The sequence below is a fragment of the Artibeus jamaicensis genome, unplaced genomic scaffold, assembly GCF_021234435.1.
Source record: "Artibeus jamaicensis isolate MK-2021 breed Jamaican fruit bat unplaced genomic scaffold, CSHL_Jam_final scaffold_804, whole genome shotgun sequence".
In the NCBI taxonomy this organism is placed as follows: Eukaryota; Metazoa; Chordata; class Mammalia; order Chiroptera; family Phyllostomidae; genus Artibeus; species Artibeus jamaicensis.
In genome coordinates this window covers 3,141,782-3,265,145 of record NW_026522055.1, presented here as the reverse complement: position 1 = coordinate 3,265,145, position 123,364 = coordinate 3,141,782, and the positions used below count along the sequence as shown (strand labels likewise).

At 41.9% G+C, this 123,364-nt stretch overlaps 3 protein-coding genes, 1 non-coding gene and 1 pseudogene across 5 annotated transcripts; all 5 read right to left on the bottom strand.

Moving 5' to 3' along the window:
* Nucleotides 1-40,914: 40,914 nt before the first annotated feature.
* On the bottom strand, nt 40,915-65,364 carry LOC119038449 (zinc finger protein 93-like). Its single transcript, XM_053659694.1, has 7 exons — nt 65,119-65,364; nt 64,603-64,742; nt 62,718-63,605; nt 54,518-54,644; nt 53,987-54,079; nt 45,431-45,504; nt 40,915-44,867 (listed from the first exon to the last, which is right to left on the bottom strand). Exons 3-7 carry the CDS (start codon nt 62,781-62,783, stop codon nt 43,227-43,229), a joined length of 2,001 nt encoding a protein of 666 aa, XP_053515669.1. The 5' UTR covers nt 62,784-63,605; nt 64,603-64,742; nt 65,119-65,364; the 3' UTR covers nt 40,915-43,226.
* Nucleotides 47,786-47,892, bottom strand: LOC128626610 (U6 spliceosomal RNA). The gene has a single exon (XR_008390581.1). It is a non-coding gene; the product is annotated as a U6 spliceosomal RNA (small nuclear RNA).
* A 4,062-nt stretch (nt 65,365-69,426) lies between the features above and the next one.
* On the bottom strand, nt 69,427-97,795 carry PPP2R1A (protein phosphatase 2 scaffold subunit Aalpha). 2 transcript variants are annotated; one of them, XM_037130939.2, is made up of 15 exons: nt 97,615-97,795; nt 91,535-91,625; nt 87,847-87,947; nt 83,385-83,617; nt 82,256-82,403; nt 81,981-82,136; nt 79,697-79,811; nt 79,511-79,581; nt 78,928-79,062; nt 76,745-76,918; nt 76,380-76,440; nt 75,483-75,637; nt 73,709-73,851; nt 71,375-71,466; nt 69,427-70,038 (listed from the first exon to the last, which is right to left on the bottom strand). In XM_037130939.2, the coding sequence occupies exons 1-15, from the start codon at nt 97,690-97,692 to the stop codon at nt 70,019-70,021; spliced, it is 1,773 nt and encodes a 590-aa protein (XP_036986834.1). In that variant the 5' UTR covers nt 97,693-97,795; the 3' UTR covers nt 69,427-70,018. The 2 variants fall into 2 exon arrangements, with proteins under 2 accessions (XP_036986834.1, XP_036986835.1); XM_037130940.2 differs by lacking the exon at nt 69,427-70,038 and adding an exon at nt 70,760-71,222 and having other exon boundaries at nt 97,615-97,794.
* A 7,057-nt stretch (nt 97,796-104,852) lies between these two features.
* On the bottom strand, nt 104,853-104,935 carry LOC119038468 (uncharacterized; annotated as a pseudogene).
* Nucleotides 104,936-112,150: 7,215 nt separating this feature from the next.
* LOC119038442 (vomeronasal type-1 receptor 4-like) lies at nt 112,151-113,171 on the bottom strand. Its single transcript, XM_037130937.2, has one exon. It carries the CDS (start codon nt 113,090-113,092, stop codon nt 112,151-112,153), a length of 942 nt encoding a protein of 313 aa, XP_036986832.2. The 5' UTR covers nt 113,093-113,171.
* Between the last annotated feature and the right edge of the window lie 10,193 nt (nt 113,172-123,364).

Genomic DNA, 123,364 nt, shown 5'->3' with positions numbered 1-123,364 from the left:
AAAATTAGAAGAAAGAAAATTTAAAAATAAGCCAAACAGAGGATGGGAAGATGAAAAATAAAATACTCAAACTTAAAAATACGTTAAAATGAAGAAATATCAAGTGGTTGCCTGTTTATGTCCACATCCAGGTCTGAGGCCCACAATCCAGGCATGTTTCTTTTCTCAGAAGCACACTGGTGACCTTGGTTTTCAGGTATGATGTCCAACAAACTGAGCCACTCTAATAGCTCTTAATTCACTAAATGAACTTATTACATGATACTGTGGATTTTATATAAAAATATTAAAAAATAATATTTTATATGAAATGTGTCATTGGTACTTGAAGGTATTGCATTGAATCTGTAAATTTCAAATGCATTTTTGTATAGCAACAGTAAATCAGTAGAAGCAGAAATCAAGAAAAGAATCCCATTGTATATAGCCAAAAATAAAATAAAATAACTAGGGGTAAACCTAAGCAATGAGGTAAAAGAGCTGCATGCAGAAAACTTAAAAACATTGAACAAAGAAACTGAGGAAGAAACAAGCAAATGGTAACACAGACCGTGTTCATTGATTGGAGGAATTAACATAATCAAAATGTACAGATTACCAAAGCAATTTACAGATTCAATGCAATATCTATTAAAGTACCAATGATATATTTCACAGACATAAAACAAACACCTCAAACATTTATATGGTGCCATTAACAACCCCAAATAGCAACTGCAATTTTGAGAAAGAAGAGCAAAGGAGGAGGGATCACAATATCTGTTACCAAACTGTATTGCAAGGCCACTGTAAAGAAAACAGCCTGGTACTGGAATAAAAACAGGCATATAAACCAATGGAACAGAACAGAGAGCCCAGAAATAAACCCAAAGCTCTATGGGCAATTAATACTTGACAAACGGGCAGCAATATAAAATGGATTAAAAATGGCCTCCTCAACAAACGGTGTTGGGAGAATTGGAAAGCTACATCTAAAACAATGAAATTCAACCACCACTTACACCATACACCAAAATAAATTCAACGTGGATAAAAGTTTTAAATATAAGCCATTATACCATTAAAGTCCTAAAGGAGAACACAGGCAGGAAAATCTCAGATATTTCATGCAGCAACATTTTTATTGATATGTCTGTAGAGGAAGGGACATAAAGGAAATAATAAACAAATGGGATCTCATCAAAATAAAAAGCTTCTGAATGGCTAAAGAAGACAGTATTAAGATAAAAAGAGAAAGAACTGTATAGGAAAACATATTTGCCAATGATACTTCAGACAAGGGTTTAATCTCCAAAATATACAGAGAATTCACACAATTCCACTCTACGAAGACAAGCAACCCAATAAAAAACTGGGCAAGAAAGTTGAACAGACACTTTTCCAAGAGGGCATACATAGGATTCAGAGACAGATGAAAAGATGGTGGGTACTGCTAGCTATCAGCAAGATGCAAATTCAAACCACAATGAGATACCACTTAAACTGGTCAGAATGGCTATCATAAACAAAGCAACAAACAACAAATGTTGGAGAGGTTGTGGAGAAAAAAGCACCTTAGTTTACTGTTGGTGGAATTGCAGACTGGGACAACCACTATAGAAAACAGTATGACATTTTCTAAGAAAAGTAGAAATGGATCTGCCTTTTGACCCAGAAATTCCACTGCTAGGATTTTATTCTAAGAACTCAGAAACACCAATCCAAAAGAACCAATGCACCCCAATGTTCATAGCAGGACAATTTACAATGTCCAAGTGCTGGAAGTAACAGAGATGCCCATCAACAAATGAATATATCCAAAACTATGGTACATGTACACAATAAAATTCTATGCAGCAGAAAAAAAGGAGCTCCTACCCCTTGCAATAGCATGGATGGAACCAGAAAGCATTATGCTAAATTAAATAAGCCAGGCAGTGAAAGACAAATACCATATGATCTCACCTTTAACAAGAACCTAGAGGGCAAAACAAACAAGCAGGCAAAATATAATCAAGCCACTGAAATAGAGAGCAGGCTGAAAGGAACCAGAGGAGACAGGGGAGTGAATTTCAGGGGAAAAGGGAAATGATTTACAAAAACAAGTATAAAAGACCCATGGACATTATCTAAGGGGGGTGGAATGGGGGTGAAAGGTGGAGAGCACTGGGGGGGGGGGGCTGGGATGGGAGTAAAAGATAAAAAACTGTACTTGTACACAATTAAAATAAATTAAAATTTAAAAAGTTTGTGTCTAAAATAGCTCTATATCTTATGTCTTTACAAAATAGACATTAAAGAAATAATAAAGAATATACATATTCAAGCCACATGAAACCTCTATTGGAAAGGTCAGAATCCAAACACTTCTCTTTGAGAAGAGCCAATGCTGCTGCTGTTTTGAAGCAAATGGAACTCCCTTTCCTTGTTGATGAAAATGCAAACTGCTAGTCACTTGGGAAGAGTGTGGACATTCTCACACTCCTAACATACACTTATTATATAAGCCACAAAGTGTGCTATAGTATCCAACCAAAGAGCTAAAAATTTTATCTGCACAAAAGCCTACAAGAAACCATTTTGAGAAGCTTCATTCATAAATCTCAAAAATTTACGATGAAGACATCAGTTAAGAGCTGAAAAGATAAGTCAACTGAAATATATACAATAAAATGTTATTTCCCACTAAAATAATGATATGTCAAGGCATAAAAGAAAGAAATGTAGATTCATAGAATTAAGAGAATTTAATCTGTCTGAGCAAGTGCTCAGTTGGTTACAGTGGCACCTAGAAAACAATGTTCATGGGTTATATGCTCCCAAAATATTCAACTGAACATTTACAAGAGACATTTGCATATCTGTGTCAATTGTAGCATTATTCACAAAAGCCTGGCGTATGGAAAAAACCCCAGGTCTATAAATAAATACATTAAAAAATTAAGTATATGTAGCACTGGTAGCTGTGCCTCTGTGGATGAAGTGCCAGCCTGTGAACAAAAGAGTTGCTAGTTTAATACCAAGTCAGGGCTCATACCTGAATAGCTGGCCAGGTCCCCAGTTGGGGGCAAGTGAGAGGCAAATACACATTGGAATTCCCCTCTCTTTCTTCTACACTACTGCTCTCTCTGCAAGGAAATGAATAAAACCTTTCAAAATATTATGAAAGTGTGGTATACATGTCCAAGGAATTACTGCTTTGCTGGGCAATGGAAAGTATGTTCTCACCTGATAACACAAAGTCAAACTAGAACATGTTCTAAGTGAAACAAATGAGTGACTAAGACACATGCTACAAGCTTCCACTTAAGCGAGTTCTATTGAAGTCCAACTCAGAAAAGAAAAGGTAGTTACCTGGTCCTTTGTTTTAGAGAAAATGAGGAAGTGGTTGTTCAATAAATAGTACCACATTTCTGTGAGATGGAAGTAAAATGGAGTAAAAATGGCCTCCTCAAAAAATGCTGTTGGGAGAATTAGACAGCTACATGCAAAAAAAAAGAAAGAAATTCAAGCACCACTTACACCATACACCAAAATAAATTCAAGGTCAATAAAAAACTTAAATATAAGCCATGACACCGTTAAAGTCCTAGAGGAGAACATTGGCAGGAAAATCTCAGATATTTCATGCAGCAACATTTTTACTGATATTTCCTCTAGACCAAGGAGTATAAAGAAAAAAATAACCAAATGGCATCTCATCAACATAAAAAGTTTCTGTATGGTTAAAGAAAACAGTATTAAATTAAAAAGACTATCAACTGTATGGGAAAACATATTTGCCAATGATACCTCAGACAAAGGTTTAATCTCCAAAACATACAAAGAACTTACAAGACTCCACTCTAAGAAGACACCCAACCCAATTAAAAAATGGGAAAAGGACTTGAACAGACACTTCTCTAAAGAGGACATACAGAACATCCAGAGACAAATGAAGAGATGCTCAATATCATTAGCTATCAGAGAGATGCAAATTAAAACCACAATGAGATACCACTTTACACCAGTCAGAATGGCTATCATAAATAAAGCAAGCAACCAACAACAAATGTTGGAGAGGTTGTGGGGAAAAGGGGTCCTTAGTTCATTGTTGGTGGGATTGCAGACTGGTACAACCATTATGGAAAACAGTAATGGGAAGCTATTTCAGTGTCTTTTTTTTTCTGCTTGCTTGTTTGTTTTGTTGTTTAGCTTCCTGTTACAGGTGAGATCATATGGTATTTGTCCTTCAATGCCTGGCCTATTTCACTGAGCATAATGCTTTCCAGTTCCATTCATGTGGATGCAAAGGGTAGTAACTCCTTCTTTCTCTCTGCTGCATAGAATTCCATTGTGTATACGTACCACAATTTTTTGATCCATTCATTTACTGATGGGCACCTAGGTTGCTTCCAACTCTTGTCTATTGTAAATTGTGCTGCTATGAACATTGGGGTGCATAGGTTCTTTGAAACTGAAAAATAAGCTGTTCAAGAACGAGCATTTAGTAATCAAATAATAATCTTCTGGGATGAAATGGTAAGTGATATACATTTGACTGAAAAAATAATCTGTGTTAGTTTACCTTGCAAATTAATACAACAATCAAATGAGTAAAACCACAAAAATGTACCTCTTCTTTGGTCAAAAGAGAACTAAGTATTTTTGGAGGCTAAAGCTAGATCAAGCACCAAATCACACAACAAAAGCTTCTTATTTTTAAGACAAAAGTATGTTTTCTCATTTTCTGCTCTCAGCATACATTTTTATTTTTGTGTCAGTGGATCCAAACCCTCCAGAACTCCATTCCGTGTCTTCCAAACCTTCCACTTCTTCTACTTCTGAATAATAAATCCATTCACAAATAAAGCGTGCAATGCAGTCAAGATTTTACCTTCAAACTTTTGTTTGCCAAAATTGAACAGTACAACACCAAGATTTCCTCCATTATCTTCATCTATGAAACCAGCTGCTACATCTCTGAGGTCTTTTGCAGACAAGCCAGAACATCAAGCTACTCTTCCATAGCACCCAGCAGGCAGATTGATCTCAATGTTAGTTTTCACAAGGGCTTTCCACATAGGTGGCAGTGTGTAATCATGGGTACTATACAGGTCAGGCACAGCCAGGAGGTGGACCTTTGGATGTGGTGGTGAGGTACTCCCTGAGAATGAGTGAAAAATGCTATGCAACAGCCTCGTCTGCAGATGGGGACCATTTGCTAGGGGAGATAATGCACATCTCTCTAGAGCACAGCATGGAAGAGGAGAACACAGGCACAACTTGCCACAAAGAAACAGGAAGTCATGAATCAGATCTTTTCAAAATTTGCATTCAATTCAGAAAAGCTGCTTTTTAAGATTTTATTTATTTTTAGACAGAAGAGAGAAGAGGGTGAGAAATATCAATGTGCGGGTGTATCTCATGTGCTCCCTGGTGGGAACATGGCTCACATCCTAGGCATGTGCCTCAACTGGGAATGAAACCTGGAACCTTTAGTTCACAAGCTGGGACTCAAGCCAGTGACCCACAACACGAGGGGCCAGTATAGAAAAATTTATATCCGACATACAATGAATATAAATTCAGCCATAAATAGATATAAAATGAACACTATTTCTGTAACTCAAAGGACCAAAACATCATTTACATTAAGAAAGCACAGGAAGAAACAATGAAAAGAGTAAAGAAAAACATAAAGAAATGTGCACTTAAATTTAATGGCAATTGATGTATGGCTGACTCATCTTTGAATCCAGTCTCACAATGATTAAGTACTGATCTTAAAACTATCATTTCTTTTCTTAATATGTAAATAAATACTCAAATGTCAATCAACAATGCTTGGAGAATTTATCATATAAAAGCCATCACCCTGGAAAACCAGCAGTGATAATGACTGACTGAGACTGAAAGATGCTGGAGTCCAAGTCTTTCTCTTAAAGGGCCTGAGAGACTTACGCAAGCTCACAAGCTCTAACCTTCAGCCTTGAGACAGCAGATTGAAAGGTGCTAGCAAATTCAGGGAGAAACTCATCTGTCTAGCTTCAGGGCTAAGACTGGAGGGGCACCCTTCTCCCACATAGAAGTCATCTGATGCCCACCTTCCCTTGCAGAGCCCTTTTCATAATAGAGCTAGAAGGCACTATGTCTCAGTCCCCACCTACCTGGCTAATGCTATAGCCCTGTCCTAGTGATTCCAAGACCTTGCCCCACTCCACTTGAGAATTCACCCAAGCCATATCCAGTGGCTTTTCCATACAAATGGCCCCTCTTGCCTCATGGTACAGACTCTCCTAAATCTCTCAAATAAGCTGTATCTGCCCTCTGCATGCTCTATAATTCTCATTTGGTGGCCTAGGCCAAGCAAAAGAATATTTTCTCTGTACATTTTTTTTATTGCTGTTCAAATGCAGTTGTCTTCTTTTTCCCCAATCCTCCCCCTAAACACAACCATCTCCACTTCCCTCCATTGATCCTACCACCTTCAGTTTTTCCCATGTGTCCTTTTTAAAATTTAATTTTAAAATACAGGTTTTTTTTTATTTTCCTCACAGCCCACCCCCACCCTTTTCCCATTTCTCCCATTTCCACACCCCCATAGTTTTTGGCCACGTGTCCTTCATAAATGTTCCTGAAAACGCTTCCCCACTTTCTCCTCATTATTTCCTCCCAACTCATTTCTGGTTCTGTAAGTTTGTTCTTCATTTTGATGTTTCTGTTTATATTTTCCTTGCTTGTTTTTTTGATGACTTGTTTCCTCTTATAGGTGAGATCATATGGTATTTGTCTTTCACAACTGAGCTAATTTCACTACCATAATGCTCTCCAGATCCTTCCTTGCTGTTCCAAAATTTAGGAGCTTTTTCTACACTTAGAATACTAAAACACCAGTTGAAAAGAACATGTGAACCCAAATGTTAATAACATTACAATTTACAATTGCTAAATGCTGGAAGCAACCTAAATGCCCATCAGCAAATGAATGGATAAGAAATTATGGTACATTTGCACCAGCACTAGGACACCGAAGTGAAACAGAAAAGTAGATTGTCTCATGTTGGGGAATGTGAATTGCACTACAAGAAAATTACTGAGTCTAAACTTTGTAGGGATTTGTTTGCAATCACAGAGGGCTAAAAATTGTAAGTCAGAACACATGACATCTGGCCCCAGAGTTCCTGAGATTTTTGCATCAAATTCCAGGATCTCAACTACTTCTTTCATGAACTCCATTCTTGCTCCAAAAACAAAACAAAACAAAAAAAGAAAGAAAGAAAAGAAAATAGGCTTAATGTACAATTTCCCAGCAACATGCACACATTTTCTGAGTCCCCAAAGCAATGCAAGAGGACCAAGACCATGGTGGCCCCAACAGTCCCAAAATACCTTAACTGTATACACTGCACACTTTTTTTTAAATGATTGTATGTATATATTTTTAGAGAGTGAGGGCTTTAGGCAAAACTGTTAGTAGGATAACAGAGGTCAGTGGAGTCAAAACAGAATTCTGAAAGTGTGTAGGAGCATAGTATACTGTTGGAGATGACCTGGCCCTCTGTGACAGCAAGAGAAATAAGCCTGAGCTTTTCAAAATTTTTTCTACTGAAGCACATCTTCCAAAGCCACACTTGAAGGCCTGGCTTCCTCTAAGACCTTTGTGTTGCTCACTTGTGACATCTGCATGTGCATTCTCACCTACCTGGGGGGGCGGATGTTGATGATTTTCTGGAAACATCCCAGCCCTCCTTCATTTGCTCCAAAAATGTCACCAGAACTGGCTTAGAATCAACAAGGCCTGTGTACAAGAGAAATATTATTACTTGTTGAAGATTCCCCTTTTCCAAAAAACATTGTGCTCTCGTTATAACACTGCATAAAAATAAAATATTCTAGAAGATCATCCTGTTTTCTGATAGCACCTTAATTGTTCTAACAATATGTACATTTTTCAGTGAGTTCCTAAAGACCATAGTTATTGAAGCCTTCATTTTCTACAAGAGAAAATCTCCAAGCTCTCCCTTTCAATCATGAATCTGAAAGTCTACCATACAGAGTCAAGTCTGCAAATGATGCTATATACATAAAATGCTGTGGGTGGAGCAGGAAATATGAAGGAAGTCAGGCTCACCCAAGGAGACCAGGTTGCTGTAGTTCTCCAACATCACATCTGAGTATAATTTCCGCTGAGCTGGGTCCAGGCATTCCCATTCCTCCCAAGAGAAATCTACTGACACGTCCTTGAAGGTCAAAGATTGCTGGGAAAAAGGGGCAACTTTATCAAGGAGACAACACCACAGTTCCCAGTATCATCTAACATGAAATGTATTAGAAGTGGTTTTGACCTAGGAGATAACCTGAATCATTCAGTAAGGCCACTTTGATTCTCTAATGCTCTGTAATGAATTGTGTAACACTGACGAGTGAGGATAATACATGTCTACCAATCCACTGCAAAGACATTACTTTTCAGGAAAATAAACTTTAAAATGAAGGAAGAGACACAGGCATGTGGATTGTTGAGTGTTGTATTTGTATCATTCACAATCAGCTATGTATACTTCTCAGCTACAAAAGGCATGGTGAGTTGAATGTGTAAGTAAGTTGTGTAGATTTCATTGAGGCAACAAAATATGCAGTTTTGTTAATATGCAGATTTGTTTGAAGAGTTGTGGGTGGGGCCTGTGTTTCCACATTTTTCAGAAGCTTATTTCTGTAAGTATGTTTTATTGATTACGATATTAAAACTGTCCCATTTTTCCCTGTTCCCCTTCCACCCTGCAACCTCTGCTCTGTAATTGCCTGATTATGTTCATGTTCATGAGTTGTACAAATAGGTTTCATGAGTTCTCCACTTCTTGTACTATTTTAAATTTCTCCTATTTTGAACCTACCAGTTACACTTCTTCTTCCATTTTTCTTCTTCCCTATCTTCCCCTCACCCCAACCCCACTCTGAACCCTCTATATGATCTCCAGTTCAGTCAATTTGTTCCTCTTCTACTACTTTGCTTATTTGGTGTTTCTTTTGGTTTTGCTTCATAGGTTCAGTTTTTAATACAGTGAGTTTCTTGTCATTTCACTATTTGTATTTTTTTATCATCTTCTTCTTCTTAGATTAAATCCCTTGAATATTTCATATAAGAGCTTGGTGATGATGTACTACTTTAATTTGACCTTATCTAGGAAGCACTTGATTTGTTCTTCTGTTCTGAAAGATAGCTTTGCTGGTTAGATTGCTGTTGGATATAGGTCTCTACCTTACATGACTTTGAATACTTATTTTCAGCCCTTTCTTGCCTACAAGGTTTCTTTTGACAAATCAGGTGCTTGTCTTGTGGGAACCACTTTGTTGGTCACTCTCATTCTGTGTTGTGGGGTTTAAGAGTCTCTCCCTATCTTTTTTCTTGGGTAATAGAATTGGAATGTGGCTTTGTGTGTTTCTCCTTGTAAGCAACTTCTTTGCAACTCTGAGAACTTCCTTTACTTGCATGACTATTTCCTTCACCAGACCGAATAAGTTTTCCTTTGTTGTTTTTCAAATCAGTTTTCCATGTCTTCCTTTTCTCCTTCTGGCACCCCTATGATTACAATGTTGGAAGTTTTAAAGTTTTCCCAGAGGTTACTCAGCATCTCCTTCTTTTAAAAAAAATTCTTGTCTTTATTCTATTCTCGTTTAATATTTATTTCTTTATTCTGGTCCAAATTATTGATTTGAGTCCAGGTTTTCTTCCTTTTGCCTGGTGATCCCCTGTATATGTTTCTGTATTTTATTTTGCAGAGACTGCACTTCTTACTTTATTTTTTAGCTCTACTCAAACGTTTCTATGAGCACCCTGATTACCAGTGTTTTGAACTGTGCATGGAGTGTTTGGCTACCTCTTTGGTGCTTAGTTCATTGTTTAAAAAATGTCTATATAATTTTAGAGTGTGGAGAGGGAGGGAGGAAGAGAGTAAGAGAAACATCAATGTGTGATTCCTTCTGACATGCCCCATATTGGGGAACTGGCCAGCAATGGAGAAATGTGCCCTAACCTAGAATTTAACCAGAGCCTGTTTGGTTGGCATTCTGCCGGTTCATTTCATGAGCCATACCAGCTAGTCACATTTGCTGCACTGTTGATCAGTTCTTTTCTTTTGAGCCATATTTGTCTGTCTCTCTGACCTGGTACACTCCACCTAGGTACAGTCCACCTAGGGGTGGAGCCTTAGGTATTATCCAGGGTAGAGCAACACACTTTGCTGTGTGGTGGTGCTGTTTGTGAGCGAGAGGTCAGAGAGGAAATAATTCTGCTTGCTCATCTCTCACCCTGTTTTCAGTCAATTCTCACACTACCTCCAAGCAAATTGCCCTTTCTGGTGCTAATTTCATAGTGAGTGGTTTTGTGTAAATCCTAGGATCCCTGCAATAGAATTTTGTGTGAGACTGAGAGTTTCTCCTGCTGCTGCAACCTTCACAACTTTTTACAGGGCGAGGTACTGTGGCTTAAGTTTCTAACACTCAAACCCTGCATTGCACTGTCTCTGTCACTTTTCTGTAGTTCTTCTGGTTTATCTGCATGGAATATAGAACCAACAGGTCCAGCAACTGTCACCTCACTTCTCCAGTCCTCCAGCCACTGCCTCACACTCCTGGTATGCCAGCTGCCAACTTGCTGAGGGTCACCTCCACACTGACTGTCTTTATCTGTCCCTCCTATTAGTCTGGATGAATGTTTCTTCTTTAACTGCTTGGTTGTCACACCCCATAGAGTTCCATCTTTGGGCACTTCTGGTGCTTTGTTGTTTTTAATTGGTTGTTATCTTTCGTTTGTGCCAGGAAGCAAAATATGTCAACCTACTCCTCCACCTTGGCTGTTAGGACAATCTCACTTTTTACTAAAGAAGCCATGTTTTCTGGTACATGTGCCATACTTCTGCATGACACGAAAAGAAAGACACAGACTGATGGGCACTCCTTTGTAGGTGACTGTCACCTACAAAGGAGTGCCCATCAGACTGTCAGCAGATTTCTCAAAAGAGACCTTACAGGCAAGAAGGGGCTGGAAAGAGGTATTCCAAGTCATGAAATCCAAAGACCTACAACCAAGATTGCTCTATCCAGCAAAACTTTCATTTAGAATGGAAGGACAGATAAGGTGCTTCTCAGATAACATCAAATTCAAGGAGTTCATCATCACCAAGCCCTTATTATATGAAATGTTAAAGGGACTTATCTAAGAAAAAGAAGTTAAAGAAACATGAACAGTGAAAGGACAACAAACTCACAGTTATTAACAACCACACCTAAAACGAAAGCAAACTAAAAGGACAGCTAGATCAGGAGTGGAAACATAGAAATGAAGATCACGTGGAGGGTTAGCAAGAGGGGAGTGGGAGGAGGAGAAGGGGGGAGAAGGTACAGAAAATAAGTAGCATAGACAGTAGATAGAAAATAGATGGGGGGGCAAGAATAGCATGGGAAATATAGAATATAAAGGACTCAAGACACATGATCATAAACTAAAGGGGGGGTAATGATGGGGATGGGGGGTAGGGTGGAGGGGAATAAAGGGGGAATAGAACAACTGTAACAGCATAATCAATAAAAAAATTTTAAAAAAAAGAAAGACACAGAAAGTAAGTCACACATGGCGTTGGGTGGAAGTAATTTTATACAATTTAATTTTCCCTAGATGTAAGAAACATAGCAGCCACAATTTCACTTGAAAGTATAATTACTTTGAGAACAAGCTTATACTTTGTATGAGAATATTTTCTAAAACAGACATTAACAGGTAGACCTTGAATTTTGCCCATAACGACCTAAAAATTAAAAAAAAACACAGGCAACTGCAAATAGAGACCTCATGGAAGTTCACTGCTCTGCTTGAAACTGAGAAAAATGAAAACATCTTCAGAGAGTAAAAAGACAAAATAACTCAATTGTTAACATTTTATGCACTCAGTCAGATGTACTCGTATATACAGAAACAAGGTAGAAATGAAAAGTAATAGAATACAGAATTTTATATCAATGTAATCTAGATTATTTTGTGGTTCTGTACATCTGGTGAATTTTTGTGTGAAATGTAGCCTTTGTGTTTACTAAACATAATAAGAAATACAAACATAACCATAAAAGAGAAGTTAGAACTATTCTTCCTTAGTGTTTTATTTCTTTGAAAATGTCTCTGTTTCACTTGTGCAGAATTAGATCTTACCAATTGAACTGAATTAAACATATTTTTTAATAATTCTTGTAAAATTACCTAAAATATGAAAAGTGATAATATAGAGTATGTCTGTAATATGAGTGTGCAATATCACAAAAAGTGTACAGGAAGAAGGCCTCACTGAATACATCCTTTCTGTCAAAAGACAATGATCCCTATGAAATAAATGAAAAGCCTTCATTTTTTAAAGCAGATAGAAGTTAAAAAGACAATGAAAGTGTTCAGATGAAATATGATTGTTTTTTCATATCCCTCAATAATTCCCTTCCAGACTCTTTTACTGTTAAAGGGAAACTATTAACTCTACACTGAAGAGAGCACCTTAGCAAGTGACTATCAGGTGGATTGGAACAATAGATATTCAGCGACTGATACATGCAGAAGGACATGTCCTCATTGGTGAACACTACTGGCAAAATACATAAATAAGAAAGTCATTATATGAACATAATCATAAGTAAACCTTCAGCTTTTCATTGTCAATCCACAGGTACCTTCATATTCAGTACACTAATTATTGAAATAGCGAGACTTACTTACTAATTCAGTGACGATGTCTACTCAACTGACTAATCTTTTTCAGAACATTCAGTGTAATTCCCACTGGAAAATCTGCATTTTCTTACCTATGATGTACAGAGGTGGTGCTTCAGCTATATGAACTTAACCATATATATCCCTACCTCACCAATACCCGAGTTTCTGAGCCCATTCCAGCGAATATATTACAAAGGACCACCATCCAAACTTGAGCTGTGACAGAAGAGATGAGTTCAGTGTTTGAAGATTATTGATTAAAGGCAGAAAATCTTGACCTCAGGCAGCCTAGATAAACACAATGCACAGAAGGCCTTGGGATAAGGAGGAAACTACTCTACATAAACTATTGCCCTTGAAAATCATAAAAAGTAACAGACAGAAGCAGATTAAACCAACTTCACTATCCAGGAACATCAAACAAAAAATAATGGTTGCTGGTTCTCAATTTAATCCTATTAGGAGAAATAGCACAGCCTCTGATGCAGGACACATCTTTTACCTGAGATGCTGCCATGTCTTCCTGGTGCTGATGATCCTTGTACTCTGGGTTCTTTTCTCAGGAGACCATATGCTGAGGAGTCAAGTTTGCATTTTGTGAATGTGCTTTTCAAAGGCACAGCTCTTTTATTTATTCCCACCACAACTGCTGGCAGAAGAACCTGGAAATGCTGAGAGGCCCACCCTCTTCTCTCCTTTGTCACCTGGAGGCAGGACAATAAGCTGCTACAAGGAGACCACACTGAGTTTGTTTTTCTGTCTTCATGTGCTCTCTCCTTTCACAGAGGTCCACAAACTGCCACAGCAATAAGAAAGTGTGCTGCTCTTTTGAACCACACACCTAACAGAGTATTTCCTTATCTCCCCCGAACAAAGCCTGCTCCCCACTCTTGCAGATGCACTTCAGAATACTCCTGTAAATCAGTGTGTTCAACTGACCATCTCCTGAAGCACCTCATTTAACAATGATCCCTCTCAGAAGAAGTTCCTAACTCTGTGCGGGAGCACACAGGTGATGTAACTTCTTAGATCTCCTCAGGTGATATAATAACAACCTGAAGGGATACAGTTTAGCTGTAAAATGTGTGAAGAACTCTTTGGGATGAAGGTCCCACTTGGTATCCATAATCTGCTTTGCTGCCCTTGCTCTCACTTTCACAACTACTTTCCTCCAAATCACTCTCTCTGTCTGAAGTGCATCTTATTAAACATGGAGGTTATCAAAGGGGGTTTGGAACATCTCCACTCTCAGGAGCAATTTTGGCTCCATAGGTGATGAACAGTGAGGCACACAGATTGTTTACTGTAGCTGACTTGTGATTTTAAAAGGTGAGTGGTGGGCAGCTGCACAGGCAACATCTCTCAGCAGCAAACCCACAAAAGAAAGGTGGAGAAATGTCAACTGGGAGGGCCACGTTTTGGGAAAATGGCCCATCTACACGGCAGCTAACAAGTCAGGGTGTGGGGGCTTCTCACATGTATTCTGGACTCACCATTGTGGGAGGTGTGGAAGGGAGTATTTCATCCACAGGAGTGATCCCCGGGCTTCATGTCCACAGGAATGTGAGCTCATAGGATCAGTATGAAACTGGAAACTCCAAACCAATGGAGATTTCTATGACCTTCTGTGTTTTGTAACTACTTCCCAAAATCTCGTAAGGGCGCATGAGCACTCTATCAAAACACACAGGGGTGGGCATCTCAACAGAGCACTTCCTATGAGCGGTATCTGAATACAGGCCTGGTGATGGCAGAGACATTTTTGTCTGAGTCATGAAGAGGTTCCCGGGTTGAGACCCAGACCCCTGTCCACATATTTCTCCTTGCTTATATTACTTTTTTGGAGAAGCAACATACATATTTTATTGATTATGATATTACAATTGTCCCATTCCCCACCCCCTTTTTATTCCCTTCCACCTGCACATCCCTTCCCACCCACATTTTTCTGCTTTAGTTCAAGTGCATGGGCCATACATAATTCTTTGGCATCTACATTTCCCATACTATTCTTACCCTCCCCCTGTGTATTTTCACCTACCACTTATGCTACTTCTTCTCTGGACATTTTCTTTCTCTCTCGCCCTACAATCCTGTGTTGATAACCCTTCATGACATGTCCACTTCTGTGATTCTGTTCCTGTTCTAGTTGTTTGCTTAGTTTGTTTTTGTGTTGTTTTAGGTGTCTTTGTTAATACTTATGATTTTGTTTTCATTTTACTGTTTATATGTTTGATCTTCTTTTTGTTAGATCCCTTAAATTCCTTTAACGTTTCATATAATAAGGGCTTGGTGATGGTGAACTCCCTTAAATTGACCTTGTCTGGGAAGCAATTGATTTCCCCTTTCATTCTAAATGACAGCGTTGCTGCAGGGAGTCATCTTGGATATAGGTCCTTGCCTTTCATGACTTGGAATACTTGTTTTCAGCCCCTTCTTGCCTGCAAGGTCTCTTTTGAGAAATCACCTGACAGTCTTATAGGAACTCATTTTAGGTAACTGTCTCCTTTCCTCTTGCTGCTTTTAAGATTCTCTACTTATCTTCAATTTTGCCTAATGTAAGTATGGTGTGCCTTGGTGCGTTCCTCCTTGAGTCCAACTTCTTGGGACTCTGTGAGCTTCCTGGATTTCCTGGAAGTCTATTTCCTTGGCCACACTGGGGACTTTCCCCTTCATTGTTTTTTCAAATAAGGTTTCAGTTTCTTGCTCTTCCTTTTATCCTCCTGGTATCCATATGATTCTGATGTTGGAATGTTTCAAGATTTCCTGGAGATTCCTAAGCCTCTCCTCATTGTTTTCAATTCTTGTTCCTTCTTTCTTTTCAGGTTGAATGTTCTTTCCTTCTGCTCCACACTGTTGATTTGAATCCCTGTTTCCTCCCTTTCACTGTTGGTTCTCTGTACATTTTCCTTTATCTTACTTAGCATGGCCTTCACCGTTTCATCTAATTTGTGACCATGTTCAACCAATTCTGTGAGCATCCTGATAATCAGTGTTTTCAACTGTGCATCTGATAGGTTGGCTATCTATTCATTGCTTAGTTGTATTTTTTTCTGGAGCATTGGTCTTTCTTTCTTTTAGGTCTTTTTTGTTTTTTGGATTTTTTTTTACTCTTAGTGTGCTTGTTACATAGTAATGGGAAAAGACTTAAGTGCTCACCTGAGCAGGGAAAACCATGTTACTGTTTTGTGATGCTGTATGTGGGGGAGGGTTCTGAGAGAGAGGAATGGCAGTTGCTCCACCCTCTGCCTGTTTTCAGTAACTTCCCCTATTAGCCACAATCAAATTCCATCCTTCAGATTCTTATATCTGGGTGGGTGCCCTTGTGTATGTTCTAGGACCCTCTGGGTCTCTCTAATGAACTCTACTGTTAGCTTGGGCGTTTCTCCTGCTGCCTCCTCAACCCCCACCAGTGTTTTCAATCACAGGTGTGAGGCGTTATTTCCCTGCACTGGAACCCTGGGTTGCTCAGGCTGTCTCACTCCCCAGTTATTCTCCCAGTTTATCTGCACTTGAATGTGGATCTGCCTGCTCTACCAGCTGTCAGCTCCCTGGGTCCTCCAGCCATGGGCTTGCCTAGAGCCGTCTTCACCTGGCTGCCAAACTCCACCCCTCCTACCAGTCTGGATGAATGTTTCTTCTCTAACTTTTTGGATATCAGACTTGAAGAGAGTTTGATTTTCTGTCATTTATGGTGGTTTGTTGTTTTTCAATTTTTGTTGTCCTTCTTTTGGTTTTAAGAAGAGGCACAATGTTTCTACTTACACCTCCATCTTGGCTGAACTTCTCCTTGGCTATATCGTTTATCTGATCACCCCACTGGACTTAGGGACCATTTTGTGTGGCTTCAACACAATTAGAAAATTTGTGAGGTGTTCATCAAAGATTAAGATTATGATAGTGTTATAATGAAATTTTAGATGATTCTTTCACACTTTTTATTTGTAATTGTTCTCTTACATTTATAATTACTGTTGTTTAGTACTGTTTGACTCTCAATTCAGTAATACAGAATCCATTAGTACCCAGCTGGTGTCTGAGAGGATTGCTCAGTGTAGTGGAAAATCCCACAATTTGGTGACCAGGAGTGTTAGATTTTACTGTGATGGTGAGTGGGGTAATATTTGTGTGTCTAAATGGGTCATAGAGGACAGAAAACACACTAGAAATGCTTCTCTAATAAAGAGGAGGAGAGCTGGGTTTTTCTTCATAAGAACACTCTGCCCATCAAAAGAACAATACACATTCCTTAACTATTCATCCAGTACTATAGAAAGAGCAAACATTTTCTGGGTGCCCAAGCAATTCTTAATAAATTTTACATGAATTCCAGCGATATAAAAAGTTTTTTAAAGAAGTCCTTCCTGTGCATGATTATACTCACAAATGTATATCAAGCTCGAACGAGACTCCTCTGATTCAAAACCCTTTGTAGGGTCCTGCTCACATAACACATTCTGAGAAAAACAGAACAATAACACCTTAATACTTTTCCCACTCGGTAGAAAAAGTTAGTAGCCATAGGACTCTGGTCTACAACAAATGTGCAGTTTTGCTGGGTAGAATGTAGTTCAGGGACCTGTTTCTAGGCACCAGAGGGAGAAATGATCCTTTTCTTAACTCCAGTTGTCCTGAGAATAAATAAGTACCCCTTCTGTTTCCTTGTTCCTTATTGTACCTTCTCACCTCTCCTAAAACCTATGCCGTCCTGCTGAAAAAAGCATTTTTCTGGGGCTTCTTACTTCTCATGAATATAGTTTAAATGGTCATTGTAAGTTTATGCAGTTACAGTTACTTTTATAGTACAACTTTGTACAGCTGTAAACACACAGTAAATATGTTTCAAAATTGCACTTTCTCTGGAAAAAGAGGGCTCCCTTTTTTATTACCTACACCCTCCATTTTTAGCCATACCTCTCTGGCTTTTTAGGTTTATTCCAGGGTCCTTGAACTTCTCAGTCATCCCTGGAAGAAGTAGTTTCTGATCACTAATGCATTGCTTTAATATTCTTTTGTTTCTGATTAATAATACATTGTTTTGGTATTATTTAGTTTCTGATCACTAATACATTGTTTTGATTTCTAGTGATCAGAATTTCCCCAGAGCCATTTAAGTTAACTGGACTCGTATTTCATAGCCACTCAGGGCCATGTCCTCCACTTAGGGTGTGGCAGTGTTTTCAGTTTTAAGTAAAAACGGACCCTCAAATTAATTTCTACACTTGATCTTAGCCAAAAGGCCGAGAAACAATTCAAATTAATTCCTAATATTCAGTTTAGGACTCAGGAATGAGGCACAGTTACACTCTTCAAATCCTGCCTGCAAATCAGTTCTTTTGTTTTTGAAGCCAAGACAATTAAAATATATTTTTAATCAGTACAAATATTAAAATAACTATAAAATAACATTGTTTTTTGTGATGAGAACAAGTTATGGGTGTAGGACATTGGGTGTCAGTTGTCATGGTAACAGCATTGCAAACCTCACTTTCACTGTTAAATGAGATGGCTCTGAATATGAATACCAGTCAGGAAGAAATGGCTCAATAGCCTGCAGACATTTGGTGATGGAGATAGTCTCTGTGTTTAGAAACACACCTGTAATCTTGGGATCTGTTCTCTTTGTCCCTATATTTACTTTTAGCTTACTGTGTGCTGCTTAATCTCCACATATTTGATTCTCAAGTACCTGACTGCAGTCAACTCACACACCCACAGACAACTGATAGGGACCTGTGTCATTCTGGTTCATTCAATGAAGACCAAAAGCAACCCTTTTTCTTCACGCTTACAAAGCATTTACTTCGTCTCCTTCTTGAATGTACATTTTCATTTCAATAGACAAAATGCTATGAAAAATGAATTAAATTAAAAAATTTTAATAGAGTTCCACATGAAGCATGCCACATATTGCTTCCTCTCCCAATTTTTTTTAATATTAAATTTTATTTAGTTAATTTTCAAGTACTTTTTTTTTTATCTATTTCTCCCATCCCACCCCACCCCCTCGCCCGGTCTCCCCCCTCCCTCCCATTTCCCCCCCCCCCAGTCCTCATCTCTGTGTCTTTCATACTTGTTCCTCAAAATCCCTCCCCCTTTTTCCCTTTAAGTTCCCTTCCCTCTCCCCTCTGGTCGCTGCCCACTTGTTCTCTATTTCATTGTCTTTGTTTTTATTCTGTTTGCTTGTTTGTTTTATTCTTTAGTTTCCTGTCAAAGGTGAGATCATATGGTATTTGTCCTTCAATGCCTGGCCTATTTCACTCAGCATAATGCTTTCCAGTTCCATCCATGTTGTTGCAAAAGGTAGTAGCTCCTTCTTTCTCTCTGCTGCATAGAATTCCATTGTGTATATGTACCACAATTTTGTGATCCATTCGTTTACTGATGGGCACCTAGGTTGCTTCCAACTCTTGGCTATTGTAAATTGTGCTGCTTGAACATTGTGGTGCATAGGTTCTTTGAAATTGATGTTTTAGGATTCTTGGGGTATAATCCTAGCAGTGGAATTGCTGGGTCAAAATGCAGGTCAATTTTTATTTTTCTGAGAAAATTCCATACTGTTTTCCATAATGGTTGTACCAGTCTGCAATCCCACCAACAGTGAACTAAGGTCCTCTTTTCCCCACACCCTCTCCAACATTTGTTGTTTGTTGCTTTGTCTATTATAGCCATCCTGACTGGTGTAATGTGGTATCTCATTGTGGTTTTAATTTGCATCTCTCTGATAGCTAACAATATTGAGCATCTCTTCATGTGTCTCTGGATATTCTGTATGTCCTCTTTAGAGAAGTGTCTGTTCAAGTCCTTTTCCCATTTTTTAATTGGGTTCGATGTCTTCCTAGAGGGGAGTCGTGTAAGTTCTTTGTATATTTTGGAGATTAAACCTTTGTCTGAGGTATCATTGGAAAATATGTTTTCCCATACAGTTGGTTGTCTTTTTAATTTAATACTGTTTTCTTTAGCCATGCAGAAGCTTTTTATTTTGATGAGATCCCATTTGTTTATTCTTTCCTTTATATTCCTTGCTCTAGATGATTTTATTCATTAATTATTAGAGGGGAATTGGGAAAGAAAGGAGGGATAGAAACATCAATGTTTCCATCAATAGAATGCATACATGTGCCCTGACTCAGAATCAAACTGGAGAATCTTTGGTTCTCAGAACAGCACTGAATCTACTGCACTGCACAAGCCAGGGCCTACCTAAATTTGAAATTAGCATCTTTACCTTATACCGAAATTTTCTCATTCAGTAAAATTGTTCCTTAATGATTCTTATCTAATACACATGAAAAAGCATTAATTTTTAACATGTAAAATTATCTTATGCAATGGCTACAAAGAAAGTTTACGCGCATTTTCAACAATTATGGTCTACAATAGACCCTATATAGGCATCCCCCACAAAACAGATATTCTAATAAACTATCTGGAGGAGGAAAATCAGGGTCTTTCCCAACCAAGAAATCAGCAGTTTTAAGAGTAAACATTCAGAGTCTTATCAAAAAGTCTGAGTTCATTTGTAAATGCTTGACTGTTCATATCTTTAAAGTCTTGCTCCATCTTTTCTGTCTCCTCTAAACTGGAAAAACTGAAAACGCAGTTCAGTGGCTTCCCAGTTTGATACCAGCTGACAGTTCATACCTTCAGAAGGTCACTGCAGCCCAGGCCCACCCTAGACATACTCCAACACATCAAAACTCTCACCATTCCTTATTTTCTGAAGCCTTGTATATGACCATCTGTGAATGTCCATCCTTTTCTCCATAGAAAGCTTTCTTTTATGTTACAGAAAGTCTTTTAACACTTTCATGTATGGCTCATCAGTTTCCATATACAAACCAAATACTGCCTGACTTTCCACTTCTTCCACTATGGTGACTGAAAGTGCAAATTAATACTAAAATGTTTGGGGTGTGAATGTATGGAATTTCTAGTTTATCAAACAAAATATAGGTTCCCATTGTGTTTTGGTATCCAAAATAATTTTTTGAGTGTTCCAAGATCGAAACAAATATATTATTTCTATTTTGCTAAGTGAAAATAAGCCATACAGTGAGAAACAAATATCATATGATATCATCTATAATGGGAATATAATGAACAAAACATCAAACAAAATTGAACCCAAGGCATGGTAACAAGGAAAAGACTGAGAGCAAGCTGAGGAGATGGGGAGAGGGATAAAGGTGAAAAGAAGGGAAAAGCAGTTGCTTCACTAGGTAGTGAAGGAACAGGTATGAGGGATTCAAGGACATGGAAATAGGGTGGGGATTGTCTGTGGGAGTTGGTGAGATGGCCAGAGATACAGAACAATGATGGAAATACTGGACAAGTGCAATAAGAAAATAAAATATTTAGTAAAAAATAAAAATGAGTGGAACAACAAATAATGTTTTTCTGTTTATCTCTGTCCTTTTCTATATCTATAAAAATTACTCAATCAATAAAAGTTAATAAAAATGAAATAAGAACTGTCTGGGTAAAATAAACATTATGTATGCACGGTTAAAAGTCATAGTTAAATTCTATCATTAAAACAGAAAACTTATGGTATATTTCAAGTAAAAAGTGGAAAAATTAGGACAGAACTTCAGTGTGAATTATACACTTACAAATAGTATATCAGTTTTTTCTATCATTCTGGCTGGCAACTGCTATATTGAGAATTTCTAAGGACATAACACTTTATGATCAATCTTGAAACTACAAGCTATTTCCATTTACTTAAGAAAAGCACCATTTCTTTTCTGTTGTATCTACCATATAATCTCTCAACAGGAACTTATTACTCTCTTCCCACAAAAATATCACAGTGTTGCCTCTCAAGGTCTGTTAGTAGAGAATACTTTCTGGAAACCTGAACTGGTGTTTTTAGAGATGGGCATTCTGAATCTAATAAGTATGAACTTACAGTTTTGTATAATTTCCTGCCTTCTTTGATGCTCATGTACACATTTGGAAATTTTATATAGAGTTTCCACGTTTTCTAGTAGCAATGGATATGAATGAACCCTACCTAATAAAGTAAGAGCTTTACTCATACTGATTATTTCCCAGAGAGCACTAGATATTCATGTTTTGGTTAAAATTAAAAAATAGTAATGTAGTGTTTCTAAAATATCAGATTACTGGTATAAACACTGAAGAGAATGAATGATTAGAATACATTCCTGTTCCTGAGATATACAACATTAGCTGAGTTTTGACATAGTGTGACTTGTACTTTCTGTGTGTTTTTTCAGTTTCACAAAATTTCCACAGTTTGGTAGATTTCTCTTGTATTACTGGCTTTTATTGGTTTTCATGTATTGATAACATTTGGGAAACAAATTATTGACAAGATATAAAGATCCCTAGGTTTCCTATTAATTAACTTTCAAAACAAATAGTTTATGTTGAAATATAAAATTCTAACAAAAGCAAAGTTATGCTGAACACAGGTGAGAAATTTCCAAATGATGGACTTCCAATTTCCAGAAATACTAAAGAAATAGAATTGCTTAGTAATGAAATACTGGTCACATACAGTTCAATTTAATTTGAGAGTAGCTACTTACAAAAACCCTATACTAAATATACTCATGATTTTCAGTTACCTTAGTTTTCTAGAAATGGGTGTTTTTCTACCATAACCTCCAATTGCACACCAATTTACAGTAACCATACTGCTCATTTTAACATTGAGAAGAAAATGATACACATATTTTTGATATGTGAACATAAATATCTGAACATGAATTTTGAACCTCAACATGAATAAATGCTAAAGAACAGGCCATTGATTACTAAAACCAGAGCCCCTAAAAATAATCTGAAGAAAGGGGAGTTGAAAAATGTAAAACACAATATTGCATTGAGGACATGAAAAAGTTAAGAAAATATTTTCAAAGCAAAACACTATTCCTCACATGGTCCCAATTCCCAGGTTTTCTCTTGCAGAAAATTCAAATCTGAACCACATGAAGGTGCTATCTTACAATTCTTACAACAGTGTCCTCAAAAACAGCACAGACAAGTGTTGGTAGGATGATGGAAAGGGGAAGCCTAGCACACCATTGATGGGTATGTAAATGGGTGGATAAACTACAGAATCAGTGTAAAGATCCCGCATATTACTTTAGGAAAGAAATCCATTTCACCAAGACATCCGAGTCAGGAAATATATCAAAAAAATGGAATTGCTATTTAAAAGAGAAACCTGCATAACAAAGTTCATTGGGGCATTCTTTGCAAAAGCCAACACACACACACACACACACACACACACACACACACACACAAGTCTAACAACAGATGAATAGATAATAACATTTTATAGAAAAGAAATTAGAATGCAATGTTTATTACCCAGTGATTCCAGACTAAAAACTATTGCCTTTTGTACCAACATACAGGAAGTATGAGAACATTCTTGGAAGTGAAATGGAGGAGAGGTAGGAGAAAATTAATAATTGCTCTGAGATATCATATACATGTAATCTAAAATAACAAAGTCTAACCATTGTGATCAAGATTACAGAAAAGGTAAGCCCTGTAGTCAAATGCTCCATGAGCACATCAGAATTACAACTTAATTACAGAACCACAATCATTCAGAAACCACCTGGTCTCACTGAGCAGAAGTCCCACAAATAACCGTAGATAAATGCACATAGAAATGGGTAGAAGGAGCAAAGATATGAAAATTGTAGGTCCCACATCCCCTACTTGGTGTGGTGGTTAAAAACTGGGAGAAATAACTTGGCTGCAGAAGTTCCTGCTGAAGATGATGGTTCCAAGCGTGACACCTGAACCCCTGCCCAACATGCCACAGCTAAGAAGAAAAGTCCCCATAACCTCTGGCAGTATAAACAAGTGAGGGTTTGCTGGAGGGACATGGCAGGTACCAGGAGTCCCCTGGGTTCCCCTTAAAGGACATGAGAACAGAATTACTGAGAATGGAATTACAAGGACTCAGTCACTCTCAGTTTCAATATCATGGCAGCAGTCGGACATGCAGAGAGCAAATGAGTGGTCTGGCATCATGCTGAGAGCTGGGAGGGGCAACTTTCTCCCAGACAGATGTGCTGTCAGAGGTAATTGTTCCTTTTCCACAAGATAATGCAACACCACCGCAAGACTCAGTAGGGTGGACACTATATCTGAGTTTCCTACTACCTGGCTTCATCTCATAGATCTGCTGATTCCCTAATATCTTGCCCAACCAGAATGGCGGGCCCACCCAAGCTCTTTCCAGTAGCTTTTGCATATATCTGGCCTGTCCTGATCCTACTTCAGGCTTTTCTAATATCTATCAAACAGGCCACCTGACTTCTCCATAGTCTGTAACACCTGCAATGTGACCTTTGGCCTGATGCCAACAGCAGCAGGCCATTTTTCACAGGTTGGCTTCTCCTAGGCTCCTCTGAAACAATCTAAAGTAGCAGACACCTGAAGACCTTTTCTGTCTAATAGCGAAGTCACCTAGCAAGGCAGAAGTGGCAGCACAGGTGGATGTCCCAAAGCTAGCACATCTGGCAGATGGCTCATCTTCACATCATAGCACCAACCAATCACCTCCACAAGTAACAAGCTGAAGAAGCAGCCTCACTGGTAACCAGAGTCACACTGAAGTAAATCCAAGTTTGAGAGTTAAACTCCTGTACAGTTGGTGTGCCACAGTACTCAGGGTTGGAGGTCGGTTGTTGTGGCTACTCCTCATAGTAGACTGGCCCAGATGTAAATCCATCTCATTAAAGTACAAAGGAAATCAAGGCTAAATTACAATGGCAGTGTGTACACTGCTCACAATGGAAAGGAGGGCACAAGTGGAGCCCCCAGCTCAGGTGAACAGGAAGCCTGTGGATTCTATAGGACACTCACTACATGAGTCCACTCTACAAAGACCAAGCAACATAGCACCTCTACCCTATATTTAGAAATGAACACAGGGAGATCATCAAAATCAAGTTGAGAAACCTTGTCCTAATTGAAAGAAGAGAACTGAGTGACACTGAAATTAAGAACAATCTGACAGTAACCAGAGGGGACTTGGGGGGCAATAATGAGGAGGAAAGGTAGAAGGGTTTTCAGTAACAACCAGAAAGGACATATGGACAAAAGTGAAGGAGGGTGGAATCAATGGAGGGAGGTGGAGATAAGTGAATACAACTCTACTTAAACACAATAAAATCAAACACATAAAAAACAGAATAAAGAATTTTCACTTTCATTTTTCAGTAAAGAAAGGAGATCATGAATACTCGGTAAGCAAGTACATGTCATTACTACACACCTAGATTCTAAAATTAAATTCAGATCTAACACCTTTAATTCCTGTCACCTGTCAAATGATAACAGTATAGAATAGTAAAGATATATTGCTTGTTAATGTGAATCTATAAAAAATAAACTTTATTGAAGCAATTAAAAATATTAAGCATAATTCTGATATTACACTTGTTTGTACTTTAAAATAATTATGTTAATGTTGTTGAATAAGAGTTGTTTCCACTTTAAAAATTAGCATTTCCCTTGCTGATTTAGCTCTGTGAGTGTAGCTAGCATGGGCTATGAACCAAAGGGTTGCCAGTTCGACTCCTGGTCAGAGCACATTCCTGGATTGTGGGCCAGGTCCCAAGTGGCATCATGTGTAAGGCAACCACACACTGATGTATCTCTCCTTCTCTTACTCCCTCCGTTTCTTTCTCTCAATAAATGAAAAATAAATAAAAATTTAAAAAATATTAGCATTTGTCCTGGCTGGTGTAGCTCAGTGGATTGAGCGCAGGTCTGCCAACCAGAGGATCACGGTTCGATTTCCAGTCAGGGCACATGCCTGGGTTGCAAGCCAGTTCCCTGCAGGCCAATTCCCAGCAGGGAACGCACTAGAGGCAACCATACATTGATGTTTCTCTCCTTGTCTCCTTCCCCTCTAAATATAAATAAAATCTTTAAAAAATTAAAATAAAATAAAATTAAAATATTAGCATCTGTTAAGCAGTTCATCCTGGTTCTGCATAGTGAGCAGCACTTATATAAAAGACCACAGAACAAATGAAACAGACAATTTTATTCCACACAGACCTTGGGAGACGTACTCAGCAGGCTTGTAACAGCTACATTTGAGGATGAATCCAGGTGCTGGTTGACTGTAGGAGACCCCAGGACATGAGATTTCATTAGGGTTCATCTGGATAGGACTGTGGGGTTCTTGAGCTAAGTTTAGATTGTTCAAAATGAACCAAAAAACCAAGACCTTGATAAAGTATGTGGAGATCTTATCTAATGGATATGTCTGGTGAAAGGCCTGAGATGGAAGGAGAGTGTTGCTCAAAGCAGCTGCCAGTAACCAGATGAAGAAGGGACATTTAACTGTGACTCTGTGAGATGTTTTCTACTGTGTGAAATTTCAGAAAAAGCTAGTGCCATTTCAAGGCTCCTAGCTACAGAAAATAAATACCACCACAGCAATATTGAAAAGCAGCTTTGCCAAACTCAAAAAAACACATATCACCTATTGTAATTATTAGAATGGTCCATTAGGGATAATAGAATATGTCAACAATAGGAAATTTTTCACTTAATATAATGTCTAAGGACACCATGGAAAGAAACTGCTAATGCTGTATTTGCAATACACTACCAAATAACACGTTGTTATCTGTAAACCTCAGTAATGTTAAACACATAAGCATGTTCCAGTACATTCACCTTTATTAATAAAAAATATAAATAAACACATCTACAGAAAGAATCACAATACAATTGCATTACTATTTATCAACACAATCATTGCAAACATTTGGAAAGTGTTACTGTTCTTGTACATCATGATCCCATTTTCTTTGTTTTTCTCACTGGAGGTTAACTGGTGAGCAAATGTGGACATACAACAATGCTATGCACTGAGGGATAAACTGTCTATATTCCCTCATATATTGCAGATGGCTTTTTTATTCCAACCACATCAACTAATATTCAACTAGGACTACCATGAAGATACACCAGAATTTTAATAAATTGACATTTCTTTAAGGGGAGCTTTAGAAAAATACTTAAAATGAATGATATTTCTATGTCTTACTATAATGCAAAATAGCATAACTTTTATTGTAACATACAATAAAATTCTCAGTAACCTAAAATCAGCAAATTTATTTAGACTTTTCAATACACTGCATGATAGTGTCCTCATTCTTATATACAAATGTAATTATGACTGAAGCTCACCTAATATACAAGAGTTCACAGGTTGTTAAGGAACCAACAATCACCCCACTTATTTCACTCAAAACAGGTATAAAAACATAGTAGCATTAACTGATAAAAGACTGAAATCAGTTTCATATTTCCTTCTCAAAATGAAAACAATGAAAAAAGGTTAGGGGGTGTGTGAGAGGCAACCAAGTGATGTTTCTCTCCCTCTCTATCTCCCTCCCTTCCTCTTTATCTGAAAATAAATAAATAAAATCTCTAAAAACTACCCCTGATAATTACTTTTATTAGTAAACTACCTAACCATGATTAAAAGCCATATTCCTGTTTTGTTTTTTTTTGGCTAAGAACTTTAATCATTCTTAGAGATCATCAAAAGAAGGCTTTTGAGGAACAAGAATAATAATGTAAACCAAATTACTACAACTGGGGGGCTACATGCAAAGACTCACGATTGCAGGCACAGGCACCCTGTTCCAGTTGCAAAGGCCCTGATAACAACATGCTGTGTATAGGCAAAACGCTTCCCTTGTTCTCAGCACAGCTCTCTTCCCTCGTTTTCTTTTTTTATTTAATTATTTTTCAATTACAGTATTCTGTCTTTTACTCCCATCCCAGCCTACCCCCCATGCCCCCCACCTCCCTCCCATTTCAACCCCCCTTAGTTGTTGTCCATGTGTCCTTTATACCAGTTCCTGTAAATCCTTCCCCTTTTCCCCCTGAAATTCCCTCCCCTCTCCCCTCTGGTCACTGTCCCCTTGTTCTCTATTTCAGTGTCATTGTTTTTATTTTGCTTGCTTGTTTGTTTTGTTATTTAGCTTCATGTTAAAAGTGAGATCATATGGTATTTGTCTTTTACCGCCTGACTTATTTCATTCAGCATAATGCTTTCCAGTTCCATCCAAGCTGTTGAAAAGGGTAGGAGCTCCTTCTTTCTTTCTGCTGCATAAAATTCCATTGTGTATATGTACCACAATTTTTTGATCCATTCATTTACTGACAGACACCTAGGTTGCTTCCAGCTCTTGGCTATTGTAAATTGTGCTGCTATGAACATTGGGGTGCATAGGTTCTTTTGGATGGGTGTTTTAGGGTTCTTAGGATATAGTCCCAGCAATGGAATTGCTGGGTCAAAAGGCAGGTCCATTTTTAGTTTTCTTAGAAAATTCCATACTGTTTTCCATAATGGTTGTACCAGTCTGCATTCACACCAACAGTGAACTAGGGACCCCTTTTCTCCACAACCTCTCCAACATTTGTTGTTTGTTGCTTTGTTTATGATAGCCATTCTGACTGGTGTAATGTGGTATCTCATTGTGGTTTTAATTTGCACCTCTGTGATAGCTAGCGATATTGAGCATCTTTTCATGTGTCTCTGGGTCCTCTGTATGTCCTCCTTGGAGAAGTGTCTGTTCAAGTCCTTTTCCCATTTTTTTAATTGGGTTACTTGTCTTCTTAGAGTGGAGTCATGTAAATTCTTTGTATATTTTGGAGATTAAACCCTTGTCTGAGGTATCATTGGCAATTATGTTTTCCCATACAGTTGGTTGTCTTTTCATTTTAATATTATTTTCCTTAGCCGTGCAGAAGCTAAAAGCCATATTTCAAAAGCGACCATCATACTCAACAGTGACTTTCAGAAACCTTCAGCTTCTTGATAAGGAAAAAGGTGAGGATGAATACTTTGGCACAAGTATTCAACTATCTACTGGCAGTCCCAGCCAGTGCAAATTACACAAGAGAAAGAAAAGTCATCCAAATTGAAAAGAAGTAGTAAATTTCTTTCTTCACCAATTGAAAAACCTTACATGTAGAAAATCATAAAGATTTCACAAAGGAAAAAAATATTACAACTACAGAACCATTATAGAAAACTTGCCAAAAAGAGTCTAAAAAAAAGAAACCTTTATCAAAACAATCCTATTTACCAAGTTGAAAGAATTATACTGAAAAAAGATAAAACAATGTTAAAGAAAGGAGATTACAAAAAAAGAAAGAAATCTCCTAATATATCCAATCCATCCAAAGTGTTCTACAGATTAAATGGATTCCCTATCAAAATTCCAAAGGCAAATTGACAGAAAAAACCAAACAAACAAACAAACAAGAATTCATATGAAAATAAGCAAAAGGGATTCAGGAGAGCCAAAACACTCTTCAAATACAAAACAGTTGGAGGCTTAACTTTTTTAGACTGAAATCTTACTACAAAACAAGAGTAATCATGGCATTGTGATATTGGATTAACATAGATACTTAAACCAATTGAACAAGAGAGAATGACCTGAAATAAACTCTGGTGAAACCTTTCCTGCATTAAACATAAAGACTTCTCTATGTCAAAGGATGTAATCCACAGGGGGAAAATGCAACCTCCAAGAAATAGATATGATAAAAAATGACCTAAAGAATCTCCAATGTCAGACTTTGTGGTTGACTTCCTATTTTAAAATTGATGATGGAGTAAACACCCTCCCTCACTGCCTGCTGTCAACTTTCTTCACCATTTCCAATCATAGATTTTCAAGTCAGTGACCCACTCATTTAGCTTCAAATGTATTATAAAGACAGTCAGAAAGATTTCTGTATATTGGTTCCTTTTCCAGGACTTATCTGGAATGTATGCATGTTCTTTTATAGTGGTTGTAAAAATATTCATGTCCCTGGATCATGGTAAGATAGAATTTAAGCTGAGATGAGAAGCACTGAGAAAAGGCCCAGGCTAAGTGTGAACAAATGTCAGGCAGGACACTTCACAGTCAGAGATTATCAGCAAGCCAAAGGCCATTTCAGGCACCAACTACTGAGAATATAACTTTAGCTATGAAAGAGCCCTTGCTGAACCCTCTTTCTTTCCTTGTCCTCCTCTTCTGGGCTCCTTTCTCAGGTAATGAGAGGCTTCAGCAGTGAATCTGGGAAGTTGAAAATATGCTGTTTATCCACATGCCCCCTTCCTGTGCCACCACCATACACACAGTAATGACCCCACCACGTGGAAGAGATGGTATCCACTGCCCACCAAGAAAGGAGAAATTCAAAGGCTGTAAACTGCTTTCAGAGACAAACAAGTGAGTTTTCCCATACCTTTTTACAGATCAGACAGCTCTCCTAGTGACACCTTCACACACACATAGCAGCGGTGGGGACCTCCACTGAACTGACACTCCCTTTGGGGGGGTCACAGGTTAGCCCTGATCAAACCCCAAACAGAGCAGCAACTATGAAAGGCATGCCTGAGAAGCTGAGGAGCTGGGCTACAGAAGGGTTCAAGGATTGGGACAAGGAGTGAGTCTTTCAGGACATGGGTGGGGTCGCCAGAATCCCAGGATCAAAAAGAGCACCCCGCCTCACCCAGAACCAGGTGGGGATGTTAGTGAACTGCAAGTTGAGGTCCTGCTACCTGTCGATATCCTCTGAGCAAAATTCCAGAGACAAAGGTTTGGTGATAAACGAAAGGAGCCTTTATTCAAAACCTTCACAATTTTGGAATAACAGCTTTCCAAAAGAATCAGTAACCTAGGCCTATCTATTAAGACTAAACTCTTTCACTTTTTAGTTGCAATTTTAATCACTTAAGCCTATCAGTTAAGGCTAAGCCTAACACCTGAGTTCTCCTATCATTCCCCCTGTTAGTTTTCTTATTTCTACAGGATTAATTTGCAAACTAAAACAATATAAGATTAAAAAGCTCCACATTTTGGAAGAATAGCAGCCTGTACCCCCTGAGAACACCCCCCCCCCCAAAAAATAACCTGCCACTCTCTGCCATGCCAGCCAGATCCTAGGCTACGACCAGTTTCTTCCCATTTAAAATACCGGCAGCCGCGGAGAGCCAGTCTTTTTATTTCAGCGCACTCTGGGGCTTTAAGCTGCTCAGCCAATCGCATCCTAGACTGTTTATCATTGCTTGGGACCTGGAACTGGCCCCTCCTACCTCTCCCCAGTGATCTGATGACATCTTTGTATCAGGGACGCTGTCCCCAGAGACCTGGAGAGCAAGGATACGGGGCGCGAATCCACATCCCGGGGGACTTTAATGGCGCCTGAAGGCCAAAGACGTCAGTAAAGGGTAAGTAGGGAAATAACAAGAGGGCAGAGAAGTACAAAGCAGTGAGAAGCTTGGCAGCCATTTTAAACCTTAAGGCAAGCACCACGCCTCTCAGCACACCACCTGAGTTTACAAGGGCGGAAGGGCCGGCTACGGAGACTCTAGAGACCGTGAAAACCACCACACCCTGCATGAAAATGGGCTCGGGAAAGGCATGTATAAACTAGAAAGGCAGAAACGCTCCGCAGTGTGACTTCCCTGCCTCTCACCCTTCAGGTTCAGACAAAATGGCGACAAGAGGGAAAGGGGACCGTTCCACAGGCAGAGTCCGGGCTGAGCGCTAGAGCGAGCGTTGGGGCTCCCGGGAGGCTGGGCTCACGCCCCCTCCCCGCCGAAGTGAAACGGAAGTTGGTGAAGGACCGTGGCCTTTGAGGCAGTTACGGAGAGAGTCGGGCCTACATAGAAGCCAGGCATGCGCAGTAACTGGGGGAATACTGGAGTAAACCGGTGTAGACCAAGGACTTGGAGATAATAGCTAGGCTTGCGTTTGTTGTGCTGTAAGCAAAAGAAAAACCTCTAGGGAAAAAGGAGTGTGTGGTTTTTACTGGAGCTTGAGAGGCCAGGGATGCAGTGACCACAAGCAAGCTGAACTGAACCTGTGTGAGAACCAAGCTGGCGGGGGCGGGGCTGAGCTTCTCTGCACTTGGCTCCCAAAGTGCCTTTTTTGTTTTAAAGAATTAAAAGAAAAGTTTAGTCCCCATCCGAGGATATGTTTTTTAAAATTGATTTTTAAGAGGAGGCAGATACACTGAATTTTTTTATTTATTAATTTTACAGAGGGAGATCCAGTTACTTACACATCTATTGATTCTTGTATGTACCCTCACCAGGAATCAAACCCCAGGCCTTAGCATGGCAAGACAATGCTCTGTGAGCTACCTGGCCAGGGCTCAAATAGTGATGTGTTCCACTTGTTTATGCATTCAGTGCTTGATTCTTGTATGTGCCCTGACCAGGAACTGGTCCTACAAACCTTGGCTATCAGGAATTACCAAGGGGAACACTTCATAAAATGTATGATTGTGTAACCACTACTGACTACACATTAAACTAATGCAAAATAATTTTGAATGTAAATAATAATTAAAAATAAATTTAAAAATGCTGTCTTTTGTGTCTGCGCAGCAGTGTGGCTTTCTAATTACCGTATTTTGCCATGTATAATGTGCACTTTTTGCCCACATTTTTGAGGGGAAAATAAGGATGCATATCACACATGGGTAGTACTAATTCTGTATCTATATAAGTGCTTTTAATTCTTTTATTTATGCTTATGAGTTAAAAGTGTAACTCTAGAAAACAATAATATCTGTATGCAAAATAATATCCTGGAATATGATCATCAGTTTTGTTTATAAATATAAATAATTGAATTAAAAAGTTAAACTTTTTTCCTGAAAGTTTGGGCCAAAAATGTGGGTATGTGTTCTACACACTTACAGTATACATGGCGAAATACAGTATTTTAAGTTACACATTGTACATGGCAAATACAGTACTTTTATGTTACATCATCCATCAGTTTTAAGGTAAAAGCTTAGAATTATGTAAGCCACTTGTGTTGGAAACTAAGTTGTTTTCCTCTTTATAGCTAAAGAGGTTTAGATCCAGAGCTCATGAGGTGGAAGCAACTCTGGCAGAACTGGGATTTCTTTTTTTTTTTTAATTTATTTAGTTATTTTTCAAGTACAGTTTTTTTTTTGTCAATTTCTCCCATCCCAGCCCCCCCTCCTCCCCGTCTCCCCACCTCCCTCCCATTCCCCCCCCCCCACAGTCCTCATCCCTGTGTCTTTCATACTTGTTCTTCAAAATCCCTCCCCGTTTTTTCCCCTTAAATTCCCTTCCCTCTCCCCTCTGGTCGCTGCCCACTTGTTCTCTATTTTAGTGTCTTTGTTTTTATTCTATTTGCTTGTTTATTTTGTTATTTAGCTTCCTGTTAAAGGTGAGATCATATGGTATTTGTCCTTCAGTGCCTGGCCTATTTCACTCAGCATAATGCTTTCCAGTTCCGTCCATGTTGTTGCAAATGGTAGTAGCTCCTTCTTTCTCTCTGCTGCATAGAATTCCATTGTGTATTGTACCACAATTTTTTGATCCATTCATTTACTGACAGGCACCTAGGTTGCTTCCAGCTCTTGGCTATTGTAAATCATGCTGCTATGAACATTGTGGTGCATAGGTTCTTTGAAATTGATGTTTTAGGATTCTTGGGATATAATCCTAGCAGTGAAATTGCTGGGTCTAAAGGCAGGTCGATTTTTATTTTTCTGAGAAAATTCCATACTGTTTTCCATAATGGTTGTACCAGTCTGCAATCCCACCAACAGTGAACTAAGGACCCCTTTTCCCCACACCCTCTCCAAAATTTGTTGTTTGTTGCTTTGTTCATGATAGCCATTCTGACTGGTATAAAGTGGTATCTCATTGTGGTTTTAATTTGCATCTCTCTTATAGCTAATGATATTGAGCATCTCTTCATGTGTCTCTGGATATTCTGTATGTCCTCTTTGGAGAAGTGTCTGTTCAAGTCCTTTTCCCATTTTTTAATTGGGTTAGATGTCTTCCTAGAGTGGAGTCGTGCAAGTTCTTTGTATGTTTTGGAGATTAAACCTTTGTCTGAGGTATCATTGGCAAATATGTTTTCCCATACAGTTGGTTGTCTTGCTAATTTAATACTGTTTTCTTTGGCCATGCAGAAGCTTTTTATTTTGATGAGATCCCATTTGTTTATTCTTTCCTGTATATTCCTTGCTCTAGGGGACATATCAGTAAAAATGTTGCTGCATGGAATATCTGAGATTTTCTTGCCAATGTTCTCCTCTAGGACTTTAATGTTCTCACGGCTTATATTTAAGTCTTTTATCCACCTTGAATTTATTTTGGTGTATGGCGTAAGTTGGTGCTCAAGTTTCATTTTTTTGCACATAGCTGTCCAGTTCTCCCAACACCATTTGTTGAAGAGGCTATCTTTACTCCATTTTATGTTACTGCCCCCTTTGTCAAATATTAATTGACTGTAGAGTGTTGGGTTGATTTCTGGGCTCTCTGTTCTGTTCCATTGGTCTATGTGCCTGTTTTTATGCCAGTACCAGGCTGTTTTGATTACAGTGGCTTTGTAATACAGTTTGATATCAGGTATTGTGATCCCTCCTACTTTGTTCTTCTTTCTCAAAAGAGCAGTTGCTATTCGGGCTCGTTTATGGTTCCATATACATTTTTGAAGTGTTTGTTGTATGTCTGTGAAATATGCCATTGGTACTTTAATAGGTATTGCATTGAATTTGTAAATTGCTTTGGGTAGTATGGACATTTTGATGATGTTAATTCTTCCAATCCATGAACAAGGTATATGTTTCCATTTGTTTGTGTCTTCCTTGATTTCTTTCTTCAGTGCTGTGTAGTTTTCAGCATACAGGTCTTTTACCTCTTTGGTTAGGTTTATTCCCAGATATTTTATTTTTCTTTTTGCTATATCAAATGGAATTTTTTCCTTGATTTCTGCTTCTGCTGATTCATTGTTTGTATACAAAAATGCCTTTGATTTCTGGATATTGACTTTGTATCCTGCTGTTTTGCCAAATTCATTAATTAGTTTGAGCAGTTTTTGGGTAGAGTCTATAGGATTTTCCATGCACACTATCATGTCATCTGCAAACAGTGACAGTTTTGTTTCCTCCTTTCCTATTTGGATGCCTTTTATTTCCTTTTCCTGCCTGATCGCTGTGGCCAAAACTTCTAATACTATATTGAATAGAACTGGTGAAAGTGGACATCCTTGTCTTGTTCCTGATCTTAGTGGAAAAGCTTTTAGTTTTTGCCCATTGAGTATGATATTGGCTGTAGGTCTCTCATATATGGCCTTTATTATATTGAGGAATGCTCCCTCTATTCCCACTTTGCTGAGTGTTTTTATCATAAATGGGTGCTGGACCTTATCAAAAGCTTTTTCCGCGTCTATTGATATGATCATGTGGTTTTTGTCTTTGCTTTTGTTGATGTGATGAATTACATTTACTGATTTGCGAATGTTGTACCATCCTTGCATCCCTGGGATGAATCCCACTTGGTCATGGTGTATAATCTTTTGGATATATTGTTGGATGCGATTTGCCAATATTTTGTTGAGGATTTTAGCATCTATGTTCATCAGTGATATTGGCCTGAAGTTTTCTTTGTTGTATCTCTATCTGGTTTTGAAATTAGGATGATGCTGGCTTCATAAAAGGAGTTTGGGAGTTTTCCATCCTTTTGGATTTTTTGGAATAGTCTGTGAAGAATGGGGGTTAGCTCTTCTTTAAATGCTTTGTAGAATTCTCCTGTGAACCCATCTGGTCCGCTGCTTTTGTGTGATGGGAGTTTTTTGATTACTGCTTCAATTTCTTTTGCTGTTATTGGTCTATTCAGGTTTTCTACTTCTTTTTCATTGAGTTTTGGGAGATTATATTTTTCTAGAAATGTGTCCATTTCCCCTAGGTTCTCAAATTTCTTGGCATACAGTTCTTCATAGTAATTTCTTATAATCCTTTCTATTTCTGTGGTATCAGTTGTAATCTCTCCTCTTTCAATTTCTGATTGTGTTTATTTGTGTCTGTTCCCTTCTTTTCTTGATGAGCCTACTTAAAGGCTTGTCTATTTTGTTTATCTTTTCAAAGAACCAACTCCTGAATTCATTAATCCTTAGGATTGTGCTTTTAGTCTCTATGTCATTTAGTTCTGCTCTGATCTTGGTTATTTCTTTCCTTCTACTTGCTTTGGGCTGTTTTTGTTGTTGTTCCTTGAGTTCTTGCAGGCATAAAGTTGTTTGTTTGAAATGTTTCTGTCTTCTTTAGGTAGGCCTGTATTGCTATAAACTTCCCTCTCAGGACTGCCTTTGCTGTGTCCCATAAGTTTTGGGTTGTTGTGAGATCGTTTTCATTTGTTTCCAGAAACGTTTTGATTTCTTCCCTAATTTCATTCTTGACCCATTCATTGTTTAGTAGCATACCATTCAGTCTCCATGTTTTTGGGTGCTTTGGGTTTTTTCCTCTAGGGTTGGTTTCCAATTTCAGTCCCTTGTGGTCAGAGAAAATGCTTTGTATGATTTCAATTTTCTTGACTTTGTTGAGGCTTGTTTTGTGACCTATCATGTGGTCGATTTTTGAAAATGTTCCATGTGCATTTGAAAAGAATGTGTATTTAGCTTCTTTGGGATGAAGGGCTCTCTATATATCAGTTAAGTCCATTTCATCTAGGGTGTTGTTTAATGCCTCAATAGCTTTGTTGATAATTTGTTTGGAAGATCTGTCCATTTTTGATAGTGGGGTGTTCAAATCCCCTACTATAATTGTGTTGCTGTCAATATCATTCTTGAAGTCCTCTAAGATTTTCTTGATATATTTGGGTGCCTGTATGTTTGCTGCATATATATTTACGATATTAATATCTTCTTGGTGGATTCTTCCCTTGAGTATTATGAAGTGACCTTCTGGGTCTCTCTTTATGGTCCTCTTTTTGAAGTCTATTTTGTCTGATATGAGAATTGCTACCCCAGCTCTTTTTTCTTGTCCATTTGCTTGGTAAATTGGTTTCCAGCCTTTCACTTTTAGTCTGTGATGGTCCTTTGTCCTGAGGTGGGTCTCTTGTAGGCAACATATGTGAGGGTCATGCTTTCTTATCCATTCAGCTATTCTGTGTCTTTTGATTGGACCATTTAATCCATTTACGTTTAAGGTTATTATTGATAGGTACTTATTCATTGCCTTTTTGTTCCTGTGTTTTCTCTGTCTCTCACTTTTCCTTCCTTTCCTTAAAGTAGTCCTTTTACTATTTCTTGTAGGACTGGTTTGGTGGAGACATATTCTTTTAGACTTCTTTTGTCTTGGAAGCTCTTTATTTGGCCTTCTATCCTGATTGAGAGACTTGCTGGGTAAAGTAGCCTTGGTTGTAGGCCTCTGGTTCTCATTACTTGGAATATTTCTTGCCATTCTCTTCTTGCTTGGAGTGTTTCCATTGAGAAGTCAGTAGCTAGCCTTATTGGAGCTCCCTTGTATGTTACTTCTTTTTTCTCCCTTGCTGCCTTTAAGATTCTCTGTCTTGGAATTTTGCCATTTTAATGATGGTGTGTCTTGAAGTGGGCCTCCTTGGGTTCCTCTTGATTGGGACTCTCTGTGATTCCTGGATTTGTGTGACTTTTTCTGTCACCAAATTAGGAAAATTTTCTCTCATTACTCTTTCAAATATGTTTTCTATTCCTTGTTCTTCTTCTCCTTCTGGTATCCCTATTATTCGGATATTATTACGTTTCATATTGTCTTGTATTTCTCTTAATCCCTCTTCATTCATTCTAAGTTTCTTTTCATTTTCCTGCTCTTTCTGTGAGATGCTTTCTACTTTGTCCTCCAGCTCGCTAATCCTATCCTCCGCCTCTTCTATCCTACTTTTGAAACTATCTACTGTGTTCTTCAATTCAGAGATTGTATTCTTCATTTCCTCTTGTCCCTTGCTGATAGTTTCTATTTCCTTTTTCATGTTGATATAGTTTGTGGTGAGGTCATGATAGCTCCCCTGTAGTTTTTGGTAGGTCATCGTGAGCTCTTTGAACTTCGTGACTACCAGTGCTTTGAATTCAGTATCTGTTAGTTGATTAGCTTCTATTTCATCTATCATTCTTTCTGAAGCCTCTGCTTTTTCTTTTATTTGGGATTGTTTCTTTGTCTTCCCATTGTTTGTGCGACTCTTCTTGTTGGCCTCAGCTTCTAAAATTGATCTGTTCTGACTCCCTGGGTTTATGCTGTGAACTTTTGTGGTATACTGCCTGTGAATTTCAGTGGTGCAGGCTCCTTCAGGTATCTTGATGTTCTCCGTTTCCACCTACTCCTTTTATTGTGTATGTGTAATCAGTTGTAGGAGGAGGCAAAATGGTTTATGACAGCATAAGAGTTTTTTATGATATTTACAGTCACAGCTGGTAGAGAGGAGATAGGCGATCTTTAGACTGTATATTGTATTAACCGTATTCTTCAGCCCAACTTGACACTTTTATGAGAGGATGGACAAAAGATAATCCTCTTGTTGGGGAGGGAAGTCTTGTTAGTTGTAACTAGAAAGCAGTGAGGTTTTAGATGGTCAGATTTTGAGGTAAGGTGAGTATAAGGAACGGTAAATAGGTGTGGTGTGTGAGCAAATAGAGGTAACCACTACAGTGATAGAGTTCAGGGACCTGTACAATGGGTTAAGATCCGAGAGATGTGTTGTGAACTATTTACTGTTGCATAGATCAGTTATTATTTACACTAATATTAGAGCAGCACTCTATAACAATCTCTATGTGATCTGTCTGAGTAGGGGGTATAGTGCTTTAGGTAGTGTGCTAAAGGAAAACAAGTGGCGTGTAGTTTAGAAGGTTAGCAAAGCACTGTGGAGGAAAGGACGGGGGGGAGCCTGTCTAATAATACAATATACCTACTCGAGACTAAGAAGCCTCTACAGAGATATTATTAAAATATAAGAGGTGAAAATAATGAAAAAAAATATGCATCTCCTCGTGGCTTCTCTGCTATAGGAAGGTGAAGTTTGTTTCTCTGTCTCTACTGTTGAGATGCCCCCTCTTCGGGTCCCATTCTGGTCCTTTCACAGTTCCTAGTTGTTTGTGTCTCTTGCAGGTAAAAGGAAATGAAACAACATGCAATCAAATAAAAGGGCAGGAGAGGGGAGGCGAAAGCAATGAGTTTAAGAGGAAAGGGAGAAGGACTAAAACAGGGAAAAAGAAAGGAGAGGAACAAAGTATAGAAAGATAAAGCAGTGATAAAATTTAAAAAGTATATAAGGTTACTAAACTAATGCACAAAAAAGTTACTAAAAAAAGGAAAAAAAACATAAAAAATTTAAAAAAACCCAAAACAAACAAGTAAATAGCAAAAAAACCCAAATAAACAATAACAACAACAACAACAGACAAACCCTTCCCTTGTTGGTTTCAAACTGTCCAGACTGGTTTTTCTAGTTGTAGCAGGATCTGTCTGTGTGCTGGGATGCCGGCGCAAGTGTACGCACCAGCCAGGCTACCAGCCTGGGGTGTGTGCGCCTGCACACTTGCTGGGAGCACCAGCCAGGCTACCAGATTGGGGTGTGGGCGCCTGACAGTCCGGGACTGCGCAACTTGCGCTTCCTGGTCCGCGAAGGCCTCAATGCACTTCCTGATCCTAGTGGTGTCAGCCTAGAGTTCTCTGCGCCCCTGCTCGCGGGAGAAACCGTCTGGCGCTTTTAGGTCCAGTAGCCCCGGCTCAAAGATCTCTGCGCTAGTGCGCGCAAGAGTCCGACTATGCGTGCGAGCAAGAAACCGGCAGGGAGTGTCTTTGTCCTGCGGCGCCTCTCCGAACTCTCTGCGCCCGCGAGCTCGTCCTTCTGGGACTGGCGTAACCGGCAGCGGGCTTCCCAGTCCCCTGGTGGTGGCTCAGAGGCCTCCGCTTCCACCAGACCTTCTGGGACCCAGAGTAACCGGCAGGGCGCTTCCCATTGTGTGGCTAGTCCCCAAATACCTCTGCTTTCCCCCTGGCTCGCTGCAAGGCCGGATAGGAAGCAAGCCAAGCTGCCCTGGCAGGAGAACACCTCAGTCCACTTTCAATAAAAAAACAAAACAAAACTCTCCGGACAGCCTGTCTCTCATTCCCGCTTAGTCCCCAACCAGACCCGTGAGGCCAGTGCATCTCTGGATTCTCCCAAGCTTGCAATCACAGAGTCTGCAGTTGAACCGGGCCCTGTGTCTTTGTACCCCTCCCCAAAAATGCAAGCCGGCAAGCAGACAGGTCTCTGCCCGGTGTTGTCCAGTTTTGCTTATACGGGAAGCGGGGGAGCTGCTGGCCTGCGATGGTGGCCACTGGAGCCACTGGGTGCCCAAGCTCCTGTGGTAGACCTCTCTGGTGTTGGTCTCAGACCGATGGTTCTGGACCCCGGCCATAGATGCAGCACCGGGGCCACCTGGCCTGGGGCGCCAGCCCCCGCCGCTGCTTTGTCTTTACTCTGGTCCCCAAAACCCCACTGACCTGCCGCTTTCTGGTGTTTCAGCGTCCAACAGAGTCTCTGTTCTTTTAATTTCACAAATGCTGGATAACTGATGGATTAGTGCGCTGCTTCTCTATAGATCTGCCAGGATTTTCACTCACGAGTACGGGAGCTAGAATCCGCTCCCTCTTACTCCAAGGCCATCTTAAACCCAAAAACCAGAACTGGGATTTCTTTGAGGGAACTGGGATTGGGGAGGAGGTTGGATCCAGGAACATTTCTGCAATTAGAATTAATATAAGCAGTTTTATTAAACAAGAACTCCAGTAGTCTCTGAATGGATTAAGAATTAGAATGTGAAATTCCTAGCTCTCTCTGGATTCAGTTTCATCCTGACACCCAGCAGCATGTCCTTTCTATACCCCTTTTACCAGGGAGGCCAAGAATCAACAATACTCCAGAAACTTTCACAGGGACATGACCTGGGACATGAGATGTGGACAGCTAAGGCATGTGATCATTTAGGACAGTAAGCATTGTCTTAAAAAGAAAAGCATCTTTTAAAATGTTATAAATTGTTAAAATAAGTGTTTTTTGTAACACTTCAAAGAAATTATTTTGAATACCTTTGAGATACACTTTTCACATTTTAATATAGTTATGTCAATTACATCTGAATGAAATGTAAGTTCAAATTCATTATATGTTCCTTCAAAGAGTACCTACTTTTACAAAAATGTTTATTTGTTTTAGAGAGAGGAAGAGAAAATCAATGTGAGAGAGACACTTTGATCTGTTGTCTGCCATAGGCACCCTGATCAAGGATCAAACTTGCAATCCAGTCAAGTGCCTGGACCCAGAATCAAACCCGTAACCACTGAGTATAAGGAGCCATACCAGCCAAGGTTATAAAGCTTATTTTTATTTCATTTTATTTAAGATTATATTTTACTTATTTTCTGGGAAAGGGAAGGGAGGCCAAAAGAGAGGGAGAGAAACACCAGTGTGACAAAGAAACATCAATTGGTTGCTTCTTCCACGTACCCTGACAGACCAGAGACCGCCTGCAACTGAGACATGTTCCCTGACCAGGAATTGAACTGGTGACTGTTAGCTTTTCCAGACAATGACCAGTCAACAGAGCCACACTGGACAGGGCAGCACAGTTCTTTTTTTTTTAACACTGGATTTCCAAATTTTAAAAAGAAAGTAAAGCAGTCATCTATTGAGTGGTTCAGATAAAAGCAAAGCATCTTTACTTGAATTACCCATCAGGCCTGCTCTAACCTGCATGAGCACCTGCCAAAAGAAGTTTCTGGGTATCTAAATACTGTTTACATGTTGACTCCATTAAGTCACCTTTACCATGGCACAGCTAACTATGAGCATGATTATTCTTTATGTCTATTGTATGTTCACGGTTCATAATTTAGATGGCTCACTAGAGCAAAATATTCTACAGAGTAGGTTCTTCAGAGCCCAGGGGTAGAGATGAACTGTTTCCATGTCATTACTTTCACTCTGATCTGAGGTAGGTCTCTTGTGGACAGCATATCTATAGGTCTTGTTCTATCCCTTCAGCTACCCTCTGTCTTTTGATTGGATCTTACTATATAGTAATCTGACAGCTGTACTTTCATGGTTTTCAGAATGGAGGTTAGTTATTTAGCAAACATTGAAACAATAATTTTATGCTTTTAGAAGTCAATCGATATTCTCTCTCTCCCCTCTTTTCTTCTGTCTGTAAAATTAATAAACTTATCCTTGGGTGAATAGTTAAAAAAAGAAATGAGTTGTCTATACCTTTTCAGATATCCCTGATCACTTTTTTATCTCAACTACATCGTCACATCTGTCTATGGCTACTATGAAGATACATCAGGGTTTTAATAAACTGCCACCATATTTTCCTGAAAGAGTTACTGGAAAAAGAACTTAAAATTCATAATGCTCCACAGTCTCACACCGATGCAAAAAAGATGCTCTTCGTGGTGACATACAATGTTCTAAGTTCAACCACAAACAACATCTCCATTTAGATTTTTTCATACATTGTGCATTATGTCTTCAATCTTTCATAGAAAAGGAGATATGAGTGAAACTCACCTAATATACAAGAGTTCACAGATCTGTAAAACAACACTCAAACTCATCATACACACTAGGAATAAAAACATAGTAACATTATGAAAGTGGAATCACATAAATACTTCTTTTCAAAATATCTAATATACTGTCAATATAAAATAGAATATACTGTAAGTAATTATACATATAGAAACACCCATCCCCTTGATACTCTGAAGCAAATAAAAGTCCTTATCTGAGTCTTTAAAAATTGGATTATTCTGTATAAGTATTCTGATTTACAGTAATACCTAAAACCTATTGTTGACCTTCCTTCTGTGAATTCAGTGGGATTTTAAAAATTCCTATTCAATTACAAACTTCCACAAATTATTTACATCTTTCAAGTCACTTTAAGGCCTAAGTTGTTTGGGCTTTTGTGAAGTGTATAATGTGGACAAGTCTTTCATCTTTTATTATTAATATAGAATTCTTCCCCAATGTGCAATCCCTGATATTGAGCAAGGTTGTAAGTCCAGCCATAAGGTGTTCCACATTCTTTACTTTTAATGTTTCTCTCTAGTATGAATTTTCATGTGTTGAGTAAGTTACGAATGCTGAATAAAGTCTTTTCACCTTCACAATTGTATTATTTTTCTTTAGTGTGAATTCTGATGTTTAGTAAGGTCTGCATCCCGGGTAAAGCTTTGGCCACATCATTTTTATTTGTTAGTCTTTTATGCAGTATTAATGATCAAATATTGAGAAAACTATGAGGATAAAGACTTGGGAGCATGTGTTATATTTATAAGGCTTATTTTTCTGATGCTCAGTGAGGCTTGAACAAAGGTTAAATATTTTGCCAAATTATTTACATTATTATTATTATTACTCTCCAGTACAAATTCTGCAATGTTAAACAAGTTTTGAGCACAGGTTAAAGGCTTTGCCACATTCTCTATATTTGTAAGGTTTCTCTCCAGTATGAATTCACTCTTGCTAGGTAAGATTCCACTGCTGATTAAAGGCTCTGGCACATACAGTGTGTAAATTCTCTGGTGTTGTGTAAGAGGCCAGTGGTAATTAAAGGGTTTGCCGCATTCTTTATATTTGTAAGGCTTCTGTCAAGAATGAATTTCTAATTTTTAGTAAGATTCATTCTCAAGCAAAGGTTTTACCACACTCCTTACAACTGTAAGGTTTTTCTCCAGTATGAACTCTCTGATGTACAGTAAGTTTGGAACGCTGGGTAAAGGTTTTGTCGCATTCTCTACATTTATAAGGCTTCTCTCCAGTATGAATTCTGTGATGTTCTGTAAGGGTTGAGGAAGCTCTAAAGGCTTTGCCACATTCTGTACATTTGTAAGGTTTCTCTCCAGTATGAATTCTTTCATGTCGAGTAAGACACCACCGCTGATTAAAGGCTTTGGCACATTTTCTACACTTAAAAGGCTTCTCTCCAGTATGAATTCTCTGATGTTCAGAAAGGGTTGAGGATGCACTAAAGGCTTTGCCACATTCTATACATTTGTAAGGTTTCTCTCCAGTATGAATTTTCTCATGTCGAATAAGACACCACTGCTGATTAAAGGCTTTGGCACATACACTACATATATAAGGCTTCTCTCCAATATGAATTTTTTGATGGTGAGTAAGTTCTGAGTGATAGATAAAGGATCTACCACATTGTCTACATTTGTAACGTTTCTCCCCAGTATGAACTCTTCTCTCATGTTCAGTGAGATATGAATGCCACTTGAAGTCTTTCCCACATTCTCTACATTTGTAAGGCTTCTCTCGAGAATGCGATATTTGATGTTTAGTAAGGTATGAATACCACAAAAAGGATTTTCCACACTCCTTACATCTGTAAGGTTTCTCTCCACTATGAATAATCTGATGATGAGTAAGTTTTGAGGAGCATTTAAAGGCTTTGCCACATTGCCCACATTTGTAAGGCTTTTGTCCAGTATGGTTTCTCTGATGGTCAGTAAGGGTTGAGGACTGGCTGAAACCTTTGCCATGTTCTCTGCATTTATAAGGCTTCTTTCTAGTATGAAATTTTTTATGCTGAGTAAGTGCTGAACGCTGGCTAAAAGTTTTGCCACATTCTCCATATTTATAAAGCTTCTCTCCAGTATGAATTCTCTGATGTCCAGTAAAGTCTGGAGACTGGATAGAGGCTTTGCTACATTCTCTGCATTTGTATGGTTTCTTTCCTATGTGTATTCTCTGATGTTTAGTAAGCTCTGAGTAGCAGATAAAGGTTTTGCCACATTCTAAACATTTGTAAGACTTTGCTCTGGTTTGAATTCTCTGATATTTAGTAAGTTTGGAAGATGGGCAAAAGTCTTTGCCACATTCCCTGCATTTGTAAGGCTTCTCCCCAGTATGAATTATCTGATGTATTGTAAGACCCGAAGGCCAATTAAATGTTTTACCACATTCTTTACACTTGTAAAGTTTACCACTAGTATAGCTTTTCTTATGTCTATTTAGATTGAATATTTTACTGAAGATTCTCCCATACTGATTACATTTGTAAGCTTCATCCCCAGGATGAATATTGTCTTCAGTATGATTTGAAGATTGCTTCAAAGATTTGATGTATTTACTTTGTTTGCTTGTCTTTTCTACTACAATAGAAATAATCTGATGAGTATTGTGATTTGACTTTTGGTCAAAGACTTTACAATGGTTCTCTGGAAGCTGAATTTTCTGATGTTTATTAGGATTGGACTCTTGGTTAAAGTGTTTCCAATGTTCATTGAACTGATAACTTCTGGCTCCATTATACGTACTCTGGTAACATTGAAGATAGAAAGGGCTTTAGTGACAGCTATAATTTGATTAAACATGTACACTTATTTCCAAGTAACTATTCTTTGATACCTATTAAACCATGATGGTTGTATTAAAAAACACTCCATGTTTATAAAAATTATAGCTATTGGAATAAAAAAACATTTAATGATGGAAAACAGTGATTTCCTGATAAAGGGATTGCCAGTTTCATCACATTTTAATTTTAATCCTATCCTACATTTTAAACAATACAAATGGTTATTCACACCATAAATTATATATGAGTTCCAAGATTTCCCATATTTTCCTTTCCAAGATATACATCTTTAGAAACTTTTTTTTCAGTCTTCACACAGAAACTCACTGATCTGCAAAGGTAACTGACTTAATATGAGAGTTTTTCCAAATGTGTAATATCTTTGACTTCTTTAGATAACAATAATTTTATTATGAATAATTGTCCCAGTTTAGTTCTGCTCATGTTAACGTCCTTTCTTTTTGTCACACTATTCCTCAAATTCAAAGGCTTGCATTAGATGTACATTATCAAAGCCTCTTACCAGTATTATTTTAGAGAATAAATCTTCTATTCCTGGCTTTTGTAACAAGGCCTGGTTGTCTTCAGATGACATAGCTGAAAGATAGGAAATCAGTTTTCACAGGTAGGACATTCAAGTGATTGTACTTGGAACTTACCAGCAATTATACACAAAATTACATTTCTGCGTATTCCAAAAGCAAGTGAAGAGTTCAAAGCAAGGCCACAAAAAATACAATGAAAAAATCATACCAAAGTGAGACAAAAATTTGGTTATAATTGCCAACAATACTTCTCAACCCCCATGGCACACACTGGCAATATTGTAAAAAAACTCCCAATTCCCAGTTTCTTCTCTGAAGAGAGAAAGATAACAGTACAGTGTGTTCAGTGATCTCACTGTTTTGCAGCTTCTTGAAGAATGTGTTTCTGTTTTGCACCACACGGGAGTGCTAAAAAATGGAATGAATTACAGTAGCAACTAAAAAAACGAGTGTTCAAACACCACATCTCTGTAAGACTGAAGACAGATAACAAGAACAGAAAGACACCATGGGATCTGAATAAGAAACAAAAAGCATTTTAAACTTGGAACTTGCACAGAAGAACAAAGAACATGCATCCCCACCACAGTTTATTCCCATAGAACACAAGTTCATAAAGCGTGAATATTTACAAGCTGAATCTCAACAAAGATATGAAAATGAAAAACAGTTAGTTTCCAATCAGAAAAACAATATAAATGTACAGAAATTCATACCAAATTAATAAAAATATATTACCTAAAAAATATTGAAAATAACCATATAAAAATGGGAAGATAGATAAAACTGACAACTACATAATATTAAAAAACTATGCATGACAAAAATGAAAGTGCAAAGAGAGAAAAATGTAAAATTAAACCAAACAGAAATGGGAAGCTGAAAAAGAGTATCAAAAATTTAAAATACAGTACACTCAACACAAAAGATGTGACCAATTTGAAGAATCAAACAGCTTGTATATACTTCATTAAAAATTTCAATACAAGGAAGCCAACAAAAATATGGAACATTGAAAGCCTAAGGGACTCATGGGAAACCAACAAATTGACCTCTTTGCACATTAAGTGAACCCCATAAAGACAGAACAGTGAAATGGAGTACATAACTTGTATGCAAAATTAATAGTTTAAGATTCTGCAATCTGTAGAAAGAGAGAGACATACAAATTCAAACAGCTCACTGAATGCTAAATAAGATAAATGTAAAAATGTCAAGAGAAGACATTAGGAAAATATAAATCCCAGACAACTCCCCTCATGCATAAAAAATTTGACATGGGAAATACAGCTCCTCTAAGATTTTCAGTGGTTTTCTCAGCAGAAACCTTATGAAAAAGAAGACTATGAAATAAAATACTGAACCAATAAAAGAACAAAAACTATCAAGCAAGACACATCAACAATGGAGAAAGAAAAACTTTTCTACCTCAAAAACACTGAAAACTCTCTCACCACTGAATCTTTCCTATGAAAACTGAGTAATACTTCCAGATGTAATTAAAACTTTCCAAACAACACTAAAACATATGAACATACAAAGATTTGTTGTACATGTATATACACCAATACAAAAATGCACAGTATAATCATGAAACACAAATCACTTTGACTTCTCCTATAGAACTTTAAAAATAAAAGCAATAAAATCCTTAATCTGTGTTGCAAGTATACAGCATAAAAAATATGAGATATCAATAACATAAGTGACACAATGGGTGGAAATGGCAAGTAATAGAGCTTTTTTTAAAAAGATTTTTTAAAATTTTTTATTTAATTATTTTTCAAGTACAGTTTTCTGTCTTTTACTGCCATATCAGCCCACCCCCTGTGCTCCCCACCACCCCCTCCCAGTTCCACCCCCCTTAGTTGTTGTCCATGTGTCTTTTTATACTAGTTCCTGTAAATCCCTCCCCTTTTTCCCCTGAAATTCCCTCCCCCTCCTCTCTTGTCGCTGTCCCCCTGTTCTCTATTTCAGTGTCTTTGCTTTTTTTTTTTTTTTTTAAAGATTTTATTTATTTATCTTTAGAGGCGAAGGGAAGGAGACAGGGAGAGAATATCAATGTATGGTTGCCTCTCATGGGTCCCCTACTGGGAACTGGCCTGCAACCCAGGCATGTGCCCTGACTGGGAATCAAACCTCGATCCTGTGGTTCACAGGCCCGGGCTCAATCCATTGAGCTACATCAGCCAGGGCTCAGTGTCTTTGCTTTTATTTTGCTTGCTTGTTTATTTTGTTGTTTAGCTTCCTGTTAAAGGTGAGATCATATGGTATTTGTCTTTCACCACCTGGCCTATTTCACTCAACATAATGCTTTCCAGTTCCATCCATGCAAAAATATGGAACGCTTCATGAATTTGTGTGTCATCCTTGAGCAGGGGCCATGCTAATCTTCTCTGTATCATTCCAATTTTAGTATATGTGCTGCCAAAGCAAGCACTTTTTAAAGATTTTATTTATTTTTAGAGGGGAAGGGAGGGAGAAAGAGAGGGAGAAAAGCATCAATGTGTGGTTGTCTCTCCCATGCCCCCTACTGGGGACCTGGCCCACAACCCAGGCATGTGCCCTGACTGTGAATCAAACCACCTACCCTTTTGGTTCACAGGCCCACACTCAATCCACTGAGCTACACCAGCCAAGGGAAATAATAGAGTTTTTGTATGCAATTGAACAATCAGTTTAAACCATAATGTTATAACTTTAAAATGTTTTAAGTACCTCCCATGGTAACAACAAAAATGGAAAAGAAATAAAATGATCTGTTAAGCCCTAGCTGGTGTAGCTTAGTGGATTGAGCATGGGCCTGTGAACCGAAGTGTCACTGGTTCAATTCCCGACCAGGGTAGATGCCTGGGTTCCAGGCCAAGTCCCCAGTTGGGGGCATGGGAGAGGCAACCACACATTGATGTTTCTCTCCCTCTCTTTCTCCTTTCCTTCCCCTCTCTCTGAAAAATAAATAAAATCTTTGAAAAAATTATATATTAACAGGTGACAGAATTGTGTATTGGAAATCACAGATCCTATGTTTCTAAAAAAAAAATCATTTCTCAAAAGATGTAAAACCATAAAATTAGTTGTGTTCCTTGTTACTATAAACAAAAATTAATACAAAAACAAATTAAGAATGTAATTACATGAACAATAACATAACAATATAATGCTTAGGTGTTTGCTTAATGAAGGAGATGTACAACTTGTATGATAAGAAGTAGCAAATATTGCTGAGTATAATTAAAGAACTCAATAAATGAACTATTGAGTTCTTGAACCATGCCATGATGTTATATTGGAATGCTAACAGCATAAGCTGTCAGTAGTACCAAAGGTGATCTAAACATCCAAAGCATTTCTATCAAAATCCCAATGACACTTTTGGTGAAAAAATTGAAAAGCTCATCCTAAAATTAATATGGAATGTCACAGGACACCAGATAACCAAAACAATCATGAAAAGGAAGTGTAAAGTTGTAAGCACTATGCTTTCAGATTTTAAGCCATATTCCAAGCTGCTGTTATCAAAAAGTGTAATATAGACATTATTAATATGGAGGTAAATAACGAAGCATGGTGGACATGGAGCCTACATACAACTTCTGGGCAAGGTCAAATGACCTTCAACAAGCCTTCTTGTACCACAATATAAAAAAAGGATATTTTCATAAATAATAGTATTGAGGAAATTGGATGTCCACATGTAAAAGAATGAGTGAAGTTGAACCATTATGTAACACCATAGACAAATATTAAATCAAAATGGATAAAACATTTAAACATAAAGCTAATGACTCAGTCTACTCTAATAAAAGTTACGGAAAAGATTTTATGACATTTAATTTTTTTACTTATAAAACAAAAAGCAAAGATAAAGCTAATAAAGGCACATGGGATTGAATGAAATATAAAAACTCCAACACATTTAAGCAGATAATCAGTAAAGTAAAGAACCTAGGAAATAGGAGAAAATTTCTACAAAACATATATCTAATGAGTGGTTAATATCCAGAATATATAAAGAAATTTTACCCCCAAAAATGAAAAAAGAAGTAACACAATTTTTAAAATGCTAAAAGGTATATGATTAACTAATCTATAAGAAAAAATGTAGTAATACACAATGGGGAAAGACAGAGTCTTCAAAACATGGTGCAAGAAAAACCAAATACATGCAAAAAATTTAAAACAACCACTTTCTGATGCCATGTACCAAAACAAACTAAAAAAATGATTAAAAATTAAAATATAACACCTGAAATTATGAAAACACTGGAAGAAAAGGTAGTCAATAAACTGTCATCACTCTTAGAAGTATTTTTTTAGATATGTCTCCCTAGGCATAACAAACAAGAAAAAAATGAACAAGTGAGACTAAAACTAAATTTTTTTGTACAGCAAAAAAAACCCAAAAACAACCTACTGAATAGGGTAAGATAATCACCAATGATACATTGAGCTTATAAGCTCAATATGCAAAATATAAAAAATTCACACAAATTAACACCAGAAAAGCCCAAACAATCCAATTGAAAACTGGGCAGAGGACCTGAACAGACATTTCTCCAAGGAGGACATGAAGATGACCAATAGATAGATGAAAAGATGTTCAACACCATTCTTCGTTGAACGAAGAATGCAAGTTGATGTCACAGTGAAATACCACCACACACCTGTCAGGATGACAATCATTAAGAAATCCACAAATAACAGATATTATTAATGTTGTAGAGAAATGAGAATGCTAATGCACTGTTGGTGAGATTATAAATAAATGGGTGCAGCCACAGTTAAAAAAACAAGTTGGAAGTGCCTCAAAAATTTACAAGCAAGTACCAGGTAACAGGGCCATTCCATTCTGGGGATTTTTTTCAGAGAATATGAGGACATGAATTCAAAAAGATATATGTACCCTTTATATCCATTGCAGCATTATTTACAATGGTAAAGATATAAAACTGAAAAGGAAAAAACCATTTTAATAATGGTGCTGTACAATTTGGAATAAATTAAATGTCACCAAATTTATCTCAACTTCACTTCAAAATGTGTTTTACATTATTTGTTTATCTCAGAAACAATACCTAGAGCAAATATAACTTCCATGTTACTGCATTTAAACTAAAGTTAATTTTATAACTTAAGTTTTTTTCAGGGCAAATTATTAACCATGTTTTTCAGTTCATAGTATTAAGATTTAAACTCACTAATGTATTAAGTCAAACATTAGAGGGCCCTAAAATCCTCTTTAAGAAAGTCATTCACAGACCTTCTTCTCTGAAGTATTTGCTGTCATATCTATGCATCATTCCTATGATTTCTTATGCACACCTGAGGAATAAATGTTTGTATCCTCCATTAAAACACACATCATACATATGTGTGTGTGTATGTGTGTGTGTGTATATATATAGGTGTATATATATAATTTCACAACAATAAAAATGACCAGATTTAAAGTAACAAAAAATATCAAATGTTTCAAAAAAATGTAGAGAAACTGGACCCTATACAGTGGTTGAATGAAAAATAAATTGGTGCAAACAGTATGAAAAATGTGGTGGTGTTTGTCAAAAAATTTAAAATAGAATTATCCTGTGATGCAGCCATCTGACTTCTAGGTGTATAGCAAAAAAAATTCAACAGAGGATCTGTGAATGACATGTGCACAGCTGTGTCCACTATGTTATTCACCAAAGACTCTAATAGGTGGAAGCAACCCCAATGTCTATGGATAAATAGATGAAGAAAATATACACATACAATTTAATACAACTCTGTCAGGAAAGAGAAGCACATCATATCACCTGACAGCACAAAGACAAACCTTGAGGGCTTTTTTTTTTTTTAATTTTATTTATTTATCTTTAGAGGGGAAGGAGGGGGCTTTTTTTAAATGAAGAGAAAGACACTATAGGATTCCACTTAGGTAAGTAATCTAATGGAGCCCACCTTGTAGAAAGAAAAAGAAAGTAGTTACCTGGGCCTTGGTTTGAAGACAAATGAAGAAGTGATTGTTTAAAATAGATATTGTGACATTTCTGCAAGATGGATGCTTCCAGAGATTGGATGCACAACAAAAATAGTATACTTAATACCACTGGGCTCTATAGTTACAGATGGTTAAGATGGTATATTTTTTCTTGCATGGTTTTTAACAAAATTAAAAATAAACAGAGGGAGAGAAACATCTAAAAGAGAGTTATACAACATTTCAAAAACTACCTTCAATTTTAAAAAGTCTTTCCCTCTCATAAAGAGAATATAAATTCATAAACAGATATAAGATTAAGACTATTTTCATACCTATGTAGCTACACTAACCATTAACCAAGGTAAAGCTAACCAGAAAAACATGTACATCATTGCAATGGCAACAGACATATAGCTGATTCATATTTGAATTAAGTCCCATAATGTCTTAAGTGTACTGAGTATCATTCACTTTGTGATATATAGATAAAAACCAAAAATGCAAAACAAATTTCAGGAAACTACCATTAAAAAAACAAATACATTGTTATGGAATTGGAAAACAAGAATAGAAAATTTAAATCCAGAAATCTAAATACTATCAGTATATACAAGTACTATTAAAAATGAATGGTTCTATAAACTATAAGTTCCAACTGTGAGTGTAACTCCGTGAACAGCAAACATTGTGCATCACTGGCAATATGTCATATACAGCACAAAAATTTCACAGAAAATGCAGTAAAATCATTCAAAAATAGCTCTAAAATCATTTTATAAAGAAATTTAAATAATCCAAGAAGTTTTTCAGCTGTTAATATATTTCAGCTATTCTTTTTAAAAAATTTATTGGTGTGCCCTGGCTGCTGTGGCTCCTTGGATCAAATGCCAGCCTGTGAACTGAAAGCTCGTCAATATGATTCCCAGTCAGGGCACATGAGGGTCAGGTCCCTAATTGGAGGCATGCAGGAGCCAACTGATCTATGTTTCTCTCACAAGTTGATGTTTCCCTCCCTCCCTTCCCCTCTCTCTAAAAATAAATATTAAAAAATTTCTTGAAGTGACATTGGTTCACAAAAGCATACAGGTTTCAAACCTACAACTCAAAAAATCATCTGCACACTGCTATTTTCAGCTTACACAAAATGTGTAGGCTGCAATCCATCCTACAGAAAAAAAAGCCTCCATTTCTAAATAAAAGAATCATAACAAACGTAAAATATGCAGAGAATAACTGATGATTAAACATTTGAGACTGAGTATACTATCATTAAGAGACATGTTGAATAAAGATTAAATTTTTTAACACTTTTTAAAGTTTTATTTATTGTTAGAGGGGAAGGGAAGGAGAGAGGGAGAGAAATATCAATGTATGGTTGCCTCTGGTGTGTCCCCTGCCAGGAACTGGCCTGCAACCCAGGCATGTGCCCTGACTGGGAATCGAACCATGGTTGTTTGGGTCTGAGGTCCATGCTCAATCCACTGAGCTACACCAGCCAGGGCTGAATAAAGATTAAATTTTTAAAAAATGCAAGCTAAAAAGAAAAAAGACATGCTGAGGAAAACAAATGAAAAACCTAATCATTGCTTTTGCCTGAACTAAAATTGAGGAAAAAATCATTTTTCTAAATATGAAATGTCTAATTCTGCAACTCACTTCTTACCAAAGGAGAACATTGGAGCATATTTTATCAGCACTTCTGAACGTAAAGGCAGAAATTCAACAAAGATCTAATTACAAAGTGAAAACACATCAGGCACAGTCCAAACAAGAGAGAATGATAAAATGATAAAGAAATAAGGTAACAATAGAGATTTTCCTACATGGTGGGCACTGTTCTAAGGACATCTATGGCAGTAACTTATTGAATAATTCTATGAGTAACACAGTCCACTATTCTAACATGAATAAACTGTGAATACAGACCAGAAATTTATGTTACTTAATACAAAGCAAAAAAGCAAAAGGGCATTTTGAAGTAAAAGACATAATTAGATTTCCTGATGTTCACTGTGCTGTGATGAAATCACTGAGTCTAAACTTTGTAGGGTCTTGTGTGAAGCCTCCGCAGGATTAGAAATAATAAATCAGAAAACATGACACCTGTCTCCAGGGTTCCTGGGATTTCTGCACCTAATTCCAGGATCTCAACCTCTTCCTACATAAACTCTCTACATGAGACCAAAAGGAAAGGAAATGAACAAACAAACAAACAAACAAAAAGGCTTAAATACAATTCCTCAGCATCATGCACAGATATTCCTAGATCCCCAAAGCAATGGAAGAGGAGCCAGACCAGGGCAGCCCTCACAGACGAAGGTGGGGTCTTTGCCCCCACAGCTAATGTGATGATGGAGGTCACTAGAGCAGAGCAAAATCCTGAGAGAATATAACTATGAGGGACATTCTGCAAATGAGCTATCCCTATTTCTATGACAGCAACAGAAATAAACCTGAGCTTCTCAAAATCTTTCCCACTGAAACACAGCTTCCCACACTTTAGGGTCTAGCTTCCTTCATGACCTCTGGACCTCTCACCTGTGTTGCCAGCTTCCCCATTCCCGCCTACCTGGGTAGGCACACGTCTTTTTTCCCTTCACATCCCAGTGCTCCTTTATTTTCTCCAAAAAGGTGACCAGGACTGGCTTAGAGACAACAAGACCTGTTTATCAGAAATAAGAACATGAGTTTTGATAGAGATGCTCCCATTTCCAATCTTAGGTGAGAAGACATGGTATAATATTAGAATATTCTAGAAAATAGTGTAGAATATTTTCCAAAATACTGTTTTCTGTTAGCACATTAATTCTAGACAACATGTAAGGTCTTCGGACAATAGGATTCTATTTCACATATATCACAAAGCTTTTCTTTTTCTTTTTTTTTAATGTTTTTTTCTTTTTTTATTGTTGTTTAGTGACAGTTGTCCCAATTTACCCCCAAGCTTTTCTTTTCTACACCATAAAATCCCCATTTCTTCCTTGAGACCAGGGATCTAAAAGTCTGTCGTACAAAGCAAAAGCTACAAGGAGATGATCTCCTCATGAAAGAAACAAACCCTGTGGGTGGAGTTGGAACTCTGAAAGGAAGTCATCCTCACCCAGGGAGACCAGGTTCCTGTAGTTCTCCATCATCACATCCATGTACAATTTCTGCTGAGCTGGGTCCAGGCATTCCCACTCCTCCCAAGAGAAATCTACAGCCACATCCCTGAAGGTCAATGATCTCTGAAAGAAAAGACATTTACCAAGGGGCCACCAACAGAATTCATAATGTAACCCAACTTGAAAACAGTGGTCTTAACCTAGGAGAGTATCCTGAATCATCTAGTAAGATCACTGTGACCCAGTAATATTCTGTAATGTATTTTCTAACACTGAGAAAGGAGGATGTCACATCTCCACAAATCCAGTGCAGAGACAGTACTTTTCAGGAAAGTGAACTTTAAAATGAAGGCATCGTCCAGACCACTGTGGCTCAGATGGTTCAGTGTCATTCTGCAAAGCAAAAGGTTGCTGGTTCAATTTTTGGTCAGGGCACATGCCTAGGTTGCAGGTTCGGTCTCCAGTTGAGAGGTATGTGAGAGGCAACCAATCGATGCTTATTTCCCTCTATTTCTCCCACTCCTCTCCTCTCTGAAAGTTAAAAATAAAAAAAAGAAAAGAAAATGAAGGCATCAACACAGGCACATGGCTTTCTAAGAGTTATAACTATCATTCAGAATCAATTGTGTATATTTTTTAGGTGGAGAAGACTTGATAAGCTGGAAACGTAAGGAGTTCAAGTTTAACACAGACACCAGAAAACTGCAGTGTTTTTTTTTTTAAGATTTTATTTATTTATTTTTAGAGGGAGGGGAAGAGAAGGAGAAAGAGAGAAACATCAATGTGTGGTTGCCTCTCTGCACGCCCCCCTCCTGGGGACCTGGCCTGCAACCCAGGCATGTGCCCTGACTGGGAATAGAACCAGTTACCCTTTGGTTCTCAGGCCCACACTCAACCCACTGAGCTATACCAGCCAGGGCTTTATTTATTTTTTTTTAAGATTTTATTTATTTTGAGAGAGAAGGGAAGGGAATAACTGCAGTTTTATAAAAATGCAGATTCTGATTCAGGAGTTCTAGGATGGGGCCTTTGTTTCTTCAACAAGCTCACTTTTTACTAATGTTGCCAGTGTCTCTGGTCCACATGCCATACTTCTGAATAGGATGAAAAGGAAAACAGAAATTCATAGATGACTTACAGCTAAGAGAGTTTCATAGAATTTACAGTTCTCATAAAACAGGAAGCATAGCAACCAGTCCTTTTTGATAATGTCTTATATACTAGGTATCATTCCAAGAGTTTTTTTTTTTTTTCATGTTTACAGTGGCTTTTCTTTTTTTTTTTTTTCCCCCGCCCGGTCTCCCCCCTCCCTCCCATTCCCCCCCCCCCCAGTCCTCATCTCTGTGTCTTTCATACTTGTTCCTCAAAATCCCTCCCCCTTTTTCCCCTTAAGTTCCCTTCCCTCTCCCCTCTGGTCGCTGCCCACTTGTTCTCTATTTCAGTGTCTTTGTTTTTATTCTGTTTGCTTGTTTGTTTTATTCTTTAGCTTCCTGTCAAAGGTGAGATCATATGGTATTTGTCCTTCAATGCCTGGCCTATTTCACTCAGCATAATGCTTTCCAGTTCCATCCATGTTGTTGCAAAAGGTAGTAGTTCCTTCTTTCTCTCTGCTGCATAAAATTCCATGGTGTATATGTACCACAATTTTTGGATCCATTCATTTACTGATGGGCACCTAGGTTGCTTCCAACTCTTGGCTATTGTAAATTGTGCTGCTATGAACATTGTGGTGCATAGGTTCTTTGAAATTGATGTTTTAGGATTCTTGGGGTATAATCCTAGCAGTGGAATTGCTGGGTCAAAAGGCAGGTCAATTTTTATTTTTCTGAGAAAATTCCATACTGTTTTCCATAATGGTTGTAGCAGTCTACAATCCCACCAACAGTGATCTGAGAAAAAGATTATTTTTTATCTGTTATAAGAATATTGTGTGAAACTTTCAGTAAACAGTAGATCTTGAGTTTTAATTCAATTCTAGAATTTTTCAGAAAGAACACAGGCCAATAGGCACAAAGAACTGTCATGAACATTCATGGCAGTTTCTGTAACAAAGAATAACAGAAACGTCCTAAGCAGGTAAGGAGAAAGGATACCTCAAAGAATGTTAACATTTTATTCCCACAGACATACATATGGAAACTGAGAGCACGTTAACAGTGACAGGGAATAGAATTTTTGATTCTGCAAATCCCATCAATCTTTTTGTGGATGATACCCTGTGTTTTATAAACACAGTAGGGAAAGGAACACACCATAATGTAGAATAAGTTACAGCTGTTGTTTTCCAGTCTTTCATTTCTTTGAAAAAATTTTTAAATTTTTTTATTGATTATGCTGTTACAGTTGTTCTATTCCCCCCTTCATTCCCCTCCACCCTAGCCCCCGTCCCCACCATTACCCCCCCTTTAGTTTATGTCCATATGTCTCAAGTTCTTTAGATTCTATATTTCCCATGCTATTCTTGCCCCCCCCCATCTGTTTTCTATCTACTGTCTATGCTACTTATTTTCTGTACCTTCTCCCCCATTCTCCTTCTCCCGCTTCCCTGTTGCTAACCCTCCTTGAGATCTTCATTTCTATGTTTCCACTCCTGATCTAGCTGTCCTTTTAGTTTGCTTTTGTTTTAGGTGTGATTGTTAACAACTGTGAGTTTGTTGTCCTTTCACTGTTCATGTTTCTTTAACTTCTTTTTCTTCAATAAGTCCCTTTAACATTTCATATAATAAGGGCTTGGTGATGATGAACTTGAATTTGATCTTATCTGAGAAGCACTTTATCTGTTCTTCCATTCTAAGTGAAAGTTTTGCTGGATAGAGCAACCTTGGTTGTAGGTCTTTGGATTTCATGACTTGAATACCTCTTTCCAGCCCCTTCTTGCCTGTAAGGTCTCCTTTGAGAAATCTGCTGACAGTCTGATGGGAACTCCTTTGTAGGTGACTGTCCCCTTAGCTCTTGCTGCTTCTAGGATTCTCTCCTTCATTTTAATTTTGGCTAATGTAATGATGATGTGCCTTGGTGTGTTCCTTCTTGGGTCCAACTTCTTTGGGACTCTCTGAGCTTCCTGGACTTACTGGAAGTCTATTTCCTTTGCCAGAGTGGGGAAATTCTCCTTTATTATTTGTTCAAATATGTTTTCCACTGGTGGCTGTGCCTTTCCCCCTTCTGGTACCCCTATAATTCGGGTGTTGGAGCGTTTAAAGATATCCTGGAGATACCAAAAAAGCCTCTCCTCATTTCTTTGAATTCTTGCTTCTTCACTCTTTTCCGTTTGGTCATTTTTTTCTTCCTTCTCCTCCACTCCCTTGATTTGAGTCTCAGTTTCCTTTCCAACACTATTGGTTTCCTGTGCAATTCTATTCATTTCAATTAATTTAGCCTTCATTTGTTCCTCTAATTTGTGACTAAAATCAACCATTTCTGTGAGCATCCTGAGCACCAATGTTTTGAACTGTGCATCTGATAGGTTGGCTATGTCTTCGTCACTTAAAAGTTATAGGCTCTGGGGCTTTGAGCTGTTCTTCTTGAGCCATAATTTTTTGATCAGGCCATGCCTATTATGTATGAGGGGTGGAGCTTTAGGTGTTCACCAGGGCTGGTTAACCCAGTTGCTGGGTTGTGATGCTGTATGTGGGGGAGGTATCAGAGAGGGGCAGTGGCGTTTATTCTGCTCTCTCTTGGATTTTGGTCCCCTCTGCCGCTTCCCACAAACAAATTGGGCCCTTCTGGTGCTGATTTCGGGTGTGTGTGCTTGTGCACCCTCCAGGACCTTGTGGATCTCTGCAGTGAACTCTCTGGGAGCTTCTTCCAGCACCTCGACCTCGAAAGTTTTTCCAATTGGTGCTTTTAGGCTTTAGTTCCCATCACTGGGGCCCTAGCCTGAGCGGTCTGTCTTACTGCTCACTTCTTCACTTGGTTTATCTGCACGTGAATGTGTGACCAGGGTCAGCCAGCCGCCTTGTGACCTCACTGGTTCGCCCTTGCCACCCCACGCCTGGGATCCGCCAATTGCCACCTGAGCTCCTGGGTCATTCCTGCTTTTTCCTGCCCGACCCCGCTCCACCAGCCGTTGACTCTGCCCCTCTTACAGGTCTGACTGAAGGGTTTGTTGTTGGACTTCTGTACAGTTCAATTCTCTGTGTTTTCGTTACTAAAACTTTGTCGTCTTTAAACTTGGTTGTGTGAGAAGGCACAGTGTTTCCATCTACGCCTCCATCTTGGCCAGAAGTCAGTGCCAGATTTTAAATTTCCATATATACACAGAGTGGGACGTAAGTTGGTTTGCAGTTGTTTGTATAAATAAATTTGCAGGTTATGATTATTGAAATGGCTTTATGAACTGTGTGTTTTGCTTACCCCAACTATAAACCTACATCTGCCCCACCCTGAATGGAATTATACACACGCACACACAAAAAATTCCATGTGTTTGTATATGGAATAGTATATATATAGGATATCATATATATAAATATTTTCATATATGAAATACTATATATATGTAATGCTGTACACATAGTATACAGTAGAATATTACTATATATAGTATACTACTGAATACCATGTATAAATATTTATAATACTATTGAGCAATAAAAAGAAGGAAATCCTGCTGTTTGCAGCACCTGAAAGGACCTTGGAGGCATTATGCTAAGTGAAGTCAGGCAGGTAAAGACACATAATATGCGACTTGACTTATACATAAAATCTAAAAAAAAAAATCTCAGAAATAGTGATTGGATTGCAGGTTGCCTGACTGGGGTTGGGGAGGAGGTAAAGGTGGTGACAGTGACCAAAAGGCACAAATAAATGTCCACTTATAAGATAAAAAGCTCCTGGAATGTAATGCACAGCATTACTATATTGGTTTCACTGTCCCTGGCTTCAGTTATATGCTCTCAGCTGAGGTCTGAAATGTTAAATGGAAAATTTCAGAAATTAACAGTTCAAAAGATATTTTTAGAGAGAAACAATATTTAGAGAATTTTAGTCACAGTACATTGTTATACTAGTTCTACTTTATTATTAGCTATTGCTGTTAATTTTCCACTGTGCCTGATTTACAAAGAAAACTTAAACTTATTTAATGTTATACATGTCAACTGTATCTCACTTATTTAATGTTATACATGTCAACTGTATCTCAATTAAAATGAGAAAAATATTTTTAAATTTTAGGAAAACTTAAAAAGTTAAAAAATAATAACAATTAGTAAAAAATAATGATCACTCCCTTCAGATAATTTCATCATAAATAAAGTCAAAAACGAATTTAAAAATTAAGTGTACACTTTATTTTCTCCATATATGAGAACCATTAACCAAGGGGTTCTCCACTCTTGACAAAAGAGAGAGGAAACTGTCTGGGATTTGGAACAGCTACATTTTATTGAAGGACAATTTACAAGCATGTTCACCTATGAAAATAGAAGCCAGATTTTAAATTGTAATCAAAATGTAACCAACAGTGAATTAAATGATAAGAAACATATTTCATGAATAGTACATGAATGTCCTAGTTTTATTAAATGCTTTAAAATGTAACTTTTTACATTTACAGATTTAAATAAAATACATTTCTAAGTACCCTTAAAACATCTTCCAAATTTGTCAACCTTTTCCCACTCTTATATCATCCACTTCATATCCCTCCATTGGATAGGGCAGAGGCACAGCAAAACACCTGGATGCATATTCTAGAAGCTTATCCAGATTTGGGTGTCCATATATCTTATCTAACTGGTATGTCTTAAAATTTCACATCTCATAAATAATTAATCCTAGATTTAAAAGTCACATAACAAAACTAGATGACTGCACAAAATTATTTTTAATACTTAATATCACCTATGACTCCATTCTCTTTTATGTTTTCCAACTGACCCACAAATGTTTTACTATTGTTCTTCTTACTGTTTTACTGATACAAATTCTTTTATTAAAAAATAAGTAATCGATTATTTTTAGAGAGAAGGGAGAGAGAAAGGAGAGAAACATCAGTGTGTGCTGCCTTTTGAGTACCCCTCCAGATGGGGAGGGACCTGGCTGAGCAACCCAGGCATATGCCCTGACTGGGAACAGAACGAGTGACCTTTTGGTTCACAGGCCAGTGCTCAGTCCACTGAGCCACACCAGCCAGGACTAAAATAAGAATTCTTAAAAGATCTACCCTTTCTATGAAATTTTAGGCGCACAATATAATAGTGTTAACTATAGGCACACTGTTATATAGCAGATCCCTAGAACTTACTTATCTTCTAAGTTAAAATTTGTACCCTCTGAACAGAAACTCCCCTTTTCCCATCCCGTCAGCCTCTGGCAACACCAATCTAATCTTTGCTCCTGTGAGTTTGACTATATTGTTGGATTTCTAAGCATGGATTTATATATGAAAAATATTTGTTATGACCCTGGCCAGTACGGCTTAGTTGGCTGAGTGTCCCCTAACAAAGGGAAAGGTTGCCAGTTCGATTTCCCACCACAGCACAAGTCTGGGTTGTGTATTTGGCCCCTAGTCAGGGAGCAAACAAGAGGTTCTGATCAATGTTTCTCTCTTACATCAATATTTCTCACCCTCTCTTTCTCCCTCCCTTTCCCTCTCTCTAAAATTTAATAAATATTTAAAAAATACTTTTTATTACCCGTAAGTCTAAAAATCTTTAAAATAGTCTTATTTTTTAATTTACAGGGAGGAAATGTGATTAGATCAACATAGATAAGTCCCAAAATTTGACAGCATCCAACATAATTATTAGGAAAGAACTGAAAAACCAAGTTACTGCAACACTGCACATTCACTATGATAAACCCTTATGGCTAACATGGATCTTCATGGTGCAATTTATGTTGTTATTGTTTTCTCTTCCATTTGTTCATGTATTCAAACATTTGATTTATTTAAATTAAATTATATTATTATTTAATAAGCACTAAATAATAGGTTCAGCTAATAAATTAGACAGATGAGAGTCCTGTCACCCACACTGAGCTCACACAGAGAAGAGAAATAAACAAACTGATAGACAAGGGTAAGAAACTTTTGTCTAATTATAAAATAAAATGCAACCTTCCCCTGTGCCTGACACTGTTCCAGGTTCTTTCACTCATGTAATTTTTGTGACAACCTTAGGAGGTAGGCATAATGACTGTCCCCATTACATAAGAGAAGACTAAGGCACAGAGGGCCAGCAGCCCACCCAAGGTCACACAGCCAGCACCAGGAAGCATTTCTTTCCATCTCTAGCCAGGCCCCTGTCCTCAGACATCCAGCCTCCCCTCTGTCCTCAGATTCCTCCATTCTGCTGTCCTTAAAGGGGACCTGAGCCCTGACAGCTGCTCTGGCCCATTGGCTACTCATGCTGCTGCTAGCTGGTGTCTGCGTTGGGGGAAAAAAGATGAGAGGATGCCCTAACCTAGGGAGCGGGTGAGCCAGCAGGTGCTGGGCAGAGGTCCCGGGAAAGGCTGAGGAGGGTGGTCAGAGGCTCCATTCACCCAACTGTGGCTAAACCTAGACTTTGCTGGGGGGATGGGTGGCATGGGGAGCCACAAAGAGTTTGAACACAGAAGGGGGAGGGTCAACTCTGGATGTAGGAAGACCCTTCTGGGGGTAAAGGGATCAGACTGGAAGAGAATGAAGGCCTAAGAAGCTGGGTGAGGGTTCAGGGGGAGAGGACAAGGCTTAGCCAGGCTGAGACCATAGGGATGGATCAGAGGAGAGGGTCAGGGTCGGAGATCAGAAGGGACAGGGCTGGAGACTAACACGAGTGGTAAAAAGGGCCTTGTTTGTGGCCCATTGCCTTGGTGGACAGTGGGGAATCTGGAGGAGGAGGGAGATTAGGGAAAGAGAGAACTCGGTGGGGACCTATGGGTATGAGAGGTTCCCACACCGATAATTGGATATAGGAGTCTGCAAGCCTGGAGACAGTGACCTGTGCAAATCCCTCCAGGTGTGAGAAAGGACAGGGTGTTCTAGTACCTTCTACTACCCTGGGGCTGGTTGGGTGGGGTTTTCAAAATTCCACACATGCCAGGCAAGGGAGTTGAGACTGCCTACCCAGAGCAGCAGCAAGAAATGAGGCAGGTGTGACGGAGGAAAGAACCTGGGACTGGGTGTGGAGATAGGAGAGCAAGTAGGCAAGGGATGCACTGGATTCTGGGTAAGCCCAGGGGGATTAAACAGAAAGATTTTGCAATAATCACCTCAGTGACACAGGTCTTAATGCCCAGGCTTTCTACAAATTCACTTGCTTGAGAAGCAGATGACATTATTATCCCCTTTTCAAAGGGGCACTGAAATCAAGGCACAGAGAGGTAAATAATTTGCCAAAAAGTCACACAACTCATAATCACAAAACAAAGATCTGACTTTAGGAGGTTACAATATCTGTACCTTTCACTTTTGTGCCTCAGTTTCCTTATCTGTACAAAAGATGCTGATAACAGTCCTCCCATCACAGAGTTGTTTGTCGCCAGGTTACATGAAGAGGCACAAGCATTTCCTTCCTCCAGAAAATCGTAACATTTTATTTAAAAAATATAAAATGATGAACATGGATTTTGATGCCGAACAATTTGAAAAAAGGTTAACTATGGAGATATGCTGATCAAATCACTTTACCATGAATAGATGAGCTCTGTGGGACCAAGTTCCAGGTTGTTCCAGTCTATTCTTCAATATTTATAGAAAATGAGTAAGTGGGGACAGCTCCTTTGTGGCTCACAGTCACTAATTCAACAAATCACATAAAGGGAAGGAAAAGGCTACAAAACATCAGACAAACTCATGAAACTAGGTTCTGACTATTAAGACCATTGACATGCTTACCACGTACACAGTGCAATAGCCTGATACTATTCAGTAAGTACCAATGGGTGTTGCAACATGTGATAAACAGAAGAAAGGGTGCAGGGCTCAGAATCTAAATTAGACACATGTTTAACATGGAAAACGATTTGGGTTTTGTTTTTAGTGTGATGACTTCTAAAGTTAAAGTTTTTAAAAAGTTGAGACTACTTCACATTTAAGAACAGTACGAGCTCATTATATGAGATGTCACAAAGCTTGTGTCAGAAGCCAATGATGATTAACTAAAAAAAAAAAAAAAGGTTTAACAAACTAAAATCTATTTCAATGTTTTTATAAGATAAAACAGACATAAATGTGACAGACATAAAAATGTGAATTCACTGGAGAGAAAAAAGACCCAACGTTTTCAGTATTCCTTGAAAGAATCATGGGGTGAGACTTAGTCACTTCTTGTCCCTGGTCACCTGTCTCTTGCCATCCCAGGAAATGAGAAGGGACCCACTACTGACAGACAAGTGTCTCCCCTCTGAGTGAATAAGGGTTGTAAATGGAAGCTATTTGGTGATGTAAATAATTATAAAACAAACAAATCTTATATACCAAAGTTCTGCAATTCCAATTCGACTCTGTTTAACAGGAACAATTCAGCAAAAGCCGATATCTCACAAATTAATCATCCGCACCCCATCAGCTTACTATTCTTCCACATCCGGTTCCACTTCTTTTCCTGCTACCTACATTTCTGTGTATGGATGCTTGTCTCTTCCCTGTTTCTCTGAACTGCTGTCCTTTCCTTCCACCTCCCCTTTTTCTCCCCTTTCCTCTGTTCCTGTCCCTACACCGGTTTTGAGAATCTCATGAAACCTTTTTCACCTTCAAGTTGCGCTCTCTGATTGCTCCCACCTCCATACATCTCTGCGCCAGTCTCCACTGTGGTCCCTGTTACTAGTCTTTCCTGTCACACCCCGCCCCCAGCGGGGTGCTGACCCAGTGCTGTTTTTCCCTCTGATCCGTGTCCCTGTGCTCGCTCCCCCAACTCTTCTCAGAATCACTCCCTCTATCTGAAGCGCCTCGCCCTTTGCTGCCCCACTTTTGCTCACAGGTCCCTCTCCCTGTAAGCTCCTCTTGTCTCTCTGGGGCTCCTCATTCTCCTCGGCATTCCGTCCCTGTCTTCCTCCTCCAACTACTTTCCCCAGTTACCTTTCCACTCCTAGGTAGCGGCCCCCTTCCTCCCATATCCCCTGCTCCCCTATGTTGCAGTCTCTTAAAGCCCCTCACCGACATCTTCTCCCCCTCATGTGTCCGTCTCTCTCATTCCGTCTTCAGATCCCCGCACCGGTTCGTTCCGCCGCTTTCCTGGCCGCCCCTTCGCCGGCACCGCTTCCTCAAAACTCCTTCCCGCGTGGGGCAGGTCACTCCTGGGGACACAGTTTTCTCGTCCTAAGTCCCACCCCTTGGAAAGTGTGCTCTTCCTGAATCTGGGGTCTCTTATTAAATAGGGTCTGCAGATCCCCAGGGCGGGGTGCAGTCCGGCTCCAGGGGCGGTGAGCTGCGAGGACGGGGGAGGGGCGCAAAAGGTTTAACTGCACCTCCCGATACTTTCAACAAAGCGGGGTGGAAGGGCTGCCCAAGGAACACCTTTCAGCAGATAACCACGCGGCAGGAGAGTCCAACTGCCGGAAGGCGGAGAGACCAAGGGCGGGACGGCCTCAGTTTACCCGAAATGAACCCTGACCCTCCACCCGGCAGCAAAGCGTTCGGGGCTGGTGAATCTCGAGGGGACGCCAGACTCACCGCTGTAGGAAGTGCACGTTCGGGGATTTCAACACCTGTAGCGTCTCTCAGGCTTTATCGGTATAGAAATGTGGACTTAGATGATCAGGTTTACACCAGCAATACTGAAACCAGAAAGGCCAGCGTACCCTTCCACACGCCACAGCCACTTCCGGGTCTGTAAGCATCTGCGGGTGCGCGCGGCCTGAAAGGCGGGGTCAGGGGCGTGTCCTGGGCCGACCCTTCCAGCAAAGAGGAGGCGAGAATAACGGCTGGACTAGAGCCGGGAGTGCGGGGCGGAAAGGTGTAGGGGCGAGACCTGGATTCAGCCTTGCTTTCAGGGGGTCTCTTCTGAATGATGGAACCCGTTCTACTTCTTTCCTGACATGTGGAGCTGAGCGCCTTCCTGAGTGCTGTAAGTTGTTCCAAACAGCTTAAGGTAAATGCTTAGAGTTGTGTGCGCCACGCTATGTTGAAAGCTGAGATCGCTACTTTTAACAAGTGAAAACTATTTGGGGGAAGATGGGACAAAGGTTGGATCCAGGAATGACCATCACCTGCAATTTGAATTTAATCCATTGCAGCGTTATTTACAACAGCCAAGATTTGGAAGCAGCTGGTGTCTATCAGCAAGTGGATTAGTGGGTAAAAAAGCTGTAGTTGGCTGAAAAGTCTGTTAGTTTTATACAATGGCTCTAGTAGTGTTTAGTTGTCTTTAACTTCATTTGAAACAATTTTGGTAGATTGTATTGACAGTTGTCATATCAGTGTGCATTTTTAAAAAGTATCAAAATTGGTGAACTTTTGTGCAGCCATTTTAATGTCGAAGATGGTAGGAGATACACAGCATTTTCATTCTATTATGGCTTTATTTCAAGAAAGGTAAAAATACAACTGAAACACAGAGACTTCTGCAGTGTATGGAGAAGGTGTTGTGGCTGATGGAATGTATCAAAAGTGGTTTGCAAAATTTCTTGGGACTACTGACACTTTGGCCAAATAATTCTTTGCTATGGGGTTTTGTGTGATGGAAGACGTTTTAGCCCCGGTCAGTGTGGCTCAGTGGTTTCAGTGGTTGGAGCATTGTCCTGTAACTGAAAGGTTCCAAGTTTGATTCGCGGTCAGACCACGTGCCTAGGTTTCAGATTCATCCCTGGTCAGGATGTGACCCCATGTGGCCCCAGTCCAGACATGTACAATTCCTGGTCCCGGCACAGATCCCCAGTCTGGATGCATATGGAGACAACCAATCCATGCTTCTCTTTCATCCATGTTTGTCTCTCTCCCTTCCTCTTTCTTTCTCAAAAAGCTAATGAAAAGTCCTTGGGTGAGGATTTAAAAAAAAAATTTTAGCAGCATTCCTCTCTATTCATTAAAAGCCAGCAGCAGGAGATAACCGACATACTCAAAATATCCAAATCAATGAAGTTACTGATGAAAATGGAAAATGTGTGTTTTATTTTAAAGAAAAACTAAACAGACTACCTAATACTACTCCATAGTAAAAAAGGGAGAGGGAGCGGCCTGAAGAGGAATCAGGGCAGTGTGGTTCATCCTGGCCCCACCTGTCTCATTACCTTGAGCAAGCTCCAGGATCGAGGGCCTAGAACAGCCAACTTTAGCTCCCACAGAGGCTCAGGCTTGCAGAGCAAGCACGGCCTGCAGTGCGGGATGGTCAGTAACTGCTCCTTACACAATAGAGCCATGCTTTCATTTGAGTCTCCCCACTGCAAGTTCATAGAAGTAGAGTCACCCTATACGTGGAAAAGTCAGGACTCAATGGGATCACAGGGCCAGTGGGCCTTTTCAGGTGTCCCATGGCTGAAGCACTGCTCAAGTGAGAGCTGGTAGGTTAAAAGGGCTATGTGACCTCAGGCCACATAAGTAGGGAATTTCTTCAAAAACAAGACAAGCCATAAAGAAACATTGAGCTATACTCAGCAGACTGATTCTTAGTAAATGTGTTAGTTAGTTTGGGATTAGTAAATCTATTATGTTTTCCTAATAGAATGTGTAATTATATAACATTCTATTTATATAAGAATGTATTGCATACTTATCCTAAAATATGAATAAAACAATTATGTCGATTGTTTTTACCACTAAACACTTAATATTTTCCACTAAAAACTAAGATTTTCAGTATAAAAGACATAAGTAAAAAAATAAAACTGAACAGGTCTGGGGTACCCAGACTGGTACAGGGGAGCATGGAGAAGGATGTAGGGGCCAGATCCCAAAGAGCCTCCAGATACCAGGGTGAAGATAGTTCAAGACTGTTCAAGTACCCAAGGGATGCTAAAGCTGTTGGTCCAAAGCCGTGTCCAAGTGTCAAGATTCATGAGTTCATAAGAGATAATAGTTTGTAGACTTTTTTCATTTGGTGTTTTTGTCTGGTCTTAGTGTCAGAGTAATGAGTCAGGAAGTGTTTCTTCTACTTCTCAAAGTTTGTGAAGAATTAGCATTCTTTGGGGCATCCAACCTTTTGGTGTCTCTGCTCCATAATGGGAGAGTTGTCTTGGGCTACACACTAGATACATCGTGACACATAAACACACAAAAAAATCTCAATGTTTTAAGTAAATGTATGATTTTGTGTTAAGCTGCACGTGGCTGGTGGACTGCAGGTTGGACACTCCTGCTTTAATATAATTTAGTAAAGTCATCTGGGCCTGGGATTTTCTGTGGAGATTTTTGATATTACTAACACATTAATATTCCTGCTGTGGTTTCTATTCCAAGTAAGAGGGTAAAACCCTCAACAGCAATCTAAGTCAAGTTTTGTCATTATAGCAGAGCAGGTGAGTTCACGTTTTGCCCCCAGTGACTCATTAAAAAGCCAAGGATTTCCACATTTTGCATCATGGCTAAGACATCAGGACCCGTGTTTCCTACAGTGATTTTTCTTATCTAACTTGTAGGGCCAGCTTCCCTCCTTGGCTGGGCCCTAGGAGGATCTTAAGCTATCGAAGTAGTTTTATGTCTGGATTTGTGGAGTTGTGAACTGGTCAGTCTGTAAGACCACCACATCACACACCCAACACACTGAGTCTGTTTCCATTTCTGGAAAACACAGCTGCACTACAGGAAGTGCTTGGAGACTTCCTCCAGACAGGAGGGACGATAACAGGGCATGTGGTAAGCCTGCAGATGTTTTGATTAGATCTGAGAACTGGAGGGACAGGGCCTTCCTTCCTGACACTCCTTGAGGGTTTGAAAAGTAGTATTAAGTCTGCCACCTCAATCACCCTGTCCTCTCTCCTTGGCCATGACCCTAGCTGAGGCCCTGACCTCACTCTCCAGGACCATCACCCCTGCTACCTCCGTGGCCCCCTGGCCTTATTTGACCCCAGAAGGATCTTCCCAAGTCTCAGCAGACCCTGTTCCTTGGGGCCAAATTCCAGATCTTCACCCTGGTATCTGGAGGCTCTTTGGGATCTGGCCCCTACATCCTTCTCCATGCTCCCCTGTACCATGCCATTTCTCACTTACTCCATTCCCAGTACTGAATTACTTGTTTCCCTGAAGAGGGAAGGCAGCTTTGCAGAGGTTCATGTTATGACCAAAAAAAGGTTGAAGATGTGGAGACAAGTGATCTTATAGGAACAAAGGACATTTTCCACGTGGGAACGAGTGATAAGGCTGGGAATACTTGTATCTTGGTTGCCAAGGTGACTGCATTGTTCCTTTTAGTCCCCAAAACCAGGTGTCACTGAGTTCCAATCTGTCTCCTTCAGAATCTTTTTATTGTTTCTCTTTTTACCCACCATGTCCCTCACTCCACGGTACCTGCTGCAGCTCAAAACTCACTTAAACCAGAATCCTTCCAGGCCTCCAGTCCTCATGTCTCCCCCATCAATTCTAATGCTGTCACTCCATTGCCAAAACACCCTGTGGCTCTTCTGTCTTCCAGCATGATGTTTAAATCCTCACCTTGCTCCAAAATGCTCTATGTACTCTGAAATCAGCCTCAAATCCTTGTGCTGTTGATCCCTGCCCATGTGAGTAGCACAGCTACTATGGAACTCGAAGCCTGTCATTGCACTACTGTTACACTGGCAGGCCTGCTGAGCCACGCCTGCAAGTTTTCACATCTTGGCAGGGACCCTCCACAGCTCAGCCTGACCACGTGGCTGGTTTTTGCTTCTGGTGCAAAAGCACTTTTTAACTGGGACCTGTTCTCTTGGAAACCGCTTTGGAGACATATGTGATCAGGGAAAGAGGTCCAGCCACGGGAGTAAGTCATCTCAAACATTTCAGCCCCAGGAGTCACCACAAGGAGCACTAGGACCTTCTGACTGAACAAAGCCCAGACTACAGAATTATGAGGAAGAATGTATCTTTTATTGTTTGAAGTCACTAAGCTTTGGGTGTGGGTTGTTGTGCAGTAAAATATAACTGAAACACCACGGGTCATTCATTTGAATGTTCCTTCAATTATTACTGGTAGGCTGCCTGCTAAGCTAGAACAGTCGACATCATGCTGAAAGTGATTATATTGCCCCTCCAACCCCCACTTCCCACTTTCATGAATTCTTCACTCACTTAAGTCCTTCAAATATTTGTATCCTAGGAAAGGTACATCTGTGCTGGGCCAGGGGCATGGCCACAATGAGCTTAAACCGCAGGCCTTGCCCTTATGAAACTCACATAAAATAAGCTAATAATGGGAAAAACAGGGTTTCATTCACCCTCATTCCTCCAGGACCCAATTGGGCCTATATTAAAAACAGTAGGGACTCACTAATGTAAGGACTGAGCTGGTGAAATCACCCTGCCACCCAATATACCAATTTCCCCTCCGCCCCGTTGAGTCAAATTTCACTGAAGTATCACACCCTGCTGTCCACTGTGAAACCTTACATGCACCGCCATCCACTAAGTCTCTTGTTCCTCTGTCCAGGACTCACTGGCCCCTGCATCAGTTAGAATTCAGGTGACCTGCAAGTGATGAAATCCCAAACGAACAGTCACTCAAACAGTTTAACTCGGCTAGGTAACTGATACCGATATGGGTGTTCACAGTGTCAGGACCAGTGCTCTTCTGATCCTGTTCTGTTCACACTGATTGGCCAGAATTTAAGTTACCTGCCACACCAAATTTCAAGAGACCTGGGAAACTGCCTTAAATCCAGGCAGTCATCTCTCCTGCTCCGTTACAGCCCTGATTATCCTGAGACCCTCTCAGGGGCAGGACACAGCCCCAAAGAGGTTCTCTGGCAAGTCAGAGCTACCCTCACTGACTGCTTCTCTGTGCCAGGCACCACAACGCACCTGACATGCATGAACTCATTTAGTCTTCACAGCCAGCCCTACAGTCTAGATGCTACAGTTACTCCCATTTTACAGTGTACAAAACCAAGTTCAGAGAGACCTGGTAACTTGCTCATGGTTACACAGCTCTTAAAGAACTGGGATTTGGACCTAGGCAGTCTGGCTCCAAGGCACCTGCTCTTCACCACCACCAGTGTCTGCAAAACTGAACTGAATACAGGACTCTGCTGAGCAGTGCCACCTCAAGGACCCTCTATTCTGTAGGCCAGCTGCACTCCCCAGGGGAATCCATGCCCAGTAATTAGGGCTTTCCCCAAAGACAGGGCAGAGACCGTGGCCCTGATATGGAGCTCCCTCCTCCATGCTAGTGACAGACCAGAGAACCAGCTACTTCTAGACCTTTATTTCTCTGTGAAAAGGGGTGGGGGTCGGGGGGAGAATAAAATAAAAACGACACAGTTGACACACACAAAAAAAAAACCACTGAGGGGGAGGAAGGGAGGTGGAGAAGTAGATTGGGGAGGGGTCCCCATTACAGCAGCAGGAACCAGTGACCTTGGATGTTCACCTCTCTCCCCCCTCAGGTGGGAGTGGCCACCCCTTTCTCCCAGGGTCACTGCCCTGTTCCACCTTGTGCTCCCCCAGCCCCTTGGAAGGTAGACAGTGAGAAGTCAGATTCCCAGGCTGGGGAGAAGAGGAACCGTGCTGGGGTGGGGCCTGGGGTCAGACCATGCACAGGGAGTGAAAGCCAAAGGCCCCCCGCCGTCTCCCAAAGGAGGGAACTTGGGGCCTGGGGGTGGACACCAGAGGCCGGCGTTGGCTCCTCTTCCAGCATCAGGCGAGAGACAGAACTGGGGGAACAGGAACAGGCGGGAGTCAGAACCACAGGAAGCCCGCCCACAGCTGCTCCTGTATCTCCCCTGCCAGGAGCTGCTGCTCCCAGGCCTTGGCCCCTCCTTGCACACCACCCTCCCGCTGGGTCTCCGAGTTCTCAAAGCCTTACCAGTCAGGGCCTCCTGGGCAAAGTACTTGACGTCCACATCCTGATCCTGGGTCAGCTTCTCTAGGATGGGCTTGACTTCACTCTGCAGTGTGCTGAAAGGAGAAGGGGAAGGCAAAAGAAAGGGTGAGCTGGGCAGGGCTGGGGATACAAGGTACGGACACAGGCTCACATGGGAATTAAGAGGTCTCTGGGCCCAGAACAGGCACAGGGAGGTCAGACAAGCTGGGCAACGGGGGCAGAGAATCACAGAGCCCACAAGTCTCCGAGGCCAACAGATGGATGTCTTTCATTCGTTTAACCTGCTTACTGAGTCCTACTGGGGATGAGGTGTGAACAAAAGTAAATCCAACACTCTTCATTCTTGTCCATGAGGAGCTTGGGCTAGGAGTGAGACAAAGCCAACTGATGGTAAGAAACAGAGGAGCCAAGTTCTAAAAGGGAAGTACTTGACCCTCCAGGAGCTCAGAAGAGCCACCTGCTGTCCTGGAAAGGTGCCAGGGAAATCTGTCTTCATGGACAGTCCACTGTGTTTGGAAATGAAGGTACACTTCAGAGAGGGACTAAAAGTGTGGGGTGATGTCCTGGACCAGACGCAAAGAAAGTCATCAGAGAGGCAGGCATCGTGGGAAGGGGTTCCAGGTGACAGACAGCTCCTCTCCTTCCCCATATATTCATTCTCACTTCTATCATCTAGATCTGTCCAATTTTTTAACTCGATATAAATGGATATCGAGTTCAATAAATATAAATTTTTGAAGTCGATGTAAATTTTTCCTGGGTCTAGCTTCTCACCCAACAAAATGGTGCAAGTCGTGAAAGGCAGCTTTATTGTTGAGTACAGCACTTTCTTTTCACTGCTGAATAGTCTTCCTTGTGTGAACACCACAGTTTACCCACTGTACTGTTGTTGGGCTCTTGGGTGGTTTCCATTTCAGGGAAAATGGGAGTAAAGCTGCCACATTCTTCTGTTAAAAATAAACACTCACATCTCTAGGATACGTACCCAGGAGTGGATGTGCCAGCGCGTGGGGCGTACCTTCACTAGATTTCACCAGTTTTCAAAGAGACTGCACCCTTCTACAGCCCTGCCTGCAGCACGCCAACACCAAATGACCGAGCTTTTTATAGTTTAGTCATTCTGGGGTGTGTTTTCACTTGCATTTTCCTGATGCAAGTGATGCATTTCCTGATGCATTTTCCTGACTAGTGACGTTGAACATCTGATTATTGTATGCTCATTAGCTACGTGGGAATCTCTTTTGTAAGTACTTGCTCAAATCTTTTTTTTTTTCCTCTTGCCCATCTCTTTCTTGGGTTTTCTTTGTGGTGGCAACTTGCAGGACAGTATTCTGAATAAGGTGTCCTGCCGGAAATGTGCACTGCAAATGCCTCCTCCGGGTCAATGGCCTGCTAGTGTACATTCTCATGCGTGTTCTCTCGATGTTCTTCATTTTACTCAGGGACAACTTATTTTTTTCCTCTGGTGAGCTTTTTAAAAATCTCTGCCTACCATTAAGTCTTGAGGATATTTTCTGATGCTTTCTTCTAAGATCTTTTTTTTTTTCTCTTGATACTTCTGATTCTGTTATCTCCAATTTTATGCACTCAGGTGAATGGTTTTCCTCCCACATGCCTATCAAACTGACCCAGCCGTCTATGGAAAATACCCGCTTTCCTCTCTCAACCGCAGTGGCACAAGCTGAATACACACAGGTCATCCTGTCCCACTGGCCATTCAAAAGCTGTGCCAACACCTCACTTTTTCATTACGGCAGTATCATAGTGAGTCTTGGTCTCTGGTAGTGCAAGTATTCCAACTCTCTCCTTCTATAGGATCTCCTTGGCTTTTCAGACCTTTGTGTTTCCCTGTGAATTCCAGAACCAACCTGTCACTGCTGAGATTACACTGGACTCTGACATGAATTTGGGGAACCATCCCATCCAAAAATATTACATAGGTCTTTTTTAATTCTCAGAGCAGCGGTTTTATAGTTTTCACTAGAGGTATACACATCTTTCATTAACTTCACTCTTGGCCATTTCATGGTTTTGGTGCCCTTATAAATTACACACACACACAAAGATATCTGTATCTGTTAATTTCATTTTCTAATGATTTGTTAGCATATAGACCTGCCACCCTCTTACCGCTTCCCACCAGGTGAGGCAGGCCACGTGAATTCTCATTCTACACCTGAGGAAATGAACACCGTGGGAAGAAGAGACCCACCCCAATGACACAGAAAGGGAAGAGCAGTGCTCTGTTTTCAAAGGTCAAAAATTACGATGACCAAACTTGCCCTGCCAGTGTGTAAGGGTCAGTACGGGCCTCACCTGTTGTCCAGGATGGGTCCTATCTTCTGCAGGGACTTGGCCACATTGAAGCGGACGTTGGCGACAGGGTCCCCAGCCATACGCAAGACTGTAGGCAGCATGTGCTTTGTGGTGATGTCCTGCCCACAGACCTCAGACAAGACCTGGGATGAGTGGCAGAGGGGTGATTATCCAAAGTTCATGGCTAACTCTCACTTTCTTCTTCCTCTGACCAGGCCACCTCAGTGATTACCAGGCCTGAGGATAAAGCTGAGCAATATGGGGACTCTTGAGCCCATAGTTACCCTCCCAGGGGACCATTTATCTTCCCGAAGTTCCCATCTCCCCTATCACCCTCCTAACACTACTATCACCTGGCCCAGGTAACTCTCAGCCTAGGTGGTCCCAGACCCATCCCTAGACTTCCCTTCATCCTCTGGGGATGGGCTTGATTCCTAAACCCCAGACCCCTTCCTTAGTTCAGTGGTCTCCAAGGTGAGGCATGGGCATAAATGATCTGAACACTTAGTTACAACTGTTTTTAAATGTTATCCTTTTGCCATGGTTGATGCGGCTCAGTAGACTGAGTGCTGGCCTGCGAACCAAAAGGTCACGGGTTTGATTCCCAGTCAGGGCACATGCCTGGGTTGTAGGCCAGGTCCCCAGATGGGGGTGTGCAAGAGGCAACCGACTAAAGTTTCCCTCATGCTTTGATGTTTCTCTCCCTCTTCTTCTCCCACCCCCTCTCTGAATACGTAAATAAAATCTTAAAAGAAAACAAAAAAAGAACACATTAAAAAAAAGTTATCCTTTTTTCTAGCCACATGTATGATTTCTTCGTAAAGACCAGGAAGGAGCACTTGCTCTTATTTCCTAACTGTTCTAAGCCCTTTGCATGTACAACCAGGTTACTGTCACAACCTGATGAAGAAAGTGCTGTGATTGCCAGCACAAATCCTTTCCAGATGAGAAAACTCAAGCACTTAGAAGTGAGATCTGCTTCCCAAAGTCTGCAGCTAGGAAACTCAAGAACTAGAATTAAAAACTAGGTCTGTGCCCTGGCTACTGTGGCTCAGTTGGTTGCAGCATCAACACATAAAATGAAAGGCTACAGGTTCAATCTTCCGTTGGGGCGTGAACAAGAGGCAACCAACTGATCAATGTTTCTCTCCTTCTCTCTCCCGTCCCCTCTCTTTAAAATCAATAAGCACATCCTTGGGTGAGGATAAAAATAATAAAAACTAGGTCTAAGTCCTGATGGGTAGCTCAGTTGGTTAGAGTTTTCTCCCAATATGCCAAGGTTGCAGGTTCGATCCCCGGTCAGAGCACATGCAAGAATCAACCAATGAATGCATGAGTAAGTGGAACAACAAATGGATGTTTCTCTGCTTCTCCCTCTCACTTCCTCTCTCTCTAAAATCAATAAAAAAAATAGGTCTGACTCTACAGCCTGTACACTTTCCCATTCTATCATAAATAAATATGCATGCCAACATACGGGAAATGATAGGGTGCTCAGAAAGGTTTGGGTTATCACTGCTTCAACAGGCTGAGTGCCCCTCCCTTGTCTTGAGTTTCCCACCAGGCGGGTACCCACCCCCTAGAGGCCCTGAGACTCTGACTGGGGGAGCCCCAACATCTGGCCTACAGTTTCCTAGGGTTACATCCCTGCCACCCCAGGTCGCCACCACTTCCCCACTCCTAAGCCAACTGTATCCCCTGAGGACCCTCCCCCCGCCTCTCCCAGGCCTGCCTAGTTCCCAGGGACAAGCGGGTGGGTAGGTGGGGTGCTCACATTGATGCAGAAGAGTGTAGTCATGCGGTGCAGGTAGTTGGGATCCCCAGACATGGCCAAGACCTTGGGGATGATAGTGGCGTGGGCCCACTCCTTCCCAAACTTCTCCACCAGCTTCTTCAGGTTGCTGGTGGCCGCCTCGCGGATGGCATAGACTGCAGGAGAGCAAGGGGGACACAGCAGGGACTCAAGAGATGAAGGACTGATGTGTGTGGGATCTAACAGCCACGCTCTCTACTGGCTCCTGAGCAGCCCACAGCCCCTAGGTCTCAGGCCGCCAAGTGACTCAATAGCTCCTCACAAAAGGGCTCACTACACGCTAAATGTGGGCTTTTCTTCTCATGCAGTATCCTCTCAACAGTCCCAAGACAAAGATTCCATTACTGGATTCGTTTTACAGATGGGTCCAAGGGCTTTAAGAAGTGATATGCCCAGGCAAAGAATTTAGTGCTTAGTACTTGAAATGGTGCCTGGTACAGACAAACGTTAACTTCTGGGGTTTTTTTTACCAGTCTTAGTGAAAACAGTGAGCCATGCTCACAATGGCCCAGAAATTCTGGGATGAGAAGTCCCAGGTTTCATGAAAGGAGTGTGGTAGGTGACCTGCTTAATAAGCTTCAAAAGCCAGGAGGTGCGATTCAAACCCAGGCCTGTCTGCTCGGTGGCCTTTGGACTCTCCACTACACTAGGCAGCCCCTGAGTGACCTGTTATGTCCCCCTCCAACCCTACACCTCTCCAGGATTCTAAAAAGCAAGGGAATTGGTCCACATCTGATGAGCATCTGATGAGCAAGGAGAATGACTCCAGCCTGCCCACTCCCCACACCGGCCCCAGTCAACTTGCCACCCATCTTCCTGGAGCCCCATCTCCTCCACCAGCCCACGGGAGGCACTCACCATGATCCACAAGCCAAGCCATGCACAAGGAGTTGAGTTTCTCATCAAAAAACTCCACCCCCTGCAGGAGAGAATGAGTTAAGGGATGGAGGGAGTCTGGGTGGTTTCCAGCAAATCCCCACACAGACAGCCACCTCTCAGCTTCTCCAGAGGAGCTCCTTTCCCTTCTTTTCCTAATGAATTCTATTCATCTTCTAGGGCCCTATTTCCTAGGCCCCTTCCTCCCACTTCCCAGACAGTCCTCACAGCTTACAGTGCTGGTAACAGCTCCCTCATCTCACTGCGCCCTCATCTCACTGCACCCTCACTAGGCCCTGGCGGTTCCTCCCCTGGCAGTGTGCCTGGCACCCAGCCTCCTCACTCACCAGCTGTCCAGCTAACAGGGGCATATACTCAATGATGGCCAGCCGCACTCGCCACTTGGCGTCCTCAGCCAGTTCCACGATGGCAGGGAGCAGGGACTGGGAGAGCTGCCGGATGCCAATCACCTCATTTACACAGTCCAGGTTGGAGATGATGTTCAGCCGCACCTCTGGGCACTGAGGAGAGGACAGGAGGGTTCTGAGAGCATGCACTGCACATGGTGACCCAGGACAAGGTGAAAAGAGCTCAACACCATCAACTCTGTAACAGACATCTCCTGAGAACCGACTACTGCTCAGACCCAGCTCCCAGCCCTGGGAGCACATTAAAAGCACATGAGAAGCAAGCAACATGGATTAAGGGAAGCAGCTTTTCAAATCTCATAAAGAGCACAAGAAATGTTCAGCTATTTTGAAGGACTTGCAGGACTCCGAGTATAAAAACAGGGAACACTGGAAAATGTAAACATGTAATAATCCCACTGTGCTGTTTGCTAGCTGGGAACACTTCTGGGTATCAAACTGTGACAAGGAAACATCCATCCAACCTCAAAGGGTGGGTAAGCCTATTCAAGTGCGCACCACAGAGTCTGATCCACAAGTGGCTAAACACTGTGGGAGCTTATGATGATCACTTCTATTACTTTTATTCTCTCTGCTAGTCCTTGAGCTCAGCAAGGAGCACGTCCCATTCAGCCTTCTCTCCCTCTAGTACCCAGCATAGTCTGTAGTCCACAGCAGGTGCTCAATACGTTGCTGCTGAAAGAATGAACAATGAAACAAAGAAGTATTTTTAAACTGCCTGCTGACTACCAATATTATGAGCACTGATTTACTATATATATATATATATATATATATATATATATATATATATATATCCCATTTACCTTCCATAAAGTATGTGAAGCAACTTATACAACAAGGTATATAAACACAATTAACTCTTGCTCATTGAAACAAGAGCCTTACCAGGTCCTTGTCCTACATCACATATTCTAGACAGTAGACCCAGGGCTAATCCTCTCTAATGTGCAACAAGGAATAAATGAATCAATGAAGAAATGTATGCAAGTATGCAAGTATGCAGTGCAGTAAAGGGTTACTCAGCAGGCTGGCACATTCCAAAGGATGGTCTCTAAGCCCCTGGACTATTCTGCCTGGTTAGTCTTTGTTTACCTGGGTGCCTGGGGCCATGAACTCTGAGAAGGTGGGGACACAGTAATAGGTCAGCCAGGCTGGTGGCGCCATCCCAGGCTGAGGTGGACTTCCCTATCAGCAGCACTTCGTGACACCGCACATCATTAGTGGGAAATGTGAGTGCTGTCCACGTGACTCCAGCAGCAGAGGACAACTAGAAGCTGGTGGCCCTGTACTTCCCTGGCTGTGGGACTTCGCTCTTTCTTCAACAGTACTCTTGGGATTCCTTCCTAACACCCACATCTCTTCCAGCTCCTCCATTCACCAGATTTAAGTCCATACTCCTTCTCTGGCTGGGGCCCATGAGCCCCCCAGCCATTGCCCAGCACTCTCTCTCACCTTCTGTACCCCAGGCCAACTAAGCTAGGGATGCTCACACGACAGCCTCTGGTTAATGGGGTACAAAGGTGTGAGTAGGCCGATGGGTGCCCTCTTTTGGGCATTGCTCTTACAGACCTAGGCCTGCTGCTGTCCAGTGCCTTCTCCCTTCGTGCTGGCTGGGAGGTGCTAAAAATCAGTGCAGCCGATTCAGACCTGGAGGGCTCTGAGGAAGGCAAAGCTAAATGCCCACATAGGCCCACCCACCTCTGGACTATTGTGAGAGAAACGATTCCCCATCTTATTTAGGCCACTGTATTTTGGGAGCTTAGCTTGTACCACAATAAACATAAACCTGTACTGTCGTGGAAACATGGGATCACCCACATGTCTCTCCACTGCCAATCTCTCTCTGAGGATCAAAACCTTCTTGTCTATTCTGGCACTTTCAATGCCCAGGAAAAGGGCTAGCACAGAGTAAGGGCAGGCAAAACAACTGCCCAATAAGCGAACAAGTGACTGCACAGTCCATCGAGCCCACATTCACTCATCAGAGAGCTGGGGGTCTGCTGGGATTCTAGGAGATAACTGGCCAATCTGAGAAAACAGCTGACCCAGCATCAGTTGCCTCTGCAAACCTGAATTCAGAGCCTGCCCAGTGCCCTTACCTCATCCTTCAGCTGAGCCAGGAAGAGGGGCAGGAGGTGCTCAATGGTGTTGTCTTTACCCAGGATGGGAGAGAGGCCCATGATGACTGAGGCCAAAGCCGATTTGACGTGTTGGTTGGCGTCAGACACCAGCTCCTGGGAGGGAGAAGAAAGGGGCAACCACAGGGTTAGAGGCCAAGTACACTCCAGTGCCTACAAAGCCTGAGTTGTGGTCTGCTTTTGCCCTTGTCACTCACGGAGCAGGGACGGCTCAGGTTACAAGGGGAATTATAATTTCCTGTATGTCCCACCTGCTTTGTGTTCAATGGCTCCTGCTCTAGCGGTCCCCATCTGACCCCAAAGCATTCTGGATGTGGGGACTCAGCGGCCTTTCCCATGAGGGGGAAGCCACGCCCATGCTGAAGCTCAGCTCTTAGCCTCAGATTTTGCCTGCCCTCAGGGTCCCCAACTACTTCAAACCCAAGGTGGCCCAGTCCTGGAAAGCTGGAACTCGTTTGTGCCTGGCTGTCCCTAAAGCCCAATCTCCTCTCTTCCTTTTGGCAGGCTCCAGTCTGCTCTACTCCTCCCACCAAATCCCCTTTACCTTGATGCAGGGCAAGATCTGGGTCATGATCACATTCTCCCGACAGTCAGCTGAGAGATTTTCACAGAATTCTGTGGACAGAGGAAGGGAGAATGGTGCAGTGAGACCTGATGTCCTGGTTCTACCCCACCCACCTGCACCTCCAACCCCCACCCACTTGCGGTGTTTCTGGTCGCCAGCACCAACCTTTGACCTTGTGGGAGGCTGCGGCCCTCACCTCGGCCTCACAGTCTTTCATCAGGTTCTGGAAGGCAGGGACCAGGTCTGTCTTGGTGATCTCAGGCCCCACAGCTTTCTGGAGCTGCAGAAAGGGCAGGAGGTGAGGGAAAGTGAGAGGGTTTAGAAAGCTCTCTGGGCAAATGAGACCAAAGTCAAAACTAAAGGTACCAGAATTAAGGGCAAAAGTATGACCCTAAGTATTGCCAAGATCTAATCCTGGCCCCGGGGGTGACCCCAGGCAAGTCTCTGGACCTCTGGGCTGAGGTTTCCTCACTGTGTGGGGCAGTTGGGCAGGGCAGGGTAGTGGTTACAAGTATGGCTCTGCAGTCCAATTGCCTGGCTCAAATTTACTTATCAACTGTGTGAACTTGAATGGGTCAGTTGACATCTCCGATCCTGTTTCCTTCAAAGGAAAACGCAAACCACAAGGGTACCTACTGCATACTGGTGGTGTGTACGTGAAAAATAGTAAGAGACCTCCATATGGCTCAGGCAATTTGGGTTGGGTTTTCCATTACCTGATCCAAAAACATTCTGATATAGTGGCTCTTGCTGTTTGATTTATGTACTTCTGGCTTTTTTCTTTTCTTTTTTAAAGATTGGTTACAGGAAGCACTTAGGTAAGAAGGCATGCTGGGCCCTGCCTGTCCTGACACCAGGGTTCTACTGCAAACCGGGTCTTGAAGACCTGGTAGGCAGCAGGGTAGTTCGAGGCTTAGAAGGAAAAAAACAAGTAGAGACCCTGGAGGGCCTAATGCTATCCTGGGCAAATGCCACCTTGTATTCATACCACAAATGCACTGTTTAACCACCCAAGATCCCTGCTCTCACAGAGCTGAGCTCTTATCTAACCCCAGTGTGAACCAGGTCACGCTGTCCAGGAGCCAGGGACGGGAAGAAGCCTCTTCCTTTGTGGTACTGAGGCTCTCAAAAGAGCCACGGTAGCACAGCCATGTCGTGCTAACATTTTTGCAAAGGAAAACAGATGGTCCTGGGAAATGTCATCCTCAGGCTCCAAGTCCTTCAAGCAAACACCAGGGGAGATATTCATGGAGACAGGGAGCCACAGGATGGACTGGCTGAGGCCTCTCTGCTTAGGCCCTGCCTATCTCTCCACTCCGGTTTCCTCTCTGAAGGGCCCCCGGGGCCAGCCCTGAATGTGCCTGCCTGGGCTTGCTCCCCACTCCACGGGTCCTTTGCATGTGCTGCCCTTTTCCTACATCAGTTCCTGCTCCAGCTCTCACCCACTCATGTTCTAGAATCAGCTGTCACACCACCTCCTCTCCTTAATGTGTCCATGCGCACGTATGTGTGAGCCCCAGCACCCCGGATACTTGACTACGACATTTATTCCCCTGGACATTCCCCTTGAGGCCATCTGTTCCATGACAGATGGGAATGTGCCGAATTCACAGCATTCCAGTGCCCACCAAAGAACTGGTACTCAACACACATGGCGAGTGGGATCAAAGCACAGCTGAGTGCCATGGAAAGAGACTCCTGGGACAAATGTGGGATTTGTTCCCGTTCTGTCTGCCTGTGGTTTCACTCACGAGTCAAGCATTTGGGCCTGTGCTCCCCCCGCCAAGATGCACATGTTGAAGTCTCAACCCCCCAGCATGTCAGAAGGTGACTGTATTTGAAGACAGGGTCTCTAATGCATTAAAGTGCACTGAGGTCATTAGGGCAGCTCTAAAGCAAAATGACTGCAGTCATTAGAGGGAAAATTAGGACAAGCACATGCACAGAGGGATGACTACGTGAGGACACAGGGAGAAGACAGCCATCCGTAAGGCAAAGAAATAAATCTCAGCAAAACTACCCAGCTGACACCTTAACTTCAGACTTGTAGCCTCCAGAACTGTGAGGAAATGGAGTACACCCAGTGTGTGGTATTTTGCAACAGCAGCCCCAGCAAACTCACACAGGCTATGTCATCCCTTTTGTCCAAAGACAGAAAGTTTGATCAGGTCAGGAAGGCACACACATTACCCTTCTCTGCTCCTGGGCACCCTCTCCCATGGAACTTGGCCCTCAGAGCCCTTCTCAACATGGTGCTTCGAGTTGCCACTATCAAGCAACCAGGTTGGCCTGTGACGTAAGGTCCGACGGGACGATCAGAGATTGCACTGCTCACACCGGTGATGTCACGATGGTGAACTAAAACCCAGCTGCTAGTTGTGCCACCCCTTTGCATTTGAGGGCCTCACTTTGCCTATACGTGAGACACTGTCAACAGTCCCTCCCCTACCTCTGTGAACTTGTCGGCCACCATGTATCGGACACGCCAGGACTTGTCCTCAGCAGCCTGGCGCAGGGTGGGCATCACCAGGGCCTCCAGATCCTCCTGGGGCAGGAGCTGGGCGATGTTCACGCACGCCTCCACTGCCAGCAGCCGCACCGAGTCCTGTGGGGAGGATGTGGGCAGAGAGAGGGCAACAGAGGCCCCGTTACCACTGGGATTCCCTTTCGGATGCAGGGCCTGCCAGAGGGAGGGGTTGGGGAGGGCCGGAGAGCAAAACCCACCTGCTCGTCAGAGGCCAGGTTGGAGAACATGGGGATGATCTCACTCTTGACATTGTCCAGCTCCAGCACCTTGGCGAACTCCCCCAGCTTGGAGGCTGCGGCCCGCCGCACCATGGGGGTATCATCTGAGCACAGGTTCCGGAAGTACCTGGGAGTCAGGATGGGGCTTAGGAGGAGGAATCCTGGGACCTCAAGGCAGCGGGCAATATGGCAAAGAGGAACAAGCAGACTGTAGTCACAAAGGTCCTGACTTTTGCTCTCTGCATCTTCCCTGCCCTATATAATGAGCCAATAGGGACAGTACCTATTCCACGGGGTCATCGTGAGGCTTAAGTGAATTCACGTGTGTGAGCACACAGCGGCCTGTCTGCACATGAGTCTGTAGAGAACGGTGGGTGCTGATTACATTATAATGACCACATCAAACTGTGAAGCTGAGATGGTCAACTGGGGCAACTCAAAGGTTTACTTTGCAGCAGTGACCTCTCCAACGGGTCACGGTAGGCTGAAAGCAGATCTCTAAGCACGTGTGGGCAGCTGTCCACCTGTACTCTGGGTGAGTAAGGGTTCAGGGCCTAGGCTTGCTACTCAAAAGTCTGTGGGCTTGGTGGGTACACACAAGTCCAGAGGGAGGAGACAAAACACATTAATGGAAATTTCCATTAAAAATTAAAACCATTTTCATTCATTCTTCAGGAAGGCAAGTTTGGCATATAAGGAATTCCCTGAGTATCAGGCCCAGGGGGAGGAGCATGGAGGAGGCTGAACCAAGAGATAGTGCATCTGCACCTGGGGCGGGCCTAAGACAGCACCACACATCACCCGTTACGTACTTTTATGTGCCACATTCTGTTCTAAGCACTTCACCTGCAGTAATTCTTTTAAATCCTCATAAGAACCAATGGTTCAGAAGGAACTGTCATTTCCACTTCATAAATGAGCAAGGGGCAGTGTCTGGATTGGAGACCAGGCCTTTGGTGACACTTTGGTGACACCAGGCCTTCGGTGACTCTCTGAAGAGTGGGAAGGGAGCTGGGGGCTGAGAGAGCTCAGGAGTGTTTGGGACCTGGGGAGGCCTAAATAGGCTAGGGCTTGAGAGAAGAGGACCAGGCTGAGGGGCAGGACTCACTGCCGAAGTTCTGCCTTCACGGCACTGGATACTCGGGGGTAGCAGACAGAGAAGAGGCCGCAGGCCGAGGTGCGGGAGGTGAACCAGTCGCCGCCCGCCAGCCGCTTCACCAGTGGCACGAAGTGGGCCTCCAGGTCAGAAGGCGAATGCTCATGTGAGATGGCCCGCAAGGACTCCACAGCTTTGTCCCGCACCACTGTCTCCTCCACCGTGGCCAGCGACTCCAGGGGTGGCTACAGCACAGAGCATGAGGTCACAGGATGGCTCCCTCCCCAGCACCCCCGGCCCTGGAGCCCTGACCCTCCATGGGTTCATTTTCTCCAGAAACCTTCTGTGATCACCCCATCCAGCATGTCTTCTCTGAAGAACCACAACAAGCCTTGTTTAGAGGTCCTTAAGGCAGCTTTAGTGTGGTGGGTCTAGGAACCTCAAAATGGTAATGTCACTTTTTCTTTAAAAAAGTATCTTTGGAATATCAAGGTAACTCCCCCCTGCTTTTTTAGATTTTGTTTATTTTTAGAGAGAATGGGAAGAGAGGGAGAGAAACATCAATGTGCAAGAGATACAATGATGGGTTGCCTCTCACAAACCCCCAACAAGGAACCTGGTCCGCAACCCAGGTAAGTGCCCCAATCAGGAATTGAACCGGTGACCTTTTGGTTCAGAGGTCAGCACTCAATCCACTAAGCCACACCAGCCAGGGCGACTCATGTCACTTTCTGAGGAGAGGACCACAACTATCACTAGCTTCACACACCAGGCTGTAAACCAGGCCACCGGACTCCAGGGCCTCCAAGGGCTGAAAAGCACAGCTGTGGTTTCTGACAGGCGACTGCATCAGGAGCTCACATTAGCAGGGGACCCCAGGGCTTGGGACTACTCAATGGTTTGTTAGTGTGAGGCCTTGGAGGGACACTTGATTAGCTCATCTGTGTCCCCAGAGCCCAGCAGAACTCCTACCACAGGGCAGGAACCCAGCACTGACCTAAGGAAGGGGGACTCTATCAGTCTATGTTGTTCAGATAAAGGTGTGGAGGTCTGAAGTCCAGTGTGGCCTGACAGATACAAGAAAAGAAGGCAGGAAGAAATCAAAGGAAAATGCTGCCAGAGCCCAGGTAGGTAACAGAATGAAGCACTGCGCAAAGGTGACAGGCGGGGACAACAGAGAGAGGCAGAGCCCGTGGCATGCAGCCTGGACAGGACAGCTGCTTCCCAGCTCATCAACCATCACTGAGGGAGCCCGGGGGGGGGGGGGGGAGACACGCACGGATGACACAGCTGGTAAAAGCCAACCTGGTTTTCCAAGAATGGCCAAAGGGCCAGGTTTAAGTACAAAAAAAATCTCTTTTAACCCATGGTACATCATGGATGGACCTTGAAGACACCATGCTAAATGAAATCAGCCGGTCAGGATTTCCAAGATGCAGAAGGTAGCATGGTGGTTTCAGAGGGCAGGGGGCGGGCGTTACTGGTCAACAAGCATAGTTTCACTTCGGGAAGGCAAGATGCAGAGACGGATGGTGGGGGTGGCCGCTCCACCGTGTGAATGTACATAGCACTGTACACTTATAAGGAAAACAGTAAAAATACATGTATATTTTACTACAATAAAACATTTTAAAAACAAATCAAATAAAGAAGTTTTTAAAAATCTCATTTATAAAAGGTTGGCAATGATTCAAGAGGAAAATGTAACACTGCACTGACCCGAGGCCCCCCCCCAGGGTAAGGCCTTTTGTCATAGGTCCTGCTAACTCTCCCAGGGTTGGGGGTTCAGGAACAGTTCACAGGGGTGCGGGTGGGAGGGTGATATCCCTGGGCTACTGCAGGGACTGGCAGTCAGCGTTTAGTGAGTGACGGGAATTGGAACTTATAGTAACCTATCATGGTCAGAAAGGCCTGGGGACCAAGGCTGAGCAGCAGTTAGTTATGGGTCTGTGCACCAGAGGGTACCGCTGGGACAGGTTCTTGCAGTGCAGTGCCGGGATGGCCCACACCAGGGTCACCCAGGAGGCACCCTCAGCACACACCTCAAGAGTCGGAGTCTAGGGTGGGGCCCAGGAAGGTGCACAGCCAGGAAACGTCAAGTGAAGACCCACCGTGATGGGGGCCTGTGTGTGAGTAATAGAGGGTGGGGTTCTCAAACTGAGACTAAGCCAGGTGGGAGAGGGAGAGGCAAAAATCCTAAAATCATCTGTTGTCTCAAGAAGAGAGGCTCCAGACTCTAAAAGGGATCCACCATTCCAAAAAGGTCAGGAGCTGTGGATACAGGAACAATCCTGGTGCTGCAGCTGCACAAGTACCTGGGAAATTAGTTCCATTTTACTACCAGCAAGACGGAAGGCTAGGTTGGGTCAGGCGCCCTTCTGGGTTCCCACAGCTCACAGTCCTTGCTCATACGTGTGGGATAAACAAACTGCATAATAGCTGTTCTCCATTTCTCGTAACTTGTCAAAATCCAGGTTAACAGCCTCCTCCTCCAGGAGGCCTTCCATGACCCTGCCCCCCATCTCATCTAAACTGGGTTAGGTGCCTCCTCTGGGTTCTAAGTAAAGGCCCCCGTTTCTCTCTTTCCCAGCTCTGAGCAGCCTCCGAAGCATTCAGGAGCCCTCTGAGGATGACACAGAGGAGAGGTAATGATTAAGAGGCAGCAACCTGGTCCAAATCCTGACTGCCTCTTTCCAGCTCAGGTAATTCACTTAAACCAACAGTGCCTCAGCTTCTCATCTATGAACTGGGGCGTTTCTCACAGGGTCACTGTGGGATGTGATGGGTTACTGCGCCTCAAGTACTTGACACATACGACACACTGAGCACTGAGTGAGTGTCAGCCACTCGGACCCAACTCCCATCTAGGTTCCCAGCACTGCCGGGCCCAGAGAGCCTCAGGATGTCTGCACTGGCCAGTACCAGAGGTTGCACATGACTGCTCCCCAGAAAGAAGTATGGAAAGACTGGGGTTCACCTCACTGAGAATGCCCATGGGAAGACTCTGCCCTGACTGGAGAAGGACCCCTGGGTGCCAGTGCTGACTCCCACAGAGCCTGAGTCCTACCCTACCTAGGAGCCCTGGAGTTCTTAGCAGCATTTTCTGCTCAAGTCCTCTGAGAAGCTACTGAAAACTATGCATTCTCAGAAGAGATGACAAAGGCCAGTGGCTGCAGAGAGTTCCATGGAGTTCAAGGGCTCCTTTCAGCCAGGCCCTGGACCTCCCGTTCCTCTTGTTACACAGCCCTGTTCTATGAGAAATGTAAACGAACTCATTCACATATAATTTCCTGTGTACGTACAAACATATTATACATGTACACACAGGTGAACGCTCAGATACCATCAATGAATGGCAATTATCAAATTCCCTTAGAGTTAATGCTGTTTGGGACAAAAGAAATCACCACACTTGATGAAATCAAAGATGTTTTACATACCACTAAAAGGAACAATGGCTGCTGATGTAACTGCGGAACACCATCAAGTGCAGCGACCAAAGTCTGAAATGTATCTTTAGAAACCATGAAATACAGCCCTGGCTAATGTAGCTCAGTGGATTGAGTGCGGGCCTGTGAACCAGAGGATCGAGGTTCGATTCCCAGGCAGGGCACATGCGTGGGCTGCAGGCCAGTTCCCAGCAGGGGACGCACGAGAGGCAACCATACATTGAAATTCCTCTCCCTCTCTCCTTCCCTTCCCATCTAAAGATAAATAAATAAAATCTTAAAAAGAAAAAAAACCATGAAATACAGAATGACTGGGGGTTCAAGAAACAGAGAAAACCATGGTCTGGGCCAGCTCTAAGGCAATTTCCTCCCAGATCACAGGACTGGAGTCCCCCCTCCTCCTCTCCTAGACAGCAGTTACTGTTAGCATCCGATCCATGTCTGTGTCCCTGGCCACCACAAGTACAGGGCAAGACAGGCAGGCAGTGGGAGGGGGCCTGAGGGAGAGTCCAACAGACATACCCGGAATCCCAGCTCTGCCACTTACTAGCCATGCGACCTTGGACAAAATGCTCAACCTCTGGTGCTCCGGTGGTTCATCTATAAAAAAGGAACCCTCCCTACCCCGACGGTGGACACAACCACATGACACAGGCATTCATGACAAAAGCAGCTAACACTTGCTAGGAGTTACTTTAGGAGTTACTGGGTGCCTAAGGGCTGCTTCTGCTTTTTCTTTTTTTTAAAGGTTTTATTTATTAAGGGCTTCTTAAGTCAATTATAAAGACAGGTGTTAATGAGTTCCACTTAGAGATGAGCAAAAGAACAGAGGGGCAAAGTAATTTTTACAAGTCACATAGTAAACCAGTGGGAGAAGCCAGCCTGACTCTCACACGAAGCCCTGACTTGTTGGATTAAAGTGAATGTCCCATCTGTTCTGAGATGACCCCCCGGTCCCTCAGACACTGTCCCCTCCTTGACTCCCAAGGGGAGGGCAAGGGTACTTCCCCACCTTCCAGACTCACCAGCAGGCAGTGCACGTACTCGGGGCCTCCCACCAGGGTGGTGAAGGTTCCCAGCTGCTCCGCCAGGGCCAAGAGGACCTCATCTTCGTCATAGATGGTGTCTGTGGGACCAAGACAGACTCTGTTCCAGTCACACCTGAAGTCTAACCCCAGCCCCTCAGTGACCTAAGCTGGAACAGGCAGCCTCACTCTGCTTCCTCAAACTATGAGCACTCACAACCCCCACACCCCAGGACTGGCAGAGATCAAGGCACAGGCCTGGGTCGATGACAGAGCGCCCAAGTACCACTTCTGCCCCCGACAAGGTACAGGATGCAGGATGAGTAAGACCACCTCTGAGTCTGTTCTACACCCGTAGAATGGTACTCCTCGCCTCCACCTCTCGTCGAGGGTCAGAAAGGAGCAAATGGTCCAGAGTGAGAGCAGAGCCAGTGAACAGGAGCTTTTGGCTCAGTCCAGCTTTCATCCTCAACACAGTCTCTCTGCAGGAACCTCTTTCCCTTTGGCCTCGGAATTTCTTCTCCATCCTTCGAGACTTAGTTCAGCTACCGCTTTTTGCCAAGAGTTCCTGACCAAATCAGACTGGTCCCTTCTCTGGGCTCCCCCAACTCGTGCCGCCTTTATCAGAGTCCCTTGTCACAGGAGTCCAGACTGGCTCTTCTCTGTGTCCCAGTTCCTGCCAGGGATCAGCACAGTGGGAGCCCAATCGGGTTTGCTGAAATAACTACATGACTGAGGGAAGAAGGCTCTCTCCTGATGCTGAAGACCTTTCCCTCCAGCTCCATCCATTCTTCCCTGAGGTGGTGGAACTGCTAACCTCCACAGCAGAAGATGCTAACATCCCCTAGCATCAAAACTTCCTGAGTTGAAAGTCAGACCTATGGCAATCCAGCCAGACTACATTTCCCAGGCTCCCCTACAGCTAGCATGGCCACATGACTATGCTCTGGCCAACGGGGTGGGAGTGGAAGTGGCAGGTTTGAGCTCTGGGTTACCTCCTTACCACAGCCCTCTTATGATGTCATGGCCATTGCCCCCATCTTATGGGGCTACTCCTCTTTTCTGATGTGGCAATGTCAGGGTCTAAAGGCAGATATCAAGCTACTTCCCTCTGTCTCAGGGAACCTACACTCAAAGGTCTTTGCCACAAAGCCACAAGGTGTGTTCAGGGCAAACCTCAGATTTCTGAGCATACTTTTCATTAATGTCTACCTGAGTCCAAGTCTTTAAACAGCAGGTTACTATGTAGCCTGATGACAGACACACAAGTGACTTAACTCACCTTGGAGCTCACCAATGTTTCACAAATTATGGCCAAAAATTACCACAGCACTGGTCTCTTTAACACAGTGAGGACATTATGTGGTAACTTCCCCTCATAATGCTGATTCTGAACCTTCTGTAGGCGGAAGCTCAAAGAAGGCTTTTAGCTTGTTCTGTTTGAAACAATATCAGCTTTTCTGAAAGACAGAATATATCTGCCACTTACTATTTTCAACACCTTATGATTTCTTAAAGCTCAAAGTACAGAAAATCTGGTATCACCTGGGATTACAGCAGCCCTAAGAAAACTTTCTCCTACATGAGGGGCTCCTCTTCAAGCTTATGGTTCCCATACTACTCTGTCCCTCACAGTCCCTTCACTTGCATTAATATTCTATGGGATTCGACAATATGATAAAGATAACACATACAACATTACACTCCCTAAACCTTCACAATGGCCCCAATTTGTATCACATGAGTATTTCCCGTTTAAAGGTGAGGCAACGAAGCCCGCTGAGGCTGAGAGAACCTGGCAGTCTAGCCCTGAGGTCTCTGCTCTTAGCTGCTGTCTCCCAAGGTGACATCTTGAATCTGACCTTCTTTCTCCCATCCCACCCTCAAAACAATACTGCCTTGCCCATAGGTTTATTTTTCTACATCTCATGCTCCCAACCTCTACCATCTATCTACAATGGCTGCCCTGCCTTCATCTACCGGATTAAACCCAAACTGCCACCTGGTAATCCAAGGCGTGCGAAATTCAACCCACCATCAACCCCCTTGCCCCTGCGCCTCTCCCTGGTGAATCGCCAGGTTCCAGCCCCCCTCCATTTGTAGTTTCTTCCCACCGATTTTCCTGCCCAGGATGCCTCCCTACCACCTCACTACAGAACTTGCCACCAGCACGGCAATGAGTGTTTTCTCCGGACCAGGCTCCGTGTGAAGCACTTTATCCTTCCACCGACCCTTTAGCTTAGGTCTGACACTTACAGATGAGGGACCTGAGGCAGACAGGTGGAGTGGCTCACCCAGGTTTGCCAAGCAGGCTGGAGGTTGGTGGCACCACGGGGTGTCAATCCCAGGTTCCTCCAACTTTTTCTTTCTCTACAACTTTTTAACTATTTTTTTACACTTTGCGTCATGCCCCTTGTCCCTTGCTGCCTTAGAAGTTATCCCTGTCTTAGCATTTGAAAGCCATCTGCTGGGGCCATCAGATGGGGCCATCTGCTCAGTGTCACATGTGCAGATGCCAACTCCTCACATGGCACTCGGAGGCAGATACACCTCTGCTCCTGAGTCATAGCTGTGTCACTGTGGGCAAGTCCCTGTACCTCTTCACACCTCACTTTCTCACGGATCAAATGAGGAAGGGGCAAGAAGCTCCACCCCCTCCTTCCCCAGGACTGTCACGAGGCCCGAGAGAGGATCGGATGTGAGAAAGCTCATCAGTGTCAAGGCTCTGTGTGACTCTGAGGCTTTTGTTGCAATTTTAATTCGTATAAAGTTGTAATGAGAATAATGGGGAGAGAGAATTTACTAGGAATTGGTGTCAGACATTGCCCTAAGTGCTGCGGCTCAACCTTCCCAGACAGGAGTGCTTAGAACAGGCTACCTGTTTACAGTTCAGCAGCACTTACCACATGCTGGGCACCGTTATAGCACTTTACATGTTATCTTAGTCTTCCTGTCAAGTTATACAATTATGCCCACTTCACACATGAAGAACTGGAAGCAGGCAGATATGAAATACCTCGTCTGAAGTCACATAGCTAGGAAGTAGTAGAGCTTGGATTTGAACCAAGGTAGTAGGGACCCGAAGACATTAACCAAAGCTGTGAGTTTGGAGCCAGCATGACTAGATAATATCCTGAGTCACTTCCAAACTGTATGACTTGAGGAAATAAACTATTTCATGTTTTCTTGCCTGCTTCCTCATCCAAAAAATGGGGGCTGTCTTACCTACCTTAGGAATTGCTGTGGGATTAACTTGGATAATGATGGTGACTGACTGAGCACAGGCACCAGGTCTGAGCAACAGGCAATAAACTCGCTCCTCACAAGAAAGGATTTAGCACAGTGCCGGGCACACAGTAAAGTATTGGAGATTATTATTATACATGTTCACCCTCATTTTACACATAAGACTATACAGAGAGTGAAGCCACCAGCTTCTAATGGCTGGAGTGCAGTTCATACCTGCCTTCACCTGCCTCCGGGCTCCTGTCCCCAATCCCTGCTCCTAACTTCCCAGATCATTTCCACAGAGGACTACACTTCTCTCGAGTCCCTGCCCACCCACGATGCCCAGCACAGGACGGACACTTACAAACAATCTGTTAAATCCACGGTGAAGCTCCTTATCCAGCAGGCACCACCTTGATAGTCCCCACTCCACCCGGGCCCCAGGACTGCACCTCATTACCTGTAAGGAAGGGCAGAAGCTCACTGCGGGTCCTTTCCACGCCGAGGGCCAAGGCGATGGTGGACAGCTTCTTGATACTATTGAGGCGAAGCTAATGAGAACAAGAAAAGGAGGGGGAAATGTGAGCAAGCCAAGACTCAAGGGAGTCTGACAGCACCCAGAACTAAGTATGTGTGAAGATACCAAATAACTAGGTGAACACCAACCAAGCCACTGTGACTTTGAGTCATTAAGTTGCCATGGGGGCCACAGCTTGAGCAAAGCATCTTTTGGGTCTTACTGGGCTGACATCCCTGCAGTGGCGCTCTCCAAGATCACTCTGTGGAAAAGCACACTCACCTTTCCCCAACTCCCTACCCACGCTCTCGCCCCCTCTTGCACCGTGGGTCACACTACACATCCACTCTGACAGCGGCAGTCATACCACAGAGCTCTTTCTCTGTGCCAGGCCCGGTACTAGTCCTTCAATGCTTTATATGTCTGAAGTCTTCTATAATAAAACTTTAGGGGAAGCAGTGACTTAGTTGCCTATCTCTTTCCTCTTTGTCACCTTCAAGCTAGGTCTCTGGCTCCTTCTGACAGGTGTGCTATGGGGAAATGTACATCTGGGCAAGAGCCGTAACAGGCAAGCAGCAGCCCTGAGGACAGTGAGATGCAGCAGAGAATATTTTTTTTAATTTACTTTTCGAGAGAGGGGAAGGGAAGGAGAAAGAGTGGGAAAGAAACATCAGTGTATGGTTGCCTCTCATGCGTCCCCTGCTGGGAACTGGCCTGCAACCCAGGCATGAGCCCTGACTGGGAATCGAACCATGATACTCTGGTTCGCAGGCCCGTGCTCAATCCACAGAGCTACACCAGCCAGGGCCTAGCAGAGAATATTATCTTGATGATGCCAGGAACAATAGCGGCTAATGTTTAGTGGATGCTTACCATGTACTTGGCAACATTCAAGGGATCAACATGCATAATGAACATACTTCTAGGCTCTGAGGTAGATATTGTCACTGGAATCCTTCCTTTACAGGCAAGGATGATGAGGCGCATAGAAGCTGCCACTTGCTGGAATGCAGCAGAGCCAGGAGCAGGAGCCAGGAGCAGAAGCCACGTACCCTGACCCTTAATCTGAACATCATGCTGTCACTCGGGGAAGATGCCGAAGAGGTGGACCCATGAGAATCAGGTCATCTCTGCCCTGGTGGAGAGCCTCTATCCTTCCACTGGCATCCTTGGAGATTCTGGGTTGGTATTGTTAAGAGTATATGCTGGGCCCTGGCTGGTGTGGACTGAGCATGGGCCTGTGAACCAAAGGGTCACCGGTTCAATTCCCAGTCAAGGCACATGCCTGGGTTGCAGGCCAGATCCCCAGTAGGGGGTATGCAAAAGGCAACCACACACTGATGTTTCTCTCCCTCTCTTTCTCCTTCCCTTCCCATCTGCCTAAAAATAAATAAATAAAATATATTTTTTAAGTATCTGCTGGTTTCTTTAGTAGACAGCACTATAAAGGTTTATGAAAGGCAGCACGGGCTGGTGCTTTGGAGCTGCACCGCCTGTGTTCAAAGCTAAGAAGCTGCTTTACATATTAGCTGTGGGATCTGGCGCCACATTATGCACCTTTCCAAGCTTCAATTTTCTTATCTGTGAAATTGGATTATAATATCTACCCTCAGAAGGTTACAGGGACTACCAAGTGACATAATACTGGGAACACCCTAGCATCAGAGGTAGATCAATAATGGCAGTACGACCACCTCACCCTGTTGACAGGGTCCTGGTGTTGTTTGGGTACCAAAAGAGGCACGAGTTACAGTTGGTTAACTGTCCACCAAGGTCTCTTTCCGCCCTCCCGCAGTGAAAAAATAAAGAGAGCAAATATATCCATGGTACTTACTATTACTATGTGCCAGGCAGTTCCAGGCATTTTTTAACTCATTTGATCCTTACACCAATCTCATAAGGTAAATATAGGATCACCTCACAGCAGAGAAAGGAAAGGCTAAGGGAGGTGAAGAAACCTCATGCACTTGTAGGTGGCAGAAGTGGGATCTGAACCCCAGCCAGCTAGCTCTTAACCTGTAACCACCACCAACCTGTATTTGTTTGTTTATTGGGGGTAGGGGAAAGGGGGGCCATGCACCTCTTTACCAGACCTAATAGTGACCACAATTTTGAAACAGAGAAAGCATCAACAACACTAGATCTACAATGGCCAAAATGAAAAAGGAACAGTCATGATTTTCTATTGGTGACAGTCATAGGTTTTACTAAGAGTACTTACAATACGCTCTTCTGATACTAGAGTTCATAATAGAAGGGGAAGTTAAATTTGATTTAAAGGTTAGAGAAAATAAAGATGTTATTCTTCTCATCCAAATTCATGGACCTGCCCTAAAAATACAGATTGGACCTCAAATGAAGAGCTGCATTGGCTATACTGTTGCTCCTTACCCCTTGGTTTTCAGCTGTGCACACGACCCCCACCCACCAACACAGGAAATTTCCTAATCACTTTTGCATCTGGATTTTACTATGAGTTTAATGTGTGGTCAATGAAATCCAAACGGGAATGCTGTTGTGTGACTTCTAGGGAGTGTCCTTATGGGGGAGAGCTGGTCAGGTCAGGTCATAGCTTTTTCCTCTCCTGTCTGGAATGGGGCTATGATGGCTGGGGCTTTAGCGGCCATCATGGGACCCAGAGGTAACCTGGGGGATAAGGAGGGTGGATGGACAACAGGCAAGCCTGGGGCGCTAGCACCACACAGTGCCACATCAGCTTGTACTGCCACCAGCTTTTCTGATCACGAGTCAGAAATAAACTTCAAGCTCATTTATTTTATTTAGAGTTTTCCTATTACTTACAGCTAAACTTAATCCCGACTAACAAACACATGATCTAGTTCTGGACAGAGACATAAGAGCAAGTCAGCTGAAGAGCTCCCGGGGAAGATTTTCCTCCTTGGCAAAAGGACAAGAAACACCTCTGTCTTGGAACAGCCCCTGCTTTTAGCAAAGACTTATTGAGAGCTGATGCGACAGCAAGTTTGTGACCGTAGGAAGCAGGTGAAAAGGGCACAAATTCTGACCCAAATTCTATAATATTCTTGTTAGTAATAAAGGGAAAATGAACCCTTTACTTGTTTAAACAACTACTCATTGGGTTCTCTATAACATTTCTGATAGAACGGCTATTAATATCAGTAAGAAATCATCCCATTTAAAGAGTACTTACTATGTATAAAGCTCAGGACTTTACATACGTTCTCTCTTGTGATTCCTTTTTTAAAAAAATATTTTATATATGAGATTCATTGATATATGAAAGATACGCTGATTGGCTGCCTCTTACACACCCCCAACTGAGGATCCAGCCCACAACCCAGGCATGTGCCTTAACTGGGAATCGAACTGGTGACCCTTGGGTTGGCAGGCCAGCATTCAATCCACGGAGCCACAACAGCCAGGGCTCTTGTAATTCTTGCAACAAACCCATGAGGCAGATACCACATTCGTGTTTATTTTAGACAAGGAAACTGATAGGGAAATGCAGGTCGCCCAGTGAATTCATGACGGGGCCTGGAACTTGAACCTATGTTCCTCACCACCATCCAACCAACTTCTTTTTTGGTTTATACTCTTAGATGGCAACCTTATTTCTAAGTTCTTCTTCACCAAATCCCCGGGTACTGTATAAAAAGGGGTCAGAGCCTGTCATGTCCTATTTCTAAGATGTGGACACCACAGGCATGCTGCCACAGGGTCTTAGACAGTACCCTGGCCAAGTGTGTCTTCTACCTTTTCTTCCACTTCACAAGAAAATCAAGGCCCAGAAGGGCTGAGTAACTCATAGCATGGCCAGACCCTGGTCTACTTTCTCCCATGGCACTGCCTCCTGTGCATTACCTCCAGTACTAGATTTTCCTTTGGGAATGGAGCAGGGGGGCAAAAGCCAAGGAATACAGGCAGCCTCTGGAAGCTGGAAAAGGCAAGAAGACAGATTCTCCCCTGGAGACTCCATGAGGGAAGCAGTCCTGCCAACACCTTGATTTTAGCCCAGTGAGATCCCTGGCAGATTTGTGACTCTCCATCTCATCACTGTGGACATTTTGGGCAGATAATTCATTGCCGTGGGGCCTGTCCTGAGAATTGCAGGAAATTCTCCAGCTCTCCTGACCTTTATGCACTAGATACCAGTTAACACCTCAGTTGTGACAACCCACAATGTCTCCAGACATTATCAAATAAAAATGTCTCCTAGTGGGCAAAACCGCCATCACCTGCGTGTTCTTTCTTCCTGGAAGGCACTTCCGCAGCTTCTTCCAGGGGCTAGGTCCTTCTGATCCCATTTTAACTCTGCATCCTCAGAGGTCCCTTCCCTGACTGGCCCACCTCGTGCCTCCTGTGCACTCTGCCCAGACAGCCTCCTGACTCCTTCCCTGCCTCCTTCAAGTCTTTGTTCCAACATCACTTTCTCAACAAGGCCTTCCTTGAACACTCTTGAAAACTTCACTCCCCACCCCTCTTCATTTTTTCTTAGCACTATCCCCATCTAAGAGACAACACATTTTATTGACTGTCTTGCTTATCATCTGTTTCCCCTCACTACAAGGTAAGCTCATCAGAGGTTTTTGTCTGGTTCTCTGCTGTGTATCTGCGCCCCCCACAAAGTACAGGCCCCCACAAATATTTACTGGGTTACCATTACAACATCCTGCTGTTTCCTTCCCATGACAACTCACTCAAGCTACTCGAGTATTCAGCTCTGTTTCACATCTGTCTCTTATATAACAATCTATGTCAGCACTATATCAACACTGTACCTGACAAGTAGCAGGTATTCAGTGAACAAATGAGTTCATACAGCAGCCCTATGAACTAGATAATTACCTCTACTGGAGAGAAGAGGAAAGCTCCCTAAGCCACTGAAGGCTCAGGGAGCTGAACTAACCTGCCCGTGTAAATCAGCAAGTGGAAGAGCCGGCCATACAGCCACAGCCTGTGTCACTCCAGAACCAGCAATGTACTCAACCAGAACCTCAGTGGCTGGGCTCAGGGCGACCAGCTTTCTTTTATAAATAGGGAAATGGAGGCCCAAAGGGCGAATGGGACCTCTTTAGCTACCACTCCCGATAATTAGAGCTAACATTCATTGGGCTCTTATAAGAGGCCACACACCGTTCTATGGACACTTGCATTATTAACTCGTTCAGTCCCTCACCACTCCCCGAAGAGGCCGCGACTATTACTATTAGCCTACATTTCGTGGAAAGCAGGGGTCCAGAGCATTTAAGTAATCCGTCCAAGATACGCGGCGGGTGGCAGGTGAACCTAGCTGGACAAACCGTGGAGTCCTAACTCTTCTCAATCCCACGCCAGCCAGGCTCTAGGACCTGACCTTTGTCTATCCCACTCATCAGAATGTGTCAGCCCCTTTAGTCAAGCTCCCGCAACCGGGACAATGGGAGGGTCCCTGAAGCTGGGCGGGGCTCCACCTCCCAACTCTTTCCTAAATTTAGCAAGATCGCCCGCCCTACAAGGTGGAGCGTCTTTGACCCCCAACCGCAAACCGAACCGGAAGGTAGGGCAGGTATTGGGAAGGCAGCTTTCACCTCTCATTTCCCATTTGGGGAATTGACCCCGCGGCGCTGAGGCCCAGTATCCGAAACCCAGAAAAAGACAAAAACGCACAGGGGTTCGACCAATCAGGCGGCCCCTCCCCCACTCGGATCCAACCCCAAGGGCCCATTCAGAGGCCGCTGCCAATCGCCGAGCCCTCCCCTCTTTCGAACCCTGGCGGCCGACTTCCCACCCTTCTGCGGCCTTCCAGGCCCTGAACCGCCGCGCGCACTTAGCAGGCCTGGGACCCTCGAGGTTCGCCCTCGCTCCCGCCCTCCGCTGGGCCGACACCCAATCCTGGGCGCCGTCTCCTCGAGTCGAGGTATCCGGAGCGAGGAGAGCTGGACGCTGATTGGCCGCCACCCCCTTCCGCCACTCCCAGCGAACACCTAGCCTTTACCGCGAGAGCCGCCAGCGCTCCCTGGTCCCCTTTCCCTCCTTCCCAAAGATCCCCGTGGCCTCCGGACCTGAACATCCTCGTTGCGGAGCTCGTCTATAAGCACCGCGATGGGGTAGAGGGAGTCGTCGCCGTCGGCCGCCGCCATCTTGGCTCCGTCCCCGTTCCGGTCAGACTGCAGCCCAAGCCGTACTGATTTCGGAATGGGGAGGGGCACAGCCCGGAGGAGGAGAAGGAGGAGGAGGAAAGACGATCGTGGGGACACCCGAGCCACTTTACAGGGGCTGCCCCTCGGTTATTGGCCGCTCTTAGTGGGACGAGCCCGCATTTCTTTGGTCCGGACTAATAAGGTCCCGCCCACTAGCCCATTTGCTATTGGTCGGAGAAAGGCAGTAAAGCCTGCCGCGGCCAAGAGGGGGTGGGTAGGAAATGGAAGTACGTTGTATCTCAGCGACCCACACTGTACCCGCCTACGTCGCTACTAGCAACGGCCGAGATGAGCAGTTGTTTCCAGCCAGTGAAAAGCAGGTTTGATTGGCGTCGAAGCCCGCCATTCTGCGGATCCTGGATAAAAATTCTGCGCATGCGTCTTAGAAATACATGACGTCGTCGGGGTCAGCCCAAACTTTCTGCGGGTTCTGGCTTGTGAGGCCACTGCTCTGTCGGTTGAGGGGCGGTCTTCCCGCGCCTTTGTGCCAGAAAGGAAGACTGGGTTTTTAATTTAGTACGCCCTATTATGTTTAGGCCCAGAGGAGGGTGGTGATTTGCTTTAATGTTTGGATTAAAAATCAAGCCCCTTGTGGACCCTGGTTGATGTGTCCCAGTTGCTGGAGCGTTTTCTGGTAACCGAAACATGGCGTATTCGATCCCCGACCCAGCGTGTTTCTCTCCCTTCCTTTACCTCTCTCTAAAAAACAGTGAAAAAATGTCCTTGGGTGAGAATTAAAAAACAAAAAAGGACAAGCCCCTCGGGCTGGTCTTCAACACCCTTGTGCCTCTAATTTCTGAATCCTCTCTGGGCATACCCCATACCGCCCACTTGAGCTCTCCGGAGAATTACGGCCCTCTGAGCTGCAAGCGAATCGCTTTTTCATGCACAAACCGTACCTCCTACTTGGAGAGCTTTTCCTGCTCAATTTTCAGATCTTTACATTCGGTGTCTACCCTCTCCCTCATTTCAGGCTTGGCCCTCAAGCCCCCAGAGCCAAATAATCCCTCTTCCTTCTCTCTGTCTTTGTCTCAAAAGTGCCATCCCTGGGGCTGCGGCTGTGATCGTGTCTTGGAGTCGGGAGCTGGGACAGGCAGACTTTACTCTGTTCCTACTTCACCCAACGCAGTCCCTCGCACCTGCAATCTTAAGAACACTCTAACTGAGGGAGTTGAGGGATGGGGAGGCCTGAAATGCTCCTTCCCCCTTAATTATGTCACCTGAGTAGGATTCCTGGATAGGTCTGAATAATCCAAGCCATCTTTTTCAAAGAACCCCTACCCAATCTGTTTAGGAAACCCATTAATGGGGTGGGGGTGGGGCACTTGCATAATTCACACCTTGACCTCCGTATTAGGATTTCCCCCCACCCACCAGCTCAGTGAGACTGGTTCTTAGCTAAGGGTGCAGTTTATATCTTAAAATTAGACTTGTCAACTATATCACAATAAAACAAAAAAAGGTACAGAGGGAGCTTGCACATCAGAAACAGGCATAATCAGCAGCTTGATTGTGGTCACTCTCCAAGAACAGACCTTACCACCCGCATCTAAATGAGTAACCTAGACAATTGTTTTAGCATTGCAATTAGTTTCCACAGTTCACAACCCAAAAGTAGGGTGTCCTTAATCTGTAGTTTTCCAAGTGGTGCACTAAATGTCTGGACCACTGGCAGCAGTCCAGGTACCTGAGAGCTGACCACTGAAGGGAACCTCCATATCTGATTTCAGTTCTGCACTGCTGGCACTGAGACAAAACAGCCACTGCGCCCACGGGGCACCATTAGGTTTTAGCTTAAAACCATCAGTGAACCAGGGCCCTGCAATTAGGGGAATCACAGAGGATGGGGGTTCCTAGTGCTAGTGGCTTTGGCTGCAGTGTGACACTTAAAATTTCCAATGTAAAGGACAGGAACCACTTGTTCCTGTAAAGCGGAGGTGTTGCTGGGGCCGGACTAGCTTCATTCTTGAATGTGTGCTCGGCAGGAAATGCAGGAATTTTTGGACCTCTCCTACTCTCTGGGTACTGGAGTCCAAATCGAGTCATTCCAAATTTATAAATCAAGCCTGTTAAAAAGGAGGCTGCAGGTCCAAAGTGGAGTCACTTGCAGGAAACCCTACATCAGCAAAACAAGACCTAATACCTAATCTAATGGCAGTTTCAAGAGCTCTTGGAATTTGACCTTTGACCACTCCACCTGGAATTACCTGAGCAGCACCAGTGAGGTAAAATTTGTCACCTTCCATTCCCCTTATAAGGCAATCCCTCCCTCTTGCTGAAAACTGCATTTTGCTAAAAAAATTTTTTCTGATTCCTCTCTTTCCACCTTTAAAAATCTTTCCTTGTCTGTAGCCCTTTGGAGCTCCTTTCTATTTGCTAGATGGAATGTTGCTAGATTAAGGAATCATTAAATAAAGCTACCATGATCTTTAGATTTCCTTGTTTGAATTTATGTTATTTATCAAGCCAGAGTTTCACATGTTCCTAAAAGTCACACTTCAGTTTTGAAAATGCCCGATTAGTAATCTAATTACTGCCTTCAAAAGTGTACCTGTTACCCCTGTCAGGTATGGCTCAGTGGTCTGAGTGCTGGCCAGTGAACCAAAGGGTGACTGGTTCAATTCCCAGTCAGGGCACATACCTGAGTTGCAGGCCAGGTCCCCAGTAGGGGCCATGTGAGAGGCAACCACACATTGATGTTTCTCTTCTTTTTCTCCCTCTTCCCCTCTCCTGAAAAATAAATAAAATAAACTGTACCTATTAGCTGTGTCAGGGTGGCCCTGAGTTCATTCACCAAATGGGCCCTCTTCCCTAAGGTGAACCTGCTGCTTTTGCTAGAGGCTCCAAATGACAAAATCATCACTCACAGACATGTGCCACCTTCCATCTCCCAGAAAAGTAAGGACTTGGTCTCCTGTAGATGGTGGGGAGCCAGAGCGACAACAGACATGTCTTCCCCGCTGGGAGGACTGAGCTCAGTACATCTGCTCATAGGGTCCCAATCAACTGTAGATGTCGCTGGGACTCTGCATATGGTCAGGGTACATCAGCCTCACTCACTGGCAGAGAGGCGATAGCCCATTAGGGTTGTGGAGACAGGCCTCCAACCTGCCAACAAAGAGAATATCATTCATACAATTAAAAACTGTATCAGAAGTGGCACTTGATCTAAAAAACTCAAGCTGTACTCTGGTGACAGTTGACGGTAGTTTGTCTGCACTACCTGACCTCACTGACTAGGATAATCTCCTCTGGCACTAAGGGGCTGGGGAAGCACAGGCAAGTCACACATAATCCCTATTCTGATGCAGAAACAAAAGAATGTTACCTTTTCCCAAGCCGCCCTGCTACGATCTGTGTGGGTCCCACAAAATTCACATATTGTAATCTGACCATAAAGGTCATGGTATTAGGAGGTGGAAACTTTGGGAGGTGATTAGGTCATGAGTGCAGTTATTATGGATGAGATTGATGTCATTCAATAACAGGCCTGATTGAGATCCCTGGCCTGTGTGGCTTGGTTGGAGTGTCATCCTGTAGCTCAAAGTTTTCGGGTTCAATCCCCAATTGAGACGCATAGGATCCCCGTTCTGAGTGCATATGGGAGGCAACCAGTCAATGCTTCTCTCTTGCATCGATGTTTCTCTCCCTTATTCTCTTTCTAAAAGCAATGAAAAATATCTTTGGGTGAGGATAAAAAAAATTAAGTGGTTTTAAAAAGAAAAAGAAAAAAGAGGACTGAGAGATCTCCCTTAACCCCTTCTCCTTTGCAAAGGTACACGGACAAGTTTTTCACCCTGGCGAGATCGCTCACCCAACTGCTATACCCTGACCTCAGACTTAAAGCTTCCAGAATTGGGAGATAGAAATTGTTTATTAGGCACTCTTTTTTTTTTAATTATTTTATTGTTCAAGTACAGTTGTCTACATTTTACGCCCCCACTGCCCCCTGACCCCAGCCATCCCCACCTCCCTCCCCTGATTGCACCCCCACCTTGGTTTTGTCTATATGTCCTTTATAGTTGTTTCTGAAAAATTTCTCCCCTTTCCCCCCATTATCTCCTTACCTCCCCACTGATTACTGTCAGATTGTTCTTTTTTTTTTTTTTAAGATTTCATTTATTTACTTTTAGACAGGAAGGGAGGGAGAAAGAGAGGGAGAGAAACATCGATGTGTATTTGCCTCTTGCACATGCTCCCCACAACTGGGAACCTGGCCTGTAACCCAGGCATGTGCCCTGACTGGGAATTGAACCAGTGACCCTTTGGTTGGTTCACAGGCTGGAGCTGAATCCACTGAGCCATAGCGGCCAGGGCAGATTGTTCTTAATTTCAATGTCTCTGGTTATATTTTGCTTGTTTGTTTTGTTGATTAGGTTCCACTTAAAGATGCGATCATATGGTGTTGTCTTTCAGTGCCCAGCTTATTTCACTTAGCATAATGCTCTCCAGTTACATCCATGCTGTCAGGCACTCTTGTCTGTGGAATTGTGTTACAGCAGCCTGAACAGACTGACGTGGGCCCCATCTGTCTCACCGAGTCCAATTCCCTCTGCTATGAGGAGACATACAAAGGCTATTCATACAGGGCTCAGTCCCCCCATCCATCCTCTGTGCCAAGCCTGTCAGAAAAGCGGTTAATGTTTTACCTCTTTTGCAAACCAGCAAGGTAGCCTGCCTGTTTCAGAGATGCTGAGTAAGACATGAAACTCCTGGGGCGGAGACAAACACATTATTATTATTCATGGCACAACAAGAACTTCGTGTTCACATCTGTTCCCATGGCTCCCCCAGCCCCAGAGGTACATGTAAAGAGGTCCAGGTGGATGCTGCACATACAGTAGGCTTGTGTCACAACTGGAGAACATAAAGCCTAGGAAACCCCAATTCTTTCACAGGGTTCCAAGTACAACTGCCCAACCTTTGTTTCATAGGTACTCATCTTTTTTTTTTTTTAATCTTTAGAGAGGAAGGGAAGGAGAGAAGGAGAGAAACATCAATGTATGGTTGCCTCTCGTGAGTCCCCTGCTGGGAACTGGCTCGCAACCCAGGCATGTGCCCTGACTGGGAATCGAACCATGATTGTGTGGTTCGTAGGCCGGCGCTCAATCCATTGAGCTACACCAGCCAAGGCCACAGGTACTCACCTTTATTATAGTGATCAGGAAATTCATCTGCTCTTGTCCAAGCCAGACACTATTGCATATTCCAAGGCCATTCATACAAAAATCCTTGTCCGATTGTCTACAACAGAAGGTGATACAAGAGGTAAAACAAAAAAAATTGATTCATGAAGAAATGTGTTTCACTGGGGTGCACCTTTCCCTTAACTATTTGAAATAATTGAGTAGAAAGATCCATTGAAGTTTTTTTTAAAGATTTTATTTATTTACCTTACAGAGGGAAAGGGAAGGAGAGAGGGAGAGAAACATCAATGTGTGGTTGCCTCTCTTGCGTCCCCTGCTGGGAACTGGCCTGCAGCTCAGGCATGTGCCCTGACTGGGAATCGAACTGCGGTTGTTTGTTTCACAGGCCCATGCTCAATCCACTGAGCCACTCCAGCCAGGGCCCATTCAAAATTTTTTGATGCCAATGCTGCTGTTGGTTGTGTGGTGCTGGGGATTGTTAAAGACTGAAGGAAGCAGGAAGGGTGCAGATTGACCAGGATACTTCACAGGAAAGACAGATGGAAGGGGAGGGAATACTAACCTAAATAAGCAATGAGACTGAGAACACAAGAAAAGAGACAACATTCCAGATGAAGAAGAGGCTGATGAAATTATCAGGGAAGTAGATATTGAAGGTGATAGTCAAGTAAACTGAAGAGGTTGTAGAAATGATGACAAGAAAGTGAAGACACTATAGAATGTGTTAAGTATTTTTGTACAAAACTTTATTTACCTTTTCTTTGTAAGTTATCTGTAAAAGGTTTCCCCCTTTGTCAAAAAATATGCACATATAATAATTAGGACTTCATTCTTCAATGTTTTCTTCCATATCTTACTGTCATTGTCCTGAAATCTTATTTCACAAAATTGATCAGGTAACATGTTGCATGTGACTTACTTTGGGCATATCTAAGCCCTTTTATACACATCTAAACCAAGATGGAATTGGTCAAACTGAGGGAACATTCAGTTTTGCCTTTTATTTTTTTAAGTTTTTTTCTAAGATTTTAAAAAAGATGTTATTTATTTATCTTTAGAGGGAATGGGAAGGATAGAGGGACAGACATATCAATGTATGGTTGCCTCTCATGCATCCCCTGCTGGGAACTGGCCTGCAACCCAGGCATGTGCCCTGACTGGGAATTGAACCACAATCCTTTGATTCACAGGCCCACGCTCAACCCACTGAGCTACGCCAGCCAGAGCTTTTTCTAAAATTTTATTTATTAATTTTTAGAGAGTGGAAGGGAGGGGGAAAAAAGGGGGAGAAACATCTATCAGCTGTTTCTCACATTCCCCCAACTGGAGACCTGGCCTCAACTCAGGCCTGTACCCTGACTAGGAATCAAACCAGTGACCTTTTGGTTTGCAGGCCAACACTCAATCTACTAAGCCGCACAAGGCAGAGCCAGTTATACATTTTTTTCTTATTTTATTGTCATTCTATTATAGTTGTCCCAATTTTTGCCTCTTTGCCCTCCTCTGCTTAGCCAACCCCCACTCTCACAGTCAGTCCCCACACTGTTGTCCATGTCCATGGGTCATTCATACTTGTTCTTTGACTATTCCCTTCCCCTTCTTTTCACCTCTCCCCCTTTCTCCCTCCCCTCTGGCCACTGTCAGTCTGTTCCATATTTCCATGTCTGTGGTCCTATTTTGCTCATTAGTTTATTTTGTTAATTAGATTCCTCTTATAAGTAAGATCATATGGTATTTGTCTTTCACTGACTGGCTTATTTCACTTAGCATAATATTCTCCAACTCCATCCATGCTGTCACAAAATAAATGTAGGATTTCCTTCTTTGTGCTGCATAATATTCCATTGTGTAAATGTACCACCGTTTTTTTTGGACCACTCATCTACTGATGGACACCTAGGCTGTTTCCAGCCCTTAGCTATTGTAAATAGCACTGCTGGGAACATGGAGCGCATATGTTCTTTTGAATTGGTGTTTCCGGATTCTGATAAGAACAAATACTACACTTGATCTTAGCCAAAAGGCCAAGAAGTGATGTTTCAGGATTCTTAGGGTATAGTCCCAGCACTTAAATCACTGGGTCAAAAGGCAGTTCCATTTTTAACTTTTTTGAAGAAATTCCATACTGTTTTCCATAGTGGCCGCACCAGTCTGCATTCCCACCAACAGTGCTCTGGGGTTCCCTTTGGTTATACATTTTCTTAAGTGGTTTTCTTGAGGGAGTGTCAGCATGTTGTTGCTGAAGTGTGGAGTTGTGACTCTGTGTGGACTGTGGGTAGTCAACAATATGTACTTAATATTTGCACTGTTGCAAAATGAGCAAACAAAAATGTGAAAAAGTAACAAAAGATGTTCCTTCACTGAGTTCAGTATATCTGCCCCAGAATTCCAGTCAACTGTCATTGGTAAAGATGTCTTCAAATATGGTCAGGTTGTATCAGCCACCTTCAGTGGCAGAGAGGCAATGACACCTGCACAGGGCTCTGGAGACTGAGGCCTTTAACAAACAGCATGTCATTAATACAGTGGAAATGGTGTATATCAGAAGTTAGTCCTACTTGATCGAAACCTTCATTTAGCTTCTGGTGACAAGAGATAGGCTAGGATTTCCTGCTAACATTTGCCTCCCTGACTTCTCCTGACCAGAATTATCCCCTTTGAAACTTATTGGATGGGGATACATAGGCATGTCACACATGATTTCTATTATATTCTGATGTAGAACAATAGGATGCTGCCTTTACACAAGGAACGCTGCTATGGTCTGTGTATTCCCTGAAAAATCCTACATGGAAAAACACCACCTGGGGTGATGATATTAGGAGCTGGAGCCTTGTAAACATAACAAGGAGAAATTTCTCATTCAGGAGAAGGCCCTCACCTGACCATGCTGCATCCTGACCTCAGACTTCTGGCCTCCAGAAATGCGAGATAGAAATTGTTGTTCACCAGGCACTCTGGGGAGGGGTGTTATACCAGCCTTATCAGAATGACACGGGCTTCATTTACTTCACCAAATCAGCATTACTCTGCCAAGGTGAATAATCAGGCTGTTTATTCATGGAGGGCTCAGACACTGTCCATCCTCATTGCCAAGACTAAAATATGCAAAGCATGTACATTTTTCTCTAATTACAAACAAACAAGTCACACTGCCAATTCCAAGGATGCTGAACAAGACATGAGACTCCTGGGACTGAGACAAAGACATTATTATTCATGGACAACAGGGAGCAAGAGTTTCATGTTCACATCTGGTCACACTGCTTCCACATGCCCCAAAAGGCAATGCAAAGGTCTAGGTGGATGCTGCACACACAGCAGCTTTGCAACACAGCCGAAGAGCACAGAGCTTAATAAACTCCAGTCTTTTTATGTGGCCTCTAACTACACATGCCCAAATATTATGCTGAAGGTAGGCATTAAATTTATTGTATAAGTCAGGAAATTTATCTGCCTTCTCTCCAAGAAAGACATTACTGCCATCTTCCAAGGTGATTATCAAAAATTCCTCCAAATTCTCCAGAACAGAAGCTGACACAGTAGGTGAAAATCATTTGAGACAATCACAAATAAATATTTCCTAATACAATGAACATTTACCCTTAGAATGTGCAAATATTGAGTAAAGAAATCTAATGAATATTTTTCACACCAAAATTGTCATTGGATGAATGGTGCTAGGGAATTGTTCAAAACTGAAGAAGGCAGAAAGGACATAGACTTACCAAGAGAAATCAAAGAAAAGACAGATACAAAAGGCAGGTGGCATTAACCTGGCTGAGGGATGAGAGCGAGTGCAAAAGAAGAGAAAAAATACATCCCAGTGTCTGAATGAATGACAATTTCTTAGCTTGTAAGAAAATCATACACTTCCAGTCAAGATGGAGGGTAGGAAGACATTCTTCACCTCCTTGCACAACCTTAGAAAGAAGAAAAACCAGATCTCAAAAACAAATAACACCCAGAACCATCAGAAAATTGACCTGTATGGAAGCCTGACAATCAAAGATTTAAAGAAGCCACATTCCACCAGACTGGGAGGAGAGATGGTGTGGCACAGCAACAGCAGAGCACATGGTCCTGCCTTCATGTGTGGTGGATAAAAGTTGGAAGGGATACCCTGGGAGCAAGAGATCCCAGCCCCAGGCCAGACTGCACAGCCCAGGGCTCCAGCAGTGGGAACATAAACCCCTATTACCTCTGGCTGTAAAAATCAGTGGGGGTTGAGGCAGTGGAAGAAATTGCTGGATTTTCACTGCTTAAAGGGCATACATGGATTCAGAACATACCCAACCCCAGGGAAGCAGCTGGAGGGGTGCTAATTGCATATGGGAAGTGGGTAAAGTGACTGAATACAGGGCAAGCAATGGCCAGACCTCTGGACAGGCAGTGGCTGGGAACCCTCTCCACCCTCAGCCAAAGAAGAGCCATAGAGAAGAGAAGCAGGTTGCCCTAGCCTGGTAATTAACTAAGGCTCCACCCCATACAATTTACAGGTGTGTTGGCTACATAGGTCATGCTACTAAGACAGGGAGTAAAAGCAGCCTACCTAATATACAGAAACAAGAAGGTTGCCAAATTGAGGAGGTAAAGAAATATGACTGAAGTGAAAGAACAGAACAAAAGCCCAGAGAAAGAATGAAATGAAATGAAGATAACCAACCTAATCAGATCCAGAGTTCGAAACATTGGTGATAACGGATGCTTACAGAACCTATTGAGTGGGGCAAGAAAATAAAAGAAGAAATGAACATTACACAAAGTGGAATAAACAAAAATATACAGGGAACCAACAGTGAAGGGAAGGAAACCAGGGCTCAAATCAAGGATTTGGAACAAAAGGAAGAAATAAACATTCAACCAGAACAAGAAGAAGAAACGAGAATTTAATTTAAAAACAACAACAAAACAAAACAGGGAGAGGCTCAGGAACCTCTGGGACACCTTTAGGCATACCAACAACTGAATCATAAGGGTTTCAGAAGGAGAGGAAGAAGAGCAAGAAATTGAAATCTTATTTGAAACAACAATGCAAGAAAACTCCCCAATTTCGTGAAGGAAATAGGTATACAAGTCCAGGAAGCAGAGAGTCCTAAATAAGGACCCAAAGAGGATGACACCCAGACATATCGTAATTAAAATGCCAAAGGTTAAATATAAAGACAGGAACTCTTTGTATTTATCAGCTGATTTCTTAAAAGAAACTACAGGCAAGAAGGGGCTGGCAAGAAGTATTCAAAGTGATGAAAAGCAATGACCTTCCACCTAGATTACTCTATCCAGCAAAGCTATCATTTAGAATGGGAGGGCAGATAAAGTGCTTCTTAGACAAGGTAAAGTGAAAGGAGTTCATCATCACCAAGCCATTATTACATGAACTTTTAAAGGGATTTGTGTAAGAAAAAGAAGATCAAAACTATTACATGAATATTAAAGTGACAACAAACTCACAAGTATAAACAACTGAATCGGAAAAACTAAAACTAAAACAAACTAAGCAAACAACTAGAACAGGGACACAATCATAGAAATGGAGATCATTTGCAGGGTTATCAGCTGGGAGGGGGCAGGGGGAGAATGGGGGAAATGGTGCAGGGTTAAGATATAATTGGTAGAAACAAAATACACAGTGGGATGTTAAGAATAGTATAGGATAGGAAGAAGCCAAAGAACTTATGCTAAAGACCCATGGGTAAGAACCAAGTGGGGGAGTTGCTGGAGAAAGGGGGTACCAGTAGAGGGGGCATAAGAGGAAAATTGTGATAACTATAACAGCATAATCAATAAAATGCACTTAAACAGTACAGTTTGCCATCCACACATACACCACATCAGTCCTGGGTGGATTGCTGATCTGAATCTTAAAGCTATATGATGTTTTGAAACAGAAATGATACATTATATCCCTATAGTGTTGTAATAGAAAAATATTTCTTAAACAGAATAACATTATCTAGGAAAATATATTAAGTCACATCAAAATGAAGAGATGCTGCTCATCCACACAACACACACACACACACACACACACACACACACACACACACAGGTCTTGAGAGGAAGAGAGGCAACCAAGAAAGAAATCATGTCCAGCAAATATATAAAATTGTTACAAATCTATGGAAAAAGACAACACGGTTGAAAAATTAAAGAAAGATTTTAATATGTGGTTGTCTTATGTCTAATACATGTGAAAATATCCTCAGATTTTATACCAATGAAGAAATGTAAGTAACTTATTACTTGTCTCCAACATATATCAGTCATAAGTCTAACAGGAAAATGAAAAAGAAAACTAAACCAAAAGAAATGACAATAATGTTAGCAAACTCAGCAATCCTACTGCTAGTGGGAGTGGCAGCTGCTTCAAAAGTTTTCCAAACCTCTTTGACACTAATTCCAAGACTTAAAACCCAACAATTCCTCTCCCACATGCACTGTCGAAGGAAATGTGTATGTCATCGAAAATTGTCTATACTTATACACAGGAATTTCCCTAACATTCCCAGTCTCATATGCCAAAGAAAACCACTCATATGCCAAAGAACAGAAAATGATTCAATTAAATGTTTTATATTCCCACAATAGAATCCTATACAGCAAGGCTATTGAAAAACCAATACCAACACACAACAATAAGTTCACCAAAAACAAGGCATGAGAAACACAAAACATAAAGAGTTAACATGATATAATGTCCCATGTAAAGTGCAAAATAGGCCCCAGTAACCTGTGCTATGAGATGTCAGAACTGTGCTTAACCTGAGAAAGAGTCACACAGAAGGAGCATAGGAGTCTTTGGATGGTGACAACATTCTACTTCCTGATCCAGGTAGAGTACAGGAGTGTTTTATAGTGTCCTTATACTGTAAAGTTGAAGTTCAACAGTAGTAAATAGAATGACAGTATGATTAGCTTTTAAGCATATGCTGAAGTTACTAGGTAGAAACTAACAAATAATCACTAAGCAAACATCAAAGGTAATAAGTCAATTAAAATGTATAATTAGGCCCTGGCTGGCATGGCTCACTGGATTGAGCGCAGGTCCTCGAACCACACGATCTCAGTTCGATTCCCAGTAAGGGAGCATGCCTGGGTTGCAGGCCAGTTCCCGGTAGGAGGCTCACGAGAGGCAACCACACACTGATGTTTCTCTCCTTCTCTCCTTCCCTTCCTCTCTAAAGATTAAATAAATAAAGTCTTTTTAAAAATGTATAATAAGCTCTGGCTGGCGTAGCTCAGTGGATTGAGCATGGGCTGTGAACCAAAGGGATGGAAGTTTGATTCCCAGTTAGGGCACATGCCTGGTTGAAAACCAGGTCCCCTGTGGGGTCCACGTGAGAGGCAACCACACATTGATATTTCTCTCTCTCTTTCTCTCCCTCCCTTCCCCTCTCTAACAATAAATAAATAACATCTTTTTTAAAAAGATCAACTTTGCTTATTAAAAATGTATAATTATAGACAATTATAGTATATATAAATTAGAATATTGCAAAAATTAGTAGAAAAAATTAACATATAAAGTAAATGTAAATAAAGTTAGAGTGAATAAACTCTATTGATACCCAAATGTATTTTTATATTAAACTTAGGTAGACTAATCCCTGTTTCAAATACAAACAGATGTTTACAATATTTATGTTTTTTCAAGAGATGCAACCATACAAAATTCAAAACCACATTTTATTGAATTTTAATAGAGAAAAGCACTCCAATACACACATCTGAAAACACATTTTAAATTTGTCATGATTGTATTAGTACTATTTTAAATTTGTTAATGTATTACTTTCAATATTGATTAGAGAATAAGAAGCACAACTGGCTGTATATGTATATAACATACCTATGCACAGATCACACACAAACATGTATGTTTGTCTATGCTCTCACACACCATTGTACATAGGTGTTTCTATGGTTTTCCATATTCTCTATTCTTAGTTATTTGGGGCATGATTTAAGCGTTTCATATTTGCAAAATATATGGGTTTCATTCATGGTACAAGGCTCCACATGTGTGAGAATAAGGTCAAAATCATTCTTTTGTTTCTCAATTGCTGAATCTATAAGTGTATAACAACTTCACAATGTAAACATAGAGAAAGATATATAAAATCTCTTAAGAAACTGAGAAAATGTTAACTTTCCTTCTTAAAAATGAAGGAAGCACAGACTCCACATACACAGAATGGATTCTTGACTTTCCTTTCAATGGACCTGGCTATAGTGTTCCAGATAAAGGAAGTCCCTGTGATGAACTAGTGTCATCAGAGAGACAAGAGTGTGCACCTACAGACCCCCTTCTGCCAACATTCCCAAATCCTTTTCACAAAAGAAATACCTACCTTCTGTGGGTTGCAATTCCATTCAATTCACATCTTTTAAAATGGTCACACTCACCTGGTGTGGTCAAAAAATCAGCTACCATTAATTTTATCCTGGCTGGTAGAGTTCAATGGATTGAGCATGGGCCTGAGAACCAAAGGGTCACTGTTTCACCTATCAGTCAGGGCACATGCCTGGGTTGTGGGCCAGGTCTCCAGTAGGGGGCATGTGAGAGGCAACCACACATTGATGTTTCTCTCCCTCCCTTTTTCCTGCCCTTCCCCTCACCCTCAAAATAAATAAATAACATCTTTCAAAAATGAATAAAGTATCATTTGATGCTGTCATCGCCCCACTCCAGTTAAATCTGTCCATTTCTGCCTCAAATTTGTTGAACATCCTTCATAACATTCTATTTCAGATAAACAGACCACTGCCTCTCCAGGGGTGTCTGTACAAGGTCAGAACAGGATGCCACAGGCTTTCCTCACAGACTGAATTCCCTCCAGCACTGCTGTCTTTAGCTCAGTAGTGACTTGCCACATGCTGATCTTCATCCTCATTTGTTTAACTTTTCTTACAAGTGCATGACTTGCACATTTCTGGACCTGTACTGGGATACATTGAATTTACATATTGGAAGACTTCTCCAGAATATCCAGATGTTTCAGGGCCTGATGTTTATATTGCATCCATTCTGAATTCCTCCATGGCAAACATGAGGAAACTTCTATCAAAGAAGTATTTACAAAGCAGTTATATAATACGTCATCGCATTTACTATTATAACATTGTTGACTTTGACAATACTAACCATGTCCTATGTCCCAGTCCCTTGTAAGGCACTCCTAATAGTATTTAGGATGCTGAGGAGGATGAGTGAATTACCAAATGAACACTGTGCATGTACATACAATTTACATATTTCTCCTACGATGACAGAAGTTTGCATTCCTTTTCCAGGTGAAGCTGAATCTGGAGATATTGGAGTCACGGCCCAGGATCAGAAAGGGACTGACACTTGGGAAACTCAGAGACAGTACTGCATTGGTGCTCAAAATGAACCAGCTTGGATTCTTTAAAATAGATAAAAGAATACGAAAGATGGAAGAAAGGGTGTTCAAAAAGACAAAGGTGCTCACCAGAAGAAGAATAGTTTTGGTAGCTCTGGACTCTGGGGAGGACCGGGAAAAGATGGAGGTCCTGTGAATGTGTTGGACCCTCTGCTTGTGCCTGTGCAGGATGAAGACCATGGAGCCACTGGCCCAGAGCACGATCAGGAAACATACAACATCAGGGGATGCTATCAAGGCTGCATATAGGAAGTCTCTGGTTGCATCATGACGAACAGAGGAACAGTATTCAAAATGTTTTCTATTTGTGATGTTTCTGTTGATCAATTTGCTAGACAGGAACACAAGATAAACTACATTTATCAACATTTGCAGGATCCAATACATAAAAATTGTAGGGACAATGTATTTTGGGGCTTTATGTTTAAGGTTTGCCCACCTGGAGTTCATGGGGCTGATGGTGATGGCCTGAAAGGAGCTCAAGAGGCAGGTGGTACCAATGGACACACCCCTGCCCACTTCACGCAAATAAGCCAAAAGTTTGCATCTAATATCACTATAAACATTATACCACCCAAAAGATAATATGCTATAGGGAAACCCACTGTAAAGCAAAACGGAAAAGTTGGCCACAATCAGGTTGTTGACAATAAAATCCATGGGCTTCAGCCTGTAGCCAGTGAAGTAAAGGAAGAGATAATGGTAAAGAAGAAAGGAATTCCCCACAACTCCAGTTAGAGTCTGTAGTAAGCAGACCATTCCTATTGCCAAATTCCTGATGGACATCCTGTCTGTTCTCAGTGACTGATATCTTCTTCTGACCTAGAGAGAACCCTGCATGGGAAAGTAAGGCATAAGCCACACATACCACATTAGCTGAACTCCAATATTTTCTACTTCCCAACAGTTTTCCCTAAAACACTGACTTCAAATTTTGTTTTTCTGCCATCTAGTGGCTTGCAAGGGATGAATGTGTAACCATTAAAGAACACTCAAAATATGAGACATTGGTATCAAGGCCACACATGAAATCACCTCTTTATACCTTACAAGCCCACCAGGACAGCTAAATATTACGAAGGCCACAGAAATGGTCATTAGTCTATATTACAGGAAATAATTACAATGACATGAGTAACCAAAACTATGCAACACCAAAATCTGATGCCTAAAAAACACTGTATGGAACAATACAATTATTAGTAATTTTAGATCATATACATATATTGATTAAGATGTGGGTGAAATTAAATAATTAACAGTAATGTTATATTTGTGTTAAAATATTAAAATATGAGACATGCAAAATGAATGGTAATATATAACACTGTGTATTATAAACCAACACACTTTTTCTGGATTGGTATTATAATTTTAAAAGTAGAAATATTGCAAGATACATCTGAACCTGAAGGTGATGCATAAATTTTATTCAGTTATATTTTTCTTAAATGCTACCTCCCAAACTTTAAAAGGAAATAATCTCTTCATAATCAATAAAGACACGATGATTAAATGACTTAAGCCCAATACACACCCTGAGTTAAAGAAAACAGGTGTGCTTCAGCAAATGCTCTCAGACACACTTTCTGCAGTGAGATTATTCCAAAGATGAAAAATACTGGCGATATTACAATACCCCTCTAAAACGGTGCAAATTATTTCTGTGATGCCTGTAAATCCTGCTCACCAGAAATTGATTTGAAATCTGCAGCCCTTGAGCACATTAAAAAGCAGGATTCCTGATCACTGGATAAAACACAGCTTTAACTGTGAGAGGACCACACTACAGCACATCAGGAGCCACTGGAAACAGGAGCAGGTCTAGGATGCACATCTCTTTACCAGCCCAGCTCAAGCCTCAGAATTCCTCACCCTTTGCTGTGGCTTTGGGGCTGGACCAAGTTAACTCTCAGAAGATCCCCTTTGTCCACTATCATCACTTACCCAAACTCTTATTATATAATGCATTCCCTTACAGTCTCCAACTCTCAAATTAATTAAGAAAAATGCCACCGACTTCTGCTGCTGCCTGGACGCTGGACTCATCGTGAAGTCAGCACTGTCAGTACCTGGGGCAGGCAGCCGGACCCTGAGATATCAGTTGTGATTCAGTGATCTCATCTCCCTTATGAACTGTAATTATCATTTCACCAGTAGCAGCATTGGCACTGACAGGCTTGGGAGCTGGGAGTATTTCTCTAAACTTTCTTTCTACTTGCTAATTACCAAGAACAACTCTAAGTTCCCAGCCAGCATCTCTTAGGAGACTACTGAAGTGTTTGTGACAGGCTCTTTTCTTCCATGATCCCTGGAGCAGACAGGGTCTCCCATGGAGGACAGACAGCAGGGAGTGCTGATGTCTGACCCCTGAGAGACACTGTGAATCTGGTATCTCACTGGACATTCTGCTCCATTAAGAAGTTCTATCCAAAGTGAATCTTTTCCCAATCTTACAAATGAGTTACACCATTGTGGATGTATGGAGCAAAGGAATCAATGAGGTAGATTTAAAAAGAGGGTCAGTAACAGGAAAAACACACTGTGAATAATACACATTAGATGTTGCTATACTGAGTGGCTCAAAGACAATATCAACTTATAGAAAATTTTTGCGATAAAATATACGTTACCCCCCAGGGATGCCCAATAGTATCAAAAGCAGAGGCAGAACAATATCCACAGAAGATAGAACATTCTAATAATCCCTCCCATACAAGACACCAGGATCACACAGTGTCACAGGGAGATTCTTCCACTGCCAATTACTTAATTCAACATCACTGAATGGTAAACATCTTTCTCTAAACTTACCTTTTTGCAAAATTTTCAGTAAGAAACTCCTTGCTTTTTAAATGAAGAAATATATTTCTCATGGGCAAAAAGAAAAACATATAAATTACAAGTTGAGTTTCATTCTCTAGATTTTTCTACACACAAATCAATTTTTTTTATCCAAGTTCACTATTGATACCCTCATTATGAAGTCATTTTTTAGAGCTGTTATCATGGATAACCCATCCTACACACACTCACACAAGCAGAGTTCTTTACACACAGATGCAAACACACACATGCATGCACTTTCACTGTATTATAGTCACATTTAATTATACATATACACAAATATGCTGACATTAATGCACACACTGAACATATGAAGGTTTACACTCACATATATAAATCTTCTAGTACACACGCTCATCTAAACTCACAATTGCTCTCTTACATAACATCAAATTCACCATGCATGTGTATACCACAATAATATCATCTGTTACAGAAGACTTGTATAACTTCAGACTTCTGAATGCCTAAAAAAGGATGGAAATCTCCCTATTCTTTATAGAATTTTGAACCCTGCAACAATCACATGGGAAATATCTATTATAATGCACAGCACTTAAAATGTGCTCTGAGCATTGCCACCTTATGTCAAGAAGCATGCTAGAAAACTGGGAGTTTGGGAGAGTTTCAGTGTGTGGGTACTTATGGAAACTCCTTTGTAGGTCACTGTCTGCCTTTCTCTTGCTTTTAAGTTTCTCCCTTTATCTTTACCCTTTGGCATTTTATTTATGAGGGGTCTTGGTGGCATCTTCATTGTGTCCAACTTGTCTGGGACTCTCTGTGCTTCCTGGACTTGTATGTCTGTTTCCTTAACCAAACTGGGAAAGTTTTCTTTCATTATTTTTTCAAATTAGTTTTTAATTTCTTGCTCTTCCTCTTCTCCTTTTGGAAACCCTATCATTTGGAGGCTGGAATGTTTGGAGGTATCGTAGAAGTTCCTGAGCCTCTCCTCATTTTTTAAAATTCTTGTTTCTTTCTTTTGTTCTGGTGGAATGTTTATCTCTTTGTCTAGTACTAAATTGTTGGATGAATTCCAGAATCTTTCCCCTCTGTGTTCGTTTCCCATGGATTATTCTTTATCTCACTTAGTGTAACCTTTACTTCTAACCTTTATTTTCTTTTTCTATACTCAAGAAGTTCTCTGAGCACCCTGATAATCCGCGTTTTGAACTCTGCATCTGATAGGTTGGCTATATCAATTTTGCTTATTCTTTTTTCTGGGGCTTTGCTCTGTTCTTTCCTTTGGACCATGTTTCTTTTTCTCCTCAATTTAGCAGCCTCCCTGTGTTTCTTTCTGTGTAGGTAGAGCTGTTTTTACTATGTTTTAGTGTCATGGCCTATGTAGAAAAAGCACATGTAAATTCTACGGGATGAAGCCTTAAATAATTGCCAGGGCAGGGAACCCCTTCACCACTTTGTGTCTCTGTGGGGAAGGCTCTGAGAGTGGACAATGCTGCCACCTGCCTTCTGGCCAGCACTTGCCCTGTTTCCACTCACGTCACCCCCATCCCATGTGTGACTGGCACCCTTCTATCTCCTGTCACAGTGGTGAATCCCCAGTGGGTGGCCCTATACATGTTCTAAGACCATGCTGGCCCTTCAACCAGTCAAAATCTGGCAGTGACTTCTGCCACCCCAAAACCCCACAGGTTTTTGCACCCAAAGGTAATGGTGATCTGTCTTCTCAATGATGGAACTCTGGGCTGTGTGGTATGGTCTGGGGCTGGTATCACCCACTCCCAGGGCACACTTCCCATCCATTCTGCCAGTGTAGCCCTCACCTCTCTGCCCATCTTCATGATTCTGCCACTCCTACCCATCTGGATGAATGTGGCTTCGTTAAATCTTTGGTTGTCAGACTTCCATACCCCTTGAATTTCTGACAGTTCTGGGTGTTACTATTTTTGAGATCTGGTTGTAATTCTTTCTACAGTTGCATGAGGAGGTGAAGTGTGTTTACCTATGCCTCCATCTTCAATGGAAGTCAGATATTGGTAGAATATAATGTTCCAAGTGAGACTACTGAAAATGAAGATGGAACTATTGAATAGAACAAACATGGGCAAGACTGTAAAATGGTACAGGACACCTAGAGAGCTGAAGAGGACAGTGGGCATGAGTGAGGCCAGGAGCCAAGGAGCAAGGATGTAAAATTATATAATTGCATGTCATGACAGCAGCATGTGGTTTGGGTTCCTGAGGTGTTGATAATGCCTGAAAGTTGAGAAATATGGCACAGAAGACACAGAGCATGGGATGAGATACTGCAATGGGGCATAGTAAGGCAAGAGGAAGAAGGCCATGAAAAAGAAACTTTTGCAGACATGACAGAAGCTGAGGAGGGTTAGACTGACATCCCTAGAATATGGTCATGGGGGGTTGGAGGTCAAAAAAATAAAAAGGCACAGGTGGAGAGTACAATACTGAAATATAAATGGGTTGGATGGAGGTCAGACAATGTTGGAGTTTTGGTAGATGTCTGAAGGTCACATTGTGAAGTACCAATTGCAGCCCTGAAGCTGGAACTTTAAAATAAGATGATCAATGTGGAGCTCTCATGCTAATGAAAAATGCACATACCTTAGTGGATGACAGAGACTACTTTCTACCAAAAAATGCTGGGCAACCCCAACCAGCTGAGTGCCAAGTGCTCTGGCAAGGGTGATTGGTCCATCCAAAGGAAGTGGCAGTTTGGGGCAACTGTTGTTGCCCTGGAAAGCATGCTTCTCTCTTTAGTCATCACTGCCAGAAATTGACCCCAGGTTGGCCACCACCTCTTCTGTGCATCATGGACCAACACCTGGCTCTCTAACTCCCCCAGGCTCCCTACCCACTACCCTCTCTGGCCTAGCCTCCTCCTCTGGGGAAGAGACAGTTAGGCTTTAGGACTGCCAGGAAGATGAACAAGAAGGCAGAGGTCACACAGGGAGAAACTGAGGCAGGGCCTGACCCCCCCCCCCCCAACCAGTACAGAAGGAAAGGCTCTTCATTTTTCCAAATGCAATATTCATCACCTGCCAACACAACCCTGGGTTAGTTCTCAAAAGCAGACTGCCTCAGATCTCCCTTCAAAGGGGCTAGGAGAAGCCCTACAACCATTTGGAAGAAGAGTCACAACAAAACCTGGAGGTGGGTGGCAGAAGCCAGATGAGCTCTAGAATTGTGCATGTGAAACTTGTATAATTTTGTTAACCAGGGTCACCCCAATAAATTCAATGAAAAGGAAAAATAGATCAGCTGGATGTAGGTGTCTTCTAGTCTGCTCCCAGTATCAACATCTGAGTCTCAACCTACTTACTGTCCAAGCTCCCTAGGTCTCCAAAGCTCTAGGCTCATGTGTCTCTACAGACATATACTCACCTTCCCCACAAACAAAAAATACAAAAACGTGACCTTAACTTAAACCTGAAATCTGAACCAGAAAATCCCCTTTCTTCATTCTACCCTCCCCAAGCCCCCACCAGCATCCCAGTTCCTTGTAAATCTGCATTCTGGCCAAGAGACTGTGTTCACTGACTCACACCTACCACTCCAATTCTTAATCACTGAGCTGCACAGCATCACCCACCCAACAGCAAACCCCAACAGCTGGAACCTCAGTCATTACGTTCTTCATATTCTTCCACCACAGGGCTGATTACCAAAGCCAAACTCCACAGTGGCCAAACCCAGATTCCCCAGAAAGGCCCTTCTCCCGCCTCACAGACCCCCAGTCCACAGACGCATACAGGCGCCGACCCACTTGCTGCTGGGCTTCTCAAGACTCTGGGCAGCTGCAAAAGGCTCAACACTATTCCAAACCGATTCACCTCGCAGTGCCCTGGCCCTCAAGTCCCCTTGTGGGCTGTGGCTAGGGACTCTTCAGAATGTTGGACATTCTGGGCGTGGGTGTGGCTCTAGGACTTCACCTGACCACACCCACCTCCCCAAACCCAGACCCCTAATGGCCAACGGCACATCAGCCTTTCCCTGCAGCCAAAGGAAAATTTAAATCCCTTTCTGGACTCATGTCAGGGAGTCTGAATTCCCACCCACAGTGCTCTAGGGTTCCCTTTGGCTATACATTTTCTTGAGGGAAGTGTCAGCATATTGTTTTGAGTGCGGAGTTGTGATTCTCTGTGCACTATGGATAGTCAACAATATTTACTTTATATTTGCACTGTTGCATAATGAGCAAACTGTTCAGATACTGGTACACTATTTTGTGTACTGCTGGTCCTGATCGGAAACATTTTCTTACATTGTTACTTGCTTTTTAAACTTTGTTGAGCCACTAAAATAAAATCTGCTTATAGCACAATTTGCCTCAAATCCATTCCAAGTTGTGTATTTGTTTTCTGCAAACAACAAAAAAGTCCCCATAGGGCAGAGATTATATTGCATATGGTTCATGCATTGAAATTTGATAGCTTATCAGAAAAAACAGAATTGTCTATCCACAGATACCAAAAATCAGTTCTGGATGAATTGCTGATCTCAGTTTTAACGCTCTACAGTTTTTTTCAAAAGGGAAATATTTCTGTAGTCTTACAGTAAGAAAATCATTCTTTTTCAAAATAGATTTTATTTCTTAAGCCAGGCGATGAAAGACAAATACTATATGATCTCACCTTTAACAGGAACCTAAACAACAAAACAAACAAGCAAGCAAAATATAACCAAAGACACTGAAACAGAGAACAGGGGGACAGGAGGGAAAGGGGAGGGAATTTCAGGGGAAAAGGGGAAGGATTCACAGGAACTAGTATAAAGGACACATGGACAACAACTAAGGGGGTTGGAAATGGGAGGGAGGTGGGGAGCACTGGCAGGGGTGGGCTGGGATGGGAGTAAAAGACAGAAAACGGTACTTGAACAAAAATTAAAAACATTAATTTAAAGAAAAGATTTTATTTCTTAATTTTTAGAGAGAGGGGAAGGGAGGGAGGAAGAGAGGGAAAGAAACATCAATGTATGAGAGAAACATCAATCAGTTGCCTCTCCAGTACCACCATCCAGGGACCTGGCCAGTAACCAGTTTGTGGGACCATGCCTAACTCACTGAACCACACCAGTCAGAGCAGAAAATAATTCTTAAACAGAATAATTATTATTTTGAAAAGGAGATATCAAGTTATGTTAAAATTAAAACTTTTTTCATCAATACACAAAGAGACACAAATAAACACAGACAAGTGTGCAGAGAAAGAAAAAGCATGAGAATACCAAGAAAAAAATTATGTCAACAGATATATAGAACTATAACTCAAAAAGAGAAAGACAGCCCTGGCTGGTATAGCTCAGTGGATTGAGTACAGGCCTGTGAAGCAAAGGGTCACCAGTTCAATTCCTATTCAGGGCACATGCCTGGGTTGCAGGCCAGGTCCCCAGTACGGGATACGAGAGGCAACCACACATTCAGCTTTCTCTCTCTCTCTTTCTCCTTCCCTATCCCTCTCTCTAAAAATAAATAAATATATAAAATATTTTTTAAAAAGACAAAACAATTAAAAATGGACAAAATAACAAGTACTTCAAAATAATGTTGCCGAGTGTCTAATAAGTATGTGAAGTAAGTTCAAATTTTACAATAATCAAAAAATGCACCCTGGCTGGTGTAGCTCAGTGGATTGAGTGTGGGCCTGCGAACCAGAGTATTGCAGTTCAATTCCCAGTCAGGGCACATGTCTGGGTTGCAGGCCAGTTCCCAGCAGGGGACCCACGAGAGGCAACCATACATTAATATTTCTCTCCCTATCTCCTTCCCTTCCCCTGTAAAGATAAATAAATGAAATTAAAAGCACTACTTGGTATCTTCACAAACAAAACAGAAGTCTAAAATGAAAATGAAGTAAAATTAGAAGTGTTGACAAGGATGTGAATAACCAAAAATGTCTTACACTGCTATGTGATGTAGAAACTGATACAAATATTTCCAAACCTCTCTGGCATTACCTCATAGAGCTGAGAGATGTAACTGTCACCCAACAATTATTGAGCACATAAATCGCCTACAGAAATGTGTTACTGTGTTACCAAACAGGACCCTAACTTATATACCAGAATTATTCTTAATAGTCCAAAACTGAAAACCACCCATAAGCCAATGAATAGAAAATTGATTGTTTTATATTTACAAAATAGAATCCTACAGAACAATGCAATGGAAGGATCAATACCAACATGCAGCAATCAATACAGTGACAATATAAGATATGACAGACACTGAACATAGTAAGAGTTAGTGCTCTGTAATTGCCTTTGTATGAAGTGCAAAACAGGAAGTGACAGGTGCTTTGACATTGCTTATCCTGAGGAGGAATGAGAGTGCAAAGAGGATGCTTGAGGGTCTGACAATATTCTATATATTTTGTAGATTTTACTTACATATTTTTAGAGAGAGGGGAAGGAAGGGAAAATCAGTGGGAGAGAAACATCAATTGGAGAGAGAGATATCGTTTGATCCCTCACCTCTCTCCTCTCATATGTGCCCCCAACTGGGGACCAAATTTGCAACCCGGACATTACCTTCTCCTCTGCAAAGGATGCCCAGGTACACAGTACAGTTCATTCTATGATCTGTAGTTCAGCTCTGCTCTTATGACTTGTGCGTGATTCTTTAAACTTTTAAAATATATATCACAAATATTAGGAATGGGATTTGGTGAATATATTAGGGTTGTAATGTCCTCATATTGTAAAGCTGGCATTTAGTAGGACTAAAGGAAATGACACTGTGTAATTAACTTTTTATTTTTTTAGTTCAATCTTGATTGTATTTTTCCATTGCCCTTTAGTCCCCTTAGGGCCCCCCCATCCCCGAAGCAATCACCACACTGTTGTCCATGTTGCTGAGGACAACAACAGCAATTTATTCTCCTTTATTCTCAATCCCTCCTTTATTCTCAATCCCTCCACTGCTTAGGAACTAACAAATAATGAGTATGCAACTTTCCAAGAAAAGGTGTTCATTATCATTTAGAATTATAATGTGGAATTAAAATATGCAACTATTTTAAAATTGGTTTAAAAAGAAATTAACATAGATAATATATGGAAATAATCTATTAATGCCAAAATGTATAAAACATATTAAATTTAAGTAGACAAATTACTCCTTAAAAACCATTTTTTACTATGATCATATATATATTTTCAAGGGATATGGCTAAAGAATTAAATGTCTATGTAATTGCAAAAATTGACTACAATGGCAACACATTAAGTTACAAATGGTGTATGAATTGTCATTATTGTAATTAGAACAATTTTAATTTCTTATTGATGTACAAATTTCCAATATACTGAGTGACTTTATATGTGTACATATATATATATACACACACACAGGCATATGTACACATGTACATATACAGAATAACTGTGTGTATATCTCTGTAAAACTTGTTCTTCTTTGATGTATGAATTGCAGTGTTTCACATAAGCTAATAATACAGGTTTTTTTAAGTTGTGCCACAAATTTCAATAATGTATCTATTAGGTCCACATAATTTCTTTCTTTTACAATATCTTGAATTTCAAAACTTTTTAAATATTTTATTGGTTATGCCATTACAGTGTCCCATTCCCCCCCTTCATTCACCTCCACCCTGCACACTCCCTCTCACCCACATTCCCCCCCTTTAGTTCATGTCCATGTGTCGTAGTTCTTTAGCTTCTACATTTCCCACTACTCTATCCCCTTTCCTGTGTATTTTCTCCCCACTGTCTATGCTACTTACTCTCTTTTCCCCCCTCTCTCCTCCTCCCAATCCCCTGTTGCTAACCCTCCATGTGATCTCCATTTCTGTGGCTCTGTTCCTATTTTAGCTGTCTGCTTAGTTTCCTTTTGTTTTAAGTGTGATTGTTAATAACTGTGAGTTTGCTGGTCTTTCACTGTTCATCTTTTTTATCTTCTTTTTCTTAGATAAGTCCCTTTAACATTTCATATAATAAGGGTTTGGTGATGATGAACTCCTTGAATGTGACCTTATCTGAGAAGCACTTTATCTGCTCTTCCATTCTAAATGAAAGCTTTGCTGGATAGAGCAATCTTGGATGGAGGTCCTTGCCTTTCATGATTTAGAGTACTTCTTTCTAGCCTCTTCTTGCCAGTAAGGTCTCTTTTGAGAAATCAGCTGACAGTCTGATGGAAACTCCTTTGTAGCGACTGTCCCCTTATCTCTTGCTGCCTCTAGAATTCTCTCCTTCTTTTTAATCTTGGCTACTGTA

Excerpts from the sequence above, each read along its gene's own strand:
- LOC119038449 (XM_053659694.1), bottom strand. The coding sequence starts at position 62,783 with ATGTCATCTGCTTCTCAAGCAAGTGAATTTGTAGAAAGCCTGGGCATT. Across the intron at positions 45,505-53,986 it reads AAAGACGTGTGCCTACCCAG|CTATGTCATCTGAAGACAAC; the intron begins GTAGGCGGGAAT and ends CCTATCTTTCAG. Across the intron at positions 44,868-45,430 it reads TATTCTCTAAAATAATACTG|AGTACGTATAATGGAGCCAG; the intron begins GTAAGAGGCTTT and ends CAATGTTACCAG.
- PPP2R1A (XM_037130939.2), bottom strand. The coding sequence starts at position 97,692 with ATGGCGGCGGCCGACGGCGACGACTCCCTCTACCCCATCGCGGTGCTT. Across the intron at positions 83,618-87,846 it reads AGTACGTGCACTGCCTGCTG|CCACCCCTGGAGTCGCTGGC; the intron begins GTGAGTCTGGAA and ends TCTGTGCTGTAG. Across the intron at positions 76,919-78,927 it reads TGGCTCAGCTGAAGGATGAG|TGCCCAGAGGTGCGGCTGAA; the intron begins GTAAGGGCACTG and ends TCCTCTCCTCAG.
- LOC119038442 (XM_037130937.2), bottom strand. The coding sequence starts at position 113,092 with ATGTCCATCAGGAATTTGGCAATAGGAATGGTCTGCTTACTACAGACT.